This window comes from Dipodomys spectabilis, unplaced genomic scaffold (assembly GCF_019054845.1).
Source record: "Dipodomys spectabilis isolate Male_0828 unplaced genomic scaffold, ASM1905484v1 ptg000110l, whole genome shotgun sequence".
In the NCBI taxonomy this organism is placed as follows: Eukaryota; Metazoa; Chordata; class Mammalia; order Rodentia; family Heteromyidae; genus Dipodomys; species Dipodomys spectabilis.
Window position 1 is genome coordinate 1,488,210 of NW_024870787.1, and position 144,179 is coordinate 1,632,388.

Here is a 144,179-nt window from a genome sequence, read left to right on the forward strand (position 1 = left end):
TTGAGTAGCTTCCTCACGCTCATGATATTCCTGTATAAACTTTTGAATTGCCTCCTCTCTCTCCTTATCATGCTCATAAAGAGTCCTTTGTATGTTTTCAATCTTTGCATTTATCATGTTTGCCAGCAGTGTTTGTAGAACTATTTGGCAACTCTCCTCTACATTATTCATTATCTGTTCTGTCCCCTGGTTATCATGAGTGGGAGTTGAGATACCGGACTTGCCATTTTTCTTGTGTTTTTCCGGCTTACTCTGCCCATTTGGGATGAAATTAACACCAGTTTTGTGCTAGAACACTACCTTAAGGCAAGCATCAGCCAAAGTCTGTATTTGCACAGTCAATAGTCTGCAGATATAATTTAGTTCATCAGATACATCTATTCAAGCTCAGACAACTGTATATTAATGTGCTACAAACCCCATAGAAGAATTTGGTAAACCAGAAATTATTAGGGTTAGGAAGAGATGTGGGTAAAAAATAGGAATAGAGTGATGTGGGAAGGCACAGGGAGTGTTAACTATATCTTAATCACAAAGCAGGAAATAGGTTGGATAGGATGAAAGTAGAGGGAGAGAAAAAAAGAAGAAAGAAAAAGGCAACAAAAAGAGACCAGAAAAAAAATAGAAAGGTAAAAATTAAAAATATTATTAAGATTGAAAAACAAACTATCCAGAGAAGGACATGAATATAACGAGAGAGGGGGAGGGATATAAAGGAGATGTGAAAAACTTAAAAATAAAAATAGTTAAAATATTATATAGGTATAAAGACGTAGTACTGCTATTAAGGAATTTAAGTCTAAAAGGTTTTAAATTGAGTAATAAATTTGTCTATTAAGTGTGTACACAATGGGGAATAAGGTCTAATAATCCACTATGGGTTTATCTGAGGATATGCAGAACAGCAATTAAGTCACGTAAAGAAGAACGAAAGAGAAGAACAGGTAAAAAGGATAAGAAACAAAGAAAAAAGATCAGAAGTTCAGTAGAGCTAAACAACAACAAAAAAAAACAAAAAAATAAAAACAAAAACAAAAATAAAGAAAAACACACAAAAACTTATACCCGTACAATAAAATTCTAAGAGGAAAATACTACTAGAAAAAAATTTTTTTCAAAAAAGGTAAAAATTAAAGATTAAAAAAAATTAGAAAAAAAAATTTTTTAAAAAAGGTACACAAAAAATTATTTTTTGTGAGGGGTGGGAAAAATCCGGTATCTCCCTTGTGTCTGTAATCAGCCTCTTGTTGGAGTCTCTGGTCTGGTTGTGTTCCTGTAGCTTGGTTGCTTACTTAATTCAGTTTCTTTGAATAGGCAGAAAAATGCTCTGCTTTCCCCAAAGTTTTGCGATCCTCCTCCCAGGTTAGTTCAATGGGAGGGAGATCTGCTTTTTCCTCCAGTTTGGAGATGCTGTGATGAGGCTAGGTTCCGGGTAGATTTGAGGCCTTTCAGTAAACAATAGCTTTTCCCAGTGGCTGGTTTGTGAGAAACTCACAGAGCCCAGCCTGGAGCCACTCTCAGGGTTTCTGTTTACTGAATTTCAATTGATTGTCCAGGCTGCTAAAGGGAGGGGTAGACTCTGGCTTTGATTACCCTGTAGAGAAAGCCACTCCTGTGGCTGGCGCCCGAGGTGGGTGACTTTTCCCTGGGTGGAGCTGAGTCTGGCAGGTCATTTAGGCTCTTGTGACCTGCTAGTTGACTCTAGATTTATTCCAAGGCCTGAATTGGAGCTAGCAGCTCTACCAAGCTTTGTCGGTATCCAAGATGGTGATTTCCGGTACTGAGGGGGGGGGGGGTAGAGTGGTCTTCCCTCCTCTGTTCCCTGAGAAGGAGTGAGGATGTTAGGCTTCTACTCATGCCGAATCTTGGTTCCTGGGTCTTCTCTGGTCTGCAAACTGCAGGATGAATTTTTCTTCTCCTTGTCGGTTCTTGCTGGTGTTTAGTGGAATCCGCTCACCTGCCGCGTCTGGCTCCTTCTTCCCGGACTCTCTGTGATTCTTTTTTTTTTTTTTTTAATTTAATTTAATTTTATTTGTGAACATACTGTACAGAGGAGTTACAGTTACATGGGCAGGATAATGTGTACATTTCTTACCAAGCATTGCAGCCTCCTCCTTTGTTTACCCTTCACATCCCTTCCCAGCCTCCCCCCTCCCCCCCTAATCCCAATCCTTCTCCTTCCTCCCCCCCCCAGCCCCCCCCACCAACGTCTTGTATGGCGGCTGTAGTCGCCACCTCCACCGCTGCATGCCGCCGCCGCAGCTGCTGGCAAGTGCTCAGAGCTGTCTCCTTGCCTGTGTTTTCTCTCTCTGGCCTTACTCTGTCCGTGAAGGCACACTTGGTGTGATTCTCTGGCTTAGAACTATTCACTGTAACTCTAAAACTGCTTTCTATGCGAGAGCTTGTTTAGCTTCCAGCTTCTTGTCTGCCATCTTCCTGAACTCCCATCTTTTTAAAAAAATAATATTTTGTTTGCTCTATTAATTGATCAGAGGAATGGATTTTGTGGCAAGCAAGGTCATTACTCATCTGTCTCTCTCTTTGTCTCTCCCTTTCTTGGTTCCCATAGATAATATGATTGCCCAATAATTATCCTAATTTATTTTGCTTTCATATTTTTGGTTGCAGCATTTCACTTTTTGCTCTGCCATTTCCCAAATCATTTATATAGAAGGGGTTATTTCCTATTTTCTCATTCCTAGAATAAGCTTCACATGAAGACATTACTTGTCCTCATTTTCAGTGTATACATTTGAATGCGGAAGAACATCTTTCCTCTGCTCTCCATCAATTCCCTGCTCTCCAGTTAGAATAATTTCGAATAGTAAAATTGGAAAAAGAGAAATGGTGAATAAACAGATGCAGAAAATTCACTGGATATCTCTGACCAGTTCAACCAATGTGAACTATTAGGGAAATACACGGACACCTCATTCCCACTGGCACTCAAAGTCTCTGGTTTGGCAATTCTTCAGAATATGAGGAACAAGATAAAAAAGTAAGGAATGATATCAATTGCAAGAAAAAAAGTGGAGAAGGATCCAAGCAAATTTCTTCATTGGGCTGCCAAAAATATTCGGCTCCCTACAGTGCAGTGACTTCTTTCCCAAAAGGCCACTCATGTGAATAGCAGGGATGCCGATGAGTATATCCCTCCTAATCGAGAAGCCTACAGTGGACACTTACACATTGTCAGTGAGTTGGTGTCTCAAACGGCACATGCAATAACTGTAGATGACTGGACACCCCTGCACATATATGTGCATATATCTGGAATAATATTAGAGTGGCTTCTTTCTTACTTCATCATGATACAGAAACCAATGCCCAAACTGAAAACCTCTTGACCCCCTTACATCTTGCTGCTGAGAATTGAGATAGCAAATATATGCTGGATCTCCTTTTGTTGAACCATTATATAAAACCAGGCCTGAAGAACAACATAGAAGAAACTGCATTTGATATTGCCAAAAGGATAAGTATGTATCACTACCTCTATGAAGTTGTGGAAGGCTGTACAAATTGTTCACCTAAGTCCTAATGGTCGGGTTATGTTTCTTAAATTTCAAAAATGCAAGTCCATCTTTTGTGTCCCTACAAAATATTTTCACAATCCAAATAAGAGCAATATCTTTTTTTTTTTTTTTTTTGGTCGGTCATGGGGTTTGAAATCTGGGCCTGGGAGCTATCCCTGTGCTCTTTAGCTCAAGGTGAGAGATCTACCAATTGAGCCTAAGCTCCACTTCCAGTTTTCTAGAGGTTTATTGAAGAGTACCACAGACTTTACTTCCCAGGCTGGATTTGAACCATGATCCTCAGATCTCAGCCTCCTGTGTAGCTAGGATTATAGGCATGAGATACCAGTGCCTGCCAACACCAATATTTTACTGTAAAAATTCATGGATTCCGCGAAATTCTTTCAAGTGAATTGCCTGCATTGTATGTCAAAATGTATTCAGTAGTTTTTTGTATACATGTATAATGATTTCTTCAGAGATTGTGATTTTCAATCAGAAATAATTTTAACTTACCTGTTGAAATGAGTAGTACAGAAAATAAAATATTTCTGGTGCTTGTCTGAAAAAGTATATTTTAAAATATTCTATATTCTATGTTTGCATAATGTTCATAATTTATTTTATTTTCTCTTAGATATACTGCGTATTCTATATTATTTTATAATATATTGGTTCTTTAATGTGTCCTTTCCAATTACATTCCATATAGAAACAGTTTGATTCCTTTTTTTTTCTAGGTCTTAATGTTAATCTCTGCATTATAATTTCAGTATACGTGCTGCTGAACCATGTAGTATCCTCTAAATTTATGTAGTTAATGATGCAATCTTTATACAGGCTTATATCTATGGGTGCCTACTAGTAACAAGGAAACCTTATTGTTCCTAACAATGCTATTGATCTTATTTCCTTAAAATTCTGTGTATAGTGGAAAAAATTATATTGATCAATCTATTGCTCACATTTGCAAATTTTTTTGTCAATGACTATCTTAAGTTTTTTGATTTGGAATTTGATCGTACTCTCAATTATTTATTGATAAGTCCAAAGGTGATGGTTTTTTCAAGTACTTATTTATCCAACTGTATTAGCTCTGTGAACCTAATGGATTCAAAGTAAGTGTTGCTTAAGAGCTACTTCTAAACTTCTTCAGCTGACATTTTCCCAAATGATGTGTTACTGGCACAAATGTCTACCTCAGCCTTTATACTTCTTCCATGTGGGAACAGACCAACCAGAATATCTTACGCTGACAGCATAGATTGTCTTACTGGAACAAAACTAAACTTGTTTACAAGGGATCATAGAGAGATGAACAGTTCAAACAGAACTGTTCAGACTAGAAGGTATTTTATCAAAATATAATTGTTTATTATACCTTCCATTTCAAAAGTAGCTGAAGCCAAGAAGGTGAAAAAATTTTTGGTATGCATGATTACTTAATGTCCTGGCCTGTCTACCATCCAACCAGGCAGGAACTTACACTACTGCCTTTTTATCATCAAATATTTTCATAGTTGTAGGAGAAGTCCATATGTTTCTCCTCGGTATTAGGCATTAAAATGATAATGCTTTAATCACAGTGTTTCCTATTGCCTCCATGTTGTAAATCTACAAATGTTAAAGCTTTACTCTAACTCTATCAAACACTGAGGTAGAGATAATGGATTAATGCTTTAAAACAGATTTGCCTTTGATACAGTAACTACAACAGAACAATGCAAAACGTGTGCCTTTTAATTATAGTATATATAATTATATATTTTATATTCATATGTGCTGATTTTATATTTCACACAGTGAAACTTACTAGAATTAGTTGATAATTTTACAAATAAATTGATATTTATTTATTCCAATAAATAGAATTGAAATAAAAATAATTAGGTTTAAAATATATATTAGAATATAAAAAGTATCAATGCAATATCTTTAGTATAACCTGAATCCACATGGCAAAAAAACAATGTTTTCCTCTAATCTATAATGGATTTTGCTCTGCTGCTCTGTTTATTGCTTTAAATCGCTTGTCCCAAAATGTTTTTCTCCATATTTCTGAAGCATTCCTACTGATTATACCCAAATTTTGCTAAGATGTCTAAAACACATTATTCCTCTTCAGTACCCATGGGTCCTATGTTCCCAGGTCCCAGTTACCTGCATCATCAGATGACAGGGGCAAGACTTCTCACCAAGGCCCATGCAACATGTCAACACAAAGTAATTCAAGACCCATCTCAATTTCTCATTTCCTATATTTCAGGGCCTAAATTCCTTAAGATGCAGGAATTATCAGTAAGCAATTGTGAAATGCAAGGCAACTTAAAATGAAGGATGGGATAACAAAATTTCAGAGAAAGTACTGTAATTCTAACATTCAACTTACAGATGACCAGCCCATATGAGTGAACAGGTTCACAAAGTGTCATAAGCTTATATTTAACACCCCTCCCCTATGGTTAATGAAAGATTTTATTCCAACATAAGTGGGCCAAAAAATAGTTCCTGGAAGGATAGATCCATAATTGGTCTACCAAAGCCCAGAAAACTTACTTAGAGGTCAAATGTAATTCAGAAAAACATTTGAAGCACTAAGGAGTGCTTCAAAACACTCGGACTTCAGTACAACATGGTTCTGTGGTATAAAAATGTCACTCTCAAACCAATGATAATCTACATTGAATCTCCTGAAAATGTATTCCTTTTCAAATAAACTTTTAAAAATCACATTCGACAAAATAACATTTGACAAGTTGATGATGCTAGTGACATTACAAATTTTTCAAGTGCAGAGAGCAAGTTACAATAGAGTTGAATTATTACACAGCACTAATGCCAAACATGTTCAATCATTCATTAAAGTATAGACATAGTACCACCCACAATTTGTGTTTTTCAGTAAGGGCCTTCCAGAATTGTGTTAAATTGATCAGCCTCCTAAATTTCAAAAACCAATTGTTAGCTAATAAATTTCATCATTTAATAAGGTACATTTTAAAAAGTCACAAATAGTTGCCTTATCATATGTTATTTTATGTTTTCCCTTTGTCTAACATAGTAAGAAATATAACATTAAGTCTTGAATAGGGGTACTCATCAGAGATATGACAAACAATATCTGTCTTCTATTTCTATCATATTTCTCTCGGAATAAATTGTAATTTTCTTCTTTTCCCAAAACTTATAGGTAGTAGAAAATATTATTCCATGTAAAATAAAAGAATCACACCATTGTACAAAGTCATTTATAAAAATTCGTAGTTAGGAATACATTCTAAGCCATTTTTAACTTTCTTTTTGACTAAAGATTAATCTTCCAAATGGATGAGAATAAAATCATGCTTAGGTGCTTCACGTCTCCAGTCTTGCAAATTGTTGCTGCAGATGAATCAATTATGGAAATAAAAGCTGACATCAGTTCAAGAATATGCATGATTGAAAGTCCATGGAATGTATATAAACCTTTCAAAGTATTAATAGAGAGTTTAACAGAATGACTATCAGGAAGTTTCAACCAGAGAGGAATTATAGTAAAGACATAGAATGAATGAAAAATGAACAAGGAGCAAGTACAGCTAGAATACTCAATGTACACATATGATAAAGGAAGTGGTAAATTGAAAATAAATCTTGGAGAAAGGGTTGGTTGAGAATGATGGAAGGAGTGACTCCGATCTAAAAGCATTGGACAATTAGATGGATATATTTAATTGTGAAACAAATGCACAGTCTTTTAAAATTCAGTTAAAAAACACAAGAAACAAAAAACACTCAAAAATCACAACCATCAGCAAGCTCCAGAGAGTATGAATATGACCTCTCAAAATTTTAATCAGTTAATGAAGGGCAGTTTTTGGAAAAGCAAACAAAGCTGTTCAAAGAGGGAAATTTGGGATAGGGGATAATTTTGAACAGAATTAAATAGATTGTCTAAGGTTATATATCACCTACATCTGCTGCAAATAGTATCTTTCTTCTACGAGTTTTCTGTCTGAACTGGATAATCCAGTCCTGAGACACATTTGGTACATTGTGAGGATAGAATGGAAGAAACAAGACCAAGAACCCATTACTCCACTGGAGAGAAAACAATACTATTTTCTCTAATCTCTCTTCACTACTCTTTCTTCATTCTTTTAAGTCAATTGATTTTGAATTATATTTTTCCTTCTTTCTTATGGCAAAGTAATTCATTAAATATTATTTTCCATTTTCTTCTTTCATGCTGTTTAATTGGCCCAGTGAGTCCACTAAACTTCCCTCTTGCATTTGGTTGCCATGAAACAACATCTACGTTAATGAGGAGAAATCTAATGTACAACTTTGTCTCCAGAAAACAGTCCAAGAAGCTGTGATCACAAATATTTGGTTATTTTTTTTTTCTTTTACCTTGAAAGACTTCTTGTGTCTAAAGTTCCCACAAAAATAAGTACTCCATCACTTGTTGGTTTAATCAGAATTGTCTAAACTCAAAGATATATTTTGCTAACAAGATCCTTATAGGAAACAAAAGAATACTGCACTTTTATCTTCTCTTTTAAGATTCTCCTTAGATACCATATCAGGAACAGTGAAGTTATTCTATGCAAAATTATTTCAATAGATTATTTTTCTCTTGGTCTTGCATTTATTCACCAAGATCTATGGAGGAGAATCGAGTTAAATCACCCATACCTTGGAAGACAGTGTCTGTTACAAAAGGACAATGCTTCTATGTCCTCCTCTTAGCTCTTGCCGGAGTTCCAATTAATCACAGCTTCTTGGCTTCATGTCTAGTGAACCTGAAGGACTATACGGGCTCCACCACTGCTACATCTTCATTATTTCTCTTTTAAAACTCTTTAATTGCCTCATTTAGATGTGGAATTTATCTTCATGTCTTCATTCAATCAGTTCTGCATTGTAATGAGCCAAATGGGCTCTGTAAACTTACTTTAGGGAATAAAGATACTAACACAATTTATATCAAAAAGTTTTGGCCTCCCTTCACTGCTGAAGACAATACGCTTCGCTAAGTCTGCTAAGAAAACTTTTTACATTAACTTTTCCATTTTCTCAATTCTTTTCTGAACTTTTTGGCATATGTAATAAGAGAAGTCTTCACTATCTCATATTAATAAGGATATTTGACTTAGAAATGTGAAATCATTCGTTTGAAGTATCCAATCAGATTTCTCTCTGTGTTTCAATGCTTCACATCCAAAGACATTGTGGAAAGTGTTAAAAACAAAAATGTGTAATCCCAACACCTTCTTTCATTGTGAAGGGCACTTTCTCCCTAAATATTTTGACTCAAATTATCTTTTTCAAAGAATTACAGTTTGGTAATTAAAGGTAAATTCACAAATTTTGATGCCTTATTTTTTTAAGAACTTTGAATTTAAATTCCAATACAACCTTGTTTCACACAGTGAGAATATAGTTCCTGGCTAAGACAATTCCAAGGGAACCTACAGGATTTACGTCAAGGTTTCTCAGGTTTGTTTTTTTAGTGTGAAAAAGAGCCATCTTCATCCACATTGCTCCCTCTCTTCTACGTCTCCTTGGATTTCTTTGCATGAAAGCCTATTCTTCCAGGCAATTTTAAATTTTCTTGATAGGCTAAGTTGTTAAAATTTTGACCAATTAAAATTTACCTGTCATAACTTTAAAACTTTAGAACCGCAAATTCACCGATCTTAATTTTACCTTTACCATCAAAAGGTTAACATGCTGTTTTCATGATATAGTATCCAGTGGCTTTGTTATGTGTATATATAACCATATTAGCTGATGATAAGAAAAATGAATTCCAAGGTATGGAACCAGATTTTTTCATTTGTGGTTGTTGTTTTTGATGAACTATGTGATTTCTGTTTTCTTTGGGTTTTCGCCCTATGGTTTATCCCTGCTGTATTTCATTTTGTATTGTATATACATTTACCTTAATTAGTGAAGGGAAGGGGAAAAGCATAATGGTGGGACAAAGGACAAAAGGCAAACCAATGCAGTAGCAATACTCACAAGACAATATGTTGGAATGTACATTACAATTTGTGAGGGGTGAAGGGATGAAGGAAAACTGTGAGAAAAATGAGAAACTGTTAACAATTTTGAAAAGTTATTATTTATACCTTACAATAACTGTAACCCCACTGTACATCACTTTGATAATAAAATTGAAAAAATAAGATGCGTAAAATATAATTTCACTCTATTGGCACAGTAAATAATATTCTTTATGTAGTAATATTTTAAAAATCAATACTATTTGGCATCTAATTACCCCTTTTTTATCAGAGGGTCAGCAACTTGAATGTTATCCAACTAGATAATATTTTCACAATATACTTGCCAAATTTTTCAAAAAGGAATAAATTTAGTGCTTTCTCATTCTAAAACAGAAAACAGTTTAGTGCTATGGAAACCCATAACTTTTAAAAGTAAGTAAGTTGTTAAGAGGAAAGAATATATGTGTTCTTCAAAATTCTCATGACTAATAACTACTCATTTTTAAATTCTCAACATTCCTGAGAGATTCAAAACAGTACCTGTTTGCATGTTATGTAATTCTGCAATAGATGCAGTTTCCAATGGGGTGTTAAAGATTAAGAAGTCAACAGAAAAATAGCCACATTCTGGTAGAGGATAAAACTATGAAGCATATGTAATAATTAATTCTTCAAGAGTAAGCAATTGTTTATCAGAGTAAGCTATTATTTCTATGACCATCAATCTCAAGATTTATGCCATAAAGTCATCCTAGCCCAACAGTTTCCAACTTGTAAGGGGCACCTAAAATTCCTTAATTCACATCATGAATACCTTATCTCTATTTTGAGAAAATACTAAACCTCTGCTAATGTGAGGCCCTCCTTGTTCTGAAAAGAACACCACAATAAGTTGAGCTGCATCATTTTTCCTCCACTGGTATTCTTGAGATCAGAAAACTTGCAAATATTATTTATATTTATACTTTTTTAACTATCATAAATATTCAGGATGCTAAGACAGGAAAATTATGGTTCAAAGCCCACCAGACAGGAAGGTTTCTTAGAATCTTATCTCCAAAAAACTTCTCCACAAAAGCCAGACTCAAGTGGCACTGAGGTTGAAGTGGTAGGGCATGGGCCTTGATCATAAACAGGCTCAGAGACACTGTCCAGGCCAAGAGTTCAAGCTCTAGGATGAACCAATAAAACAAAAATAAAACTGAAAACAAACCCCAAGCCTAGCATTTTTCTACATGTATACAGAGGCACTTAAATAAGGAAATGGCTTCCTGTGTTACATATCGGTAGAAGAAAGTAGATGTCACACAATTACTCTCTTCATACCATATTAAACCAAACCCTTAAAAATTTGGTTTTTCTAAATGTATAAATTATTCACATTAACATGGTATACAAGAACTGTGGGAATTATCTATTAACTATGTTCTAATTATAACACTCTTGAAAGAATATCTAGGCAAATAGAATGCCAGAATCATTTGTGAATTTTTCAATTAATCCCTCTACTTAAAAAGAATTTTGTAGTATCCTATAGGATATGAAATTATAAACAAAACCAAAAAATATATTTTAAATGTAAATTCTAATTTAACAAGGTCTACAAAATCCTACATTAGACGAACTTTGCTATTTCTCCAGACTTAAGCTTTTGTAAACCTTCAACATTTATTTGGAATCCAACAGAATGAGGCTTTCTTACTTCTGCAAATTTTTGGATGGGAATCATGAACTATTTTGCATCTAGGAATGTTCTGTAATGATGAGAGCATTTAAAACACAAGTGAGGATATATATGAGTTGCATTCAATAGGAAACTTGACTTCTCAGAACATAATGAAAAAATTAGCCCAAACTTCTGTGTATTCCTTTCTTGTTGTTTGGTTTGTTTTACGGAGACAAAATTATTCTACTTGGTCCAGGGAAGGTATCGTTATGTAATTCCACTATCTAACCTCCTGTCTGAGTGCTAGAATTCCACGCTTGTAGCACATTGCCCTGCCATAGTTTTTTATTTAATCTAGAAGCAGACTAGCAATTCTGAACTTCTCCTATGATCTTATCCACTAGACTGAATGCTCAGACTGTTTATGTATTGTTTTCAAAAATGTTTTAACATTTGACAAAGGATATGCACATTTTCAGATGCACCTGCAGGATTCCCTGATTATTCCACCATGGATCCTATCCCGTTAATAATGATTGCTTGACTCTCTGACTATCTCTGGTCACTAAATATGTAATATTCTCAACTTCTGGGGGAAAGTTTACTTGAAGTCTTTCTAATATTAAAAATTACCACTTGATTCTAGTCTTACTCAGGACCTATTTTCTATTGTTTTCTACATATTCTGAGAGTTGTTTCATTTGTGTATTTTTGTGTGCACCCATAAGTGCCTCTGTGTGTATGTGTATGTCTGTATGTATGTATGCAAAAATCTAAAGCTGTTATTCAGCAATCTTGCTCTGACTGGTATTCCAGGTTTTGGCTGGTTAACTATAGGTAGTGTCTCAAAGCCTATACTGTCCAAGCTGGATGAAAATTGAAATTCCCAGACTCCTTTACGTTCTTAGGTTTTATTTTTCTAGGAGTATCAACTTTTAAACTTCAAACACTTTTGTGAGTGTAAAGTCTAACCTGTGCCCCAGATTTTTAACTCAAGAATTCATATAAAGAGATGAACATATACATTACATATCCTGAGTGTACATTGTTAGATATGTGATCATAAACCAAGTTGTTGTGAGCTCTGAGGATTGGGGTTTAAAGCCATCATGGGTAGGAAAGTCCTGGAGATTCTTTTCTCCAATAATTACCAGAAAACTAAGTGGCACTGTGGCTCAAATGGAAGAGCTCTAGCCTCAGGCTGCGTTTCAGAGGAACAGCGCCCTTTCCCATAATTCAAGTGCCACGAACAACAACAAAAAAAAATATAAGAAAAGGAAAGAAAAAGAAATGTGATCTTAGCCACCAGGTTCATTGCTAGTATAATTCCTGTTCTCTCAAGATGGACTCTTTTTTTCCAGTTAAGTCTATTCTCCTATATCTGACTTACATTGGAAACAGAATCATTCTTCCATTCTCCTTTTTGCACATTTACATGATTAGCAAGCGTGATTTAGAAAGGGAGTGGCTTCATGCTTCATGTTCCACTAAGGAGTAATGCTTTCTCTATATCACTCCCATAAATCAACATACTAGACTTGGCTTTATTGTTTCAATGTTCTCTTTTTTTTTTTTACACATTTTCTTTTTTTAATTGTGAAAATACTGTACAGAGGAGTTACAATTACATGGGCAAGATAATGAGTACATTTCTTATCAAGCATTGTAGCCTCCGCCCTTGTTTCCCCTTCCCATCCCTTCCCATCCTCCCCCACCCCCAGCCTCCCCACCCAATCCTCCTTTCCGCCCCTAACGAAGGTTGTAAAGTTCGTTTTCCACATAACGACTTGTACATCTCATTGTTGCAATGGGTCCACCTGTATCCCTATTTAAACGATTTGTTTCTCCCCTTCCTCTCCACAAATTATACCAACATCAAATACAGTGAAAGCAGGGGTTATACTGTGGGGGAGGGACATACAAAGCAACAAAGAAATAATCTTATAAATGGAGGCATAGAATTACATTGTGTAAATATACCACAAAGAATGACATTGCCCCATTTGTTAGGAAATGGAAAAACTTGGAACAAATTATATTAAGTGAAGTAAGCCAGGCCCAAAGAAACATAGGTTCCATGGTTTCCCTTATTTGCAATATCTAGTATATGTATGAGTCAAGTGGAAAAGGTCAGATAATGTGATGTCAGGAAAATGAACCCTTAGATATGTATTTTAAGGTTTTTTTCTTTCATGCATGTGTTTCTAACGCATTTATAAGATTATCTCTTTGTTGCTTTGTATGTCCCTCCCCCACAGTATAACCCCTGCTTTCACTATATTTGATGTCAGTATAACTTGTGGAGCAGATGGGGGAAAACCAGTTGTTTAAGGATACAGGTGGACCTGTTGCAACAATGAGAAGTACAAGTTGCCATGTGCAAAACGAGCTTTACAACGTCGGTGCGGGGGGGGGAGGGGGGAGAAGGAGAAGGATTGGGATTGGGGGGGAGGGAGGAGGCTGGGAAGGGATGTGAAGGGTAAATCAAAGGAAGAGGTTGCAATGCTTGGTAAGAAATGTACGCATTATCCTGCCCATGTAATTGTAACCCCTGTGTACAGTATGTTCACAAATAAAATAAAATTATATTAAAAAAAAAGAACTCTAATAACAACAGATGCTGGAGGAGATGTGGACAGAAGGGAACCCTACTGCATTGTTGGTGGGAGTGTAAACTTGTTCAACCACTTTGGAAAGTAGTATGGAGATTCCTCAAAAGACTACACATAGAGCTCCCCTATGACCCAGCAATCCCACTTTCGGGCATTTACCCAAATGTTCACAAACAAGACCACTCTGAAGCTACCAGCACAACTATGTTAGTGCACAACTTATTTACCATAGATAAGATATGGAACCAACCCAGATGCCCCTCAGTAGATGAATGGATCAAGAAAATGTGGTATATAAACACAATGTTTTCTTATTTGTAGAGTCTTCTATATTGTATTGAACACTTATACATATACACAGAACTTCTTTTTCTCCTATAATTGCTATTGTTTCTCTTACTGTTAACTCATGTACACTTGGGAAATTAATGCACAGCACATAGACTCACAAAAAATGATCTGGGAACCTTCTTCCCATTTAAAATTCACCTTAATTTACAGAGCACGTAAGAAGTTTGAACAAAATGTTCTCATGGATAATGTATTTATAAGCAATTTAAATTTCATTTCTCTTTACTAATTGTCTCTAAAACATGTGTTACCTCATGTCCAAAATTGTCCTTGTGCTATTTCAGTGAAGCCAGAAAGCATTCATTTTTTTCTGGAGATGAACCATAGATTGTTACTGGAATTAAGTGGAAGTAACTGTTACTGGATGTGGAAACTGATCCCAGTAGAGGAATTGAACATAGAGAAATGACAAAGTTCAAGTTAACTATTGCTTTCGTTTTACTGTACAAGAAAGGGATCCAAGGCTGGGAGGAAACTCTGTCCCTGACTTTTTTGAGTGTGTCCTTTACTCATATAAAACGTGTCTGTAAAGTTCTGGTTGAGAGTATTACAAAAGGAAACAGTATGTCATTTGAAGGCCAGTATAGAACAAAAGGAAGTAACTTTGTTTTAAAAATGTTCTACTGCAAAGAACAAATATATGGAGGTTTTAAAGTGTCTTATGGATGGATGTTTCACTCCTGATATGATTCTCTTGTTGTAGGAATCGGTTATCAATTCCTTTAGTCTGGTCCTGAGTTTTCCATAGCAATAAGGATTCCAAAAAAGCAGGATCCAGTGAGTATGATCAGCAAAAGCAGCCTCTTCTAGGATCACCATATTTTTAGGAGAGTCCCAAAGAAATACCTAGGGTTGGTTTTGTTTGCTTGTTTGTTTAGTTTGGGCTGGTTCTGGGGCTTGAAGTTAGAGACTGGCCCCTGTCCCTGAACAGTTGTCTTTCTTTCCCACCTGGCCCAAAGTTAGTACTCCACTGCTTGAGCCAAAACTCCACTTCTGGATTTTTGGTGTTTAATAACAGATAAGAGTTTGACAGACTCTCTTGCCTGGGTTGGCTTTGAACTAAGACAGTAAGAAAGCTCAGTGACATCAACTGTATGGACTTCTCTTTTGAACCAAGAAATATTAGATGAAGTTTATTATAAAGCTATACTACTTGACAATTTTTAAAGTAGAGAATATGTTTAGCAAAGAAGCCATAACAAATAACTCAGCAAACGTAGGTGCACTACTAAATCATTTGGGAAGATTACTATTGACTTCATCATTCCTTTGGGGAAATTTAAAGCCATATTTGCTATTTTTATTGGTTGTGAAGATTGAACATTGAACCTGGGCACTGTCTCTCAGCTCTTCAGCAAAACTTGAGCACTCTACCACTTTAGCTCCAGCACCACTACCGGGTTTCTGGGGTTAATTGACGATAATTGTTTCATGGACTGTCCTGACTAGGCTGGCTTTGAACCACAATCCTCTGGTCTCAACCTCCTGAGTAGCTAGGATTACAGGCATGAGCCACCAGCACCCGGCTCATAGTTGCATTTATGTGCACTTAATGTCACTATGTAGACAATGAATGGAAATCTGAACCAAATGATGTGACATTGAAACATTTCAGAATTGAGGTAGCAATAAATATGTCCTCCTTTCCCATTTTGTTACATTAATGACTCATGAGTTATGGGACTCTTACATTAGCATCCTTTCATCTTTGTAGGTGTATTTGGTATTAGAAAATGTTCATAGAAAATATAGAAAGACAGATTTTTAGAAAGCAAAGGAGATCAGGTATGAAAGAACAGCATAGAAGGAGATACTTTTATCACACAGAGATTAAGAACTTGCCTAGGAGATTTTGAATGCTAAAAGCAATAAGGAATAAGCCTAGTTCACAACTAGTTCTTCGATAACTAAAAATGGTTCCCTAGAACGCTTTCTGCTATATCTTAGTTACTATCATTTTTTCTTTCCATCTGGAATTATTCTTTCTCTTCTGTCACAACTGTTAATTAGCCTTTGCCCTTTTGGTGCGATGACTTGCCAAAAGAGTTTCCAAATCTCACTTAGACTACCATTTTCATTGTGATTAGCAGTGACCACACTCAAAAGCCTGGAATCTTTGAATTTCCAGAATTAATCTTCACCTGACATCTAAGCACATTCCTGGCATTAATTACCATGACCTAATGAAAAAAAAACATTTTTTTTTCAACACAGTATCCTAACACAGGTAAAGTACATGAATTAGGGACTATTGTCAGGTATCAGTATGTAAGGAACAATTATATATTCCAAGTATGGGTTCTTTATTTTGCATTTACTAACTAAATGTGCATTGTTGTTGTTGTTGCTGTTGTTGTTCTGGCAGTCCTGGGGCTGAAACTCAGCACTTTGGAATTATTCCTGTTTCTTTTTTTTTCCTCAAGGCTAACCCTCCACCATTTGAGGCACAGGACCATTTCCAGTGTTTCCTTTTCAATTTATGTGGTACTGAGGAATTGAACCCAGGGTGTCATGCATCCTAGGCAATCACCATACCATGAAGCCACATTCCCAGAACCCTAAATGACTTTCTTAAGATGACATTACATTTTCATTCTGTAACAATGTATCATAATTTTAACCAGAAATTTTTGTGAGAAAAGAGCATTGAACACAATACTGAGTCCAGTAAGCCTAGAAAGACAATGAATAATTGTCACAGTGGAGCCAGAGCACAGAGGGACTTACCTCATGGAGCTGGTACAATAGACTGAGCGAGACAGCTCCTGACCCACAGCCTACCTCCAGAATAAGAGGGCCACCTTGGTACCAACCACATGGGGATGCTGGCTCACCTCCTCCATCACCCATTGAATCAGTTCCTGAGAGAGAAAGAGAAAGAAAGAAGGTCATAATTACACTTAAGCCAGGTGCCGGTGGCTCAGGTCTATAATCCTAAGTACAATGGAGGCTGAGATATGAAGATCATGGTTTATAGCCAGCCTCGGCAGGAACACCTGTGAGATTCTTATCTAAAAAAACCACTAGGAAACTGGAAGTGGTGCTGTGACTCAAGTGGTAGAGTGCTAGATTTGAGTTGAGGAGCTCAGTGAGCTGCCCCAGACCCAAAGTTCAAGCCACATGACTTAAAATAAGTGGATTTCCCACCACAAGAAGTGGACTGAATAGCACCCGTTGTCCTAGGAAGCATGGCCGAGATGTCAGGCCGAGCTTCCTGTTAGCTGGGAATCATTAGTAGGTCACCTGGCTTCTCTGTGCCTCAGTTTTACCATCTTCAAAACTGAACAAAGTGAAGGATCCCATTACTCATGGGGATAGGGCAATAAAGAAAGAGCCATGTTTTTTTCACAATCCCATACCTGTTGCACCATAAATAACACACACCATCTGAGATCTTTCCGGGTATCTTCCTATCATATGCTCACAGAATTGTCAAGAACAGTATCAGATGACCCCTCCCTCTGTGCCTGTCCCTGCTCCAATGATACCTCTGTATTAATCCCTTTTTACTTCACAACGGTCACATGAGGAGATTGAAGTCCAATGGTCGAGGTCCAACCCAGAGTTTCACCTCTGGTCAAGAATCGGCTGCCGTGGACTGAGTTTGGGACAATCCATCTAAACCAATGACTGAGCGTGGCGCTACATGTCTACCATCCCAACTACAGAAGACCGGTTCTAGTGGCTCATGCCAGTCACAGATAGGAGGAACATGATCCAGCCCAGCCTGAGCATACATTAATTCTCCATCTCAGAAATGCCCAAGACAGAAAAGCTTGACTCACATGGTAGAAGACCTGACTCGCAAGCCTCAAGCCTTGAACTCTCACCCTAATATACCAAAAAGAACCAGCGTCCCAGTGCCAGAGTCTCATGTCTATAATCCTAGGTACTCAGGAGGCTGAGATCTGAAGATCACAGCTCAAGATTTAAAATAGGGTTGGCCTCACCCATCAGATGTCATGATGAGAAGACCCAGACTCTGACCTATGCTGTTGCACTCCATACTAGCAGAACTCATATCCTTACTAAGTGTTGGTCATGCTCTCTGTCCCCGTGGGAAGCCATCCCTTGTAGGCCACACTCCCAGGCCCTCCAAGCTCCCAATGCCACCAACCAAGCCCAAGGGAGTACACAGCTCCATTGCACACAGATCGCTTGTTCTTGTAATTTAACAGTTCTGTGTCCCCTTCAAGCCTCTCACCCTTCCAGGCCCCCAGACCTCAGCTGTGAAGCCCATACATGCCCCAAAGTTAGCAGGTAGAAGTTACCAAAGCATTCAGCCTCCTTGTTACAACCCACTTCTACACACACACACACATACACACACACACAAACATCCAGACTGGTGACAGAAGACTCATCCATGCAGCACTTGCAAATTGCCAACTGATCACTCACCTCAGCACAGTCACGCTGCACAAGGAAAAAGATGATCTCTCTGTCTCTCTGTCTATGTCTCTCTCTGTCTCTCTGTTTTCAGGAGAAAGGTTGACCGAGCACACATCACAAGGTCTCACACAGCAAGGGTGACTATCTTCTGCATCCAACACCTCCCATCCCCAGAAAAAAGAAAAACACCCCGGAAGGTAGGTGTAGACATGCTGCTCCCAACCTCTGACTAAAGCCACCGGGCTTCACCAGGGAGAAGAAGGGCGCAGATGTGCGGCAGTGTGGCTCCCACTGCTCCAGGCCAGGGGCTCTCTGGCGCCTACTCCTCACCCAACCCTGAATCTCCCCATTTCCTGGGACACTAGCCGCTGGGAATGAGGGTGGGATCCTCAGGTCAACACCCACCCCCACCCTGGAGCACATTTGTGGCAGGGTGTGGGCCAGACTGTGGGGCACAGTTGAGACGCCGGTCCGGGTCTGAGAAGAGGGGATATGGGGTCGCAGGGTACGGGGCTGTGTGGTAGCCACTCACATGTGTTGCTGGCAGAAGCTGTTGGCAGCAGCTCCAGGTGGGGCAAGCAGCAATGGCAGAGGCATGACAGACACTCAGGTCCTGAGCAGAGGACAGGGGAGTCAGGACCAGGTCAGGGCCACAAGCTGGCTCGTGGCACAGCATTGCACCATTGCCTGAGGAAACCATGGTTCTGAACCCGCAGCACCGGGTTTGAAATGTTGCTCCATGGGGAGGGGGTGGAGAAGGGGGCTGGGGCTCAGGCAGGCACATGATGGGCCTGAGGAAGGCCTTTCCTGCTAGGCCTCGAGTCTCTTGCTCACCACTTAGCCACCTCTACCTTCCTCAACTGCTGATGGTGGTGTCAACAAACAGAGGGAATCAAGGTGTTACTGGGCAGCATGGAATGTGGGCGTGGCCACAATTCTTGTATCCGATTGGTCAGAAAGAACCATGAAACAATGGGGGTGTGGCTGGAATCCTGTGATGCAGGGAGAGTGGGCGGAGTCAAAATGAAGGCAACCCCTTTCCCCCGGACACTGTCCAAGCCAGTTGGGGACAAGTCGGTGACCTGCTTTAGCCGGATGGCTGCACACATTATTGTGTAGGTCTGTTTGTTCCCAGACCTTGAACTCAGGATCTGGGCACAATCTGTGAGTTGCTTTTGATCAAGGCTAGCTCTCTACCACTGGAACCACATGGCTTTACTTCTGGCTTTGTTGGCACAAGTTGGACAAGAGTCTCAAGGACTTTCCTGCCTAGGGTGACTTTGACCATGATCCTCCTTTCACAGCCTTGTAAGATTTAAGGAGGACTGCTGAGAGCCACTGATGCCTGGCTAATCATTGGTTTTGCTGATGTTCTTGGACATACCTGTGAATTACCTATTGTCAGTTTTAGTGGTAGGAACTGGAGCCCACAGTTTGAATCCTGGTCTTTCCACCAACAAATGGCAGGAGATCCTGTGAAACTCATTCCTTTTCATATGATTACCAAAGGAATGTGATGTATGTCATGATTAAATAGGCAGTACTTGAATGATTCGAGGATAAAATTATACACAATTACATTATAGGACACTGGTCGATATTAATTAATACTTTATGAAGCATTTAAACAATCACATTAAATGAAGGCCAAATGAAATACCTACAAATTGGCATGGAGATGCCATTTTTTTCTGCCAGGACTGGGATTTGAACTCATGGTCTAGGTAACCCTGCTGTTCCACTGTGTGGGAAGGGGAAGCTTGCCTCCTTGAATTTAAGAAATTCAAGTCTGTTCCTTTGGCCTGAAATCGATGCCTACCACTAGAAAACATCCTATTTGTGGACATTTTAAATATATGATTTATATTTATATACATATGTTGATTCCATATTGCATTCAGTGTAGTTATTTATTTTATTTTTTGTTTTATTCATGTATTGACTCCTCATTTTATTGACTATTATGACACATAGAACAGTGATTACATTGATTACATAGGATATAGGTTTGCATATGTATTGCAAGTCCTTCCTGACACCTAGGACTTTCACAGAAAAGGAAAACATGTGTCACCATCAGCTTCTTACTACATGATTCATTTATTGGGAGTGCTGGCGTCTGAACTCACAGCCTACAAGGCCCAATTCATGAATGAGTGAGTGTCAGCCAGCCATCCTGTGGCAAATTGAGCTGACAGGCAGTTCCGAGTACTTGAGATTGAGCCCCAGAGATTGACAAAATAAGAACAGATTGACATCCAGATGGTAGTACACTAATAAATATATATCTTTATAGAGTGCCAGAGATGTCTATATATTATTCACTTATATAGACTACATTCCTACCAATTCTTTGGTATTTATAATGCTACATGTAATTAATGTTATTGTTTTCATTCTTAACAAACTATTAAGTAAATCAATTAATATCCTGAAATAGTAATAGTATTTTTTTAATTCTTCATAAATATTAAATAAAATCAGTCTCCTGAAATGATGCTGTCTAATTATATAGGAGCATTGATAATACTACCTTGTTATTCCCATGGATGGGAACGAGTCTCTTAGTATCTCCTGCCATTGATTGGTGTCAGGACTGGGATTCGAAATCGGAGCCTACTTCAGCAACGAAAGGTGAAGTCCCCTTTGCAACAGTGTCATTCAGACCCAGGAGGGTTACCGTGCAAAAGAAGAAAATATAAAAAGGCCATCTCACTGCATTTTTTCTGTACATTATTGCCACAGAAGGCCTGGGGGACTAGGATCCCAGGATTTTCTGTGGGTTTAATGGCTGCACCCCAGCATAGGGTGATGGAAGCTGAGGCAGAGTTACCACAACCTGAGTTCAAGCCTCCTGCTGAGCAAAAAATAATTTAAAGATGTTAGTTCCCTGGCTTGCAATTCATCCTGTTTATTCTGCCAGGCTTTGAATTTTAACTCAGAGTCTGGGTAAATCTGCAGCACTGTGGACGAAGGGGAGGCTCACCGTATTTGAAGATAAGAAAGTCAGGCCTGAACTGTAAGCCAAAATTCAAGCCCTAGCCTTGGAAAACATACTATTTATATATATTGTAAATACATGATTTGTACTTACCTATGGATGTACAGTACATACATGTTTGGTTGTTCTTTGTGCTTTTTGTTTTATTCATTTATTTACCGTTGATTTTACTATGATAACACCTATTCCCTTTATTACATTGATGACATCCTATCACATGGAATCTAAATTTGTAGACGTGTTTTCCATCATGCCTGACACCAAGGACTCTCAGAGAAAAGGAAAAAGTTTCACACTTGGCTTCTTACTGCATGATCCAATTGTTAGTAATGCTGTGATCTGAACTCAGGGCCTAGCTCGACTAATTGGTGAATAGTGCAAGGTGACCACAACAGCCTGTGAGCAACAAAGGAGTTAGGCCATTCCCAGGATCTGATATTGATCCCCAGGGTGGGCCTGGATAGTCATAAATTAATAATTTAAACATAGGATCAATATTTACATATATGTGTGGAAAGCATCTTGCCTTTGGAGTACTTTTTCTCCTTAATTTCTGTCTTATGTAAGTATTGTGTATTTTACTGAGTAAGGTAATAGATATAGCAGTGCTTATATGGAAGACAACCTATTGCCCTAGTTATAGGGTTTCCTATGCATTCTCAATCCAAGCTGAGATCCAGGACTCTCACAGGACACAAAATAGGGGAGTCGTTGGGCTTCTCACATCAGGATTCATCTTTTGGCAATGTTAGGATTTGAACTCAGGCCTATCAGGCCCAATTGGGGAAAGGGTCAAGGTGAGGACGCCAGCTTGTGAGCACCAAAGGAGATAGGTCATTCCCAGGACCTGAGGTCGAGTCCCAGTGAGGTCCAGATAGTCACAAATTCATAATTTAAACATAAGGTCTATATTTACATACATGTGTGGAAAGCATCTTGCATTTGGTGCACTTCTCCTTAATTTGTGTCTAATTCACGGAATTATTGTGTATGTTACTCAGTATGGTGACAGGTATAACTGTGCTGACATGGATGACAACCTTTTCCCATAGTAATAGGGTTGCCTATGCATTCTATATCCTAGTGGAAGACCGGGACTTTCAAAGGAGAGGAAAACATGTTCAACCACTGGATTCTGACAACCGAATGAATCTTTTGTCAGTGCTCAGATTTGAATTCAGGTCTGGGTAGCTCTGTTGCACTTTGGGGGAAGGGAAATCTCACCGTCCCTGAAGACTACAATGTCAGGCCTGGTCCAGGGCCTGATTTGAAGCCCCAGCATTGGACCCGCTTTTTTAAAACATAGGATCTCTCTTTACCTACAACTGTGGTATGCATCTTGCATTCAGTGTAGTTATTCTTTTTATTTTGTGTCTTATTCATGGATGTATTGTGTATTTTATTGAGTATGGTGATAGATATAACTATGTTGACATGGATAACAACACATTCAAATGGTTATAGAGTTGTCTATATAGAATTCTCCATCCTCGCTGAGACCCAGGACTTTCATTGGACAGGAAAACAGGTGGATCGATTAGCTTCTCAAATCAAGGTGAATCTTTTGGCAGTGTTGGGATTTGAACTCAAGGCTTAGCAGGCCCAATTGGTGAATGGGTCATGGTGAACACACCAGCCTATGAGGCACTAAGGAGGTAGGCCATTCCCAGGACCTTAGATGAAGCCCTGGTGGGGGCCAATATAGTCATAAATTCATCATTTAAACGGAGGATCTATATTTCCATACATGGATGTGCAGCATCTTGCATTCGGTGTAGTCATTCTTTAATTATGTGTCTCATTCATTGATGTATTGTGTATTTTCTTGAGTATAGGATGACAGGTATAACTGTAGTTACCTGGATGACAACCTATTCCCATGAGTATATAGTTGCCTATGCATTCTCCATCCTAGCTGAGACCCAGGACTTGCACAGCACAGGAAAACTGGTACAATGACTGGCTTCTCACATGCAGGTGAATTTTGGCAGTGCTAGGATTTGAAATTTGGGCCTAGGAGGCCCAACTGCCCAAAGGGTCCACGTGATCACACCAGACTGTGAGCCACTAAGGAGCTGGTCGTTTCCCAGGAACACAGGTCGAGCACCATGGGGGCCACAATTGTCCGGAATGCATAATTTAATCATGGGATGTATATTCAAATCTGTGTGTGGACTGCAATGTGCATTTAGTGTAGTTATTCTATTTTGTATGCTATTCATGGATGTATTGTGTATTTTCTTCAGTATATGATGACAGGTATAACTGGGCTCACATGATAACAACCTATTCCCATGGCCACAGGGTGGCCCATGCATTCTTCATCCTAGCTGAGAACCAGGACTTGCACAGGAAAGGAACACAGGTGCAACAATTGGCTTCTGATATCAGGATGAATCTTTTGGCACTGCTGGGATCTGAACTCGGGGACCAGCAGACCCAAATGACGAATGGGTGCATGTGAGCACACTAGCCTGTGAGCCATTAAGGAGTAAGGCCATTCCCAGGACCTGAGATGGACCCCCAGGTGAGGGTATGGGGGGAGGGCACACAGCAGTCATCCATTCATAAGTTGAAGGTAGTATGCAAATAAGTACACATTTGTATAGAATAGGAGAGACGATAACCTGTGATGGAATCCAATCTACCATGTGTCTACTGATTCTTGGATCTTTCCAGATGCCTTCATTTCATGACTGTGATGATTATTGTCACGCTTAATCAACACTGCTTTACAAATAAGTGATACCCCATGAGTCTTGCCTATCATTTCCTAGTCACATCATGCATGAACTACTTATTCAATGAGATCGATCGCATTCCATGACTTTTCCTTGTCCAGAAACCAGTATCTCAGGATTTCCCGCCATTGCTTTCTCATGGGAGTGGGCTGAATTCCAGCCTCAGGCATGGAAAACATACTCCTTATATACATTTTAAATATAGGATTTATACTTCCATACAGATGTTCAGTCCAAATCATGTTTAGTGTGGTTATTCATTTTATTTCTTTTTTTATTCATTTATTTACGATTTATTTCATTGACTGTCATGACACCTAAACCATTTATTACATTGTTTACATCATATAACATAGCTTCTAGATTTGTAGATGTGTTCTCGATCATACCTGACACCCTGGACACTCCCAGAAAAGGAAAACATGTCACACTCAGCTTCTTACTCAAAGATTAAATTTTTGGCAGTGCTGGGATCTGAACTAATGGCCTAACAGGCCCAATTTATGATTGGATGAATGTGAGCACAGAAGCCTCTAGCCAATGAAGCTGTCAGGTGGTTCCCTAGGCACTGAGATCAAGCCCCAAGTTTGGCCAAAACAGCAATACATGGATAGGCAGAGGGTGGTATACAAATAAATATATATTGTTAAAGAGTTCCAGAGCTGTCTATCTATGACTGAATGACATCTACTACATTCCTATCAACTCTTAGGTATTTATTATATCTCCATGAAACAATATTATTCTTTTCATGCTTAATAAACTATTAATTAAGGTCAATCAGCATCCTAGAATTATTGCATCCAATTTTAGACTAGACAAATGCATGGACTACTCTTTCCATCTGTATTCTCATGCATAGCAATGAGTCTCTTGTGATCTCCTGCCATTGGTAAGTGTAAGGATTAGGATTTGAACCCAGGGCCTATGTTGACATGTTGGCTTTTGTCTTCCCTGCTAGCCTGCTAGCCATCAGCAATGGCAGACCAGGACCACTTTGAAACCATGTCATTCAGAAACAGGATGGTTACCATGCAAAGAAAATCTTGTAAAACACTGAGCCCTCTACAGCTCCCCAATTTTTGTGCTCTTCTGCTTTTTTTTTCTTCCTGCAGGCCCTCTGAACCTAGGGTCCCAGGATCAACTTTGGGTCCCGAGACTGCATCCCATCCTAGGGAGACTGAACCTGAGTCAGAGTTGCCATGACCTGAGTTCCAGCCCCGTGGTTGTCAAAATTAATTAACTAATTAATTCATTAACTAACTAACTAATGAAATAGAAATAATAAAACTCCTTGGTTTGGAATTTCTGCCAGTTTTCTTTCCTAGCCTGGGATTTGAACTCAGATTCTTGATGAATCCGTAGCAATGTGATGGAAGGTGCAGAGTTGCCATTACTTGAGTTCAAACCCCATGCCAAGCCAAAAATAAACAATTAATTCACTAACCTCAGCAGGGAAGTTAATTGTGAAGATGGGAGGGAAGGGATGGTAGGGGAAAAACAAACGAGGAGGCAACAATGATCAATAGGAAATGTATTCATTACTTTGCTCATGTAACTGTGACCCCTCTGTACAACATTTTTTTTAAAAAAAAAGTACAAAACATTATATAGTGCTCAAGAAGCACTTTGGGGGGAAGGGATGGATGTCTGAATAGCTGTACAAAATTCTACACTGATTTTCTTCAGTGTTCGGTATGGAACTGAATAAACATAATTGTTTCTGTTACAAATATTAAGTCACTGTCTTGGAACTGGGGCAAGTATTTCTGCCATTGCTGGGATTTGAGCTCAATGTCCAAGTAACTCTTTTGCACCTTTGGTGAAGGCTAAGCTCCTTGTCCTTAAGGAAAAGATTTTCAAGATAGAGTTCCCAGGGCCTAAATTAAGGCTCTGCAATAGAAAAAAATATTTGTATACATGTGGAATATAAGATATATATACGTACATATGTATGTTTATTTCATATTATGATTATTATTATTATGGATTTTGTATTTATTATTTATTTTATTCATTTTATTTTTTATTTATTTATTTATTTATTTATTTTTATTTATTATACACATAATATTTATGTTGTGTACATATATTATAAAATTATACACAATAATTCAGTACATTGACTCATTTTTATTAATACTTTATTAAGTATTGAAACATGATACATAATTAAATGGAGGCATTTGTCAAGTCATCACATGATTAGAGTCTGTCCCTAGTATGAGCTTTGTCTTATTTATCTTTGAACAACTTTCTATAGGGATTTGTTTGATGATTTATACTCAGAAACTTTTTCTTGTAGATAGGCAAGTTGAGGGATAAATCGTAAGGTTGGGGCTGGGAATGTGGCTTAAAGGTAGAGAGCTTGCTTAACATGCTTGAATGCCAGGGTTTGAATCCTCAGTGCCACATACTCAGAAAAAGCCAGGAGCTGTGGTGTGGTTCAAGTGCTAGAGTGGTAGCATTGAGAAAAAGAAGCTCAAAGGCAGTACCCAGGCCCTAATTTCAAGCCCTAGGTCTGGCAAAAAACCATACGCCAGATTCCAGTGGCTCTGGAATCCTACTTTCTCAGGAGGCTGAGATCTTTAGATCGCACTTTGAAGACAGCCTAAGGAAGGAAAGCATGTTAGACTCTTTCCTCCAATGAACCATCAAAAAATCCCATGTGGCACTGTGGGTCAAGTGGTAGAGTGTTTGCCTTGAGCTGAATGGCTCAGGGACAGTGCCCAGGCTTCAGTTTGAGACACACATCTGGAAAAAGAGTGAGGGATAATCAAAGTACTTTTCCTATTTGCTAATTATGAGAATATTGTTTGGAAAATGAATGCTGATGTACACCAGAATTGGAGTCAGACATCAAGGTTCAAGTGTAGCACATTCATAAGCCCAGCCTCTCAGATTCTAGCATTATAATCTTGTGTCCTACAGGGTTCTGAAAGGCACATTGTTGAAAGGCTTAATATGCTCCCCAAGCCTTTTGTGATAAGCAGTTGACTTGTATTTTCAATGTCATTACAGTTCTAACCCTAGCAGAGGACCAATAGCTCATGCCCATCACCCTAGCTCAGGAGGCTGAGGTCTCTATCACAGGGTGAAACCAGCCAAGGCAGGGAAGTCAAGCACATTCTGACTTCCTGTTCTGAATGGTCAGATGCTCAAGAAATTCCTGTGCTTCCCTTGGTGATGAGAAGTTACTTGCACTCTAAATGTTCTTTGGGTTCTTGAGTTACAGAAGAAGGAAAGAAATATTACTGCCTCATTCGGGGTTCAAATGAAGTTCTCAGGATCCAAGCCCTAGCTATGATAGAAGGAAGAACTCCAGTGTAACACTGTATTTGAAGGACAGAAAACAGTTTCAAAAGCCAGGCTAGGTGCAGAGAATTAGGCCTGCAGGATTAGGAGGCAGAATGTACACAGTCAATATGGAAGTGAGCTACAAAACCACTTCATTCATTCCAGGCACAGCCAGCAATGGGGGAAACCTGAAACATTTGTTAGAGTTAGAGCTGGGTCTGGCTTAGTCTCTTCAAACGATGACTAACTAAACGTCCTCCTCAGGTGAAGGGAGCCTCAGGCTATCTTTAGGTTATGTATAGAGAGCCAGTTTAGTGGGGGAAGAGGGGAGGAACAGATTAGAAAAACCCTGCTCTCTGGTCTTAAGGTGTGGGTTTTTTAACTTTCCGTTTGTCAGGTTTGAAGGCCCTTCTATCTCTGCCAGTCCATTCTCCTTACTACATTCTCCACATCATTAATGCAAATCCCCAGTCCTAGGAGGGGCAGGGCCATTTCTCTTCTGTCTCCAAGCACCTGAGTTAGAACCTGGCTCTGCCCTCTTGACTCTGGGTTATTTGGCTGCCTGAGAAGTGGGACAGAGACAGTCATCCTGCTCTGTGTTTGTGTGAAGGCGCTGCTGGTTTCCTGTCACACTGCAGAAAGCCTCATGACTGGGAAGTGTTCCCTTCTTTCCTTCTGACGTCAAAAACAGATTCATCTATCAACTTTCTTTCTTCTTTCTTTCCTTCCTTCTTTCCTTCCTTCCTTCCTAACATCCTTCCTTCCTTCCTTCCTTCTTCCTTTCTCTTCTTTCTTTCTTTCTTTCTTCCTTTCTTCTCTTTCTTTCTTCCTTCTCTTCTTCCTTCCTTCCTTCCTTTTTTCCTTCCTTCCTTCCTTCCTTCCTTCCTTCCTTTCTTTCTTTCTTTCCTTCTTTCTTTCTTTCTTTCCTTCTTTCTTTCTTTCTTTCTTTCTTTCCTTCCTTCTTTCTTTCTTTCTTTCTTTCTTTCTTTCTTTCTTTTCTTTCTTTCTTTCTTTCTTTCTTTCTTTCTTTCTTTCTTCTTTCTTTCTTTCTTTCTTTCTTTCTCTCTCTCTCTCTCTCTCTTTCTTTCTCTTTTTTCTTTCTATCTACCTACCTACCTTCCTACCTAGGTAGCTATCTCTTTGCCAGTTGTTGGGTTGAACTTAAGGCCTGGGCACTGTCTCTAGCACTCTGCTACTTGAGCCACAGCACATATTCTGTCTTGGTCTGTGTGCGGGTGCCTGAAGAATCGAACACATGGCTTCTTGCATGCTAGGCAAGCACTCTCTCATTAATCCATATTCCTAGCTCCTTCATATTTTCTTAATGGTAGTTTTTACCTAAGTATGCTACTATTTTATGTTCTCAAGTTTAATTTTCTGAATACTGGTTACTTCTAAGAAACCTGATCTTCTCTTTCCCTGCCTGATTTGTGATTGTTCCTGCATTGCCCTCATAATAAAATGTAAATGAAGGCTGCTGAGAGCTTCAGTGCGCATCATATATAGACACAGGCCTAGAACCCTGGAAGAGAAAAGCAATGGGCCTGAAATGAAGAGAATGATGCAGTATGCACAACTAGCATATCTGAAAAATAAACCAGGAAATAAAAGCAGAGTTTGCACTATGGGAGGTAATATACATACACACATAAGCAGTTAGGGCACGGATACACATACTTGGCCTTCTCTTTTTGAATTTTTTTGTGGCCATCCCAGGGCTTAAACTCAGGGATCAATGTGTTCCTGAGCTGATTTGCTGAAGGCTGAGGCTGACCACCACCACAGCTCCACTTCCCGCCAGCTGGTAATTAATTGGACATAAGCAATTCCCAGGTTTTCCTGCCGGTCTGGATTGTATCTCCTGCTCAGTTTTCTCTCTCAAAGCGGGAGCTCTACCCTCTGGGCCACTGCTCCACTTCTGGTTCTCTGGTGGTTTATTGGGCAAAATAGTCTCAGAGACTCTCCTGTTCAGCTAAATTGAATGGCTTTCTCCTGAGGAGGCTTCTAGTGGTTTCCTCAGTGATTCACTGAGGAGCCTCTCCACACATAACCTTAGTCTAAATCTTGAGAATTACTAGAGAAAAATGGAAACATTGTTATACCCCAGATGCAAGACCCCCACCGAAAAGACCACCGAGAGTCAGACTTTACAGCTGTTTTAAGGTTTTATTTAAACGGGCTGTGTCTCAGGCCTTGTCCTAAACTCTGACACAGCAGCACCTAGGATGAGAGCCCCAAGGTAAAGATTTGCAGGGTATATAAAGTCACACAACCAACCAGGTGTTTGGATTACCACCATGTTTTGCTCTGCTAGAAATAAGCAACAAGTGGTCACTGCCTCAAAACTTTAACTCTTCATTCCCCCCCCCCTTGACTTATGGTCCTGAGACACAACCTTGTGGCTCCAGCCTCAAACAAAACTCCAACAGCTCTTGATCTTGCACGGGTATAGCCATACTATTAAACAACAATACCAATAACAATCAGTTCATTTTTCTTTTCTTGAGGTGTATGCAGAGTGGTTGGGTAGGATACTTGGAGACTTCCCATGTTTCCCCACAGTTGTCCAGGGAAAAGGGGTTAGCCAGTCTGGCATGGGAGCAGTGGATCCAAGCAGCAATGCCATCTACTTTAAGGGCAGTAGCACACCCTTAAGCAGGGCTACACACCAGTAGCAACATGTAAGGATGGAACCATGTAAGGTCTCTTCCACCGTGACTCCAGAGATCTCAGGTGGTGCCTTCAAACAAACACCCAGTGCCCTGGTTTAAACAAATAGGGAGTAGGAGTAAAAGCAGAATCAAATAATGCTCTAAGCTGGGGCCACATCGTCTTATGCACCAGCTGTAAATAGTAAAGCTTACACAGAAATTCAATATCATCCAAATCAGCAAGCAATTCAGTCTGAAGGCTAGGGATAATGGGTGGAGGGTGTCCATACATTATTTCAAAAGGAGTAAAGCCAAGTTGATAGGGTGAATTTCTTACTCTAAACAGGGCAAAAGGAAGCAGCGATACCCAGTCTGCGCCAGTCTCCAAGGCCAATTTAGTTAAAGTCTCTAAATTTTAGAGTCCAATTCATTCTTTCTACCTGCCCTCAACTCTGGGGTCTATAAGAACAGTGCAATTTCCAATCCGTCCTCAGTGCCGTGGCTATTCCCTGACTTACTTTTGAGAGGAAGGCCGGTTCATTGCCCTACCCAATGGTGGATGGGAAGCCATACCTGGGTAGGATTTCTTCCAGGATCTTCTTAGGTATGATGTGTGCAGTCTCATGATTTGTTGGATAGGCTTTAACCCATCCTTAAAAGGTGTCTACAAAAACTAGCAAATATTTATATCCAAATTTTCCAGTTTCAATTTCTGTGAAGTCTACTTCCCAATATACACCTGGCCTAGCTTCATTGAGGCAAGCTCCTTTAGTAACCAGTGGATTAGGGGCATTGGTGAGCTGATAGGCTTTAAAATTTTTAACAATGTCCTCAATGAGTTGATTTCCTTGCCTGAATTTTACTTCTGAGTGAAGGAGCAAGTCCTCCATTCTTCGGGTTCCCATGTGAGAGACCCGATGGATTCTCATAAGAATCCTCTTGCCCAATCTTTGTGGAAAGATAAACTTCCCATCACCAGTTTTCCACCAGTTTTTAATTCTTTCTCTGTTTGGTTGTTTATAGACCATGGAAATTTTCTTTATCCACCCCAAGTCTTCTTGGGAGTACTGAGGCTCAGGAGGCAAAGCTTGTGGCCCTGGGTCTACTTCAGCTCTGGGCTGGAGATCCACCTCCTTAGCTGCCTGATCGGCCAAGTTATTTCCTTTGGTTATTGAATCAGTTACCTTTTGATGGCCAGGACAGTGCATAATAGCAATATTTGCTGGTTCCCATAAGGCCTGGATGAGGCTTAAAATTTCTTGTTCATTTTTAATAGCCTTTCCATCAGCTGTGTACAGCCCCCTCTCTTGGTAAATGGCTCCATGGACATGCACAGTGGCAAAGGCATACCGACTGTCCATGTAAATGTTGTCTCTTCGCTTTTCCCATCTGTAAGTCTTTTATTAGTGCCACTAGTTCTCCTCTTTGTGCAGTCATTCTCTGGAGGAGTGCTTCTGCCCACATTATCTCAGTGTCCATGGTGACTACTGTACCCCTGTACCTTTTTGCATCTCAAATGATACTGCTGCTGTCTGTGAACCAGGTATTCTTGGCATGCAATAGGGGTGAGTCCAACAAGTTTTGCCTCTTTTCTTTGGCCTGGTCGCTCTTTTCACACTCAATTTCATGTTCTCTGTCCTTCCTTTCCTGTCTTTGGTACTATCTCTCTCTTATTGTAAACCTTTTCCACAGCAGCTACTAGATCCCTAATAGACTTTTCACCAAGTATGTCTAGAGACTGCAACTTCCGCTTTATGTCTGGTGCAGCTTGATTCATACAGGCAAACATAATCATCTGAGCCGAATCCTGGGTCTCAAGATCATGTGGATAGATTGACTAAAAGCTTTCCTGAGCTGCTCAAGATATGCTGCGGGACTTTCACTTCCTCCCTGTCGGACATCATAAACTTTGGCCATATTAGTAGGTTGGCAAGCCTCCACCTTGAGACCTGCCAACAGAGCTTGGCAATAGACACAGAGTCACTCCCTACTTTCAACTGTATTGTAGTCCCATGTTGGTCGCATCTCAGGAAAATAGGCAGTGATCAGGGCAGGATCTCTGATGGGTGCTCTTGTGGGGCCTGGGATATGTTTCTGGGCTGCCTCTTGGATACAGTCTCTCTCTTCGGTGGTAAAAAGGACCTACAAAAGCTGACTAAAATCATCCCAAGTGGGCTGATGGGTAAAAAGAACAATTTCAAGCAAACGAATTAAATCCTAGGGTTTCTCAGAAAAGGAGGCATTTTGGGTGTGCCAATTGTATAGGTAACTGGTAGAAAATGGCCAATATTGGAGTTGCTGTTGACCATCTGCATCCACAGGACCTATAGTGCATAAGGGAAAAACAGCTGCATTAGAAGGGGGGTTGATCCCACGGTATCTTCGACTGACTGTCTCCTCAGAAACTTTAAAGGCAGGTGCCAAGTGTTCTATAGCTCCCTCCTCCTCTTGATCATTCTCAGGTTCTGCAAAAGGTACTTGGAAAGAGAATATGGGTGAGGAAACATTTCTTCTTCCAAGTTATCTCCCTGAAAAACTGGGGGCTACCTTTTCTTTCCCTCTGGCTCAGTTTTTTTTGTAAGTCTAGGGGGCTAGATGGAGTTTTGCCTATGGTTTCCAGTCCCATCAGACATACAGTCCAAAAAACTATAAACAGTACAAACAAAACACACTCAGGCCTTACAGTTACAAAAAAAAAAAAAAACTTACAAAGTAGAGATCTCCCAAATTAGTCCACTGACTACAGTCACGGTGGGGTTCCACACCCACAACACACAGCACACGGAGCAGAGCCACAGTGGGAGAGTTGGACCTCTGTGAGGAGGCCTTCTTTTTCAGTTCTGGCACAACACTGAACCGAATCCCACCCCACAATTCACATGGCGGTGTTCCAAGGACCGCCCCCCACCCCAAACAGCGGGGTTCCAAGGACCCCCACCCCACTAGAAGATCTAAGACATCTCCCAGTTCCTCCAGGGTTGTGGTGCAAGGGTGCCTGCTTCAATAACCCTTTATGAATCAGAGTGGCCATCCTCACAAAGCAAAATGAAAGTAAAACAGACAAATGACAGGACCAGACAAATTAACAAAGACAGTGCTGTTTTACCTTTGGAGTCTGATATTTCAGGGGTCTTTGGGGGGATCCCTGATGAGCCCCCACTAATATCTTATACCGAGGTCTCAGGATCTCCACCAAGAAGACCATGGAGAGTCAGACTTTACAGCTGTTTTAAGGTTTTATTTAATCAGGCTGCAGCTCAGGTCTCATGCTTCACTCCAACACAGCGGAGCCTAGGAGGAGAAACCCGAGCTAAAGATTTTCAGGGTTTATAGAGGCACACAACCAACCAGGTGTTTGGATTACCACCACGTGTTGCTCTGCTAGGAACAAGCAAGTTTTGAGATCACTGCCTCAAAACTTTAACCCTTCACTTGAAGATGCTACTAGTGTGTTCTAGACACTTAATGTTGGAGACACAAAACACTCATAATTATTAGATCATTTAATAGGCAAAAGGAGCAATGCAGACTGTATGAGGATCGCTCCAGGTTTTGGTCCTCATATCCTGAGACAGCAAATTCACAGCAGCTCAAAGCTAAGTGACAGAACTGGCATGTACTGTGGATATTTGCTCCCAAATCCTGTGACACTCATTTCTCACTTTTGGCCTCAAACCTGTGACCAGAGGGGAAGATGAGGAGAGAAAATCCTTCTCAGTGCAGCTATAAAGAACATTGGGTAGTTCACGTATAAATTAAAACCTTGGGAATGACCCTCTTAAGAAGTCAGATTGTCCAGATTAAAAAATGAAGAAAAGAAGAAATAAGGTGCTAGTGGTAGCTGTCTATAATCCCAGGTCCTCAGGAGGCTGAGATGTAGAGAAACTTAGTTTTAATCCAGCCAGTGTAGGAAAATCCATGACACAGTTATTTCTAAGAGATCATAGAAATTCCCAGAAGTGGACCTATGACTCAAGCTTAATGCAGTACCCTTGAGCAAATGGAGCTCAGGGACCGTGCATAGTCTCAATTTCCACCCCAGGACTTGCCCCCTCAAAAAGAGCTGGTACTTCCATGTCTTTGTCTATGTATTGTATTCTTATAGGTGAAATTCCCGAGTAGCTACAATGAATGGCACCAATCTAAGAAATTTGTATTCAGTACAATGAGTACATAACAGAGAGATTTCTATCCTGATAGTGCATGTTCTGGGGCTCCCTTCACTGTTCACAGTGTTACCTAAGGCTTTCTGTGCATCACAAACCTGCTTGAGGAAGTCTCTATCATTGTCTGGACAGGCACACAAAAGCCCTCACTCCTGTACATCTGGGTTACAAACAACTCCACCTGGGCCAGTTAGTGAGAATGAGGGTGGGCGGGTTCTGAAGGTCACAAAAAATAATCCCTCTTTGTAGCCTTAGCTATCTCTCTTCCCAGTGCTCTATTTTAACAGGAGACCTTCATTTGTGCCACCTCCCATGGCAGGCCAAGTTCTGTGCACTTATCCTGCCTTTGTGAGACTATATTCTGGTGTTCAGTTACAGTGCTCAATATAATTCAGGAGTCCTTCAGGCAGACAACTATGGCACTGAACATAATGAAACGACTCAATGCAGACAATGTTGGGTGCATGATGCCTCTCCTATGTTTCCAGAAGCTTGGAAAAACAAGCACATGTTGGATATCACAAAGCGTCCTGTCATGTAGGAATCGTGAATCTCATCAGGTTTTGAAACCTTTGACTTCTCCTAGTTGGGGCCTGGGTGGCTAGGTTTTAGGGTTGAACACAGGGCTGGGTGCTGACCATGAGATCAGTGCACAAGCCCAGTGCTTTACCATTTTGTGTAACAACATCACTTCTGGTCTGTGATGTATGTGTGTGTGTGTGTATGTGTGCACACCACCGTGTGTGTGTGTGCGGGTTTGTGTGTGCACGCACACATATACATGAGTCCTGAAGCTTGACCTCAGGACCTGAGCTCTATACCTAGTTTTTCTTGTATAATGATATCCCTCTGCCACTTGAGCCACAGAGCCACTTCAGGCTTTGTCCTAGTGATGTGGTCCTAAGAAATCAAGCCCACGATTTCATATATACAAAGCATTCTACATCTAAGGCACATTCCCAGTCCTCTACTTCAGCTTTACTTTATTTCTGTCTTTTTTTACTGTTGTTGTTGTCGATTGAAGGAGTTGAAGTCTTGGACTTGGTGCTGTCCCTGACCTCTTCAGCTCAAGTTTTGTGCTCTACCACTTGAGCCACAGAGCTACTTCCGGTTTTCTGGTGGTTCATTGGAGCTATGTTTCTCAAGGACTTTCCTGCCTAGGCTAGTTTTGTACCATGATCCTCAGATCTCATCCTCCTGAGTAGGTAGGATAACCTACATGACCTAAAGCACCCAGCTTCCCCTTCAGGTTCTGAGTAGTGAATTGGAGATAATAGTCTCATGGTACCTTTTGTGTTTGCAATAGTTTGGAACCCAGTTCTTTAGAACTCAGCTTCCCAAGAAGGCAGGATGCCAGACTTCAACTACTGACCCCTTGGCCATGGTCTCTGCTGGAAGGGGGTCCATGACTCCACGTGGAGTGCTAGCCATGAGTCCAAGAGGTAAGAGTCAGTGCCTCAATCCTGAATTCAAGGTTCATGACCAAGAAAAAAACAGAACAAACCATTGTCTGCTGTAGACAACTCATGAGTCTTCAGTAATACCTAATTTTGTCCCTGACATGGGGACCTATCTGAGCCCCAATATTCTTTTCTGTATAATCATCTAAGTTGTGGAGCTCTTACATAGACAAGATGTAAGAATGCACCCGGTTAAGAACATAGCACATGGCACTCTTTGCACCACTCAGCACACAACATCCTGTGAAAAATTCAGCACCCAGCTCCCAATGCAGGACTCAGCACACTGCATCCTGTGAAAGACTCAGCACATAGCACCCTGTGCAGGCCTCAGAATGGAACACCCTATGGAGGACTCAGCACATAGCTCCATCCCACAAGCTGTCACTAGAATTAGGGTGCTTTCATCAGTATCACCATTCTTTGAGGAAAATTTTACAAACCATACAAGTTCACATCTAAAGGTTTAGTTGGGTGTTTTTCTGGAGAGGGGTTGTTAGCCATGGGGCTTGAACTGAAAGCTCTACCACTTGGAGCCACATTTTGAGGTGTCTCTCAGACTTCCTGCCAGGACTGTGTTTTAAAGCCCCTGAGCAGCTAGGATGACGGGCATAAGCCAGGATGACATGGGTAACCCGTGGAGCTGGGTTGCAGCGATTTACATGTGGCTAAGTCAGGTTAGGTGGCAGCTGTCAGCACCAGACTCCTAGCTTGATCTGTAATGAGGTATTTGAAGTTCTGTTCTTCTATAATTGCAGTTAGAATATCCTACCTTTTATTGGCATCAGACCTGGGGCGTGAGTAAATGCTTAGACAATGTCCCTTAACGTTTGTGCTCAAGGCTAGCACTCAATTGATTGAAGAACAGCAGAACTTCTGAGTTTTCTGTTTTGTGGCACTGAGGAATCAAACCCAGGACTTCGTGCTTACTGTGAGAGCACTCAACTACCGAGCCTCTGGAGTGAACGAGGTATAAATACATAGAGATTGCTGTATATAAATTTTATATACAAAAAAAGAGATTTCTGCATATTATTAAATTAGAAATAATATTGGTATCACTTCTTAGGTATTAAATTATGTCTCCATTTAATGATGTGTCCCAGTTAACTACTAATAAAGCATTAATTAACAATTACTCAATATCTTATAATTGTTTATCATATATGTACATACATATATCCATACATGTAATTAGATATTTCATAGAATGAGACCAATGTCTATATATTATTAAATTATGCATAATGTGCTACTCCCAATTATTAGTTATTTATTTATTTCTCCATGTAATTTTTATTCTGTTAATGCTTAATAAAATATTAATTAAACAGTGCACAAACTACACTTATTGCATCTAATTTTATCCTAGAATGAGTCACTACTGATTCAATCTGTTTATCATTTATTGTAGTGACATTTCTTCTACCTATGATGTTTTTTACCTTTATTACATCCTTTTACATAGCATATAGATTTGCATCCAAATTATACATCCTACCTGACACTTGCACTTTCACAGAAAAGGAAAACATGTGTCATGCTCAGCTTCTCACTCCAAGATTACATTTTTGGGAGTCCTGGGATCTAAACTCAGGGCAAAGAATGCTCAGTTCATGAATGGGTGACTGTCAGCACAGCAGCCACTAGCCAATTCAGCTGCCAGAAAGTGCCCAGGCCCTGAGACTGAGCCACGTATGTTGACTCCAAATTGTGCATAGTGTAGTGATTCATTTTATTTTTTATTCATTTACCATTTATTTTATTGACTACTATAACACATGGAATATTTACTACATTTATTACATAGGATATAGAATTGCCTATGTATGAAACTTCACACCCAGTACTTTCATAGAAAAAAAAAACAAAACATGTGTCACCCTGTGTCTTACTGCATGATTCAATTTTTGTGAGTGCTGGCATCTGAACTCACAGCCTACAAGGCCCAATTCATGAATTAGTAAGTGTCAGCACGCCAGCCTGGGTCATATGGAGCCAACAAGCAGTTCCCAGCATCTTAGTTTGAGCCCCAGGGGTTGACAAAACAAGAACAGATGGACATGCAGATGCTAGTACACAAATAAATATAGATCTTGATAGAGTGCCAGAGATGTCTATACTTTATTTAGTTATATAGGCTACATTCCTACCAATTCTTGGGTATTTATTATGCCTCCATGTAGTTAATTTTACTGTTTTCATCCTTAATGAATTATTAATTATATCGACCACTGTCCAGAAACTATAGTGTCCATGTAATTACTAGTATTCTTTTAATGTGTCAAAAATATTCATTAAAATCCAGCAGCTTCCTAAAATCACTCTCTAATTTTATCCTAGTATCATTCAGAAACAAGTAATTCAACCTTGACATTCATAACTTTCCATAGGTATTCCTATGAATAGGAACAAGACTCTTAGGATCTCCCTCCATTGGTAGGGCTCAGGACCCGGCTTTAATCACAGGGCCTATGTTATCGTGTTGGCCCATGGCTTCTCTGGAAGCCCAACAGACTTCAGCAATGCCAGGTTACCAGCACTTTTCAGCCCTGTCATTTAGACCCAGGATGGTCACCTTGAAAAGAAAACAAATGTAAAAATGGCAGCCATCTGCAAGTTACTGTTTTTTTTTTTTTTCTGTGTCGTTTTATTTATTTATTTTTCCTGTCAGCCTTTGAGGCCCAGGAACTTAGGTTCGGCTGTGGGTCCATTGGCTGCAACCCAGCCTATAGTGATCAAAGCTGAGGCAGAGTTGCCATGCCCTGAGTTCAAACCTTGTGCTTGACAAAATAAAAATGTGTAATACATATATGCATACGTACATATATACATTAAATATATTTAAACAATTATTAGGCTACTTGGTGTTGCATTCATGTCATTTTTTCTGCCGGGCCTGGGATTTTAACTAAAGTCCAGGTAAATATGCAGTACTGTGGGGGAAGGGAAAGCTCACAATGCTGGAAGACAAGAAAGACAGGCCTGTTCCTAGCACTTGCAAAAATAATATTCGTACATATTTTAAAAACCTGATTTATACTTACATACACATGTTTACTGCATATTGCAGTTAGTGTATTCATTTTATTTTGTTTTTTATTAATTTATTATATACTTCAGAAAGTATGATTACATGTATAACATTTTTTACATCTTATTACACAGAACATAGATTTGCCTATGTACATCATTCCTGAGACCCAGGACTTTCACTAATAAGGAAAACAAGTGGGACAAATGGCTTCTTCCACCAGGATTAAATTTTTGGCGGTTCTGTGATTTGAACTCTGGGCCTAGAAGGCCCACTTCATGAATGGGTCAGTGTTAGCACACCAGTCTGACGTAAATGAAGTTTTTGGGCAAATTTGAGGACCTGAGATGAAGCCCTAGGAGTAGCCAATATATAAACAGATAGATATGTAGATTGCAGCATGTGTGCATATTTACATATGTATATGAATCTATAAATAAAGTTATAGAGAGAGACAGACATTTATGTCAATTCTAGTGTATAACTCTATATAAAGAATGATGACCGATATCTTATTTTTATATATTCTATTACTATGAATTATTTGGTCTAAAATTATGCCTCCATTAATTAATCACAGTAGGAGACTTAATAAAGTATTAATTAGATTAATCAATGGCCTATATTTATTGCGTACAATCTTATACTACAATGACTAGCTAATCAGTAGTTCAATTGGTACATTACAAAGATTCTATTATTGTTCCTATAGATAGGAGCTAGTAGGTGGAAGTCCTAGGATCAAATTCAAGGCCTAGGTGTCTTGGTTGGGCTCAGGCATCACTGCCAGCCTGCCAGCCTTCAGCCATGCAAGGACATGTGCAATTTTCAAGTTGAGTCATTGAGAGCCAGGATGGTCACAGTGCAAAGAAACAAAGGTAAAACTGTAGTCTAAAACTTCCAGGTTTTTCTTCCTCCATCTTGGTTGGTTTGTTTTTTTGCCAGAGCTGGAGTTGAACTCGGGTTGTAGGATCCCTGGATCATCTGTGGGTGTAAAAGCTGCACCTCAGTCTAGGGTAATCAAGGCTGAGGCAGAGTTGTGGCGACCTGAGTTCAAGCCCCGTGCCAGCCCCCCCAAAAAAGCTAAGGTCCTGGTTATGAGTTTGGGCCATTTTATCTGCCATACCTGGAATTTGAACTCAGGGGCTGGGTAACACTATTGTGCTCTGGGTGAAGTAAAAGCTAATCTCCTAGAAAAAAAGATTCTGGAGCATTTCCCAGTGTGTGAATTCCAGCCCTAGAACTGGCAAAAATATTTGCATACATGTATAATATATATCATATATATGTATTTGCATAGATATTTCATATTTTACCTAGGGCACAGTATTTCCACAGAAAGGAAATCAGGTCAACATTGGCTTCTTACTCTACCTATTGGCTTCGGCACTCCTGGGATTTGAACTCAGGGCCTGGAATGTCTAATTCATCAAGGGGTCAGTTTAAGCACAGCAACCTCAAACAAATTCAATGCCAAGGAATTCCCAGGACCTGAGTTCTAGCCCAATTAGTGGCCAATATATATATAGATAGATGTGTAAATTGCTGCAAATACGTAAATATAAATATATAGAGAGATAGAGAAAGATGTATATGTATATTCTACTGTACATTTAAGTATAAATATATTTGTAGAATGTGAGGTGAGTTGTCTATATATTATTAAATTACCTGTAATATATTACTAATAATTATTAGGTATTAAATTATGTCTCCATTTAATGAAGTATCATGGGTTAATGCACAATAAATTGCTCTTTGTGTAAATGGAGCTCAGGGACAATTTCTAGGCTCATAGTTCAAGCCTCAGTATCTGCACTAAAAAAAAATAGCCAGTAACTGCATATGTTTGTGTATATATGCATGTATTTCTATCAGTGAACATCCATAGTCGCTATGAAGAATAGCACCCAGCTAACAAATTTGCTTTGAATAGAATGATGTCATAGCACAGAGAGTGCTTTCAAGACAGTGCATGTTCCTGGTAAAAAAAATTTAAGACCCTCCTTGGAATTTGAACCATTTTTCTGACTGGCCTGGGATTTCAACTCAGGGTGTGATTAACTCTCTGGCACTGTGGGGGAGGGGAACCCACCATCGTTGAAGACACACACACACACACACACACACACACACACACACACACACACACACACAACCCATATGCATGCAAAATCAGAGATTTCTACACTGTAACCTTTGGGTATTCTCTACCTTTTCCCCCACTAACTCTGGTGGTTGTTGGCCTAGGAGTTCGATGAATCAAACATCACCTGACATCTATAATTTTGGGGAACAGAATGGCTTCCCCAATCAGCCTTCCCCAATTCCAGCTCCTTGATTGGGTCATGGTCTATCCAGACCCTATGGGGTTCCTTTTACAGACTCGCCAAGATCCTTTAAAAAAGCATCACATGCTGGACACTGGTGGCTCACGCCTGTCATCCTAGCTACTCAGGAAGGTGAGATTTGGCTTCCAAGCCAGCTTGGGCAGGAAAGTGTGTGAGACTCTTATCCTCGATGCACCATCAGAAAACAAGAAGTGTCCCTGTGCCTCAAGTGGTAGAGTACAAGCCTTGAGAAACAGAGCTCAGGGACAACAGCTCATGTACAACAACAACAAGGAGAGGCATTGCATGTTGGCTTTGGGATTGGAATGGGCCAAATATTGGAAATTTCAAGTGCGCCAAGATAAAGCAGTACCTCCTTTAGTCCTGTGCTCCTCTATCTTGTCCACCCCCTCGCCTTGGCTGTGATTCAGGTCAGGATGGCTCTGGATTGACAGGAAGGCTTCAAGGAGGAAGATCCCAGACCATTTGCCCCGGCTCCTTCCTCCCTGCTCACACTGCTGCTTCTGCTCTTTGCCATAGACCTTCTTCCTGAAATCCATCCATGAGATCATTGACACCAACACAGTCGTGAGTGGTGGGTCCAGCCTAACTCGGGGAAGTCAGAGGTGGAATTCAGCCTGGACTAGGAGCTTCTACTCTGGGTGTGGGCTAAGGCCAGGGCTGACATTTATTTCATTCTGAGCCTTGCATGGTTAGGGAGACAGTGTAGACACAACATTGAGTCAGGTAAGATGGGAATCTGTAAGACCACTTGTGTGGGGGAGGCTGTGGGACTCAGTGGGCCACTGTTCTTGGTACTCCTTTCTCGGACGTCCCTCTCCCTCTCTCATCACTCAATAGTAAAAGAGAAACTTTAAATAAGGGTGTTGAAGAGGGGCAGAGGAGTATCTCCGTGTGAACCAGACTTGTGCTTCATATTCATCCTAGCCCCTAATTCCTATTTATCTGAGGATTGGCCATATGGGTGGGGGCGGGGGATCATCCTAGCTGAGAATGTGGCTTAGTGATAGAGTGGTCACCTAGCAAGCCTGAAGCCCTGAGTTCGATTCCACAAAGAAAAAGCTGGAAGGGGAAGTGGGGCTCAAATTGTAGACCACCAGGCTTGATCAAATAGAGCTCAAGGACAGTGGCCATGCTCTGAGTTCAAGCCCCATAACTAGAAGAACAAATCTTTGTGGAGGCTTTATTTTCCCTTTGGAAACAATTTATTCTTTGTGATAAGCATAACATGGGCCTCTTTCCTGGCCACCAATGGGCCATTAGATGTCCCTAGAATTTGGGCCTCCTCCCAGCAGCCTCTGCTCTACATGGCCTGCAGTTTACACTTCCTATCACCAGGCAGATGGAGGCCTAGAGAAGCCCACCTGGCCACCTAGTTCTGGTGGCTGCTGAGGATTTTGGGACTCAGTATGTCACATAGGGAGTCATCATACCCATCAGTTTGCAGAAAAAAGGGAGAGAGCACTAAAAGCCTGAGCGCACCAGCTGTGGGTAGTTCTGGGATGTGGAGATCTGCAGCAGGACATGCTCTGTGAGGGAGTCTGGGGAAGGGAACCCTGACCTCTCCTCTTGAAGTTTCCACACTATTCTGAAGTTGCAATTCTTCAAAACCTTTCTGCTTCTCCCTCATTTTGACCACTCAGGAGCCTGAGGCCTCTGAAGCAGCTGCACTGGTGGGGAGCTCAGCCTGTGTCGGCATCTAGAGCCCCATGTAGGAGAGACAGCAGCTCTTGCAGTTTTCTATTCTTCATCTTCTCCTGGGACAGCGGGCACATACACTCTGCTTTCTCCAGACACAGCTGATCCAGAATGAACATCTGTCCTTTACATGCCAGGAGGGATTCCTGGACAGTGCGGATATGTGCTGATGGCTGGTTGCATCGATGGTGGAGCTCATCTGCAGGACTTTCGAAATACACATCATCAGGCAGGTTGTGGATGAAGCAGATTTTCTTTTCGGATGCCCACATGTCCCACTTCCCATTCTCTCACATGTTGTGGTGGCAGCTCATGGGGCAGGGGACCTGTGGCTCTTGCTCTATCTGGCACTGAGCTGTCCGTTGGAGGGGAAGTGCCTGCAGCAGGCCAGAAGATGTTGTCCCCTGTGGATTTCAGCCTCTGAGAGTGCTAACAGAGCCACTTCCCTCTCAGTTTGAGAGACATCTCCATCCTCTGCCATGGGCACATCGTGGAGAGTTGCTTCCTCAGCTTTTACTTCTCCAGGGTTCACAACTTCGTCTTCCCAAGGGAAATCCAGGAAGCTTAGCTGGGCCTGCAGGTGCTCCTCCTGTGGACTTGTCACTTCCAAGCCCTTGAAACTGTCCTGCCACTTTGGGGGCACCACCTAGTCCCCCCAATTGGTCGGACCCTGCACTTGTTTCCTCTGCTCCAACAGCTGAGTCTGCTTCTGCAGGTGCTACTACAGGACCTACTACTTGGAGCACAGCTGCTCATTGGACGTGATGTGCTGATCACAGGTGACTCTGAGCTCCTTCAGCTAGGCCAGTGACTGCTTCTGCTGCTCCTGCAGCTCCCAAGCTGTTTGGCTCTCTCTCTCTCTCAGCCATCTCTTTCCATTCCTCTATCTTCTCCTCTGAGCAGTCCAGCTGTTCCTGCAGATGTTTCTTCACCTGCTGCTCTGATTCCACGATGCTGGTGAGATCCTCCTTCTCACTGCTCACCCTGTGGAGAGTGTCCCTCAACAAGGCCAGCTGTTCCTCCAGCTGTGTGTTTCACACACATGCACATCATGGGATCTTGGGGATCTCCTGCCGATCCTTGGTTTTCTCCTCTAGTCTTCCCAGATGCTCTCACTGCTCTGTAATCTGGAGACAGAGCCTCTGGTTTTCCTGTACCTAGAAGTGAAGTTGTTCCTTCAGGTTTTTCAACCCCATCTGCGTGCTGTAGGCATGGGCCTGCAGTTGCTGCTCCTCCTGAGATGGACCCTCGTGGGGCCATGGCTCTGCCAGCTTCGTTCTCAGTTCCCCCAGCTATTCCCTAGATGCATCACCTACCTCGATCCTCAGTCATTCTCCTCTGTCAGTTGGTTTACCTGCTCGGTCAGCTACCAGGCCTCCTCCTTCTGCACGGACCTCTGAATGCTCAGGTTCTGCGAGAAAGTGTCTGTCTCCAGATTCGCTGCGGTCACCATTCAGCTCAGGTTGTCGTGTAGTCTCTTTAGTAAATCTTGCCTCTGCAGCACTTGTTGGAACTTGCAGATTCTGTTCTTCCTATTGTTCCTCTACGTACAGAGTGCTTCCTGCTTCTCCTAAAACTCTGTGTTCACTTGCTCCAGGTCATAGAAACTTCTGCACTTTTCCTTGAGCTGAAGTGTTACATCATTCAGCTGTTGGAACATTTCAGTCTCCTTCTGTAAGTAGTAACCACAGAAGCCACCATCTCCAGCTCCCCCATGTGCTGCTCTATGGCCTGTAGGCAACTGGTGAGGGCTTCGTGCTCCATTTTTCTGTCATCGGCTGTAAGCTGCATGTGGGCTGGTGTCAATTGTAAATCACTTTCTGCCGAAACCAACCTCTGTATGGGTAGCTTGTGGATGTCTAGCTCAGTGTTCGGTGCTTTGTGCACTTGGGCTACCTTCTCCTTCTCTTTCTCTTGTCAATCCTGCATGTCTGTCTTTTCCTGCTTCAGTGGTTGGATTTTGTCACAGAGCACCTGTTTTCTTCTTTGGCTGAAGTCCAGGGCAGGCGCCACATGTCTGTAGCAACTCTGCAGATGCTTGGTGGTATTGGAACCCTTGACACTCTGGACCCTGGTGTCTGTGGCTGTGTCCAAAGGCAGGGGAGGCCTTTGGCCAGACCCTCAGTTGAATCACCCTCCCCAGTGGTGTTTGTCTTTGGGATCCTTCCCTTTTTTGTATTCTTTGTTTTCTTGAATGTTGAAGGTCTAACGAGAGGATTCTTCTGCTGGTGTTCTGGCAGTAGTTTGTTGCCCATAGCTCTGTCTCAGAGTCTTGTTGTTGGAGACATCTGAGCGCTGGGATGGGAAAGATGGGCTGGCCACATTCCCAGGCTCTGGTAAATCCTCTATTCTCCCACTCACTGACTAGGTCCTCAATTTCCTATTTTACTCCAAATTCGCCTCGAGACTCTTGCTTACCCCTCAGTTACCTCTACCTTCCTCAACTGCTACTAGTGGTGTCAACCAACAGATGGCCGGATGGTTGCACAGATTGTTGTGTATGTCTGTTTGTTGCCTGTCCTGGACATTGAACTCAGGATCTAGGCACAGTCCATGAGCTGCTTTTGCTCAAAGCTGCACCTCTACCACTGGTGCCACACGGCTCTACTTCTGGCTTTTTTGACACTGAAGTTGGACAGGGTTCTCAAGTACTTTCCAGCCAAGGGTGACTTTGACCATGAATCTCCTTTCACAGCCTTGCAAGTATCATGGAGGACTGCTGAGAGCCTCTGGTGCCTGCTTAATCATTGGTCTTGCTGGTGTTCTTGGACAGACCGGTGAATTCCTTAACTTCGGGTTTAAGTGGTGGGAGCTGGTGCCTACAATTCCAATTGTGGTCCTGCCACCTCCAAATGGCAGGAAATCCTAAGAAACTCATTTTTATCCATATGAATACCAATGGAATATGATATATGCCATGATTGAATGGGCAGTTCTTGAATGATTCTAGGATAAAATTATATACAATTATATTCTAGGATACTGATTGATTTTAATCAATATTTTATGAAGCATTTAAAAAATTACATTCATTAAAAGGAGAAATAATGAAATACCTAAGAATTGGTTGTCACATAGCATAGAGATGCCATTTTTTTCTGCCAGGACTGGGATTGCAACTCATGGTCTGGGTAACTCTGTTGCACTGTGTAGGAAGGGGAAGCTTGCTTTCTTGAAGTCAAGAAATTCAAGTCTGTTCCTTAGGCCTGAAATTGAACCCCACCACTAAAAAACATCCTATTTGTGTACATTTTAAATATATGATTTATGTTTACATACATATATTGACTCCATATTTCATTCATTGTAGTTATTCATTTTACCTTTTATTTTGTTCATGTAGTAACCATTTATTTTATTGACTATTATGGCATATAGAATATTGATTACATTGATTACATAGGATATAGGTCTGCATATGTATTCCACTTCATACCTGACACACAGGACTTTCACAGAAAAGGAAAACATGTGTCACCATCTGCTTCTTACTCCATGATTCATTGTTTGGGAGTGCTGGCATCTGAACTCATGGCCTACAGGACCAAATTCATGAATGATTGAGTGTCAACATGCCATCCTGGGGCAAACTGAGCTGATAGGCATTTCTGAGGACTTGAGATTGAGCCCCTGGAGTTGACCAAATAAGAACAGATTGGCACACACATGGTAGTGTGCTAATAAATATATATCATTATAGTGTGCCAGAGATGTCTATCCATTATTCAGTTATATAGACTACATTCCTAACAATTCTTGGGTATTTGTTATGCCTCCATATAATTAATATTATTGTTTTAGTCCTTAATAAACTATTAAGTAAATCAGTGTCCTGAAATTATTGTGTCCCTGTAAGAAATAGTTGTCTTTTAATGCTTCATATTAAATAAAATCAATCAGCCTACTGAAATCATGATGTCTAAATTTATACGAGTATCATTCATGAGCAACTCATTCAACTGTGACACTTACAATATTCAATCATTACTCCCATAAATGGGAACGAGTCTCTTAGGATCCCCCGCCATTCTGAAATGACATGACTGGGATTCGACTCTAGGTTTATATTACCCTGCAGGACTGTCTTCCCCAGTACCTTGCCAGCCTGCAAGGTCATTCAGACCCAAATGATCATGGTGCAAAATGTTAAAATGCCATCCCACCACTTCTTGTCTGTGCATTCCCCCCCCCCCCACACACACACACAAAGCCTGGACGTCTAGGATCCCAGGATCACATGTGGTTCCAGTGGCTGCACCCCAGACTAGGGTGATGGAAGTTAAATAGAGTTGCCTTACATGAGTTCAACACCTTGTTTCGGAAAAAATTATCTCCCTGGCTTGCAATTGCTGCAGTATTTCTTCCAGGATTTGGATTTGAACTCAGGGTCTGGGTAACTTTGCAGCACTTTAGACAAAGGGGAAGCACACCGTACTTGAAGACAAGAAAGTCAGGCCTAGTCCCTAGGCTTGAATTCAAGCCCCAGCCCTGGGAAACATACTATTTATATACATTGTAATGATAGGATTTGTACTTACTCATAGATGTTCAGTACATATTCTGTTTGTTGTGGTTATTTATTGTGTTTCTGTTTTATTCATTTATTTACAATTTATTTTATTGACTGTGGTAACACATATTCCATTTATTATTTTGATGACATCTTATCACATAGTCACATATTATCTAGATTTGTAGACATGTTTTCCAACATGTCTGACACCCAAAATGCTTCAGCAAAGGAAAACAGGTGTCACACTCTGCTTCTTACTCCACTATCCAATTGTTGTCAGTGCTGGGATCTGAACTCAGGACCTAGCAGGCCCAATTCATGAATGGGTATGTCAAAACGGCAACCTCTAGCCCAGGAAACTGCCAGCAGTTCCCAGACCCTGACATTGAGCCACAGGGGTGGACAAAATAGCCATACATGGATAGGCAGGTGGTAGTATACCAATAAATATATATTTGTATAGAGTGCCAGAGACATCTACCTAGGATTCAATGACATCAACTACATTCCTACCAAGTCTTAGGTAGTTATTATGCCACCATTAAAGGAATAGGATTATTTTAATGCTTAATAAACTATTCAGTAAGATCAGTCAGCATCCTAGGATCATTGGGTCTAATTTTAGACTAGACTGATCCATGGAGAAACTTCTCAATCATGAGTTTGCTCACATTCCATCGGTATTCTGATGCATAGGAATGAGTCTCTTGGGAAATCCACCATTTGTTGGTGTCAGGACCAGCACTTGAAATCAGGACCAACATTGCTGCATGGGCCTATGGTCTCCCTGATTGCCCAATAGCTTTTGCCAATGCAAGGTGAAGTACCCTTTGTAGGTGAGTCATTCAGAGCCAGGATGATCACCGTGGAAAGGAAACCATTGTCAAAAATCCATCCCGCGGCTTGTGTGTGTGTGTGTGTGTGTGTGTGTGTGTGTGTGTGTGTGTGTGTGTGTGTGTGTGTGTTTCCTGCAAGACTTCAGGGCCTAGGATCCCAGGATTGGCTATGGGCTCATGGCAGCCCGCCACCCTGAGGTTACTGAAGCTGAGGCCATTATACTCCTAAATTCCTAATTTAAACATAGGATCTGTATTGACATACATGTGTGGACAGCATCTTGCATTCGTTGCATTTCTTCTCCTTAATTTGTGTTTAATTCATGCAGATATTGTGTATTTTACTGAGTATGGTGACAGTTATAACTGTGCTGACATGGATGACAACCTGTTCCCATGGTTATTGGGTTGCCTATGTATTCATTCTCCATCCTAGCTGAGACCCAGGACTTTCACAAGAGAGGAAAACAGGTACAACGACTGGCTTCTGACATCAGGATGAATCTTTTGTCAGTGCTGGGATTTGAACTCAGTCTCGGTAACTCTGTTGCACTTTGGTGAAAGTGGAGGCTCACCATCCTTGAAAACTTGAATATCAGCCCTGGTCCAGGGCCTGATTTGAAGCCCTAGCACTGGACAAAATACAAAGCCCAGCTCTTTTAAACATAGGATCTCTATTTACATACAGGTGTGGTATGCGTCTTGTATTCAGTGTAGTTATTCTTTTTATTTTTTGTCTTTTTCAAGGATGTATTTTGTATTTTTTTGAGCATAGAATGACACATAAAACTGTGCTGACATGGATGACAATCTATTCCCACGGGTGTAGAGTTGCCTATGCTTTCTTGATTCTTGCTGAGAGCCAGCACAGTATAGGGAAACAGGTGCAAGGATTGGCTTCTCACATCAGGATAACCCTTTTGGTAGTGCTGGTATTTGAACTTGGGGTCTAGGAAGCCCAACAGCCAAATAGGTCCACATGAGCCCATCAGCTTGTGAGCCACTAAGGAGCTAAGCCATACCCAGGACCTGAGATCAAGCCCCAGGGTGGAGATGGGGCACAATATTCATCCATTCATAAACTGAATGTGGTATGCTAATTACCTATTTGGATAGATTAGGAGATGTAGTGAGCTGTGTTCGTATGCTATCTACCATTTGAGTACCGATTCTTGGATCTTTCTCAATGCCTCCAATTCCTGAATGTGATTCTTATTTTCGCACTTCATAAATTCTTAATTAAAACTAATTGTTGTGCCCTACATCTTGCCTATCATTTCCTATGAGAATCATGCATGAACTAAACTCATCCCTAGGCCTGAATTCAAGCACCTCATAACATTTATAGACATGTTAAATATATGATTTATACTTACATCAATATATTCAGTCTATATCATGTTTTTTGAGGTGATATATTATAGTTCATCATTTATTTAGTTAGTTAGCATTTATTTTATGGACCGTGAGTGCACCTATAACATTTATTGTATTTATTCCCATCTATTCCATAGCATGTAGCTTTGCAGACATATTATGAACTTGTACAGAAAAGGAAAACAGGTGTCACCCTTGAAGTCTTACACCAGGAAGAAATTTTTGGTTATGATGGGACCTGATGTGAAGGGCTGAGAGGCCCAATTCATGAATGGGTGAGTGTCAGCACCGCAGCCTCTAGCCCATTCAGCTGCCAAGTGGATCTCAGGACCTGGGATCAAGCCCCAGGTTTGGCCAAAATAGCAGTAACTTTGTATGCCCATGGTGGTATATAAATACATATAAATATATTTATTTATTTATTTATTTTGGGGTTCCGTCGTGGGGCCTGAACTCTGGGCCTGGGCGCTGTCCCTCAGCCCTTCAGCTCAAGGATAGCACTCTACCACTTGAGCCACAGTGCCCCTTCTGGCTTTTTTACTTTTCGCTTATGTGGTACTGAAGAATTGAACCCATGTCCTCAGGCAAGCAAGGCAAGCGCTCTACCACTGAGCCACTTTCCCAGCCCAAATATAAATTTAGATATTTAGGCACTGCCAGAGGGGTCTATCTAGTATTAAATGACATATCTTACCCTCCTACTGATTCTCATGTATTTAGTTAGGACTCCATTTAATCAATAGTATACACTTAATGCATAATAAACTGCGAATTAAAATGTTTCCCTGTCCAGTAATTATTGGGTCTAATTTTATGCAAGACTGATTGACGGACTACCCTTTCAGCCGTGTCATTAATCACATTCCTCTTGTGTTCCTATGGACAAGCAATAGTATATTAGGCACTTCAGCCCCTTGTAAGTGGCATGCCCGAGATTCGTACTCAGAGCCTAGTGTCCACGTTGGCCTATGACTTCACTGACAGCTCCAGCTTTCAGAAATGCCAGGTGACCTACAGGTTGCAGCCATGTCATTCACACCCAGGATGGTCAACGTGCATGGAAGGATAACAGAAACTGCTGACCGTCCACGGTTTGTGGCTTTTTTTGATGCTATTTTCATTTTGTTTTCCTGTGAGCCCCTGAGGCCTACGACCCCAGGATGAGCTGTGAGTCCAGAGGCTGCACCATCCCAGCCTAGGGTGATAGAAACTGAGGCAGAGTTGCCACAACCTGAGTTCAAGCCCCGTGCGTGGCAAAACATTAGTTAATTAATTAACAACATTATTGCAGCTCCCTGTCTTGGATTTTGTCTACCAGGCCAGGGATGTCACCTTGGGATCTGGGTAACTCTGATGCACTTGGGACAGGGCGGGGGAGAAAAGGAAAGCTCTCCTCCCTTGAAGACAAGGAATTCAGGCCTGTTCCCTAAGCCTGAATTCAAGCCCCAGCCTTGGAGAACATTACACTTACAGACATTTTTATTATATCGTTTATACTTACATCCATACATTCAGTCTATATCTTGTTTGTTGGAATGATTCATTATATTTTATTATGTATTTATTTGGTTACCATTTATTTTATGGACTGTGAGTGCACCTATAACATTTATTACATTCATTCAAATCTATTCCATAGCGTGTAGCTTTGCAGACAAATTATAAACAACATACCTGATACCCAGCACTTGAACAGAAAAGGAAAACAGGTTTCACACTTGCAATCTTACTCCAAGAAGACATTTTTAGCAATGCTGGGACCTGAACTGAGGGCCTAGAGGGCCAATTCACGAATGTGTGAGTGTGAGCATGGCAGCCTCTAGCACATTCAGGTGCCAGGTGGATCCCAGGACCTAGGATGGAGACATAGATTTGTTCAAAGTAGCAATACCTCTCTATGCAGATGGTGGTATAAAAATAAATATATATTTAGATATTGCCAGTGATGTCTATCTAGTATTCAATGACATATACTACCTGCCTAGTGATTCTCACATATTTAGTGAGGACTCCATTTAATCAACAGTATTCTTTTAGGGGCTGGGAAGGTGGCTCATTGGGAGTGTGCTTGTCTTGCATGCATGAGTCCCGGGTTCGATTCCTCAGTAACCACACGATCAGAAAAAGCCGGGAATGGTGCTGTGTCTCACATTGTACCACGCTAAACCAGAGCTGATATGCTGAGGGACAATGCCTCGGCCCAGAGTTCAGGCCCCACTACTGAAAACACAAACACACACACACACACACACACACACACACAGATTATTATTTTAATGCATAATAAACTATAAATAAAATCAATCCACATCTTGTGAATTCTGGGTTTAATTTTATGCTAGACTAATTGACAAACTATTCTTCCAACCATGACATTGACTACATTCCTCTGGTGTTCCTATGGACAGGCAATAGTTACTTACACTCTCCAGCCCTTCGTAAATGTCATGACCGGGATTCAAACTCAGGGCCCAGGTGTGCAGATTGGCCTATGGCTACACTGACAGCCTGCTGACAGAAACTCCAGGTGACCTACAGGTTGCAGTTGTGTCATTTGGACCCGGGATGGTCACTATGCAAGGTAGGAAAACCGAGAAACCTCTAACTTTTCGCAATTCATGGCTATTTTTCCTTGCCATTTTCACTTTTTTTTTTTCCTGTCAGCCCCTGAGGCCTAGGATCCCAGGATGGGCTGTGGGTCTAGAGGCTGCACCAACCCAGACTAAGGTGATGGAAGCTGAGGCAGAGTTGCCACAACCTAACTTCAAGATCTGTGCTTGGCTAAAAAATAAAATATATAGAAAATAAAATAAAATAATTTTTAAAAATTTAAAAATATTAATGGAGCTCCCTGGCTTTGAATGTGTGCTCATTTTTTTTCTGCCAGGCCTGGGATTTGAACTTGGAGTCTGGGAAACTCTAATGCACTGTGGGGAATGGGGAAACTCACCCTCTTTGAATACAAGCAATTCAGTTCCGTTCCCTAGGCCTGAATTCAATCCCCAGCCCTGTAAATTAATTTTCATCCACATTTGAAATTATTAATATCTACATACTTATTTTTACTGTGTATTGCTTTTTTGTATTTTTCATTCATTATATTTATTGACTATTATTACACTTATAACACATATTAAATTTACTACATCTTATGAAAATTATACAGATTTGCATATGTATTATATATCTTATTTCAGACCCAGGACATTCACAGAAATACTATAGTAGATGATCCCATGCTTAGAAAAACAGAAAGAATGCACCAACCATAGTCTAATTTATCCTTAGGTACCACAGTGGCTCTCATCTGTAAGCTACTCAGGAGGCTGAGAAATGGAAGATGAAATTTCAAAGCTAATGAATGCAGAAAAGCCTGAGAGATATCATCTTCAATTAACTGGCAAATGCCAGGCTACAAGCATAGCTGAAGTGGTAGAAAATCAGCTATGAACAATGAAGCCAAGAAAGAGCAAGCTGACTTCAAATGTGAGGAGAGGAGGTAGGGTGATAAAAGGGAGAGAAATCCTCCAAAAACAGAGAACAAAACGACAATACACAAATCCCAATTAATTTAAGCTACCAACCAAACTGAAAAAAAATGAAGTTGTGCAGTTGTATAACTTTACATGAGCATATAAGCTCTTAGGTGTACTTCAAAGCTATGTTTTTAATAATATATATGTATACATATACATATATATTATTAAAAACATATGTATGTTTTATATATATTTATACATATTATTTATTGTTTATTTATTATTTATACATATAATATATATATTAATAATGCATGTATAAATATATATGTATCTTTAAATAAACTAAGAAACCAGACAATGAATAAATACTTCTGAATTAGTGCCTTAACTATGGCATTAGAAATTATTTATACTGAAAGTGTATTCCAAGTTTCTTTTCTCAGAATCAGTCTTTAAGAAGTTTGTTCATGTTCCTGGCACCGGTGACTCAAGCCTATAATCCTAGCTACTCAAGAAGCTATGATCTGAGGTTGGTGGTTCAAAGTCAGCCCAGGCAGGAAAGTCTGAGAGACCCTTATCTCCAATAAACCACAAGAAAACCGAGGTGGCACTGTGACTCAAGTAGTAGATCACTCGCCTTGAGCTGAAGAGCACAGGGATAACCCCTGAGTTCAAGCAACAGGACCAAAAAATAAATAAAAAACGTAGTTTGTTCATGCAGATCATAAAATTCCAACATTCTGAGCTCTAGGAAACTTTTCTGCCAGGGTCTTATGCTCTTTAGGCAAGTACTCCACTACTGAGATACATCAGAGTCCCAATTTTTTTGTTTTTCATTTTATAATCCATTTTATTCCCAAAATGCTTAGAAGTACCTACTGTCCTCACAGAAGTGAGGTTTTATTCAGAAAACCAACCGTTTGTGCTATGAGGACTCCCCTAGTGTATTTTGTGGTAGGCACTGAGGAAAACTCATATGACACAAATGCAGAGAGTTTATAATTGTAGAAATAACTGTAAATAGAAATAAATTCAACAGTCCCTACATTCTAGGGAGAAATGATGTCGTTATTTTAATTCTCACTCTTCAGGGCAGATGGTCAAAATAGAAACACCAATGTGCTATGCTGAAATGTAAAAGTTTAAACTCCTTTTTTGAAAAATTCTCATATTATAAAATCAATATGTATCAAATAAAGGCAAAGTGAACTTAAAAAAATATTAAAAATGCTAATGAATCTCCCTGGCTTGGAATGTATGCCATTTTTTTGCCTGCAAGTCTTGGAATTTGAACCAGCAGTCTGGGTAACTTTGTTGCACTGTGGAGAAAGGGGAAGCTAGCTGTGCTTGAAGACCAGTAAGTCAGGCCTGTTCCCTAGGCCTGAATTCAAGCCCCAGACCTGGAAAATGTACTCCTTATATACATTTTAAAGATAGGATTGAACTTCCATACAGATGTTCATTCTATATTATGTTTGGTGTAGTTATTCACTGTATTTTTAATTTTTTTCATTTATTTACCATTTATTTTATTGACTGTGATGACACTTAACTATGTATTACATTGTTTACATCCTATCACATACCATCTAGATTTGTAGATGTGTTCTCCATCATGCCTGACACCCAGGACTCTCCCAGAAAAGGAAAACAGGTGTCCCACTTGGCTTCAGACTCTAAGATTAAATTTTTAGCAGTGCTAGGATCTGAACTCAGTGCCTAGCAGGTCCAATTCATGAATGGGTGAGTGTGAGCACAGCAGCCTCTAGCCAATGAAGCTGTGAGGTGATTCCCAGGTGCTGAGATCGTGACCCAGGATTGGCCAAAACAGCGATACAAGGATAGGCAGACAGTAGTATACAAATAAATATATGTTGGTTAAAAGCACCATAGCCGCCTATCTATGATTGAATGACATATACTATATTCCTAACAAGTCTCAGGTATTTATTATACCATAATTAAATGAATACTATTCTTTTCATGCTTACTAAACATGAAATTAAGACCAATCATTGTCCTAAGATTTTTGCATCCAATTTTAGGCTCGACCAATGCACAAACTTCTCTTTCAATTGTTATTCCTATGCATAGGAATGAGTGTCTTGTGATCTCCTGCCATTGGTAGTTGTCCATACCTGGATTTGAACCCAGGGCCTATGTTGACAGATTGGCCTATGGCTTCCCTGCTAGCCCGCCAGCCTTCAGCAATAGCAGGTCAGGTGTACTTTGCACCCATGACATTCAGACCCAGGATGGTCACCATGCAAAGAAAAAAAAATTAAACACCCATTCCTATGCAGCTTGCCACTTTTTGTGCTATCCCAATTTTTTTTTCTGCAAGCTCTCTGGGCCTACGATTCCAGGATTGGGTATGGGTCCCGAGGCTACACCCAGCCTAGGGTGATCGAAACTGAGGCAGAGTTGCCACGACCTGAGTTCAAGCCCCACATTGGCCAAAAGAAAAAATTAAAAAGACAAAAGACAAAAATTAATTGATTAGTTAACAAAATTTAAAAATAATAGAGCTCTGTGGTTTTGAATTTCTGCTAGTTTTCTTTCCTAGACTGGGATTTGAACTCAGAAACTTGTAGCAATGTGAGGGAAAGTGCAGCTTTGCTACTACTTGAGTTTAAACCCCATCCAAGACAAAACTAAAAAATTAAGTCACTGAGCTTGGCAGGGGGAGTAGTTGTGGAGATGGGAGGTAAGGGATGGTAGGGGGAAAACAAAGGAGGAGGTAACAATGCTCAATAAGAAATATACTCATGACCTTGCTCATGTAACTGTGACCACTCTGTACAACATTTTTACAATAAAAAACATACAAAAAAAAGAAACAATGTAGTATTCCGAGAAGCACTTTGGGGTTAAGGAAAGGATGTCTGAATAGATGTACAAAATTCTACACTGTTTTTTATTTAATGTTCAGTATGGAACTGAATAAACTGAATAAACCGCTTCCATTAAAAAATTAATTCACTGTCTTGGAACTGGGGCCAATATTTATACCATTGGTGGGATTTGATCTCACCATCCTGGTAACTCTTTTATACCATGGGTGAAGGAAAAATTTACTGTCCTTGAGGAAAAGAAATTCAGGCTAGGGTTCCCATGGCCTGAATGAAGGCCCTACAATGGAAAAGATATTTCTATACATGTGTAATATATGATATATCTTTACATATATATGTTTATTACATGTTATGTTTTTCATTATTGATTTTGTATTTATTTTTTATTTAATTCATTCTTTTATTCTTTATTTTACTTATATTATCATTCCCATTTACATTTTGCACGTGTATTATGAAATTATACACAATAATTTAGGACAGTGACTCATTTATCATTAAAAGTTTTTGTGTTGAAACATGATACATAATTAAATGGAGGCATTTGTCACAGTCTTCTCATGTTTAGAGTCTTTCCCAAGAATGAGCTCACTCAGCATGCATGAATACCAGGGTTTGAATCCTCAGTGCTACATACTCAGAAAAAGCTAGATGCAGTGGAGTGGCTCAAATGGTAGAGTACTAGCCTTGAGAAAAACAATCCCCAGGACTGTCAAAAACAATAGGCCAGATGCTGGTGGCTCATACCTGGATAACTACCTTCTCATTAGGCTGAGATTTGAAGACCACCGTTCAAAGACAGCCTAGGCAAGAAAAGCCTGTTAGAATCTTATCTCCAATGAACCACTAAAAAATCCCATGTGGAGCTGTGGCTCAAGTGGTAGAGAGAGCGTTGACTGAATTGCTTAAGGACAGGGTTGATACATGACACACAACTGGAAAAAAATTGAGGGCTAATCAAAGTACTTTTCCTATTTGCTAATTATGAGAATATTCTCTGGAAAATCAACGCTCATATACACCAGAATTGGAGTCAGACCTCCAGGCTTAAGTGTAGCAGATCCACATGCCCAGCCTCACAGACTCTAGCATTGTAACCTTGTGTCCACAGGGTTCTGAAAGGTCCAATGGTGAAAGGCTTAATATGCTCCCCAAGCCCTTTGTGATAAGCAGTTGACTTGTATTATCAATGTCATTACATGTCTGAACCTAGCAGAGCACCAGTAGCTCTGGCCAATCACCCTAGCTCCGGAGGCTGAGGTCTCAGGATCACACCGAAGCCAGCCAGGGCAGGAAAGTCTATGACACTTTGACTTCCACGTCTGAAAGGTCAGATGTTCAAGAGCTTCTTTTTTTTTCCTTTGGTGATGAGAAGTTACTCTAAATGTTCTTAGTGTTCTTGACCCATTGATCCATTCTGGGTTCAAATGAAGTTCTCAGGATCCAAGCCCTGCCACAGTTAGCAGGAAGAACTCCAGTGTAACACTGCATTTGAAGGAAAGAAAACAGTTTCAAAAGCCAGGTTATGTGAAGAGAACAAGGAGGCAGAATATACAAACTCAACAGGGAATTGAGCTGCAAGACCACTTCATTCATTCCAGGCACAGCCAGAAATGGGGGGAAACCTGAAACATTTGTTAGAGTTACAGCAGGGTCAGGCTTTTCTCAGCTTCCTCAAACAATGACTAACCTTCCTCCCTCAGGTGAAGGGAGCCTCAGGCTATCTTTAGGTTACCAATAGAGAGCCAGTTTAGTTAGGGAGAGGGGAGGAACAGAGTATAAAAGCCCTGCTCTCTGGTCTTAGAGAGTGGGTTTTTTACTCTCCATCTATCAGATTTGAAGGCCTTTCTTCTACCTCTGCCAGTCTTTTCTCCTTCCTTCATTCTCCACATCATTAATGCTAATCCCCAGTCCAAGGTGAGACAGGGTCATTTCTCTTTTGTCTCCAAGCAGCTGAGTTAGAACCTGGCTCTGCCCTCTTGGCTCCTGGGCCTTCGGCTGCCTGAGAAGTGGGAAAGACACATTCTTCCTACTCTGTGGTTGTGTGAAGATGATGCTGGTGTCCTGGCACACTGCAGAGGGCCTCATGAGTGGGAATTGTTCCCTTCTTTCCTCTGAAGGCCAATACCAGCTTCATCTATCATTTTCTATCTCTCTATCTCTCTATCTCTCTCTCTCTCTCTCTCTCTCTCTCTCTCTCTCTCTCTCTATCTATCTATCTATCTATCTATCTATCTATCTATCTGTCTGTCTGTCTATCTATCTATCTATCAATCTATCTATCTATCTATCTATCTATCTATCTATCTATCTATCTATCTATCTATCTATCTATCTATCTATCTATCTATCTATCTATCTATCTATCTATCTATCTATCTATCTATCTCTTGACCTTCCTTCCTTCCTTCCTTCCTTCCTTCCTTCCTTCCTTCCTTCCTTCCTTCCTTCCTTCCTTCCTTCCTTCCTTCCTTCTTTCCTTCCTTCCTTCTTTCCTTCCTTTTTTCTTTCTTTCTTTCTTTCTTTTTCTTTCCTTTTTCCTTTTTTTCTTTTTTTTCAGGTAAGGGGTAACTTTATTCAGTAGACCTGCTGGGACCAGGCAATGTTGGCACTCCACGTGGATGGGAAAGGCCTGGGAAGGAGAGAGAGCTGGGAAAGAGAAGAAAGAGCTAGAAAAGAGCTAGAAAAGAGCAGAGAGAGTAGAAAAGAACAGAGAGAGCAGAGAGGAACAGAGAGAGCTAGAAAAGAGCAGAGAGAGAGCTAGAATAGAACGGCGAGAGATATAGAGAGCTAGAAAAGAGCAGCGAGAGAGGTAGGTAGCAGAGAGTTAGAATAGAGCAATGAGAACTAGAAAAGAGCAGAGAGAGCAGAAAAGAACAGAGAGGGTCAGAGAGAGCAGAGAGAGTTAGTAAAGAACAGAGAGAGAGGGTCAGAGAGAGCAGAGAGAGCTAGAAACGAACAGAGAGTCTTTTTACTTTCTTTCGGTCTTTCTTTCTGTCTTTCTTTCTTTCTATGTATCTATCTATCTATCTATGTACCAACCTACCTACCTGCCTACCTACCTACCTACCTACCTATCTACCTACCTACCTAACTACTTACATAGTTATCTCTGTCACATTTCTTGGGTGGAACTCACGGCCTGGGCACTGTCTCTAGCACTCTGCTACTTGAGCCACAGCACCAATTCTGAATTTTTCTGAGTATGTGTTACTGAGGAATTGAACCCAGGGCCTCTTGCATGCTAGGAAAGCACTCTCCCACTAATCCACATTCCCAGCCCCCTCCTCTTTTTCTTAATGGTAGTTTTTACATATATATGCTACCATTTTGAGTACCCAAGTATAATCTTCTCAATACTGTTTATTTCTATGAACTCTGATCTTTTCTTCCCCTGCCTGATTTGTGACTGCTCCTGCATTGGCCTCATAATAAAATGTAAATAAAGCTCCTGAGAGCTTCAGTGTGCATCATATAAGCAAACAGGCATAGAACCCTGGAAGAGAAAAGCAATGGGGCTGAAATGAAGAGAATGATGCAGTGTGCACAATGAACATATCTAAAACATAAATCAGTAAATAAAAGCAGAAGTTTTGCATACAGCCACTTTGCACTTAGGGAAGTAATATACACACGTAAATAAGTAGGACACTGATACATAAACTTGGCCTTCTCTTTTTGAATTTTCTTTTGTGGCCATCCCATGGCTTAAACTGAGGACGCAATGCAATTCTCAGCTGTTTTTTCACTTGGCTGAGGTTCTACCACTGCCACAGCTCCACTTCCAGCCATCTGGTTGTTCAATGGACATAAGTGCCTCCCAAGCTTTCCTGCCAGGTCTGGCCTGTATCTCCTGCTTGGCTTTCTCTCTCAAAGCTGGAGCTCTACCCTCTAGGCCACTGCTCCACTTCTGGTTTTCTGGTGGTTTATTGGAGACAATAAACCTTTCCTGCTAGGGCTGGTTTTGAATGGAGATCTCCTGAGGAGGCTTCAAGTGGATTTCCTCAGAGATTCACCTAGGAGCCGCTCCACCCAAATCTTTAGTCTAAATCTCGAGAGGTAGTAGAGAAAAACGGAAACAGGAACATGCTTCTACTGTGTCCTAGATATTTAAGGTTGGAGATACAAAACACTCATAATTATTAGCTCACTTTATAGGCAAAAGGAGCAAAGCAGACTATATGAGAATCGCTCCAGCTTTCATTCCTCATATCGTGAGACAGTAAATTCACTGCAGCTCAATGCTAAGTGACAGAACTGGCATGTCCTGTGGACATTTACTCCTAAATCCTGTAACACTCATTTCTCACTTTTGGCTTCAACCCTGTGACCAGAGGGTAAGATGAAGAGATAAAATACTCTCAGAGAAAGCAGGAATAAAGAATATTGGGTAGTTTACATATAAGTCCCAACCACAGGAATGACCCTATTAAGAAGTCATTACAGATTATAAAACAAAGAAGAAAAGGAAGAAGGTGAAAGTGCCTGCTGACTGTAATCCCAGCTCCTCAGGAGGCTGAGAAGTAGAGAATTTGAGTTTGAAACCAGCCAGTGTAAAAAAGTCCTTGACAATGTTATTTCTAATAGATCACAGAAAAACCCAGATGTGGGGCTGTGACTCAAGCTTAGTGCAGTACCCTTGAGCAAAAGGAACTCTTGGACCAGGCCTAGGCTCATAGTTCAACTCCAGGACATGCCCCCTCAAAAAAAAAAATACCTGTACCTAAATTTCTTTGTGTATGTGTGTATGTGTTCCTCTAGGTGAAACTCCTGAGTAGCGATGATGAATGGCACCAAGCATGGAAAATTGTATTCAATACAAGGAGTTCATAACACAGAGACTGATTTTATAGTATTGCATGTTCCAGGGCTCCCCTCACTGCTCCCAATGTAGCATGAGGGTTTCTCTGCATCCCAGGACTGCTGGAGGAATTCTCCCTCATTGTCTTGACAGGAACACAAAATACCTAACTCCTGTACAGCTGTGTACCAAATAACTCCATCTGGGCCAATTAGTGAGGGTGTGTGGGCAGGCTCTGAAGGTCAGGAGAAAAAGACCTCTTTTTACCCTTAGCTATCTCTCTTCCCAGTGCTCTGTTTTAACAGGACACCTTCATTTTTGCCACCTCCCATGGCAGACCAAGTTCTGTGCGCTTATCCTGCCTTTATGAGACTATATTCCAGTGTTCAGATACAGTACACACTATAATTCAGGAGTCCTTCAGGAAGAAAACTAGGGCACTGAACATAATGAAACATTTCATTGCCGGCAATGATGGGCCTATAATGCCTCTCCTAGGTTTCCAGAAATTTGGGAAATCCAAGCACATGTAGGATATCACAAAGCTTCCTGTCATGTATGACTGGTGAAGCTCATCAGGTTTTGAAAACTTTGACCTCTCCTAGTTGGGCCTTGGGTGGCTAGGTTTTGGGGTTGAACATAGGGTCTGGGTGCTGACCATGAGCTCAGAGCCGAAGTCTAGTGCTTTACCACCTTGCCACAGCTTCACTTCTGCTGTTTCTCTGTGTTTGAGTGTGTGTACATGCATGTGTGTGTGCATACACTAGTCCTGGAGCTTGAACTCAAGACATGAGCACTGTACCTAGTTTCTCTTGTGCAAGGTTTGCCCTCTTCCACTTCAGCCACAGAGCCCCTTCAGGCTTTTTCCTAGTGATGTGGTTCTGAGAAATCAAGCCCAGGGTTTCATATATGCAAAACACTCTACCCCTAAGGCATATTTTCAGCCCTCTACTTCAAGTTTGTTAGTTTGTTTCTGTCCTTTTTGTTGTTGTTGTCATTGTAGGAGTTGAAATCTGGGCCTGGGTGCTGTCCCTAAGCTCAAATCTTGTGCTCTTCCACTTGAACCACAGAGCCACTTCCGGTTTTCTGGTGGTTCATTGGAGCTAAGGGTCTCAAGGACTTTCCTGCCCAGGCTAGCTTTGAACCATTATCCTTAGATCTCATCCCCCTGATTAGCTAGGATGACCGGCATGAGCCACAAGCACCTAGCTTCTACTTCAGGTTTCTTAGTGGTTAATTGGAGATAATAGTCTCATGGTACCTGTTGTGTCAGAGATAGTTTGGAACCCAGATCTCAGCTTCTTGAGAAGTCAGGATGACAGACCTCGGTTATATAACCCTAAGTTATGGCACTCTGCTGCAAGGGGGTCCTTGGCTCCATGAGGTGGAGTGCTAGCCATGAGCCCAAGAGGTATGAGTCAGTGTCTAGGACCTGAATTCAAGGTTCATGAATTAGAAAAAACAAGACAAAACAATTGTCTCCTGTAGACAACTCACTAATCTTCAGTAATACATAATTTTGGGGACAGATCTTAGCCTCAATATTTTTTTCTGCTTAGTCATGTCAGTTGTGGAGTTCTTACAAGGACAAGATGAAAGAATGCACACTTTGAAGGACAATATACATAACACTCTTTTTTTGTGGGTCATGGGGCTTGAAATCTGGGCTTGAACTCTGTCCTTCAGCTCTTCAGCTCAAGGCTAGTGCTCTACCACTTGAGCTACAGCGACACTTCCAGTTCTCTGGTGGTTTATTGGAGATAAGACTTTTAGCGACTTTCCTGCCGGGGCTGGTTTTGAACCACTATCCTCAAATCTCAGTCTCCAGAGTAGTTAGGATTACAGGCGTGAGCAACTGGTGCCTGGCTCCAAATAATCCTCTTTACAGGACTCAGCACACAGCATGCACTGAAAGACTCAGCACTGAGCACCCAATGCAGGACTCAGCACATTTCACCCTGTGAAGGACTCAGCCCATAGCATCCTGTGCAGGACTCAGCACACAGCACCTCATGAGGGCCCCAGCACCCCAAGAAGGACTCATCACATAGATGTATCCCACAAGCTGTCATTAGTAATAGGGTGCTTTCATCAGTATCACCATTCTTTCAGAAACACATCACAAACTGCACAAAGTTCACATCTAATGATTCAGAGGGGTATTTTTGGGGGGGGGGAGGACTCAGCCACAGGGATTGCACTAAAATATTGGGGGTACTGTCCTAAGATCTTTTGCTCAAGGCTAGAGATCTATCACTTTGATCCACAGCTCAGAGTTTCACAGATATCCTGAGAGGGCTGGGTTTTAAACCCACCAGTGTCAGATCTCAGCCCCTGAGTATCTTGGATGACAGGGGTGAGCAAGCCAGCAGCATCTGGTTCTGTGGGGCTGAGTTGCAGTCATATACCTCAGACTAAGTCAGGTTAGATGGCAGCTGTCAGCACCAGACTCCCAGCTTGCTCTGTGATGAGGTATTTGAAGTCCTGTCCTTATAGAGTTGCAGTCACAATATTCAATCTTTTTTCATGCCCATCCTGGATCTTGAGTAAGAGTTTAGACACAGGCCCTAAGCTTTTATGCTCAAAGCTATTGCTCGACTGCTTGAGCAAGAGCACAACTTCTGGATTTTTATGTGCATGTGGTAGTGAGGAATCGAATCCAGGGCTTTGTATGTACTAGCCATCATTATACCACTGAGCACCAGGAGTGACAAGTGTATGAACAGATAAATGTGTAGATTGTCATAAATGCATATGTATATACATATATATACACACACACATATATACATATATATGTATAAAACAAGAGAAAGGTGTCTGTATATTATGAAATAACATATATTATTACCATTATTGACATTCAAATTATTCCTTCCACTTTTAAGTATCATGGTTGAATACATAATAAAGTACTAATTGAAAATTAGTCAATGTAGTATAATTGTTGTGTATAATTTTATAGTATACTCATACACAAACTACATATTTGTTACTTTTATAAAATTCCATTCCTATGGATGTACATAGGAATGGGTTTCTTAGAATCTCCTGACAATACTTAGTGGCAGCCCTGGGATTCGACCTCCAGGCCTAAGTTATGGTTTTGGTTATGACTACTCTAATAGCCAGACAAACATCAGCATGCAATATTATGTATACTTTCTGGGCTTTGTCATTTACACGCAGGATGGTCACAATGCAAAGGGAAAAAATGTAAAACCATCTTCTTGAATTTCTCCATTTAATCCTATTCTTTTTTATTTTATTTCTTTCCAACCCTGAGATTTGAACTTGGGTGCTCGAATCCAAGGGCCAGCTGTGGCAGAGATTCCAAGACCTGAGTTCAAGCCCCGTGCTTGGCAATAAAATAAATAAATAAAATAAAATAAGGCCCTGGCTTGGAATTTGCACCATTTTTCTGGCAGGCCTGGGATTTGAACTCGGCATCTGGGATCTCTGTGGCACTGTGGGTGGAGGGGAAGCTCACCGTCTTTGAAGACAAGAAATTCTGACCAGTTCCCAAGGCCATGAATTGGTACCCCGGCACTGAAAAAAATACACAAATGAGTTTAGGGAGTATGACGTTTATTACCCTCATTCATTTAGTATTATTACACATATAATATTTCATTTATTACACCTATCATACAGGATATATTTGCATATGAATTATACATCATACTGAGACCCAGGACTTTTTTTCAGCAAAAAGAATGTGTGAAAAGTGGCTTCTTACTATATGAATAAATTTTTGGCAATGCTGGGATTTCAACTCATGGCCTAAAATGTCCAATCCATAAATGGCGTCAAAGTCTTAGCACATCAACCTCTGGCAAACTGGGCTGTCAGGAAGTTCTGACAACCTGTTACATGTTATCAAGCCACAGTAGTGCCCTATATGTGTGTGTGTGTGTGTGTGTGTGTGTGTGTCTGTGTGTGTCTGTGTGTGTCTGTGTGTGTGTAGATTGTTGTATATATATAGAGAAAGAGAATGTGAGGATATTATTAAATTATATATATATTTAGTTACCAATAATTAGTTATTAAGTTATATCTCCATTTAATGAAGTATCATGGTTGAATACTTATAAAAGCATTCATTAAAAATTAATCAATATCCTTCCATTAGGGAAATCATAACATGGTGCTAGAATGGGATATATAAACTCAATGATTTTTGTGTAGCTTTCTAAAATAGAATCATGAATTAACTGCAAACTTAATTACTTTTATTACATTCCATTAGCATTCATGTAAATAGGAATGAATTTGTCAGGATCTCCCTCTATTTGTGTTTGGCAGTCCTGGGATTCGAACTCCAGGCCTGGGAAGTTTACTTCGAATTCAAACCATTGGAATGACACTGAAGATTTCAGATTGTCACGATTAAAAAAGAACAATAAGAAAAAAAGAAAGCCAGGTGTCAGTGGCTCCTGTATATAATCCTAGCTCCTCAGGAGGCTGAGATGTAGAGATTGCCAATTTGAATTCAGCCAGGGCAGGAAAGTCTGCAACACTCTTATTTCTAAGAGATCACAGGAATATAACCCCATGGGTTGGGGCTGTGGGTCAAGGGCAGAGCGCTATTCTTGAGAAAGAGGAGATCAGGGATAGCTCCTAGGCTCATATTTCAACCTGAGACTTCCAAAGAAAATAAGAAAGCAGTAAGTCCATATCTCTGTGTATTTATGGATGATGTATGGATGATGGGCATTCAGCAGGTTGACCATGACCAGACCCCAAACCTGGGCAAGCTGGGACAAGCCCTCAGAGAGTACTAAGTTTGAGCCAGTAGCTTGAACAAAACATCCTTCTCTGCCATTTAATAACTGAAGCACAGAGGGCTTGCCTTGGCTGGTATATGCAATGGGTTCATTATGTTCTGGCTGAGGTGTCCAATTGGGATATCTAGCAGCCAGCCACTGCCTCCAGGTAGACCACTCTTCCTAGGCTGTAGGAATTGTGGAAGGTTCTGGCTCCATATTCCCTATCTCTCTGTAGGACGTGAGACTAGATCTCTGGGGCCTGGTGGTTATCACTCATTCATCATTCCTCATTGCTGAGTCTCACTCTGGTCCCAAATCCTGGCAAAGATATGAAATGGCCAGTGATTTCTGTGCTGAAAACAGTATGCCAATAAATCCCACCCTCATAGGTCCTGTTAGAAGTAAGCCTTGGGCTGTGAATGTGGCTTATTGGTGGAGTGCTTACCAAGCAAGCATGAAGGCCTGGGTTGGATTCCTCAGTACCACATAAAGAGAAAAAGCCAAAAGTGTCACTATGGCTTCAGTGATAGAATGTACCCTTGAGCAAAAGCAGCTCAGGAACATGCCTAGACCCTGAGTTCAAGCCAAAACACTGGCAAAAAAAATGTGAGCTTGGTGAGACATTCTCTTCTGAGACTCAGAGGAGGGCCGAGGTTATAGGTAAGAGGTAGAGGGCATGTGCTGGTGGCTCACCCCTGTAATAATAGCACTCAGGAAGTTGAGATCTGAAGATTATAACTGCAAGCCTGTGCAGGCAGGAAGTCTATATGAGACTCTTTTCTCCAATTAAGCACCAAAAAACCCAGAGCTTTGGTACAAGTAGTAGAATGCTAGCCTTGAGCATAAATACTCAGGGCTAACATCCAGGCCATTTATTAAGACCCCAGGACTGGCACACACACACATACACACACACACACACACACACACACACACACACACACACACACACACACACACACACACATCAAGATAGAGCATTTGACAGTCAGACTGCACAAGTTCAGTATTAAAAAAATGTGAGAGAAGGGAAGGAAAGACTTGTTCCAGGAGGTGATATGACCAGTGCCAAAATTCCACAGGGGTTCTAAGATGTGGAACAGGACAGAGGGCCTCAGGCAGAAGGCAAAGAGCATGAGTAACGCTCCTGAGGTGTGGTGTAGAGCAGGTGGTGTGGGTGGAATGAAGGTTCTGTGGCCTCAGACAAGTCTGGCAGAACACTGAAGGCTGGGTCAAAGTTTGTACTTGAGTCACAGGTAGGGCAGAGGTTGGGGTCACAGAATGGGGCTCAGGGGAAAATTAGCTTGACATTTTACCAAAGACCCGAGCCAATTTTTTGGCTGGGAGCCTAATTTTCACAGCTCCTGATCCTCAGGCCCCTTTAGCATGGAGGAGTCAGGGCAAATGCAGGGAAGAACTCTTGCTTAAGAAAAGTTTCCACCCAATGCCTCTAGTGGCTCAACCCCTGTAAACCCTAGCTATTCAGAAATCAGAGATAAAGGATCGTTGGTCAAAGCCAGCTCAGTGGAGGAAAGCTAGTGATACTCTTCTGGCCAATAAACTACCAAAATCCAGAAATGGAGCTGTGGCTCAAGTGGTAGAGTACCAACCTTGAGGGAAAAAGTTAAGAGACAAGAGCCCAGACCCTGAGTTCAAGCCCTGGTACTGGCACAGAAAAAATAAACAAAGTTTTCAGGAGATCCCAGTCCACTGTGGAGAAAGGCCATTATCAACTGGGCGCCAGTGGCTAATGCCTGTCATCCTATCTACTCAAGCCTGAGACCTGAGGATCAAGCAAAATTAAAAGCTAGCCTGGGCAGACTCTTATTTCCAATGAATCACCAAAAAGCTGGGAAGCACAGCTACTATATTTCAAGTGGTACAGCACCAACCTTGCGAAAACAATCTAAAGGATAGCACCTAGGCTCTGAGTTCAAGTCCCGGTAAACACACACACACACACACACACACACACACACACACGCACTCACACACACGCTAACATCCTTAACAGGTGCCAGTGGCTTATACCAGCAATCCAAGCTACTCAAGAGGTTGAGATCTTAGGATGGTAGCTTGAAGCCAGAACAAGCAAGAAAGTCCATGAGACTCTTATCTCCACTAAACTACTAAAAAAAGATGAAAGGTGAGCTCTGGTTCAAGTGATAGAATGTTAGCTTTGAGCAAAGGAAGCTCAGGGACACTTCCTAGGCCCTGAGTTCCAGCTCTGAGATTTTTTTTAAAAGACATCCTTTGCCACCCCCAAAGGCCATAAATTCTGATTTTGGTCATCCTAGACCTCACTTCCACTCCTGCCACTTGCACAATACTACCACAAGTGGCCAGTGTGTGGCCAACAATGGGTTAAGAAAGTACACAAGGGAGTGCATAGCCAGGTCAACACTAGTACCCCAAAACAATGAGGTATTAGCCATACCAGTCTCTCATCCCACAGTTCTCTGGTCCTGGAATCTAAAGTCTGTGCCTCTGTATTCTGAGCATCTGGAATTGTCTAGAAGGACCTGAGAGGCCCAGATGGGGCCAGAAGATAGACTGTCCTGTGATAAAGTACATTTACATTTCCTAGACACTGACGTATACTTCCAAGCCACCTTGGCATCACCTCCCATGTAGCCCTAGGTCCTACTTGCTTGGGCAGCGTTCAGTCAACTGTCAAGCTTGAGGTGGCCAGAGCCACCAGCAATCCCCTATTCCCCACTCCACTGCCAGCCTGCTGAGAGGGATGTGCAGTCAGAGACCCAGCTGAGGAAAAAAATAGGACATCGCATGACTGAGGCCCTCCCTCTCAGGCAGAGCAGACCCTATGCCAGCTGGCTTCACTGACCCAGAATCCCCTGGAGGCGGCCAAATATTGCGACAGCCAGACTTGTGCTCCAGAGAAAAGTTTGAACACAAGCCTGTGGGAATTTAGGACTCATTGTAGACCCTGATAGGGGGCTAAAGGCAAGGTCGGTGTGAAGGAGGGGCACCATCTGAGGTCAGAAATAGGCAGACCAGCAACCAGGAAGGGGACAAAAAAGACAAGGGAAAATTACACACATACACACACACACACACACACACACACACACACACACACACACAAACACACACACACACACACGGATATTCCAAGCCCTTAGCAGTTCCTGAGAACAAAACCATGAACTCCCTCTATTAGGATCACATCCAACCCGTGAGCAGATGGCACTATCATACTCAGACTAACTGTAGACACAACATTGAGCCTCTCCTATCTGGAATGTCTCATAACCCAGCATGAAATTTTCTACTATACACACTTCAATGTGGTAAACTCAGCCAACCTAATTTGTTTATTGTTGGTCATGGGGTTCGAACTCTGGGTCATGGCGCTGTCCTTCAGCTCTTCAGCTGAAGATGAGCACTCTACAATTTGAGACACAGTGCCATTTCCTGTTTTCTGGTGGTTCATTGGATATCAACACCCACAGACTTTCCTGCTCAAGCTGCTTTGAACCGTGGTCTTTACATCTCAGCTTTATGAGTAGCTAGGATGACAGTTGTGAGCCACCGGAGGTGCCAGACTTCATCCATCTTCATATACCCAGAGGAAACCCAATTCATCAGGCCACAAACTTCTTGTAACCCTTTACCTCAGACTTTAACACCCAGCATCCAAATCCATCCTTCATTAGGGAGAATACAAACACATCAATCCCACCCCTGCACCCATTTGCCCACTCCCTGCCTGCCATATGCCTCGACGACTTGAGTTCTTAGTAAGGCACCATCCATTCTACTGTTTGCTTCAAACTGGTGCAAACTTGGGAAGTTCTTAGAAATGTCTGTAAAGTGAGGCCACCACCTGCTCTCTCAATCACAGCACCCTCCCGTACAAACTTCCACATCTTTGCAGCAAAAATGTTTTACTTTCTTTCTTTTTTTCGATTGTTTGCTTGAATTCTGGGCCTGGGTGATGTCCCTGATCTCTTCAGCTCAAGGTAAGCACTCTACTACTTAAGCCACAGCACCCCTTCCAGTTTTCTGGTGGTTGGTTGGAGAAAAGAGTCTCAGGGTCTTTCCTGCCCAGTCTGGCTTTGAACCGTGATCCTCAGATCTCACCTCCTGAGTACCTAGGATGACAGCTATGAGCCACTGGCACCCAGCAAAACATACTTTTCAATGCCTGTCATCCTATCCTCTCAAGTGACTGAGATCTGAGGACTGCAGTTGGATCTCACCCTTGGCAGCAAAGTGCATAAGAACTCTTTATCTCCAATTAAACACCCAAAAACTTGGAAGTGTAGCTGTGGCTCAAGCAGTAGAGGGCTCTACTTGAGTTGAAGAGCTGAGGGATAGCGCCCAAGCCCAGAGTTCAAGCCCTATGCCTGACCAAAAAAAAAATTTCAGTTTTCACTAACAAGTAGGAGCAAAAATGTGAGATTGAATAGCAACTAGAGTAGTATCATTATATTTATTTCTCAGTGATCATTCTTGTAATGATTAATGAGAGTTTTCCAGACAGGTTTAGCTTGATAGTTAGTGTTAAGTAATGGATTAGATGGTAAGTAAATCTGGCATTGTTTTAGGGTACAGGGGTTCAGGAAAAGGTAGGATCATTGGAAACTACAATATGTTTCCTGATAAGGGAATTTGAGGAAAAATAATATAATACTTCATGTAAGGGAACAAGATAACTTCAGAGGTAGAGTCAGAAAATTTGTGGGAATTAGGGCAAATTGAAACACATTTACAGAGTGCAAACTGGAGTATCCATTAGAATGATTAAAAACTAGAGTCTTTTTCTTAAACATGAGAATTGAGCTATCATTAGAGTGAAAGTTAGTTTTCAGTTCCAGCTGGAGTTAGAGTTAGAGTTAGCCTTAGGGAAATGTAAAGTTTAGGGTCAAACTGAAAGTAAATCTTCGAATAACAAGTCTAGTTAGAATTAGGATGAATGTGAAATAAGAAACTGAAAATAATATTAACATTAGGGTATGATTAGTGTGAGGTTTAGCCTCAATATTACTGTTAGGGTTCGGGTTACAAAAATGGCAAGATACTGAGTAAACCTACAAACTATTTTTAGAAAGATGAGTTGAATCAAAGTTAGGATGAATAAAAACTAATGTATTTGTATGGCTTTTAGAATCCAAAGGCTATTAGTTCTAGGGTTAGGGTTACTGTTCTCGTTCAGGTTAGACTTAGTCTTAGGAAAGGGTAAGCTTTACGGTAAAACTGAGTTTTCTGCTAACATTTTCAAGTAAAATAAGTTTGAAATTTAACAAAAACTACAGAGTTTTCCTAAGTTTCCTATTCAATGTTGAATAGGATTAAATTTAGAGTTCTAGTAAGGTGTATCTATGCTTAGGGTTAGGTACTAAAGTAGATTTTAAATAAACCTGCAACTTCTTTTTGGAGATATAGGAGTTCAGTAAACGATAAGACCAGTGGAAACTGTGATAGTTTTCATGATATGAAGATTTGAGGTTAATGATTCATAATAGGGAACGATTTCAGAGTCCAAGTCAGGGAATCGGTAGGATTTGGAACAAACTGCAAATGACTTCAAAGGCAATGAGTATCTGTTAGAATGTGTCCAAACTCGAGTATTTTCCATTAATTTTAGGATTGGGTTACTATTGTCATCAAGATTACTCTTAGGGTTCTGTCCAAGATTAGAGTTAGAATTATGGAAATGGAAGTTGGAGAAATTGAGTGACTTACTTTCTTTGTGTATGTATATGCACTCTTCTAAGGCTTGAACTCAAGGCTTGGGTTCAGCCCCTGAGCTTTTTGCTGTAGGCTAGCATTCTACCACTTGAGCCATGAGTCCACTTCCAGCTTTCTTTGACAGTGAATTGGAGATGAGAGTCTCACAGACGTTCCTATCTAAGCTGACATTGAACTGAGATCCCCGGATCTCTGCCTTCTGATTTAAGGTAGGATTAATGCATGAGGTACTAGTGCCCAGGAAAGTGCGTGAATTATACTGATTGTTTTTACTTTTGTTCGAGATTGAGACTTGAATTCATTATCTGAAAGCTTTGTTCACTAAGTAGCACTCTGCCACTTGAGCCATATCTTCAAATATGATTATTTTAAATAGTTGGAAATCATCAAATTTTCTTCAGATGATATATATCATTAGTATTGTTCTAAAACTTATCCTAACTCAAAAAGATTTATTGACTATTGACCCTAGATATTATCTGAGCAGATTCTCATGCTTTGTTTCTAATTTCATAACATTTTAGGAACATGATTTTTTAATTATTATTTTAAGTAGCAAGCAGTTATCATTAAACACAGAAGTTTATGCGTACAATATACCTTGATCAATGACAAGCCTTTCAAAATTCTCATCCATTCCTCCCCTATACACTCTACTCCTGGGCATTTACCTGATAGATCACAAACCAGGATATAGTAACAGTTTCAGCACAACCATGCTTACTGATTCAACCCTGATACTCCTCAAGAGAGAAATGAATCAAGTAACTGTAATACACACACACACACACACACACACACACACACACACACACACACACACGGAGGAAATTCTACTTACCCATCAGAAAGAATATTGTACCATTTGTATCCCTCATTTCTCATTTCATCTGCCTGGTATCTCATTGCCATCGTATTGTCCCTGTACTGCAGTAACTGATACATGCAAACTGATATAAAAGATTTTCAGGGTTATGGGCTAACCATAGATTCCTGAGTATGAGTTCTCTGCTCATTCTCTTTGTCTATACATGTCTTTGAGTAGTGATTGTACAGATTTATTTATACCATTTGCTACACAGAAAAGATGAACTATACACATATATGTATGTACATACATGATTATATACATACACACATTTATACATACATGGATATATGCACACATGTGCATATATATTAAATACTTGAGTACATTTTATGTTTTCAAGAATTATGGAGCTAACAAAAATCACATGCATTTTCCTACCTTTTCAATTTTTTCAAAACCTGAAGACTTTGTCACTTTTGAATACCCAATTTGTAAGATAATATCACCATCTCTGATCTGTCAGTGGCCTTGAAATTAGATGTTCAAATAGGACAAAGTTATTTAGTCTTTTTGGTGGAAGAAATTAATATTACTAGTGTTCTGTTCAGGGGTTCTCTGCTTGCTAGACAGGACTTTGTCTGTATAGCACCAAGCATCTCAACTACCTTCGCGATAATTCTAGTCCATTTTATTTACTTGAGGTCTTGGACTTTTGCCCTGGTCACATCTGAGATTGACTGAGACTTTGCTACCTATGCCTCAAAACATAATTATCTAGGATTACAGATGTGAAACACTATGGGCAGCTCATTTGTTGAGATGGCTGTCTTGGCAGTTATTTCTTTGGCCTGGCCTCAGACCAAGATCCTTGTCATTTCTGCTTCCCAATCAGCTGGGATTACAGATGTGGGCTACTATAATTGGTGTACATGACACCTTCTGGTTTTTTTGTTGTTGTTGTTGTTGGTCGTGGGGCTTGGGCTTGGGTGTGCTCCCTGCACTCTTCAGCTCAAGGAGAGTGCTCTACTGCTTGAGCCACAGCACCACTATCGGTTTTCTAGTGGTTTTATTGGAGATAAGAGTCTCACAGACTTTCTTTCTTGGGCTGTCTTTGAACCGTGATCCTCAGATCTCAGCATCCTGAGTAGCTAAGATTATAGGCGTGAGCCATCAGTGCACGGCATATCTTCTGTTTTTTAAAAGAGGTTTTCATTGCAAAAATGCTGTGTAGAAGGGTTATAGTTACATGAGCAAGTTAATGAGTACATTTTCTATCAAATATCGTTACCTCCTCCTTTGTTTTTCCCCTACCATCCCCTCCCACCTCCAAAACTACACTCCCCTCTAATCCCTTCCCCTATTCACTGCCTATATTGCAAATATCCTTTTTCAACATAGTGTCTTGTGCATCTCATTGGTACAGTGGGTCAGCCTGTATCACTATTTATCTATTTTGTTTTTTTTCCTTTCCCTCCCCAAGCTAGAGAAGGGTATACACAAGATGCAGGGCACCGACCCTAAATACAGTGAAAACAAGGGTTAAGCAATTGTGGAGAAACATAATAAGAAAAAAAAAACACATGGTAGATTATAAACCCTATCTTCGGGTTAATTTCGCTTACCAGCATCTTATCTTGTCGTATGTACATAGCTTTTGAATTTTTATGCTTGTCCCAGACATATAATAGTTATTGCAAATAAGGGAAACCATAAGACCAATGTTTCTGTGGTTTTGGCTTATTTCACTTGATATAATGTTTTCTAAGACCTCACTTAGAGCTCCCCTATGATCCAGGAGTCCCCATTTTTTGGTATTTACCCTAATGATCACACACAAGAATATACTAAGTTACCGGTACAACTATGTTTATTGCAGCATTAATAGCTAAGATATGGAACCAACCCAGATGCTCCTCGGTAGATGAATGGATAAAGAAAATGTGACACACACACACACACACACACACACACACACACACACACACACACACACACAATGGAATTCTATTCCTCAATCAGAAAGAATGACATTGCCCTAGCATGCTAGGAAATGGAAAGACGCAGAAATGTACTCATTATCTTGCCCAGGTAATTTTAAACCCTCTGTAAATTTTTTTCACAATAAAAAATAATAAATTTAAAAATAGAAAAAAAGAAGAAAAAAAACATGAAAATGACATGATCTTATATTTAATGGACTGCATGGACTCCACTCCCAAGTTACGTGAGCTGATCAGAAACTTTGGCCAACTAGAAGAATATAATTTTGTCTCAATAAAAACAAACAAGAAAGGAATAAAAAATAAACAAGAAAGGAATACACAGTTGGAAATGTGGGCTAATTTTGTCATTATGCTTTGAGAAGTCAAGTATCCTATTGAAATGCAACTCATATATAATCCTCAGTTGTGTTTTAAATGTTGTATTAATTACAGAACATTTCTACATGCAAAAGAGCTCATGATTCCCAACCAAAAATTTGAAAAAAGGAGGTATCATTCTGTTAGAGTCCAAAGAAATGAGGAAGGATTACAAAAGTTTAAACCTGATGAAATAGGAAAGTTCATTTAATGTAGGACTTTGTACACCTGGCTAAATTAGAATTTAGATTTAAAATAGATATTTTTTGTTTGTAATTTAATATTCTATAGGATACTACAAAATTCTTTTCAAGCAAAAGATTTAATTTACAAATTCTAATTTACAAGTTAGAATCTGGCATTCTAATTGACTAGAATATTCTTTCAAGTGAGGTATAATAAGAACTTAGTTAATAGATAATTACACCAGTTCATGTGTAAGATGATAATGTGAATAATCTAGGCAAATTGCCAACAAATTGATGATATTAATCTATGAATAAAGAAAAGGAGCCATCTTTTGAGACTTTGGTGTAAAGTGGTATGAAGAGAGTAATTGTGTGACATCTTTTATTCTACCTATACATTACACAGGAAGAAATTTCCTTAATTATGTCCCTCTGTATACAATGAGAAAAATGCTAGGTTTGAGGTTTGTTTTTATTTTGTTTTTGTTGTTTGGTTTGTCCTAGGGCTTAACGTCTGGGCTTGGGCACTGTCCGTGATCCTGTTTTTGCACAAGGCTACTGCTCTACCACTTGAACCTCAGTGCCACTTGGGTCTGGCTTTTCCTTATGAGTTTATTGGAGATAAGAATCTAAGGAACCTTCCTGTCTGGGTGGGCTTTCAACCATAATATTCAAATCTTAATATTAAGATATACAGATCCTGAATATCTATGATAGATACTATATAATAAAATAAATATAAAATAAAAATAAATAATATTTGCAAGTGTTCTGATCTCAAGAATACCATTGCGGGGAAAATGATGTAGCAAAGTTTAGTGTAGTATTCTTTCCACAATAGGAAGGGCATCACATTAGCAGAAGTGTACTATATTTGACAATAGTGATAAAGTAGTCATGATGTGAATTTAGGGAATTTAAAGTGCACCTTACAAGTTGGAAATTGTTGGGCTAAGATGACTTTATGGCATAAAAACTTGGGATTGATTGTCATAATGTCTCTTGAATTATGAAAGGTTATGAGTTGATATAATCCAGTTCTTGCATTTCTTTAGCCACTAATGTTTTCCATGTCAAATTTTAGAAACCTTTACTGATCAATGTCATGAATTTTTACATTTATTTTTATAGGTTTTTACATCTCACATGTAGCTTGATAATCATTCTTTATAAGGTTTGAAATAGGCCAGGTGCTGGTGGCTCACGCCTGTAATCATAGCTACTCAGGAGGCTGAGATCTGAGGATCGTTGTTGAAAGCCAGCCCGGGCAGGAAAGTCCATGAGACTCTTATTTCCAATAAACCACTAGAAAAGTGGAAGATTTGCTGTTGCTCAAGTGGTAGAGTGCTCACCTTGAGCTGAAGAGCACATGGACAGCGCCCAAGCCCAGAGTTCAAACCCCATGACCGACATACAAACAAACAAACAAAGGATTGAGGTAGTAGTCTAAGATCATTCTTTAAATCTAGAGAGGCAATTGTGCCAATACAACCATTTAAGATTCTGTTTTTATTTCATAAAGTCATAGCATCCTTTTCAAAATCTGTGGACCATAAAACTAAGAATTTATTTTTGACAAATCTGTTACGTTCTTCTGTATATGTGTTCTTATAGTAGAACTATGTTGTCTTCACTACTAAACATGGTAATACTATTCAAAGCTAGTATGAAGGCTCAAGCTACACCATTTTACAAGATTGCTCTGACTGACCTGTATTCCTTGAATTTACATACGAGATTATAGAGCAGGTGGACCAATATTCTACAGAGATATCTAAATATTTGATAGTCACTCATATTTCGCAACTTGTTAAAATACAAACCCCTGATATTATATAGAGAAAATGTCTTTAGAGACTGCTCAATGCAACTAAAATTAACTTAGGAATAAGCTAAGATTTAGATAACAGTACAGAATAATAAAGCTGAATGATAACGACTTGAGCTGTACTGCAGAAGAGAGTGAGGGGGGAAGGAATGGTGGACCACATTAGAGCTGTATGTCATTGGAATTGTTTCACAAAACAGAAAGACTTCAGAGAAGAGAAGGAGAAAAATAAAATGTCCTGAATCTAGTTTCTTTTTAATCGACCTGATAGTTTGGACTGAAAGTCAGATAACATGGGAAAAATAAAATAGAAAATAAAAAGCATTGTATAGAGCTGTTACAATGTAAAGAAGTTGTAATAGGAATATAATTAATTTCCAAAGAAATAAGAGAAAGAATAACAATAACAATTGCTAGCGTAGATAGAAGATGGATCAAATTTTATCATATATAATTTTGAAAAAACATACTAGGAATGAAAATTTAAAAGTTGTAATTTAAAATACAATTTGTATTATAACTAGATAGTATATCTCAGTTGTAAAACATTGGCCTAACATATGTGAAGCAGTTGTGTGATCACCCAAGTATTACAAAGTACACACAAAGCACACACACACAAAACCCACATAAACACACACAAACACACACACACAGCATACACACATCTGTTATTATCATATTAAACAGAGGAAATAATCACAAATAGTCAAAGTATTTTAATATAAAACCATAATATTGCTCATACTATTTAAAAGTATAGTAGAAATAAAATAGTCACAACATACTTGGATTATTATAGATTAAGTAAATTGAAAATTAAGAAATAAAAGACATGAGAACTTTGCAAACAAGTTTTAAATAATGAACATTTTGAAATATGTGTCCTTTTATTTTGACAAAAGATTGATGTTACTGGTGTTTTAATTCAAGATTTAGAATATTATAACCTGGTCCTCTATATCATGCTAGGGATGGCTATATCTCTAATCACTTCACTCTGGAAATTTTATGATAAGGTCTCATAGTTTCTCAGTCTCTCCCAAGTTACAAAACCTATTTACACTTCCCACCATAGTTAGAAAATAGAAACCACAATCACTATGCCCAGCTCAAACAGTTTTTTTTAAATTCAAGTACAAATATTTCCAAAAAGTGACCATGTAATGAAGCCTTTTTGAATAAATTATGTGCTTCTTGAAAATACAGTATATGTTACATGGACAAATATGTTTAGAACTATAAGAAAATAAATTTATTAAATTCACCAAAAATATAAAATTTAAGAAAATAATTTTTACATATTCACATGTTAACTATTTTGAAAGCAAAAATATATGTCTGAATAATTTACATCTGTTAAAATTATGCAAAACTAAATTAACTAATCCTACAACTCTAAAAAAAGAATTACCCAAAAGAAACAAAACAAAATAAGTTCAAAAATTGAAATTTAGAAAAAAAAATGAAGTGTACACTTTAGTTGACTTAAGTAACTGAAAACCCTCTGTATATCAATTTTATAATAAAAAATGCATGAACAAAGAAAGAAAAGTACCCATTGGTCAATAGCGACAGGAAAAACATCAGTAGTTTTTTTTGAGTGTGCAAAAAAGTCAATGGAAGAGATAACAATGTTCCTTCCATAATAAATGTACTCATTTCCTTACTTATGTAACTGTATACCCTCTGTACATTACCTTTACAATAAAATTAAATTGAAATTAAAAATAAACTAAATAATATCCCAATTAAGAATTCGTAGAGAGCTAGGAAGACGGCTCAGTGGTAGAGTGCGTACCTTGCATGCTTGAGGCCCTGGATTCGATTCCTCAGCATCACATAAACAGAAAAAAAAGCCAGAAGTGGCACTGTGGCTCAAGTGGTAGACTGCTAGCCTTGAGGGATAGTGCCCAGGCCAAGAGTTCAGGTTCCACGACCGGACCCCCCCCCCCCCAAAAAAAAAAGAAAAACAAAAACAAAAAAAACCCAGAATTACTAGAAGCCATTGGTTAAAAACTTTTTAGAAATCTGCCCTAAGTACCCAAGTAATATAATATGATGACACTATTTAAATACTTCAACTTCAGCAGAGAAGCCAAAAGTTTAAGAACTGTTACAAAGTAAAGTAATACATCAGAATATATTACTATTAATAATAATCATAAGATGAATTTATAGTGGTAGTCAAATAGGTAAGAAATGAGGCAATTTGCCATTCGTTATACGTAATAAGTTTAATGAAGAAACTACTCTGTCATATGATAATCAGATGAGGCTGATATTAGAACAAAGAGCAGTTTGTACTAAGTTTTGGATGTTAATGTATATACTTATTTTAGTTGTGGGAAATTGTGTTCATCTTGGGGTATTGGTTTTGTTAGACTGGTGTCATATCAGTGGTTAATTTTAGGATAGGGCTTCCCTTTCCAGAAGATCATGCACCTGATCTGTCTTTTTAGCCATCCCATTATCAATGGCATAACAGTTGCATATCAACGTGTGTAGATTCCTACCTTGGCTGGCCTGGATTCTGCAGTCCTTTCAATCTTAACCTGTAGATAGTGCATGATGGTGGAAATAATCCAATGGACCCAGCTATAAATTGAGAAGGAATTCCACTAAATTTTTGGCCTGGGTTCTGTTCTCAAGCCTCCTCAATAGTTAAAAGTTCAGAGGGGAGACCCTCGTTCCAAGCAGTAAGAACATTTCTTGAAGCAACTAGACGTATATATGACTTAGACATGTGAACACCTCAGGACAAGAATAAAAGAGCAGTGAAAAATAGAAGACAGGCCCAATTTTAACTAGCTAATTAGAGGCTGAATAAGCTTAGCTAGCTACTCAGGAGGCTGAGATATGAAGACGACTATTCAAAGCCAGTCCAATCATGAAAATACATGCAATTATCTCCAAAAAACCAGAAGTGGAACAATGGCTCAAGTGGTAAACCTCTATCCTTGGTTACAGAAGCTTAGGGACAGTGCCCAGGCACTATCAAGCCTCAGGAATGATGAATGAATAAATGAATGAGCATTTGCACATGCGTGTGCGTGTATATGCGTGCATGTGTATAAACACAAACTCCCTCTCTCTCTCTCACACACACATACACTCATGAGTATTTCAATGCGAAGATCTTTTTTTTTTAACCTTGCTGTAATCTATTTCCCTGTATTAGTTTACAAATTAACAAAATCAGCTAAGCACCTATTTACATACAACTCATCATATATCTCTAAAGTCAACTCTCTTTTTGGAAGCATGCTTTTATTTGACCCAAATGTAAATTATTCAGAAGGTCGATTCATTTCCCTCAATTCTGTAAAATTAGATGAATGTTTAGCTTCCTCCAAGCAATATAATTTTGTGAAATCCTGCATCAAGCAATTATTTCTTTTACTAGAAGGGAAGCCTCTGTCAAACAATTAATAACAGGTTTTCCTTCTCCTTGCTATCATCTGTAGTTTTATTATCTTCATATATTTCATGATCTGTGTATGACAAAGACTTCTGTGAAAATAAAAAGACCCTTCGCAGCACTTATTATTTATATACCATTCATAGATATGAGGGTGTTGAAATATTACTGAAATTGCTTTGGAATAAACCATGTTCACATTGACTATGGTGAAAAAGAAGAATTGGTTTCTCAGCACTTTAGGTAAGAATTTGATTGAAAGAAACAAGAGGAAAAGTGAGGAAAACAAATTAATTCAGTACTCAAGAATCTACAGGCAATGCAAAGACTTAAAAAAAATCAGCTATGACAAGCTTATGAAAATCCTGACTTCATGGGAGTCTACTCTTGTGAGGATAGAGGTTAAAGCCCAAACGAACAGAAAGATCTGTACACAATACCATGCACCTGTTATTCTAAATTCCAGGAAGAATAGCATAACGTGGACTGAGCCCAAGGTCATACACAAGTATCTGAAAAATAATCAGGATAATTTAATGCTGGAGACATGACAAAGTGGTAAGAACACCCATTTAGGGGGAATAAGACACTCAATTCAAACTCTAATATTATGGGATTAAAGTAAATAGTTATGATTTTAAATAATTGGAATAATTGTAAGATTTGAATATCTGAGTGGAAAAATGCATGAGAGAGATAAAAAGAACCCATGGTGCAATGATTTCAACTTAAGTGAAAATGTTTTGTGGTACTTCAGACAAAACAGAGTTACTTGGCAAATGAGCATGGTTGTGCATTTGGTTGATGGACATACTTTACTTACACAGGTGTAAATTAAATAGATTTTATTTGTGTAGATTGTACTTCTTGAACTAAGAGACTGGATGATGTTCCTGAGATTTTTCTCTCAAGGCTACCACTCTACTACTTTGAGCCATAGTTCCAATTCTGATTTTCTGTTGGCTGTTTGGTGATAAGAGGCTCCTGGACATTCCTGCCCAGGATGGCTTCAAACCATGATCGTCAGATCTCAGCCTCCCGTGTAACCAGGATGCCAAGCAATAGCCGCTGATAGTTTTAATAATTTAGTGAAATGTGCAGTTACTGAAGTTATTCATTATCATTACAACCTGTGTAATATATGTGTGTATGTATATATCAATGCATACAGATAGAAATAATTTAATATACTTTTGTATCCACAGTAGATTTATGAAATCATACATTATAAAATAAAATGGAAACAAAAGTTAATAAGGAGCAAAACAAAGGAAATTATCATGTTTCTTGTTGTTGAATGGAATACGAATTGCGAAAATCAGTTTGGGAAAACTTTCTCTACGTTAACAAAATGGATAAGAGGTATTAATTCCAATCAATCTATTTGTCCATATTGTGCAACCTCACACATGAGTGTCAAAATCAAACCACACTTTTTGACTTGCTTTTAACTCACCTGTTATAATTTACGGGTTAGATGAAGTAATCAAAGATTAACATAATATTATGTGAGACTGTTAATTAGAGCTGAAAATGACTGTAAATATGATAATAACTAATTAAATTGCATAATTCTTAATTTTACTCTGTCATGTCCCTCATTCTCACATTAGGAAAGTACACAGAAGGTTCTCATTAAATTATATGTATAATTATGAAATAATGTATTGAAAGAATATGGGCACAGTGTGGATTTTGCTTATTGTGACCTGTAGGGGGAAGTGTGTTTCTGAAGACTTGCTGTACATTGTGATGAAATGAAGGGAGGGATGATCTTATTCTGGAAAACTGGCTAGAGGATTGCTCCCATAAAGGTAGTGATGAATTATTCCAAAAGGTTACAGTAAAATCACTTTCACAACCACGTTCACTCTGCACTATTCACCGTAGCCAAGTTACAGAAACAGCCCAGATGCCCTTTGGCGGAGTGATGGTTGGAGAAAGTGTGGCACATATACACAATTGGATTGCACCCATCCATTATGAAGACTGTTACATTATTTGCAACGAAATGGATAGATCTAAAAATATATTAAGTGAACTAAGTCAGAGCCAGATACACAAAGGACCCATGTTCTGTCTCATATTTGGAAGCTAGAAATTTAAACAGGTTTACACAAAAATATTAACCAGAGCATGCTATTTGCAGAGGAGTATTTCAAAGGTGTAATTTCTTATAAAATTGAACTTTTAATCCAACAAAATATATATCAGGAAACTATCACTTGGAAGATGTAAGGGGAAGTCAAAAGGAATGAACAAAGAGAATTATGGAGGAAGAGAGTGAAAATATAATATTCAATGCAGATAGTATGAAACTAGAAAAAAATAAAGTGGGGTGAGGTTTGGAAAGGTGTGGAAAAGTTATCTAAAGTTCCATTTTTCAAAAAAAAAACTGATTTGTTGAATGGAAATTCCAATGTTCAAGTATTTAAGATAATAAAAAATATATTTAAAAACAATGGAGACATCTGATCTTAAATTCTATTTCCATCTCTTTTTTTCATTTTTTTTCTTTTTTTTTATTGTGAAAATACTGTACAGAGGGGTTACAATTACATGGGCAAGATAGTGAGTACATTACTTATCAAGCATTGTAGCCTCCTCCTTTGTTTCCCCTTCCCATCTCTTCCCATCCTCTCTCCCCGTCACCTAATCCTTCCACCCTCCCAAGTTGTAAAGATCGTTTTTGCACGACAACTCGTACTTCTCATTGTTGCAACAGGTCCAACATTATCCTTATTTAAACGAATTGTTTTTCATCTTCCCCTACACAAATTATACCAACATCAAATACAGTGAAAGCATGGGTTATACTATGGGGTAGGGACATACAAAGCAACAAAGAAATAATTTTATAATTGCGTTAGAAACAAATGCATGAAAGAAAAAAAGCATTTAAAATACATATCTTAGGGTTCATTTTCCTAACATCACCTCATCTGACCTTTTCTGCTTGACTCAGACACATACTGGATATGGCAAATAAGGGAAACAAGGGGACTTATGTTCCTTTGGGCTTGGCTTACTTCACTTAATATAATTTTTTCCAAATCTTTCCATTTCCTAACAAATGGGGCAATATCATTCTTTCTGATGAAGGTAGAGAATTCCATTTTGTATATATACCACATTTTCTTGATCCATTCATCTACTGAGGGGCATCTGGGTTGGTTCCAGATCTTAGCTTGGGTAAATAATGCTGCAATAAACATAGTTGTGCTGGTAGCTTTAGTGTGGTCTTGTTTGTAAACATTTGGGTAAATGCCCAAAAGTGGGAATGCTTCGTCATAGGGGAGCTTTATGTGGAGTCTTTTGAGGAACCTCCATACTACTTTCCAAAGTGGTTGAACAAGTTTACATTCCCACCAACAATGAAGTAATGTTCCCTTCTGTCCAAATCCCCTCCAGCATCTGTTGTTATTAGAGTTCTTGATTTTTGCCATTCTAACAGGGGTGAGGTGGTATCTCACTGTTGTTTTGATTTGCATTTCTTTTGTGGCTAGGGAAGTTGAGAATTTCTTCATGTGTCTATTGGCCATCCTTCTTTCTTCTTCAGAGAAGTTTGTTTAAGTCATTTGCCCAATTATTCATTGCGCAGTTGTTTCTTTGAGGATTTTTGTTAGAGGATTTAATTTTTTGGGTTCCAAGTATATTTAAGGTATGAGACCCTTGTCCGTTGTATGGCTAGTGAAGATCTTCTCCCAATCCATAGACTTTCTATTGATCTTGCTAGCTATGTCCTTTGCCATGCAGAACCTCTTCAACTTCGTGCTATCCCATTTGTCCAACCTTTATTTGATTTGTTGTGTTTCCAGGTCTCTATTAAGAAAATTTCGACCTGCGCCAAGGAGACCTAGGGTTTTTCCTATTCCATCCTGTAATGTTTTCAGAGTGTCTGCTTTGACTCTGAGGTCTTTGACCCATTTGTAGTTAATTCTGGTGCAGGGTGATATATAAGGATCTAGCTTTAGTTTTCTACAACTAGTTAACCAATTTTGCCAGCACCATTTACAGAAGAGGCTATCTTTCTTCCATTCTATTTTTTTAGCTCCCTTATCAAAAATTAGATGGCTATAGGTCTGTAGGTTCATTTCTGGGTTTTCAATTCTATTCCATTGGTCCTGAGGTCTGTTCTCGTGCCAGTACCAAGCTGTTTTGATTACTATGACTTTTTAGTAGAGTTTGAAATTTGGTATTGATATTCCTCCAGGAGTGTTCTTTCCATTGAGGAGCAATTTTGCTTTTCGGTGTCTTTTATTGTTCCATATGAATTTTCGGATTGCCTCTTCTATTTCCTTGAAGAATGAGGTTGGAATATTGATAGGTATCGCATTAAATTTGTAGATAACCTTGGGAAGTATTGTGATTTTCACCATGTTAATCTTTCCAATCCAGGAGCATGGGAGTTTTTCCCATTTTCTAAGTTCTGTTTTAATTTCCTTTTTCAATTTTTTAAAGTATTAATCATAGAGGTCCTTCACTTCTTTGGTTAAGTTAATTATTAAGTGTTTTATTTTTTTGTGGCTATTACAAATGATGTTGCTTTCCTAATTTCAGCCCCTCTTTTCTCATTGTTGGCATACAGAAAAGCCATTGATTTTTGAGGGTTAATTTTATACCCTGCTACTTTGCCAAAGTTTAGAATCAGCTTGAGTAATTTGGAAGTAGAGTCTATGGGATTCTTTAAGTATAATATCATATCATCTGCAAAAAGGGAGAGTTTTATTTCTTCTTTCCCTATTTGGATTCCCCTTATGTCTGCATCTTGTCTTATTGCTGTAGCTAGGCATTCTAACTGTAGGTGGAAGAGAAGTGGAGAGCATGGACATCCTTGTCTTGTTCCTGAGTTAAGAGGAAATGGCTTTAGGTTTTCAACATTAAGTATAATGCTGGCTGTAGGTTTGTCATATACAGCCTTTCTTGTATTGAGGAATGTCTCACGGATTCTTAATTTTTCCAAAACCTTCATCATAAAGGGGTGTTGGATTTTGTCAAATGCTTTTTCTGCATCTATTGAGATAACCATGTGGTTCTTATCCTTGCTCCTCTTGATGTGATGAATAATATTAATTGATTTGCATATATTGATCAAGCTTTGCATCCCTGAAATGAATCCTGTTTGATCATGGTGTATGATTTTTTTGGATGAATTGTTGAAGTCGATTGGCCAAAATTTTGTTGAGAAGTTTTGCATCAATGTTCATCAAAGAAATGGGTCTATAGTTCTCTTTGTTTGATGAGTCCCTGCCTGGTTTTTGGATGAGGGTTATGATGGCTTCATAGAATGTGTTTGGTAGTGAACTTTCTCTTTCAATTTCATTGAAGACATGGAGGAGTATTGGTGTGAGCTCAGTTTTGAAGGCCTTGTAGAATTCCCCTGTAAAACCATCTGGTCCTTGACTTTTCTTAGATGGGAGTTCTCTTATTGCTGTTTCTATTTCAATGCTTGATATGGGCCTGTTAAAATGGTTTAGCTCATATTGGTTTAGTATTGGCATGTCAATATTTGCTAGGAAAAAGTCCGTTTCTGCCAAATTCTCAAACTTATTAGCACAAATTTTTGAGAAGTATTCCCTTAAAATGTTCTGAATCTTGTTTGTTTCCATAGTGATGTTTCCATTCTCCTCTCGTACTTTATTAATTTGTGCATGTTCTCTTCTTTTTCTGATAACATTTGCTAAGGGTCTGTCAATTTTGTTAATTTTTTCGAAGAATCAACGCTTTGTTTTGTTGATTCTTTCTATAGTTTTTTGGATTCTAAATCATTTAATTCTGATTTAATTTTAATTATTTCTTTCCACTTACTGGATTAGGGATTTATCTTGCTGCTCTTTTTCAAGGAGGGTTCAGATGTCTCATTAAATTTTTGGTTTCAGATCTCTCCAATTTGTTGATGTAAGGACTCAGAGCTATAAAGTTGCCTCTGAGTACTGCCTTTGCTGTGTCCCAGAGGAGCTGCTAATTTCTGTGTTTATTTTCGTAGAATAGCATGAACATTTGAATTTCCTTTCTAATCTCTTCCTTGACCCACTCCTGATTCAACAGTGTGTTGTTCAGCCTCCATGTGTTACCGGACTTTCTTTGGTGGCTTTTGGTCTTGAGTTCTAATTTTATCTCCTGGTGGTCTGAGAGAATGCAAGGTATAACTTCAATGTTTTTGAATTTGGACAAGTTTGCTTTGTGGCCTAAAATGTGGTCTATTTTAGAAAATGTTCCATGTGCTGCTGAGAAAAACATGTATTTTGATGCTGCTGGGTGAAATGTTCGGTAGATGTCTGTTAAATCTAGTTGATCTATGCAGTTATTTAGATCTGTGGTTTCTTTGTTGAGTTTTTGCCGAGTTGATCTATCTATTAGGGAGAGGGGTGTGTTAAAATCCCCAACTATTAATGTCTTTGGATCTATGTGGGATTTGAGGGAAAGTAGTGTTTCTTGGATAAATTTTTGTGCTACATTGTTTGTCGAATAGATATTTAGAATTGTGATATCCTCCTGAAAGAGAGATCCCTTAATTAGTATGTAGCGACCTTCTTTATCTCTTCTCACAAATTTTAATTTGAAGTCTATTTTATCTGATATTAGGATTGCAAATCCCGCCTGTTTATGGGGGCCGTTTGCTTGGTAGATTTTGTTCCAGCCTTTAACATTGAAAATGTGTTTGCTTTTTACGGGCAAGATGTGACTCCTGAAGGCAGCAGATAGAAGGATCTTTTTTGTAAATCCAATTAGACAGTCCAGGTCATTTATTTCTAGAGTTAAGTTCGTTAATGTTAAGAGATAGGACAGAGAGGTATTTGGGAGTTCCTGTTATGTTATCCACCTTCTTGGGGGTTGCGAAAACTTGGTTCTTCCTATGGTTATTGGATTCTCAGTTTGGGTGCAGTTTCTTGGCCTTTATTGTGGTCTTGTTGGTTTTCTATGTGTAGCAGATCTTTAAGAATCTTTTGTAGGGCTGGTTTGGTGGAGATGTATTGTTTCAATTTTTCTTTGCTATGGAAGGTTTTTATTTGGCCTTCAGTTATGAAGGAGAGTTTAGCTGGGTACAGTATTCTTGGTTGATAGTTGTTTGTTTTTAGGGCATGGCATACATCATTCCAGGTTCTTCTTGCTTTGAATGTCTCTGCTGAGAAATCTGAGGTGATTCTAATTGGTTTCCCTTTATAGGTGATTAATCTCTTCTCCTTGGCAGCTTTAAGGATCTTTTCCTTGGTCTGAATTGATCCTGTGTGGATTATAATGTGACGGTTGGATATCCTATTTTGGTCTGATCTATTTGGAGTTCAAAACCTTCTTGTATTTGAATAGTCCTTTTTATTTTGCATGTTTGGGAAGTTCTCTGCTAGGATCCTGTTAAACCAATTTCCTAGACCATTAACGTCTATTTCTAGGTGCTCCTCTATACTCATTATCCTTAGAGTAGGCCTTCTGATGGTGTCTTCCAAGTGTTGGATAGATCTATCATATTTCTTGGATTTGTGTTGGATGGTTGTATGTTCTTTCTCTATAATGTCTAGGTTGTCTTCAATCCCCGAGATTCGATCTTCTGCATGGTCTAACCTGCTGTCCAGACATTCTACTTTGTTTTTTTATTTCTTTCCCTTCTGTTTGGTCAGCTTTGATGGCTTCAAATTCTTTGTTGAAACTTTGTTTTAGATCTTGTATGAACTTCTTTACTTCCTTAATTTGGTGTTCAGTGTTTATTCTCACATCACTTAGTTGATTGGTTATGGTTTCCTTGGACTCCCATTCCTTCTGTTTGTTTCCTTTCAGCATTCCCTTTGTGGTGTCCCTGACTTCCTTCAGCTCTTTGTTAATGGATTCCATAAATGCCTTTTGTGATCTTTGTGTATTCTCATCCTGCTCTCTCAATTGCTTTATTACTCTTTGATTAGCTTCCTCCCATTTGTGAGATTCCTGTAGTTCCCTTTGAGTGTTCTCAGCCTGCTCATGCCATTCCTGCCTTTCTCTTTGAGTATTCTCATGCTGCTCACGCAAACCCTGTATCAGGTTTTGAGTAGCTTCTTCATGCTTATGATATTCCTGTATAAACTTTTGTATTGCCTCCTCTCTCTCCCTCTCACGCACATACAGAGTCCTTTGTATGTTTTCAATATTTTCAAATATCATGTTTGCCAGCAGTGTTTGCAGAGCTATTTGGGAACTCTCCTCTGGATTATTCATTATCTGTTCTGTCCCCTGGTTATCATGAGTGGGAGTTGAGATACTCGACTTGCCATTTTTCTTGTGTTTTTCCGGCTTACTCTGCCCATTTAGGATGAAATTAACACCAGCTTTGTGTTAGAACACTATCTTAAGGCAAGCATAAACCAAAGTCTGTATTTTTACAGTCAATAGTCGGCAGAAACAATCTATTTCAACAGATACATCTATTCAACATCAAACAACTATATATTAATGGGCTACGAACTGCAAAGAAGAATTTGGTAAACCAGAAGTTATTAGGTTTAGCAAGAGATGAGGGTGAAAAATAGGAATAGAGTGATGTGGGAAGGCACAGGGAGTGTTAACTAAATCCTAATCTCAAAGCAGGAAATAGGTTGGATAGGATGAATGTAGACAGAGAGAAAAAAAAAGAAGAAAGAAAAAGGGAACAAAAAGAGACTAAAAAAATAGAAAGGTAAAAATTAGAAATATTATACAGGTTCAAAAACAAAGTACTCAGAGAAGAACATGAATATAATGAGAGAAGGGGTGGGATATAAAGGAGATGTGAAAAAATTAAAAATAAAAATACTTAAAATATTATATAGGTATAAAGATGTAGTCCTGCTATTAAGGAATTTAAATCTAAGAGGTTTTGAATTGAGTAATAAATTTGTGGATTAAGTGTGTACACAATGGGGGATAAGGTCTAATAATCGACTACGGGTTCATCTGAGGATGTGCAGAACAGCAATTAAGTCACATAAAGAACGAAAGAGAACAGGTGAAAAGGATAAGAAAGAAAGAAAAAAAGATCAGAAGTTTAGTAGAGCTAAACAAAAATCAAAACAAAACAAAACAAAAAACAAAAAAAGGGAATAAAAATGCACACACTTATACCCCTAAAATAAAAATATAAGAAGAAAGGAAATACTAGAAAACAATTTTTTTCAAAAAATGTAAAAATTAAAGATTAAAAAAAAATTTTAGAAAAAAAATTTTTTATAAAAGGTACAACAACAACAACAAAAAAAAATTCTTTGATTTTTTTGGGAGGGGTGTGAAAAATCCTGTGTCTCCCTTGTGTCTGTAACCATCCTCTTGTTGGAGTCTCTGATCTGCTTGTGTTCCTGTGGCTTGGTTGGTTTCTTAAATCAGTTTCTTTAAACAGGCAGAAAAATGCTCTGCGATCCTCCTCCCAGGTTAGTTCAGTGGGAGGCGATGGCTTTTTCCTCGAGTTTGGAGATGCTGTGATGAGGCTAGGTTCTGGGTAGAGTTGAGGCCATCCAGCAAACAGTAGCTTTTCCCGGGGGCTGGTTTGTCAGAAACTCACAGAGCCCAGCCTGGAGCCACTCTCAGGGTTTCTCTTTACTGAATTTCAGTTGATTGTCAAGGCTGCTAAAGGGAGGGGCAGCCTCTGGCTCTGGTTACCTGGTGAAGAAAGCCACTCCTGTGGCTGGAGCCCTAGCTGGGTGACTTTTCCTTGGGTGGAGCTGAGTCTGGCAAGTCATTTAGGCTCTTGTGACCTGGTAGATGAATCTCGATTTATTCCAAGGCCTGAGTTGGAGCTAGCAGCTCCGCCGAGCTTTGTCAGTATCCAAGATGGAGATCTCCAGTACTGGGGGGAGGGAGGGGTGGCCTTCCCTCCTCTGCTCCCTGAGAAAGAGTGAGGACATCAGGCTTCTACTCATGCCGAGTCTTGGTTCCTGGGTCGTCTCTGGTCTGCGAACTGCAGGATGAAGATGTCTGCTCCTTTTCAGTTCTTGCTGGTGTTGAGTGTAATCTGCTCGCCTGCCGCATCTGGCTCCTTTGTCCCGGACTCTCTGTGATTCAGGTATGGCGGCTGCAGTCGCCACCGCCACCACTGCTGCCACCACGGCGGCTGCTGGCAAGAGCTCAGAGCTGTCTCCTTGCCTGTATTTACTCTCTCTGGCCTAACTCTGTCCTATGAAGGCACACTTGGTGTGATTCTCTGGCTTAGGACTCTTCACTGTAACTCTAAAACTGCTTTCTATGTGAGAGCTTGTTTAGCCTCTAGCTTCTCCTCCACCATCTTCCCGGAACTCCCTGTATTTCCATCTCTTTTAAAAAATAAACTTGTTTGCTCTATAAATTGATTAGAGGGATGGATTTTGTGGCTAGCTAGATCATTGCGTATCTGTCTCTCTCTTCCTCTCTCCCTTTCATGGTTCTCATAGGTAATATGATTGCTCCATAATTATCCTAATTATTTTGCATTTATATTTTTGGTGGCACCATTTCACTTTCTGCTCTGTCATTTCGCAACTAATTTAGATAGAAGGCATTATTTCCTATTTTCTCATTCCTAGAATAAGCTGCACATGAAGACACCACTGGTCCTCATTTTCAGTCTGTACCTTTGGATACAGAGGAAAATCTTTCCTCTGGTCTCTACCAATTCCCTACTCTCCAGTTAGAATAATTTAGAATAGAAAAATGAAAAAAGAGAAAAAAAATAGTGAAAAAAACAGATGCAGAAAATTCACCTGTTTTTCTGAGCAGTTCATCCAATGTGAACTATTGGAGAAATAGATGGACACCTCATTCTCACTGGCACTCAAAGTCTCTGGCTAGGCAATTCTGATGAAGATGAGGAACAAGATAAAAATGTGAGAAATGGTATCAATTGCAAGAGAAAAATGGATAAGGATTCAAGCAAATTTCTTCTTTGTTCTGATGAAAATTATCGCTTTACTACAGTGTAGAGACTACATTCCAAAAAGACCACTCATGTGAATACTAGGGATAATGATGAGTATACCCTTCTTCATCGAGTAGCCTACAGTGGACACTTAGACATTGTCCATGAGTTGGTGGCTCAAGGCAGATATTCATGTAATAACCGTGAATGGCTAGACACCCCTGCAAAGTACTTATACATAGAATAATACCAGAATGGCTGCTTTATTTCATCATGATGCAGATACCAATGGCCAAAATAAAGGACTCTTGACCCCCTTGCATCTTGCTGCAGGGAATAGAAATAGCAAAGTTATGCTAGATCTCCTTCTGTTGAACCAATATATCAAACCAGGTCTGAATCAAAACTTTGAAGAAACTGCATTTGATATAGCCCAAAGGATAAGTATGTATCACTACCTCTTTTTAGTTGTGGAAGGCTGTACAAATTGTTCTCCTAAATCCTAATGGTTTATATAAGTTTCTTAAATTTCAAAATTGCCAGCCTATCCTGTGGTCTATACAAAATATTTTTACAAAACAATGCAACAGCAATATCTTACTTTAAAAATTCATGGATTCCATGGTATTCTTCCAAGTGAATTGCCTGACTTTGATGTCAAAATATATTCGAGTTGTTTATATACATCTATAATGATTTCTGTAGAGTTTTTGATTTTTTAATAAGAAATAATTTTAACTGATCTGTTGAAATGAGTAGTGCAGAAACTAAAGATATTTCTGGTGCTTGTTTGAAAAAAGTATATTTTAAAATATTTAGTATTGTGTTTTTATAATATCCATAATCTATTTCATTCTCTCCTAGATATAATACTTTGAATTCGACATTGGTTTATAATATATAGGCTCATTAATAAATGTGTCCTTTCAGATTGCATTCCATATAGAAACAGTTTAAGATTCCTTTAATTCCTAGGTCCTTATAGAATTTTACTTCTTTGGGACAAAATGACAATGTTATCTTATTTCAAAAGTTTTATAAAGGTTATGCAATGTAAAGGCCTTTCTGAAAAGGTGAAGATTGAATACACTGATGTCAAACTATCTTATATTTCTATGTATTATATGTATTATTACACTTGTATATTTGTAATCAACCTTTTAATAACTGTTTTTCATTTCTTGCATCTGAAGAATGAAAAATATGGAATACTTCACAAATTTTCATATCACTAATATGGCTCTGGTGCAAGAGCCATGTTAATCTCTGTATTGTAATTCAGGTAGACGTGCTGCTGAAGCATGTAGTATTCTGTAAATTTAAGGAGTTAATGATGCAATCTTAAGACAGGCATATATCCTTGGTTGCCTATTTGTGACAAGGAAACCTTACAGTTCCCTAAATTGCTATTCATCTTATTTCTGTAAAATTCTTTTTATGGTGGAAAAAACATATTGTTTGTTCAATTGCTCACATTTGCAATTTTTGTCAATAACTATTTTAAGTCTTTTTCATTTGAAATTTGATCATACTTTGAAGCCTTTATAGGTAGGTCCAAAGGGGATGGCTTTTCAAGTAATTATTTATCAACTGAGTTTGCTTTGTGGAGCTAATGGATTCAAAGTAAGCCTTGCTTAAGAGCTACTTCTAAACTTCTGCAGCTTAAAATTTCCCAAATGAGGTCTTACTGGCATAAATGTCTGCCTGACCCATTACCCTTGCTCCATGTAGGAACAGACCAACCAGAATATCTTACCCGGAGAGCATAGCTTGTCTTACTGGAGCAAAATCAATCTTAGTTACAAGGGATCATAGTGAGATGAACAGTTCAAAAAGAACTGTTCAGACTGGAAGGTGTTTTCAAAATATAATTATTTATTATCCCTACCATTTCAAAAGTAGCTAAAGCCAAGAAGGTGAAAAAATTTTTCATATGCATGATTACCTAATGTCCTGGCTTGTCTATCATCCAACCAGGCAGGAACATACACCACTGATTTTCTATCACCAAATATATTCCATACCTCCAGGAGAAGTCTATATGTTTCTCCTCGTTATTAGGCCTTAAATTGGTAATGTTTTAATAACAGTGTTTCCTCTTGCCTCTAGGCTGTACATCTCCGAATGGTAAAGCTTTAGGTCTAATTCTACCAAACACTAAGGTAGAGGTAATGGAATAATATGTTAAAACACTTGCCTTTGTTACATTAACCACAACAGAACAATGGAAAACATTTTCTTATAGTATATATAGTTATATATATTTTATGTTTATATGTGATGATTTTATATTTCACACAATGAATCTTACTGGAATTAGTTGATAATTTGACAAATTAATTTAGCATTATTCCAATAAATAGATTGGAATATAAATAGTCAGGATTAGAATATATTTTAGAATACAAAAAGTATCAATGCAATGTTTTTGGTATAAACTTGTGATACCTTCTAGGTGTTCTTGGTTTCTGAATTCACATGGTAAAAAAAAAAATGTTGTTTTCCTTTAATCGATAAGAGATTTTACTCTGCTGTTCTGTTTATTGTTTTAACTCGCTGGTCCCTACCTGTTTTTCCCCATATTTCTGAAGCATTCCTACTGATTATACCCAAATTGTGCTGATATGATGTCTAAAATGTATTATTCTTCTACAGGATCCATGGGTCCTAGGATCTCAGGTCCCAGTTATCTGCATCATCAGATAACTAGGGCAAGAGTTCTCACATAGGCCCATGCAACATGCCAGCAGAAAGTAATTGAAGACCCATCTCAATTTCTCTTTTCCTATTTTTCAGGGCCCCAACGCCTTGAATTGCAGGAATTAGCAGTAAGCAATCTGGAATGCCAGACAATATAAAATACAGGATGAGATCACAAAATGTGAAAGTACAGTAATTCAAACTTTCAATTTTCAGATGACCATCCCATATGAATGAACAGGACCACAAATGTCACAAGATTATTGGTAATACCCCTCTCCCAATGATTAATAAATGATTTCAGTCCAGCATCAGCAGGCCAAAAAATAGTTCCTGGAACGATAGATCCATAATTGGTCTACCAATGCTAGGAATACTTGACATAGAGGTCAAATATAATTCAGAAAAACATTAATTGAGAAGATCCTTAGTGCTTCAAAACACTGGTACTTCAGTAAAACTTGGTTCTGTAGTATAAAAATGTTTGCATTCTCAAACAAATGATAACCTACATTTAATCTCCTGAAAGTATATTCCTTTTCAAATAAACTTTTAAAAATCACATTTGCCAAAATAACACTTTACAAGTAGATAATATTTAGTGACGTTACAAGTTTTTCAAGTGTAGGGAGCAAGTTACAACAGAGTTAATTTATTTACCCAGCACTAATGCCAAACAGGTTCAACCATTCATTAAAGTATAGAAATAGTACCCTCCCCCACTAATTGTGTTTTTCAGTAGGTGCCTTCGAAAATTTGTTAAATAGATCAGCCTCCTATATTTCAAACCAAAACATTAGCTAATAATGTAAATTTCATCACATAATAAGTACATTTTAAAAAGTCATGAATAGATGCCTTATCATATGGTGTTTTATGTTTTCCCTATCTGTCTAACATACTAAGAAATATGACTTTAATTCTTGAATATGGGTACTTATCAGAGATTTGACAAACATAAAATCTGTCTTCTATTTCTATCATATTCCTCTACAGTAGTAAATTTTAGTTTTCTTTTTTTCTAAAACTTATAGGTAGTAGAAAATATTCTCCCATGTAAAATAAAATAATCACAAACCATTGTACAAAGCCATTTATAAAACTGGTAGATAGGAATACATTCTAAGCCATTTTTACACTTTCTTGTTGACTACAGATTAATCTTCCAAATGGAGGGGAATAAAGTGATGTCTAGGTGCTTCATGTCTCCAGTCTTGCAAATTGTTACTTCAGATGAATGAATTATGGAAATATAAGCTGACATCAGTTCAAGTATATGCAGGATATAGACTCCATGGAATGTACATAAACTTTTCAAAGTACTAACAGACAGTGTAACAGAATGACTATCAGGAAGTTGAAACCAGAGAGGAATAATAGTAAAGACATAGAATGAATGAAAATGGAACAAGGAGCAAGCACAGCTAGAATACTCAGTGTACACATGTTAGAAAGGACGTGGTAAATCGGAAATAAATCTTGTAGAAGGGGTTGGTTGAGAATGATAGGAGTGACTCTGATCCCGGAACATTGGACAATTAGATGGACATATTTAATTGTAACACACTTGCACAACCTTTTGAAATTCAGTGAAAAAACACAACTAAATAAGAAAAACACACAAAAAGCACAACCAAACAGCAATCTCTATAGAATATGATTATGACCTTTAAAGATTTTAAATAGTTAATGAAGGACAATCTTGGGAAAAGCATACAAAGCTGTTTAAGGAGGGCAATTTGGGGTGGGGGAGAATTTTTAACAGATTTAAATAGATTTTCTAAGGTAATAAATCACCTATATCCGCTGCAAATATTTTCTTCTGCGAATTCTCTTGGTCTGAACTGGATATTCCAGTCCTGAGCCACATTTGATAGCTTGTGAAGATAGAATGGAAGAAACAAGATCAAGAACCCATTCCTCCACTGGAGAGAAAACAGTCCTCTATGTTTTCTCTCATTACTCTTGACTAGTTTTCTTCATAATTTTAAGTCAAGTGATTTTAAATTATATTTTCCTTCTTTGTTCTGGCAAAGTAATTGTTCAAGGTAATTTACTAAATATTATTTGCCATTTTTTTCTATCATTCTGTTTCCTTGTCCAAGTGAGTCCATTAAACTTCCCCCTTTCATTTGGTTGCCACGGAAACCTAGCATCAATGTTAATGAGGACAATGTCTAATGTAAAACTTTGTCTCCAAAATACCAGTCCAAGAAGCTGTGATCACAAATATTTAGCTATACTTTTTTCTTTTACCTTGAAAGTCTTTTTGTGTCTAAAGTGACCTCAAAAATAAGTACTCCACCGCTTTTTGGCTCAATCACTTCTAACCTCAAAGATATATTTTGCTAACAAGATGCTTAGAGGAAACCAAAGAATACTCCTTTTATCATCTCTCGTAAGACTCTCCTTAGATACCATATCAGGATCAGTGAAGTTATTCTTTCCAAAATTATTTCAATAGATTATCTTTCTCTTTGTCTTGCATGTGCTCAGCAGGATGTATGGAAAAGAATAGAGTTAAATCATCCATACCTTGTATGAAAGTGTCTGTTACAAAAGGACAATGCTCCTATGTCCTATTTCTCTGTCCTCCTCTTAGCTCTTGCCTGATTTCCAACTAATCACAGATTCTTGGCTTCATGTCTAGTGATGGTGAAGTACTATAACGCCTTCCTCACTGCTACATCATGGTTTCTCTTTTAAAACTCTTTTATTTGGATGTGGAATTTATTTTTAGGTCTTCATTCAATCCGTTCTAAATTGTAGTGAGCTAAATAGGCTCTGTAAAATCACTTTAGGTAGCAAAAATATTACGACAATCTATATCAAAAAGTTTGGCCTCCCTCCATTGCTGAAGCCAATATGCTTAGATAAGGCTTCTAAGAACGTGTTTTCTTGCCTTTTCAATTTGCTCAATTCTTTTCTGATCCAAAACTTTTTGGCTTGTGTAATAAAAGAAGTCTTCACTATCTCATGTTAATAAGGATATTATATTGTGTGAGCTACTAAGAAATGTGAAATCATTGGTTTCATGTATCCAATCAGATTGTTTTCTGTGGTTCAGTGCTTCACATGCAAAGACATTGTGGAAAGTATTACAAACAGAAAAGTGTAAACCCAATACCTTCTTTCATTGTTGAGGGCACAATTTATCTTTTTCAGAGAATTACTGTTTGGTAATTAAAGTCAATTCACAAATTTTGATGTCTTTTTTTTAAAGAACTTTTAATTTAAATTCCACTACAACCTTGTTTCACACAGTAAGAGTAGATTTCCTGGGTAAGGACAATTTTCAAGGGAACCTACAGGATTTTTAGCAAGGTTTCTGAGGTTTGTTTGTTTAGTGTGAAAATGAGCCATCTTCACTCACATTGCTCCCTCTCAGCAAAGTCTCCATGGATTACTTTGCATTAAAGCCTATTTTCCCAAACAATTTTAAATTTTCATAATAGGCTAAGTTGTCAAAAAATTTGAACAAATTAAAATTTACCTGTCATAATTTTAAAACTCTTTTGAAATTCATTTATTAGAACTGCGAATTCACCTATTGTAACTCCACTTTACCATCAAAAACAGTTAACATGTTGTTTTCATGATATAGTGCCATGAAACTATTATTTTCCAATGGCTTTGTTATGCATATATATAAACTTATAAGCTGATTCTGAGCAAAATGAACTCCAAGATATAGAAACGGAGAGTATTATTTGTGGTTGTTGTTTTTAATGTACTACGGGATTTCTATTTTCTTTTGGGTTGTTCCCTATGCTTTACTCCCTGCTGTATTTGATTTTGGTAGCCTGTGTATTATGTATATATTTACCTTAATTAGGGAAAGGAAGAGGAACAACAAAATGGTGAGACAAAGGACAAAGACAAACCAACGCAATAAAAATACTCACAAGACAATATGTTGGAAATGTCCATTACAACTTGTGAGGGGTATTGGGTGAAGGAAAACTGAAGAAAATGAGGGAGGAGGTAACAAGTTTGAAAAGTAATGTATTCACTACCTTAAAATTACTGTAACCCCACCATTCATCACTTTGACAATAAAATTAAATTTAAAAATTAAACTGCATGAAATAAAATTTCACTGTATTGGTATAGTAGATATTATTCTTTATGTAGTAACTTTTTAAAAATCAATACTGTTTGGGGTCTAATTTGAATGAATTATCCCTTTTTAATCAAAGGACCATCAACTTGAATGCTAACCGACTAGACAATATTTTCACAATATACTTACCAATATTTTAAAAAAAGAATAAATATAGTACATTCTCCTAATAAAAGCGAAAACAGTTTAATTCTATGGATACCTATAACTTTTAAAAGTAAATAAGTTGTTAAGAAGACAGAATATATGTGTTCTTCATCATTCCAATGACTTGTAACTACTCATTTTCAAATTCGGAAGATTCCATACCTGAGAGATTCAAAACAGTACCGGCTTGCATGTTATGTAATTCTGCAATAGATGCATTTTCCCATGGGCTGTTACAGATTGAGAGTCAACAGAAAAATAACCACTTTCTGGTACAGGATAAAACTATGTAGTATCGGTAATAATTCTTCAAGAGTAAGCAATTGTTTATCACAGTAAGTTATTATTTTTATGACCATCAATACCAATATTTATGTTATAAAGTCATCCTAGGGAACAGTTTTCAAATTTTAGGGTGCACCTCAATATTCCCTTAATTCACATCATGAATAGCTTATTTCTATTGTGAAAAAATACAACTCTGCTAATGTGATGCCATACATGTTCTGGAAAGAACACCACAATAAACTGGGTTGCATCATTCCCCCCCACCACTGTTTTTCTTGAGATCAGAACACTTGCAAATATTATTAATTTTTATACTTTTTAAGTATCATATAAAATCTGGATGCTAAGATCTGAAAATTACAGTTCAAAGCCCACCCAGGCAGAAAGATTCCCTAGATTCTTATCTCCCATAAACTCAGCAAAAGCCAGACGCAAGTGGCACTGAGGTTGAAGTGGTAGTGCATGAGCCTTGAGCATAAACAGACTCAGAGACAGTGTCCAGGCCCAGAGTTCAAGCCATAGGACAAACCAATAAAACAAAAACAAAAACAAACCCCAAACCTAACATTTTTCTCAATGTATAAAGTAGCAAATAATTAAGGAAATTGCTTCCTGTGTTACATACAGGTAGAAGAAAGAAGATGTCACAGGATAATTCTCTTAATACCATGTTATACCAAAGCCTCAAAAAATTGCTCTTATTCTAAATTTATCAATTAATATCATCAATTTTTTGGCAACTCTGTCTCCAACATTCACATTATCATTTTATACATGAACTTTTGGAATTATCTACTAAGTTCTAATTATAACTCACTTGAAAGAACATTTTAGGCAAGTAGAATGCAAAATCATTTGTGAATTTGTCAATTAAACCCTGTACTTAAAAGAATTTTGTAGAGTCCTATAGAATATAAAATTACAAACAAAACCAAAATATTTATTTTAAATCTAAATTCTAATTTAGCAAAATCTTCAAAATCCTACATTAGATGAACTTTGCTATTTTTCCAGGCTTAAGCTTTTTTAATCCTTTATCATTTCTTTGGGATACAACAGAATGATGATTACTTACTTTTTCAAATTTTGGATGGGAATCATGAGTCATTTTGCATCAAGGAATGTTCTGTAATGAAGAGAGAATTTAAAACACAAGTGAGGATTAAGTATGTGTTGCATTTCAACAGGAAATTTGACTTCTCAAAACATAATGACAAAATTTCCCCAAACATCCAACAATGTATTCCTTTCTGGTTTGTTTTGTTTTATTAAGACAAAATTATATTACCTGGTCCAGGGAAGGTATCACTATGTAATTCCATTCTCTAATTTCCTGTTTTAATCTTAGTGCTAGAATTCTAGGCTTGTATCACATTGCCCTGCCATAGTTTCTTGGTATATTTAATCTAGATACAGACTACCAATTCTGAATTTCTCCAGTGATATTATACACCAGAGTGACTGCTCAGACTGTTCATGTACTATTTTCAAGGATGTTATAACATTTGACACAGGATATGAATTTTTTCAGATGCACTTGCGGGGTCTCTGATTCATTCCTCCATGGATCCGATCACTAATGATTTTTAACTCTCTTACTATCTCTGATCGATACAAATGTAATATTCTCAAACTTATTTGAAGGAAGTTCATTTGAGGACTTTCTAATATTAGAAATTATCACTTGATTCTAGTCTTATTCAGGACATAGATTTATTATTTTCTAAATTTTCTACACATTCTGAGTTGTTTCATTTGTGTATTTGTGTGTGCACATAAAAGTGCCTCTGTGTGTATGTGTATGTTTGTATGTATGTATGCAAAATCCTCAAGCTCTTATTCAGCAATCTTGCTCATAACTGGTATTCCATCACCTGAGCCATTCTTCCAATCCGGCTTTTGACTGCTTAATTTTATATACTGTTGCAAAGAGTGTTCTGCCCAGGCTGGATGAAAACTGAACTTCCCAGACTCCTTTACATCCTTAGGTTTATTTTTCCAGGAGTATTAACTTTTAAACTACAAACATTTTTTGAGGGTAATGTCTAAGCTGTAGCCCAGATTTTTAACTCAAGAATTCTTTTTTTTTGTTTTGATGGGGAGTCTGGTCATGGGGCCTGAACTCTTGACCTGGGCTCTGCCCCTCAGCTCTTCAGCTCAATGCTAGCACTCTACCACTTGAGTCACAGCGCCAATTTCGGCTTTTTTCTTTTTTGCTTAAGTCGTGCTGAGGAATCAAACCCAGGGCCTCATGCCTGCGAGGCAAGAGCTCTACCACTGAGCCACCTTCCCAAACTCTAACTCAAGAATTCTTATAAAGATAGATGAACACACACATTACATTTCCTGAGTGTACACTGTTAGGCATGTGATTGTAAGTTGGGTCATGGTGAGATATGAGGATTGAGGTTCAAACCAGCCCAGGTAGGAAAGTCCCAGAGACTCTTTTCTCCAATAAACTAAAAAAAATGGAAATGGCACTGTGGAACAAATGGTAGAGCATTAGCCTTGAGCTGAATAACAGAGAGACAGCTCGCAGGCCCAGAGTTCAAGTGCCAAGATTACCGCCAACAAATGTGTGTGTGTGTGTGTGTGTGTGTGTGTGTGTGTGTGTGTGTGTAAAGAAAAAAAAGAAATGTGATCTTAGCACCCAGTTCATTGCTAGCATAATCCCTGCTCTCACAAGATGAACATTTTCTTTTCAGTTAAATCCATGCTCTTATATCTCACTTGCTTTGGAAACAGGATTACTCTTCCATTCTACTTTCTACAAAGTTGCATGATTAGCAAGCATAATTTAGAATGGGAGTGGCCTCATACTTCATGTTCCACGTAGGTGTCTTGCTTTCTGTATATCACTCTCATAAATTTACATGATGGAATTGGCTTTATTGTTACAATGTTGTCTTCTTTGTAGTCTTCTATATTGTATTGCACCCTTATACTTAAACACAGAACTTCTCTTTCTCCTATTATTGCTATTGTTTCCCGTACTGTTAGCTCATGTACACTTGGAAAATAATGAACAGTACGTACACTCACAAAAAGAAAGTTCTGAAAACCTTCTTTCCATTTAAAATTCGCCTTAATTAGCCGGGCGCTGGTGGCTCACGCCTGTAATCCTAGCTACTCAGGAGGCTGATATCTGAGGATCGGGGTTCAAAGCCAGCCCGGGCAGGAGAGACCTTGAGACTCCTATCTCCAATAAACCACCAGAAAACCGGAAGGGGCACTGAGCTCAAGTGGTAGAGCACTCGCCTTGAGCTGAAGAGTTGAGGGACAGCGCCCAGGCCCAGAGTTCAAGCCCCACGACCCACCAAAAAAAAAAAATTCGCCTTAATTTACAGAGAATTTACAAAGTTTGAACTCAATGTACTCATGTATAATGTATATATAAGCAATATAAATTTCATATTTTCTCTTTACTATGTTGTCTCTGAAACATGTGTTACCTCAGGTCCATAGGTGTCCTAGTATTATTTCAGTGAAGCCAGAAAACATTCATTATACCTCAAGCAGCACCATCGATTGTTACTGGAAGTAACTGTTACTGGATGTGGAAACTGACCCCAGGAGAGGAATGGAAAATAGAGGAATAACAAAGTTCAAGTTACCTTGAGCTTTCCTTTTTACTGTATAAGAAAAGTATCCCAAGGCTTGAAGGAAACTCTGTCCCTGGGTTTTTCTAGTGTGTTCTTTACTCATATAAAATTTTTCTGTAAACTTCTTGTTGAGAGTGTTACAAAAAGAAATAATGTACCATTTGATGGTCAGCAGAGAACAAAAGGAAATAACGCTGTTTTAAATGTGTTCTCCTGCAAAGGAACAAAGACATGGAGGTTTTAAAGTGTCTTATGGATGGATATTTCAACCCTGAGATGATTCTCTTGATGCAGGCATCGGTTATCAGTTTCTTTGGTCTGGACCTGAGTTCTCCAGAGCAATAAGGATTCCAAAAAAGCAGGATCCAGTGAGTATGATCAGCAAAAGGAGCCTCTTCTCTGACCAGTACTCCTTTAAGGAGGGTCCCAAAGAAATAGATGAGCTTTTTGTTTGCTTGTTTGTTTAGTTTGTGCTGGTTCTGGGGCTTGAACCCAGAGGCTGGATCCTGTCCCTGAACAGTTGTCTTTCCTGCCCACTGGCCCCCAAAGCCAATACTCTACTGCTTGAGCCAAAACTCCACTTCTGGTTTTTTGGTGTTCAATTTGTGATAAGAGTTTGACAGACTCTCCTGTCCGGTTTGGCTTTGACTTAAGATAGTAAGAAAGCTAAGTGGCATCACCTGTACACACTTCTCTTTTGAAACAAGAAATATTAGATGAAGTTTATTGTAAAGCTAATATTTGACAATTTTTAAAGGAAGAGAATATGTCTAGCAAAGAAGCCATAACTTAAATAACTCAGCAAAAGTAGGTGCACTGAATTATTTTGAAATTATTTTTCTGCTTGGGAAGATTATTGATCTTGTCCTTTCTTTTGGGGAAACTTAAGGTAATATTTGCACTTTTTGTTGGCTGTGGGGCTTGAACTCTGATCCTGGGCGCACTCCCTCCGTTCTTCAGCTCAAGTTGAGTGCTCTAGCACTTAAGCTACAGCACCACTTCCGGGTTTATGATGGTTAATTGAAGATAAGTGTCTCATGGACATTTCTGACCAGGCTGGTTTGAACCACAATCCTCTGTTCTCCTGAATAACTAGGATTACAGGCATGAACCATCAGCACCCAGCTCATATTTGCGATTATGTGCACTGAATGACTATGTAGACAAATAATGGAAATTTGAATCAAAGGAGGGCATTGCAGCTTTTCAGAAAATTTGAGGTAACAATAAATATGTCCTCCTTTTCCATGTTGTTTCATTAATGACTCGTGAGCTATGGGAACCTTGAATTAGCACTTTCTGCCATCTGTGTAGGTGTATTTAGTATCAGGAAATGTTCATAGAGAAGTATAGAAAGACTGAGATTTTTAGAAAGCAAAGAAGATAAGGTAAGATAAAACAACACAGAAGGAGATACATTTATTACTCAGAGATTAAGAAGTAGCCTAAGAGATTTAGAATGCTAAAGATAATGAGGAATAAGACTAGTTGATAACTATTTGTTCAATAAACAAAAATGGTTCTCTAAAACATTTTCTGGTATAACATAGTTACTATCATTTATTACTTAACTCTGGAGTTATTCCTTCTCTTCCTTCACTACTGTTTATTTGCCTCTGCCGTTTTGTTTGCATGAATAAACAAAAAGATTTCCAAATCTCACTTAGACTACCTTTCTCATTGTGATTAGCAGAGACCATTCAAAAACCTAGAATCTTTGAATTTCCAGAATTAAACTTCACCTGACATCTAAGCACATTCAAGCCATTAATTGCTGTGACCTAATGAACAAAACTTTTTTTCAACACCATATCCTAATATAAGTAAAGTACATGAGTTAGGGACTATTGTCAAGTGTCAGTATGGCAGGAGCAATTATATATTCCAAGTAGGGGCTCTTTATTTTGCATTTACTAACTAAATGTTTTATGGTTTTGTTTTGGTTTGGGGTTTTATTTTTTTTTTTTTGCATTTTTGCTCAAAGCTATCACTTTACCACTTGAGGCACACCACCACTTCCAGTGGTTTTCTGTTTATGTGGTACTGAGGAATTGAACTGAGGGTTTCATGCATGCTAGGCAATCACCGCATCTTGAAGCCACATTCCCAGATCCCTAAATGACATTCTTAAGTTGACATTACATTTTCATTCAGTAACTATGTACCATAATATTGGCCAGGTGCTAGAAAATAATGTAGAAAAGAATACAATAAAATAAATCCAGTAAGGCTAAATGGACAGAGAATAACCCTCACATTCTTGCAAGGATACAGAGGGCTTATCTCATGGAGATGTATCAATACGCTGAATGAGACAGCTCCTGACCCACAACCCACCTCCAGAATGAGTGGGCCATCTTGGGTTCCAGCCACCTGTGGACGTTGGGCCACCGGCTATAGCACCCATTCTAGCAGTTCCTTAGAGCAAGAGTGAGAGAGAAACAGAAAGAGAGAGAGAGAATCAGAATTAGATTTAAGTCAGGTGCCATTGGCATAAAACTCTAATCCTAAGTACACAGGAGGCTGAGATATGAGGATCATGGTTCATAGACAGCCCAGGCAGGAATGTCTGTGAGAGTCTTATCTCCAAAGAACCACCAGAAAACTGGAAGGGGCACTGTGCGCTCAAGTGATAGAGGGCTATCTTTGAGCTGAGGAACTCGGGAACAGTGCCCAATCCTAGAATTCAAGACCCAAGACTGAAAAGAAGTGGACTTCCCACCAACAAGAATTGGACTGAATAGCACCCATTGTCCTAGAGAACATGGTAGAGAAGTCAGGCCGAGCTTTCTGTGAACTTGAGGTCATAAGTAAGTCACCTGGCTTCTCTGTGCCTCGGTTTCCCCAGCTGCAAAACTGAACAAAGTGAAGGATACCCTCCCTCATGGGGATAGGGTAATAATGAAAGAGAGACATGTTTCGGTTCATAATCCCACACCTGTTGCACAATTAATAACAGGCCCCACCTGAGTCCTTTCTGGTATCTTCCTGTCATATGCTCACAGAATTGCCAAAACCTTATCTGAAGGCCGCTCCCTCTCTGCCTAGACATTCTCCAGAGATATCTCTGTATAAATCCCTTGTTTCCTCACAACTGTCCTGTGAGGAGAATGAGGTCCAATGGTTGAGGCCCTACCAAGAGCTTCACTTGTGGTCAAGAATTCGCTGCTGTGGACTGAGTTTGGGATAATCCATCTACACTAACGACTGAGCATGGTGCCACATGTCTATCATCCCAACTAGAGAGGACCAGACCTGGTGGAGCATATCTTTCACAGGAGGACCACGATTTAGCCCAGCCTGAGCATATATTTAGCTTCTATCTCAAAAATGCTCAAGACAGAAAGGTGGCTCATCAGAGCCAGGGAGAGGAAAAAAGCAGGGGGGTCATGGTGCCCCCAGAGGGGTGTTTGTCCCAATGCAGGTTGGTGTTGGGGCCATTCACCTGTGCTGCTGGAAGCAGCTGTTGGCAGTTGCTCCAATTGGGGCAGCAGCGATGGAGGCAGCATCGTGGACACATGGCCACAGAGCAGAAGACTAGGGGCAGGGACCAGGTCGGGGATTTAGGCCTGCTGGCAGCACCCCATTGCCTGAAGTTTGAAACCTGGCACCGCGTGAAAGGGGGAAGGGGCCGGGTGGGGGTGGGAGCATCAATTTTCTACTATACTCCAAAGTCACCTCGAGTCTCTTCATCACCACTCAGCCACCAATACCTTCCTCAACTGCTGGTAGTGGTGTAAACTAACAGAGGGAATCCCAGTGCTACCTGGCAGCATGGAATGTGAACGTGGCCACCATTCTTGTATCCCATTGGTTAGAAAGAAGCATGAAAGAATGGGGGTGTGGCCAGAATCCTGTGAAGCAAGCAGCATGGGAGGAGTCAAAATGACGGCGATTCTCCCAGCCTTTTTCCCAGGGAATTCTGTCCAATTCAGTTGGGGTCAAGAGGGTGACCTGCTTTAGCTGGATAGGTACAGAGATTGTTGTGTATTTCTGTTTGTTGCCAGTCCCAGACCTTGAACTCAGGATCTGGGCACAGTCCATGAGCTGCTTTTGCTCAAGGCTAGTCCTCTACACTAGAGCCACAAGGCTTCTGGCTTTGTTGGCACTGAAGTTGGACAGGGGTCTCAAGGATTTTCCTGCTTAGGGTGACTTTAACCTCCTATCACAGCCTTGTAAGTATCAAGGGGAACTGCTGAGAGCCACTGGTGCCTGCCTAATCACTGGTCTTGTTGATGTTCTTGGACAGACTGGTGAGTTGCCTATCCTCGGGTTGAAGTGGTAGGAGCTGGAGCCCACAATTTGAATCCTGGTCCTGACGCCTCCAAATGGTAGGAGAGCTTAAGAGACTTGTTCCTATCCATATGATTACCAATGGAATGTGATGCAAGTCATGATTGAATGAACAGTTCTTGAATGATTCTAGGAAAAATTATACATAATTATATTATACGACACTGATTGATTTTAGTTAATATTTTAAGCATTTAAACAATCACATTCATCAAATGGAGGCATAATGAAATATCTAAGAATTGGGCCTCACATACTATAAAACTGAGGTTTTTTTCTACCAGGACTAGGATTGGAACTCATAGTCTGGGTAACTCTGTTGCACTGTGTAGGAAGGGGAAGCTTGCCTCCTTGAAGTCAAGAAATTCAAGTCTGTTCCTTAGGCCTGAAATCGATCCCAAGCACTAGAAAACACACTATTCATGTACAATTTACATATATGTTTTATATTTATATACATATGTTGACTCCATATCGCATTCACTATTGTTCTATTATTTTTTGTTTTATTCATTTATTGACCATTTATTTATTGACTATTATAGCACATAGAATATTGACTACATAGGCGATAGGACACATATGTATTCCACTTCATACCTGACAACCAGAAGATTCACAGTAAAGGAAAATATGTGTCACCTTCTGATTCTTACTCCATGATTCATTGTTTGGGAGCGCTGACATCTGAACTCATGGCCTACAAGGCCGTGTTCATGAATGGGTGACACGCCATCCTGGGGCAAATTGAGCTGACAGGTTGTTCCCAGGACTGAGAACGAGCCCCAGGGGTTAACTAAATAAGAACAGATTGACATGCAGAAGGCAGTATGCTAAAAATATATATATATTTATAGACTGCCAGAGATGTCTATACATTATTCAGTTATACAGACTATATTCCTACCAATTCCTGGGTATTTATTATGCATCCATGTAATTAATGTTATTGTTTTCATCCTTAAAATATTAATGAAAGCACTCACTGTCCTGAAATTCTTGTGTTCCTGTAAGTAATAATATTCTTTTAATGCTTCATAAATATTAAATGAAATCAACCAGCCTTCTGAAATGATGCTTTTTAAATTTATAGGATCATCATTCATGATCAACTCATTCAACTGTGACATTGATAAAATTCCAGTGTTATTCCTTTGGATGGGAACCAGTTTCTTAGTACCTCCGGTCATTGGTTGATGTCAGGACAAGGATATGAAATGAGGGCCTATGTTGCCACATGGGCCTATGGCTTCCCTGATCGTCTGGCAGCCTTCAGCAAAGCAAGGTGAAGTACCCTTTGCAACAGTGTCATTCAGACCCAGAAGGGTCACTGTGCAAAGGAATAAAACATAAAAGGCCACATTTTTTCTGTGCATTGTTTTCCCTGCAACACCTGGGGGTCTAGGATTCCAGCAGCACCTGTGTGTCCAGTGGCTGCACCCCATCCTAGGTTGATCGAAGCTGAGGCAGAGTTGCCATGACCAGAGTTCGAGCCCCATGCTGAGGAAATAATTAGCTCCCTGGCCTGCAAATCACACAATTTTTTCTTACAGGCTTTGGATTTGAACTCAGGATCTGGGTAAATCTGCAACAATGTGGATAAATGGGAAGATCACCTTACATGAAGACAAAAATAATTCAGGCCTGTTCACTAGTCCTGAATTCAAGACCCAACCCTGGAAAACATACTATTTATATATATTGTAAAGATAGGATTTATACTTACCTATAGATGTTCAGTCCATACATGTTTGATGTGGTTGTTACTTATATCTTTTGTTTTATTCAATTATTTAACATTGATTTTACTATGATGAAACCCACTCTGTTTATTACATTAATGACAACCTATCACAGAACATCTAGATTTGTAGAAATGTTCTCCATCATGCCTGACCCTCAGGATTCTCAGAGAAAAGGAAAAAAAGTTTCACATTCTCCTTCTTATTACTCCACGATCCACTTGTTGGTAGTGCTGGGATCTGAACTCAGGGCAGAGCAAAACCAATTGGCCAATTTGTCAAGGTGATCATACGAACCTGTGAGCAAATAAGGAGTGTGGCCATTCCCAGAATCTGACATTGATCCCCAAGGTGGTCCACAATAGTCATAAATTCATAATTTAAACATAGGATATATATTGACATACATGTGTGGACAGCATCTTGTGTTCAGTGCAATTATTCTCCTTATTTTGACTCTAATTCATGGAGGTATTATGTATTTTAATAAGCATGGTGACAGGTATACCTGTGCTGACATAGATGACAACCTGTTCCCATGGTTACAGAGTTGTCTATGCATTCTCGATCGTATTTGAGACCCAAGACTTTCACAGGAGAGGATAAAAGGCACAACGACTGGCTTCTGACATCAGGATGAATCTTTTGTCAGTGCTGGGGTTTGAGCTTAGGTCTGCGTAACTCTGGTGCACTGTTGGGGAAGGGGAATCTCACCATCTTTGAAGACTAGAATGTTAGGCCTGATCCAGGGCCTGATTTGAAGCCCCAGCACTGGACAAAATAACAAGCCCACCTTTTTTAAACATAGGATTTCACCTTACCTACAGGTATGGTATGCATCTTGCATTCAGTGTAGTTATTCGTTCTATTTTGTGTCTTTTTCAATGGATGTATTTTGTATTTTATTGCATATGGGGTGACAAATATGACTGTGCTGACATGGATGACAACCAATTCCCTTGGCTAAGAGTTGCCTATATAGAATTCTCCATCCTCAATGAGACCCAGGACATTCACAGAACAGGAAAACATGTGCCACCATAGGCTTCTCACATCAGAATGAATATTTGAGTAGTGCAGGAATTTGAACTCAAATCTTAGCAGGCCCAATTGGTGAATGGGTTATGGTGAGCACACCAGGCTGTGAGCCACTAAGGAACTAGGCCATTCCTGGGACCTGAGATGGAGTCCTGGTGGGGGCCAATATAGTCATAAATTCATAATTAAACAGTGGATATATATTTCCAAACATGGGTGGGAGGCATCTTGCGTTTGGTGTAGTCATTCTATTAGTTTTGTGTCTGATTCATTGATGTATTGTGTATTTTCTTGAGTATAGGATGACAGATATAACTGTGCTGACCTGGATGACAACCTATTCCCATGAGTATAGAGTTGCCTATGCATTCTCCATCCAACTGGGACACAGGACTTGCACAGTACAGGAAAACAGGTGCAACGACTGACTTCTCACATCAGGGTGAATTTTTGGGAGTGCTGGGATTCGAACTTTGGGCCTAGGAGGCCCAACTGCCCAATGGGTCCACGTGATTACACCAGACTGTGAGCCACTGAGGTGGGCCGTTCTCAGGAACTGAGATTGAGCCCCAGGGAGGCCAAAATAGTCCTCAATGATCATTTAAACATAGGATGTATATTCACATCCATGTGTGGACTGCATTGTGCATTTTGTGTAGTTATTCTATTTTGTATGCTATTCATGGGTGTATTGTGTATTCTTTGAGTGTATGATGACAGGTATAACTGGGCTGACATGGATAACAACATACTCCCATGGCCACAAGGTGGCCCTGGCATCCTCCATTGTAGCTGAGATCCAGGATTAGCACAGGAAAGAAAACAGGTGCAAGGATTGACTTCTGACATCAAGATGAACCTTATGGCAGGGCGGGGAATCTGAACTCCGGACATTGCAGGACCAAGTGGCGAATGGGTCCACTTCAGCACACCAGCCTTTGGGACCTGCCACTGAGCCCCCCCCCCCCAGGGGAGAGCGGGTAACATAACAGTCATCCATTCATAAGCTGAAGGTAGTATGCACATAAGTACACATTTGTAGAGTAGGAGAGATGGTAACCTGTGGTGGAATCCAATCTGTGTGACTACTGATTCTTGGATCTTTCCTGATGCCTCCATTTCATGACTGTGATGATTATTGTCATGCTTCATCAACTTCTTTACAAATAATCGGTAACCCATGAGTTTGCTTATCATTTCCTACTTGCATCATGCACGAACTGCTGATTCAAGGATGAGATCGATCACATTGCATGACTCATCCCAAGTCCACAAATGAGTATCTCAGGATCTCCCACCATTCCCTCTGCATAGGGGGGCTGAATTCAAGCCTCAGGCCTGGAAAAGATATTCCTTATACCTTTTTTTTTGGTCCACTCTTGGGCCTGAACTCTGGGACCGGGCGCTGTCCCTCAGCTCTTCACCTCAAGGCTAGCGCTCTACCTCTTGAGCCACAGCGCCACTGCTGGATTTTTTTCTGCTTATGTGGTGCCGAGGAATCGAGCCAAGGGCTTCATGCATGCAAGGCAAGAGCTCTACTACTGAGCCACCATCCCAGCCCTCCTTATATATATTTTAAAGATATTATTTATACTTCTGTACAGATGTTCAGTCCATATTGTGTTTGGTGTGGCTATTCATTTTATTTCTGTGTCATTCATTTATTTAGAATTTATTTTATTGACTCTCATGACACCTATACCATTTATTACATTGTTTACATCCTATCCCATAACATCTAGATGTTAGATGTGTTCTCCATCATGCCTGGCAGTGCCAGGATCTGAACTTAGTGCCTAGCAGGCCCAATTCATGATTAGGTGAGTTTGAGCATGGCAGCCTCTAGTCAATGAAGATCCCATGTGGTTCCCAGGCTCTGAGATCGACTCCCAGGTTTGGCCAAAACAGCGATACATGGATAGGCAGACGGAGGTATACAAATAAATATATATATTGGTAAAAAGTTCCATAGCTGTCTATCTATGATAGAATGACAGGTACTATGTTCCTACTAACTCTTAGGTATTTATTATACCGCCATTGAAGGAATATTATTCTTTTCATGCTTTATAAACTATTAATGAAGCTCAATCAGCATTCTAGGATTATTGTATCCAATTTTAGCGTAGACTGATGTATAAACTACTCTTTCAATCAGTATTCCTATGCATAGCAATGAGTCTCTTGTGATCTCCTGCGATTGATGTCAGGACTGTGATTTGAATCCAGGGCCTATGTTGACAGGTTGGCCTATGGCTTCACTGTTAGCCCACGAGCCACCAGCAATGGCAGGTCAGGTCCACTTTGCAACTTTGTCATTCAGACCCAGGATGGTCACTGTCCAAAGAAAAAAATCATAAAACCCCAGCTCTGTGTAGCTCACCACTTTTTGTGCTTTCCACCTTTTTTCTTCCTGAAAGCACTCTGGGCCCAGGACCCCAGGATCGGCTATGGGTCCAGAGACTGCATCCTAGCCAAGGTAAATCCAAGCTGAAATAGAATTTCCAAGACATGTGTTCAAGCCCCATGCTTGGCCAAAAAAAAAAAAAAGAAAAAAGAAAAAAAGAACATATAAAATTAACTATTTAACTAAATTAAAAAACAATAAAGCTCTCTGTTTTGGAATTTTTGCCAGTTTTCTTTCCTAGCCTGGGATTTGAACTCAGGGTCTTGGTAAATCTGTAGCAATGTGAGCGAAAAATTGCCATTACTTGAGTTCAAACCCCGTGTCACCAAAAATGAAAAACTAAGTCACTGACCTTGGCAGGGGGAGTAGTTGTGGAGATGGGAGGGAAGGGATGGTAGGGGAAAAACACAGGAGGAGTAAACAATGCTCAATAGGAAATGTACTCATTACATTGCTCCCCTCATTACATTGTATCCCCTCTGTAGAACATTTTTACAATAAAAAGCTTACAAAAAAAGAGAAACAATATAGTTCTCAAAGAAGCATTTTGGAGGTAAGGGAAGGATGTTTAAATAGCTGTACAAAACTCTACACTGCTTTTTTTAATGTTCAGTATGGAACTGAATAAACATAACTGCTTCCATTTAAAAAATTAAGTCACTCTCTTGGAACTGGGACTAGTATTTCTGCCATTGCTAGTTTTTGAGCTCACCGTCCAGGTAACTCTTTTGCACCATGGGTGAATGCAAAGCTCATTGTCCTTGAGGAAAAGAAATTCAGGATAGAATTCCCAGGGCCTGAATGAAGGCCCTGCAATGGAAAATATATTTCCACATGTGTAATGCATGATATATACTTATATATGTATGTTAATTATATATTATGAATTTTATTATTGATTTTGTATTTTATTTTTCTTTGATTCATTTATTGATTATTGCATTTAGTAGTATTATACACATAATATTATATTTTGAATATCTATTATAAAGTTATACACAATAATTTGGACATTGACTCATTTTTCATTAACATTATATTCAATGTTGAAACATGATACATAATTAAATGGAAAACTTTGTCACAGTCTTCACATGTTTAGAGTCTCTACCAAGTATGAGCTTTGAGTTCAAGCACCAAGACTGGCAAAAAAAAAAAAATTGAGCCTTGGGAGACATATTCTTCTGGGACTCAGAGGAGGGCCGAGGTAATAGATAAGAGGTAGGGTAGCCGGCAGGTGCTGGTGGCTCACCCCTGTAAGCTATTCAGGAGGATGAGATATAAGGATCCCTATTGCAAGCAGGAAAGCCAATTTAAGACACTTTTCTCCAATTAAACACACAAAAAGCCAGAAGTAGAGCTGTGGTTCAAGTACTACATTGCTAGCCTGGAGCACAAAACCTCAGAGATATGATAGCATCAGGCCCTGAATTCAAACCCCAGTATTGGCACACACACACACACACACACACACACACACACACACACACACACACACACACACACACCAATATAGAGCATTTGCCAGTCAGCCTGCACAAATTCCATCTCTACCAACTCAATATTAAAAAAAAAATAAAGATGGAGAAGGGAAGGAAAGACTTGCTTCAGTGCCAAAATTTGCCAGTGCCAAAATTCCTCAGTAGTTCTAATATGTGGATACAAGACAAGAGCCTCAGGCAGAAGGTATAGCATTGGCAAAGGTCCTGAGGTGTGCTGTAGAGCAGGTGGTGTGAGTGGTATGAAGGTTCTATGGCTTCCAAAATGTCTGGCAGGAAATTCAAGGCTGGGTCAACCTTCACTTGAGTCACAGGGCAGAGGGTGAGGTCCCAGAATGGCGCCTAAGGGGCAGATTAGCTTGGCTTTTCGCCAGGGACCCAAAGCCATTTCCTGTGGCTGCAAACCTGTTTTCATAGCTCCTGACCCTCAGGCCTCCTTTGCATGGAGGAGTCAGGACAAACACAGAGAAAAATCTCTTGCTTTAGAACAGATTCTCGCCCAATACCACCAGTGGCTCAACGCCTGTAAATCCTAGCTACTCAGGAGACTGAGATAGAGATCGAGAGAGGAAACTCAGGAGAGGAAAGTTAATGAGACTCTTCTTGCCGATTAACTACCAAAATCCAGAAATGGAGCTGTGGCTCAAGTGGTAAAGTGGTAACCTTGAAGGAAAAAGTTTAGAGACCAGAGCCCAGACCGTGAGTTCAAGCCCCAATACTAGCACAGGATAATTAAAGAAAAGATTTCAGGAGCTCCTAGTCCACTGTGGTGTAAGGCCAGATCATCCAGGCACAGGTGGCTCATGCCTGTCCTCCTAGCTCCTCAGGAGGCTGAGATGTGAAGATCACATATCAAAGCCAGCCCAGGCAGGAAAATCTGGGAGACTCTGATCTCCAAGGAACCTACAGAAAACTGGAAGTTGTTCTGTGGCTCAAGTGGTAAGGTGAAGAACTAGGGGGACAGCGCACAGGTCCAGAGTTCAAGCCCCATGACCAACACCTGGCCTGCTTGGACCTTACTCTGTGGCTCTAGACAGAGTATATTCCAGTGGTCCCCTAAGGGTCTCCTAATGTCTAGGTGTCCTACAAGTCTTGGTAGCAGCCTGTTTGTAGGCCATTGCCTACAGAGCAGGCCACAGTACCAGAGAAATATCGAGCCTTGGGGCATGAAGATCTTCAGAATTGCATTTGTCATGGGTTCAATGTTGATCTGAGTAGTAAATAACTGTCTTAGACCACGGATCTGGGCCAGGAGGGGCAGAAGCTTCAAGATGTCACACCAGATAATACCCACTCATGTGAGTATCACAAGAGTGCAAATTTGTCAGTCAGACATTGGGCAGATGTTGAGTTTGGGCTCATGAAAATTTTGTAGGCTCAGGAATCCACAGCCAACTGGCTGCTGCTTGTAGCAGTCACTATCCCAGGAGTCCGAGGGCACGGAACCTTGCTTTCCTCACCAGTGCTTGGGGAAGGGGGGAGACAAGCACCAAGGAAGTGGGCAGAGAATGATGAGGGAAAAATAAACACACACACACACACACACACACACACACACACACACACACACACACGGGCAGGCCTCAGCAGTCCCTGAGCAACTGAACATCCCAGTCTCCGAGAAGATGGCACTACCATCCTCAGACCAAATGTTGACAAAACTCAGAGTTCTCACACATTCGGAATGGCTCATAAAACAGCATGGCATTTCCTACTGTACACACTGCTATGAAGAAAATTCAGCCCCATTGTTTTTTTGTCATCGGTCATGAGGTTTGAACTTTGGGCCTGCGTGCCATCCCTTAGCTCTTCAGCTGAAAGAGTGCACTCTGCCACTGGAGCCACAGCACCACTTCCAGTTTTCTGGTGCTTCCCTTGAGTTAAAAATCTCACAGACTTTCCTGCCCAAGCTGTCTTTGAACTGTGATCCTCAGATCTCAGCCCCCTGAGTAGCTAGGATGACAGTTGTGAGACACTGGCACTGCCCAGTTTCAGCAACCTTCTTACAACCAGGGGAAACCCAACTTGTCAGAAACCCAACTTGTCCGGTCATAAAGCACATGTAACTCTACACTTTCAGACTTTGACACCAACACCCAAAAACATTGTTCCTTGGTTGGAGAGAATATAGTTGACATTAATCTCCCACACCTGCTCCCATTCGCCCACTCCCTAAGACAGGCCACAACCTCTGCAGTTCTTGGTAAGACATCATCAGGGACAGTATCCAAGCCCTGAGGTCAAGCCACTCATCCAAAAAAACAAGAAAGAAAGACATCACTTGTTTGTCAGAGATGGTGAAGGAGTGGGGTTGCTGTGGTTGGGACACCAGTTTCTGGCCTCAGTGTACAGCCATTTCTAAGAACTCCCCAAGTTTGCCTGAGTGTGAATTTACAGCAGGGTGTTCATTGTCTTACCAAGTACTGAAGGACACAGGTCAAGATTTAAAGTAGGGTTGGCCTTGCCCATCAGACATCATGATGAGAAGACCCAGAGTCTGACCCATGCCAATACGTTCCATACTAACAGGACTCAAAGCCTTACTAAGTGCTGACCATGCTCTCTGTCCACGTGGGGGAACACCCCCTGTGGGCCCCACCTCCAGATCCTCCCACACTCCCTCTGCCACCAACCAGGCCCATGGGAGTAGACAGTTCCAAAGCACAAAGTTCTCTTGCTCTTATAATTTAACGGTGCTGAGTCCCCTTCAAGGTCTCACCCTTCCAGGCCCCCAGACATCAGCCTCAAAGCCCATGCTGCCCCCAAAGACAGCGTTTAGAAGTTACCAAAGGGTTCAGCACTCCTTGTTACAACCAACTTCTACACACACACAAATCTATCTCGGGTGGCTCCTGTCTGTCATCCTAGTTACTGAGGATGCTGAGGTCTAAGGATCACTGTTCAAAGCCAGCCACCTAGAAAAGTTTGTGAAGCTCCAATCTACACCGAACCACCAAATAGCCAGAGGTGGAGCTGTGGATCAAGTGTGAGACCTCTAGCTTTGAGCAAGAAATCTCAGGAAGAGCATTAGGCCTTGAGTTCAGGGCCCAGTTCTTCTACCTCCAAACACACACAGACACAGACACAGACAGACAGACAGACAAACAGACACACACACACACACACACACACACACACACACACACACACACGGATAGCCCAAGGATTCAGCAGTCCCTGAGAACAGAAACATGAACTCCCTCAATTATGATCACATCCCACCCCTGAGAAGGTGGCAGTATCGACATCAGACCCACTGTAGACAAAACATTGAGCCTCACACATATCTGGAATGCCTCATAGAATAGCATGGCATTTCCTACCATACACACTGCTATACAGAAAATTTAATCACCTTTTTTGTTGTTGTTTGTTAAGGGACTTGAACTCTGGGCTTTGGTGCTTGCCCTGAGCTCTTCAGCTTAGGGCAAGCACTCAATTGCTTTAGCCACATCACTACTTCTGGTTTTCTGGCAATTCCTTGGAGATAAGAGTCTCAGGGTCTTTCCTGACCAGGCTGGCTTTGACTCATGATCCTCAGATCTCACCTCCTGAGTACCTATGATAAAAGCCATGAGCTACTGGCAGCCGGCCAAACATTCCTGTTATCCTGTCGCCTCAGGAGACTGAAATTTGAGGACTGCAGTTGGATGCCACTTAGCAGCAAAGCCAGTGAGAACTCTTTATTTCCAATTAAACACCCCAAAAAGCTGGAAGTGGAGCGGTGATTCAAATGGTAGAGTGCTATCTTGGACCATAAAAGATAAGATCCATTCTCTAATTTCAAGCTTTTTTTTAGCATAGAAACAACCAAGAAAGGGAAGCAGGTGGGCATATGGGAGCTCAAAGCTAACACATAATACTCTGGACTCCCAGAACAGACTCCATCCACCTCTGATTCTCTACATTCTATGTCCTACATCATGGCAGTCTTAGATGGGACTGACCATGCACCAAATTGGGACATTCAAGTACAATCACATATTGAAGATCCCTGGACCTTATCAAAGACTCAGGATCTCTCACTGTCCTGCCTGAGCACTGGGCAGTGAGGTAAGGTCTAGTTATTCAACCACATGATATGGGAACTAAAGGGTTTCCTGGTCAATGGACAGAGACTGGGGAGATCTAGGTCCCTCTTGGGGAGGTGAAAAGGGCTGCTCTATCCCAGAAAATTTCCTATAATGTGATTATTAGCAAAGAAACCACCATGCTCAGAGCCTAGTGCCTCTGGTTCAAAGCCCACCCAGGTAGGAAGGTTTCTTAGAATCTTATCTCCAAAAACTTCTCACAAAAGCCAGACTCAAGTGGCACTGAGGTTGAAGTGGTAGGGCACGAGCCTTGAGCATAAACAGGCTCAGACTGTCCAGGCCAAGAGTTCAAGCTCTAGGATGAACCAATAAAACAAAAACAAAATTGAAAACAAACCCCAAACCTAGCATTTTTCTCCATGTATACAGAGGCATGTAAATAAGAAAATGGCTTCTTCTGTTACATATAGTTAGAAGAAAGAAGATGGCACACAATTACTCTCTTCATACCATATTAAACCAAACCCTTAAAAATTGTTTTTTCTAAATGTATAAATTAATGTCATCCATTTGTTGGCAACTTATTCACATTAACATGGTATACATGAACTGTGGGAATTATCTATTAATTATGTTCTAATTATAACTCTCTTGAAAGAATATCTAGGCAAATAGAATGCCAGAATCATTTGTGAATTTTTCAATTAATCCCTCTACTTAAAAAGAATTTTGTAGTATCCTATAGGATATGAAATTACAAACAAAACCAAAAAATATATTTTAAATGTAAATTCTAATTTAACAAGGTTTACAAAATCCTACATTAGACGAACTTTGCTATTTCTCCAGACATAAGCTTTTGTAATCCTTCAACATTTATTTGGAATCCAACAGAATGAGTCTTACTTACTTTTGCAAATTTTTGGATGGGAATCATGAACTATTTTACATCTAGGAATGTTCTGTAATGAGGAGAGCATTTAAATCACATGTGAGGATATATATGAGTTGCATTCAATAGGAAACTTGACTTCTCAGAACATAATGAAAAAATTAGCCTAAACTTCTAACTGTGTAATCCTTTCTTGTTGTTTGGTTTGTTTTACTGAGATAAAATTATTCTACTTGGTCCAGGGAAGGTGTCTTTATGTAATTCCCCTCTCTAATCTCCTGTCTGAGTGATAGAATTCCAGGCTTGTAGTACATTGCCCTGCCATAGTTTGTTTATTTAATATAGAAGCAGACTAGCAATTCTGAACTTCTCCTATGACCTTATCCACTAGACTGAATGCTCAGACTGTTTATGTACTATTTTCAAAGATGTTTTAACATTTGACACAGGATATGAACATTTTCAGATGCACCTGCAGGATTCCCTGATTCTTCCACCATGTATCCTATCCCATTAATAATGATTGCTTGACTCTCTTACTATCTCTGGTCCATACCTATGTAATATTCTCAACTTCTGGAGGAAAGTTCACTTGAAGGCTTTGTAATATTAAAAATTATCACTTGATTCTAGTCACTCAGGACCTATTTTCTATTGTTTTCTAACTTTTCTACATATTCTGAGAGTTGTTTCATTTGTGTATTTTTGTGTGCACCCATAAGTGCCTCTGTGTGTATGTGTATGTCCTTATGTATGTATGCAAAAACCTAAAGCTGTTATTAAGCAGTCATGCTCGTGATTGGTGTTCCAGGTTTTGTCTGGTTAATTATTGGTAGTGTCTCAAAGCCTATACTGTCCAAGCTGGATGCAAATTGAACTTCCCAGACTCCTTTACATTCTTAATTTTTATTTTTCCAGGAGTATCAACTTTTAAACTTTTGTTTTAACCTTGTAAACACATTTGTGAGTGTAAAGTCTAACCTGTAGCCCAGATTTTTAACTCAAGAATTCATATAAAGGTAGATGAACATGTACATTACATATCCTGAGTGTACACTGTTAGAAATGTGATCATAAATCAAGTTGTTGTGAGATCTGAGGATTGAGGTTTAAAGCCAGCACGGGTAGGAAAGTCCTGGAGACTCTTTTTTCCAATAATTAACAGAAAACTGGAAGTGGCACTGTGGCTCAAGTGGAAGAGCACTAGCCTTGAGCTGCGTTTCAGAGGGACAGCACCCGGTCCCATATTTCAAGTGCCACGAACAACAACAACAACAACAACAAAAGCATATAAGAAAAGGAAAGAAAAAGAAATGTGACCTTGGCCACCAGGTTCATTGTTAGTATAATTCCTGTTCTCTCAAGATGGACTCTTTTTTTCCAGTTAAGTCTATTCTCCTATATCTGACTTGCATTGGAAACAGAACCATTCTTCCATTCTCCTTTTTGCACATTTACATGATTAGCAAGCGTGATTTAGAAAGGGAGTGGCTTCATGCTTCATGTTCCACTAAGGAGTAATTCTTTCTCTATATCACTCCCATAAATCAACTTACTAGACTTGGCTTTATTGTTTCAAAGTTTTCTTATTTGTAGAGTCTTCTATATTGTATTGAACACTTATACATAAACATAGAACTTCTTTTTCTCCTATAATTGCTATTGTTTCTCTGACTTTTAACTCATGTACACTTGGGAAATTAATGCACAGCACATAGACTCACAAGAAATTATCTGAGTACCTTCTACCTATTTAAAATTCACCTTAATTTACACAGCACATAAGAAGTTTGAACAAAATGTTCTCATGGATAATGTATTTATAAGCAATTTAAATTTTATTTCTCTTTACTAAGTTGTCGATGAAACACGTGTTACCTCATGTCCAAGTTTCCTAGTGCTATTTCAATGAAGCCAGAAAACATTCATTTTTTTTTTTTTCTGGAAATGCAACATAGATTGTTACTGGAAATAAGTGGAAGTAACTGTTACTGGATGTGGAAACTGATTCCAGGAGAGGAATTGAACATAGAGAATTGACAAAGTTCAAGTTAACTATTGCTTTCCTTTTACTGTACAAGAAAAGGATCCAAGGCTGAAGGTAACTCTGTCCTTGACTTTTTTGAATGTGTCCTTTACTCATATAAAACTTGTCTGTAAAGTTCTGGTTGAGAGTATTACAAAAGGAAACAATATGTCATTTGAATGCCAGTATAGAACAAAAGGAAGTAACTTTGTTTTAAAAATTTTCTACTGCAAAGAACAAAGATATGGAGGTTTTAAAGTGTCTTATGGATGGATGTTTCACTCCTGAGATGATTCTCTTGTTGAAGGAATCGGTTATCAATTCCTTTAGTCTGGTCCTGAGTTTTCCATAGCAATAAGGATTCCAAAAAAGCAGGATCCAGTGAGTATGATCAGCAAAAGCAGCCTCTTCTCAGACCACCACTATTTTAAGGAGAGCCCCAAAGAAATACCTAGGGTTGGTTTTGTTTGCTTGTTTGTTTAGTTTGTGCTGGTTCTGGGGCTTGAACTTAGAGACTGGCCCCTGTCCCTGAACAGTTGTCTTTCTTTCCCACCAGGCCCAAAGTTAGTACTCCACTGCTTGAGCCAAAACTCCACTTCTGGATTTTTTCATGTTTAATTGCAGATAAGAGTTTGATAGACTCTCTTGCCTGGGTTGGCTTTGAACTAAGACAGTAAGAAAGCTCAGTGACATCAACTGTATGGACTTCTCTTTTGAACCAAGAAATATTAGATGAAGTTTATTATAAAGCTACTACTTGACAATTTTTAAAGAAGAGAATATGTTTAGCAAAGAAGCCATAACAAATAACTCAGCAAAAGTAGGTGCAATACTAAATCATCTGGGAAGATTACTATTGACTTCATCATTCCTTTGTGGGAAATTTGAAGTCATATTTGCAATTTTTATTGGTTGTGAAGATTGAACATTGAACCTGGGCACGGTCTCTCAGCTCTTCAGCAAAACTTGAGCACTCTACCACTTTAGCTCCAGCAACACTTCCGGGTTTCTGGGGTTAATTGAAGATAAGTGTTTCATGCACTTTCCTGACCAGGCTGGCTTTGAACCACAGTCCTCTGGTTTCAACCTCCTAAGTAGCTAGGATTACAGGCATGAGCCACCAGCACCCAGCTCATATTTGCTTTTATGTGCACTTAATGTCACTATGTAGACAAAGAATGGAATTCTGAACCAAATGATGTGACATTGAAGCTTCTTAGAATAATTGAGGTAGCAATAAATATGTCCTCCTTTCCCATTTTGTTACATTAATTACTCATGAGTTATGGGACTCTTACATTAGCATCCTCTTTCATCTTTGTAGGCGTATTTAGTATCAGAAAATGTTCATAGAGAAATATAGAAAGACAGATTTTTAGAAAGCAAAGGAGATCAGGTATGAAAGAACAGCATAGAAGGAGATACATTTATAACACAGAGATTAAGAACTAACCTAGGAGATTTTGAATGCTAAAGGCAATGAGGAATAAGCCTACTTGATAACTAGTCTTTCAATAACCAAAAATGGTTCCCTAGAATGGTTTCTGCTATACTTTAGTAACTATCATTTTTTCTTTCCATCTGGAGTTATTCCTTCTCTTCTGTCACAACTGTCAATTAGCCTCTACACTTTTGGTGTGATGACTTGCCAAAATAGTTTCCAAATATCACACTACCCTTCTCATTGTGATTAGCAGTGACCACACTCAAAAGCCTGGAATCTTTGAATTTCCAGAATTAATCTTCACCTGAAATCTAAGCACATTCCTGGCATTAATTGCCGTGACATAATGAAAAAAACATTTTTTCACCACAGTATCCTAACACAGGTAAAGTACATGAATTGGGGACTATTATCAGGTATCAGTATGGAAGGAACAATTATATATTCCAAGTATGTGTTCTTTATTTTGCATTTACTAACTAAATGTTCATTGTTGTTGTTGTTGCTGTTGTTGTTTTGGCAGTCATGGGGCTGAAACTCAGCGCTTGGGAATTATTCCTCGGCTTTTTTTCCTCAAGGCTAACCCTCCATCATTTGAGGCACAGTGCCACTTCCAGTGTTTCCTTTTCAATTTCTGTGGTACTGAGGATTTGAACGCAGGGTGTCATGCATGCTAGTCAATCACCATACCATGAAGCCACATTCCCAGAACCCTAAATGACATTCTTAAGATGGCATTACATTTTCATTCTGTAACTATGTATCAAAATTTTAACCAGAAATTTTTGCTAGAATAGAGCATTGAACACAGTACTGAGTCCAGTAAGGCTAGATGGACAATGGATAAGAGTCACAGCATAGCCAGGGCACAGAGGGACTTACCTCATGGAGCTGGTGCAACAGACTGAGTGAGACAGCTCTTGACCCACAGCCTACCTCCAGAATGAGAGCGCCACCATGGTTCCAACCACATGGGGATGCTGGGCCACCCCCTCCAGCACCCATTGAATCAGTTCCTGAGAGAGAAAGAGAAATAAAGAAGGTCAGAATTACACTTAAGCCAGGTACCGGTGGCTCAGGCCTATAATCCTAAGTACAATAGAGGCTGAGATATGAAGATCGTGGTTTATAGCCAGCCCAGGCAGGAACACCTTTGAGACTCTTATCTCCAAAAACCACCAGAAAACTGGAAATGGTGCTGTGACTAAAGTGGTTGAGTGCTAGCTTTGAGCTGAGGAGCTCGGGGAGCTGCCCCAGGCCCAAACTTCAAGCCCCATGACTGAAAAGAAGTCCACTTCCAACCACAAGAAGTGGACTGAATAGCACCCTTTGTCCTAGGGAGCATGGCAGAGAAGTCAGGCCGAGCTTCCTGTCAGCTGGGAGTCATTAGTAGGTCACCCGGCTTATCTGTGCCTCAGTTTCCCCAGCTTCAAAACTGAACAAAGTGAAGGATCACATTACTCATGGGGATAGGGTAATAAAGAAAGAGAGCCATGTTTTATTTCATAATCCCATACCTGTTCCACCATTAATAACACACACCATCTGAGATCTTCCCGGGTATCTTCCTATCATATGGTCACAGAATTGCCAAGAACAGTATAAGATGGCACATCCCTCTGTACCTGTCCCTGCTCCAGATATCCCTCTGTATTAATCCTTTGTTTCCTCACAACTGTCACATGAGGAAATTGAAGTCCAGTGTTTGAGGTCCAGCCCAGAGCTTCACCTCTGATCAAGAATCGGCTGCCGTGGATTGAGTTTGGCACATCCATCTAAACCAATGACAGAGCGTGGCGCTACATGTCTACCATCCCAACAACAGAAGACTGGGCCTGGTGGCTCATGCTTGTCACAGATAGGAGGACCATGATCCAGCCCAGCCTGAGCATATATTAATTCTCTATCTCAGAAATGCCCAAGACAGAAAAGCCTGACTCACATGGTAAGCCTAAGGCCTCGAGGTCTAATATACTATTATACCAAAAAGAACCAGAGTCCCAGTGCCAGATGCTCATGCCTATAATCCTAGATACTCAGGAGGCTGAGATCCGAAGATCACAGCTCAAGATTTAAAATAGGGTTGGCCTCACCCATCAGATGTCATGATGACAAGACACAGAGTCTGACCTATGCTGTTGCGCTCCATACTAGCAGAACTCATATCCTTACTAAGTATTGGTCTTGGTAAGCCATCCCCTGCAGGCTGCACTCCCAGGTCCTCCTAAGCTTCCACTGCCACCAACCAGACCCAAGGGAGTGCACAGCTCCATTGCACACAGATCCCTTGTTCTTGTAACTTAACAGTGCTGTGTCCCCTTCAAGCCTCTCACCCTTCCAGGTCCCCAGTCCTCAACTGAAAAGCCCATATATGCCCCAAAGTTAGCAGGTAGAAGTTACCAAAGCATTCAGCCTCCTTGTTACAACCCACTTCTATACACACACACACAAACACACACACACATCCAGACCAGTGATAGAAGGCTCATCCATGCAGCACCTGCAAATTGCCAACTGATCACTCACCTGAACACAGTCAGGCTGTACAAGGATGTCTATATCTCTCTCTGTCTCTCTGTCTTCAGGTCAAAGGTTGACTGAGCACAGAACACAAGGGCTCACACAGCAAGGTGTCTATCTTCTGCATCCAACACCTCCCATCCCCCCCAAAAAAAGAAAAAGACACCAGAAGGCAGGTGTAGACATGCTGCTCCCCACCTCTGACTAAAGCCAACGGGTTTCCACCAGGTAGAGGAAGGGCGCCGATGTGTGACAGTGTGGCTCCCACTGCTCCAGGCCATATGATCTGTGGCGCCCACTCCTCACCCAACCCTGCATCTCCCCATTTCCTGGGATACTAGCCGCTGGGGATGGTGGTGGGATCCTCGGGTCAACACCCACCCCCACCCCTGGGGCACATTTGTGGCAATTTGTAGGCCAGACTGTGCGGCACAGGGGAGACACTGCTCTGGGTCAGAGGGGAGGGGATATGGGGTCGCAGGGTACGGGGCTGTGTGGCAGCCACTCACATGTGTTGCTGGCAGAAGCTGTTGGCAGCTGCTCCAGGTGGGGCAAGCAGCAATGGCAGAAGCATGACAGACACTCAGGTCCTGAGCAGAGGACAGAGGAGCCAGGACCAGGTCAGTGCCACAAGCTGGCTCATGGCTCACCATTGCACCATTGCCTGAGGAAATCATAAGTCTGAGCCTGCAGCACCATGTTTGAAATGCTGCTCCATGGGGAAGGGGGAGAGGGGGCTGGGGTTCAGGCAGGCACATAATGGGCCTGTGGAAGGCCTTTCCTCCTAGGCCTTGAGACTCTTGCTCACCACTCAGCCACCTCTACCTTCCTCAACTGCTGGTAGTGGTGTCAACAAACAGAGGGAATCAAGGTGCTACTGGGCAGCATGGAATGTGGGCATGGCCACCATTCTTGTATCCCACTCGTCAGAAAGAACCATGAAACAGTGGGGGTGTGGCTGGAATCCTGGGGTGCAGGCAGAATGGGCAGAGTCAAAATGATGGCAGCCCCTTTCCCCCAGAACACTGTCCAAGCCAGTTGCGGACAAGAGGGTAACCTGCTTTAGCTGGATGGCTGCACAGATTGTTGTGTATGTCTGTTTGTTCCCAGACCTTGAACGCAGGATCTGGGAAAAATCTGTGAGTTGCTTTTGATCAAGGTTAGCTCTCTACCACTGGAGCCACACGGCTTTACTTCTGGCTTTGTTGGCAAAAGTTGGACAAGAGTCTCAAAGACTTTCCTGCCTAGGGTGACTTTGACCATGATCCTCCTTTCACAGCCTTGTAAGTTTTAAGGAGGACTGCTGAGAGCCACTGATGCCTGGCTAATCATTGATTTTGCTGATGTTCTTGGACAGACCTGTGAGTTCCCTATTGTCAGGTTTAAGTGGTAGGAGATGGAGCCCACAGTTTGAATCCTGGTCCTGCCACCAACAAATGGCAGGAGATCCTATGAAACTCATTCCTTTTCATATGATTACCAAAGGAATGTGATGTATGTCATGATTAAATGGGCAGTACTTGAATGATTCGAGGATAAAATTATACACAATTACATTATAGGAAACTGGTCGATATTAATTAATACTTTATGAAGCATTTAAACAATCACATTCATGAAATGGAGGCCAAATGAAATACCTACGAATTGTTCATCACATAGCATCGAGATGCCATTTTTTTTCTGACAGGACTGGAACTTGAACTCATGGTCTAGGTAACCCTGCTGTTGCACTGTGTGGGAAGGGGAAGCTTGCCTCCTTGAATTCAAGAAATTCAAGTCTGTTCCTTTGGCCTGAAATCGATGCCCACCACTAGAAAACACCCTATTTGTGTACATTTTAAATATATGATTTATATTTCTATACATGTGTTGATTCCATATTGCATTCAGTGTAGTTATTTACTTTATTTTTTGTTTTATTCATGTATTGACTACTCATTTTATTGACTATTATGACACATAGAACAGTGATTACATTGATTACATAGGATATAAGTTTGCATATGTATTGCAGGTCCTTCCTGACCCCTAGGACTTTCACAGAAAAGGAAAACATGTGTCACCATCAGCTTCTTACTACACGATTCACTTTTTGGGAGTGCTGGCATCTGAACTCACAGCCTAAAAGGCCCAATTAATGAATGGGTGAGTGTCAGCCTGCCATCCTGTGGCAAATTGAGCTGACAGGCAGTTCCGAGTACCTGAGATTGAGCCCCAGCGGTTGACAAAATACGAACAGATTGACATGCAGATGGTAGTACACTAATAAATATATATCTTTATAGAGTGCCAGAGATGTCTATACATGATTCAGTTATATAGACTATATTCCTACCAGTTCTTGGGTATTTATAATGCCTCCATGTAATTAATATTATTGTTTTTATTATTAACAAACTATTAAGTAAATCAATCAATATTGCATTCTGCAAGTAATAGCATTCTTTTAATGCTTCATAAATACTAAATAAAATCAGTCTCCTGAAATGATGCTGTCTAATTTTATAGGAGCCTCATTCACCATCAACTCATTCAACTGTGACATTGATAATATAACCTTGTTAATCCCATTGATGGGAACGAGTCTGTTAGTATCTCCTGCCATTGATTGTTTTCAGGACTGGGATTCGAAATCGGGGGCTACATCGCCATGTGGACCTATGACTTCCTCAATAGTCTGACAACCTTCAGTAATGCAAGGTGAAGTACCCTTTGCAACAGTGTCATTCAGACCCAGGAGGGTCACCGTACAAAGGAAGAAAATATAAAAAGACCATCTCGCTGCATTTTTTTCTGTACATTTTTGCCACACAAGGCATGGGGGTCTAGTACCTCAGGATCTACTGTGGGTCCAATGGCTGCACCCCAGCATAGGGTGATCGAAGCCTGATTTGAAGCCCCAGCACTGGACAAAATAACAAGCCCGCTTTTTGTAAACATAGGATCTCTCTTTACCTACAAGTGTGGTATGCATCTTGCATTCAGTGTAGTTATTCTTTTTATTTTGTGTCTTATTCATGGATGTATTGTGTATTTTATTGAGTATGGTGATAGATATAACTATGCTGACATGGATAACAACCCATTCAAATGGTTATAGAGTTGTCTATATAGAATTCTCCATCCTCGCTGAGACCCAGCAATTTCATTAGACAGGAAAACAGGTGGATCGATTGGCTTCTCAAATCAAGGTGAATCTTTTGGCAGTGTTGTGATTTGAACTCAAGGCCTAGCAGGCCCAATTGGTGAATGGTTCATGGTGAACACACTAGCCTGTGAGGCACTAAGAGGTAGGCCGTTCCCAGGACCTGAGATGAAGCCCTGGTATGGGCCAATATAGTCATAAATTCATCATTTAAACAGAGGATCTATATTTCCATACATGTATGTCCAGCATCTTGAATTCGGTGTAGTCAGTCTTTTATTTTGTGTCTTATTCATTGACGTATTATGTATTCTCTTGAGTATAGGATGACAGATATAACTGTGGTGACCTGAATGACAACCTATTCCCATGAGTATAGAGTTGCCTATGCATTCTCCATCCTAGCTGAGACTCAGGACTTGCACAGCACAGGAAAACTGGTGCAATGACTGGCTTCTCACATGCGGGTGAATTTTGGCAGTGCTGGCAGGCCCAACTGTCCAATGGGTCCATGTAATCACTCCAGACTCTGAACCACTAAGGAGCTGGTCGGTTCCCAGGAACAGAGATTGAGCACCAGGGGGGCCACAATTGTCCTGAATGCATCATTTAAACATGGGATGTATATTCAAATCCGTGTGTGGACTGCATTGTGCATTTAGTGTAGTTATTCTATTTTGTATGCTATTCATGGATGTATTGTGTATTTTCTTCAGTATATGAGAGGTGTAACTGGGTTCACTTGATAACAACCTATTCCCATGGTCACAGGATGGCCCATGCATTCTTCATCCTAGCTGAGACCCAGGACTTGCACAGGAAAGGAACACAGGTGCAACAATTGGCTTCTGACATCAAGATGAATCTTTTGGCACTGCTGGGATCTGAACTCGGGGACCAGCAGACCCAATTGACGAATGGGTCCATGTGAGCACACCAGCCTGTGAGCCACTAAGGAGTAAGGCCGTTCCCAGGACCTGAGATGGACCCCAAGGTGAAGGTGTGGGGAGAGGGCACACAGCAGTCATCCATTCATAAGTTGAAGGTAGTATGCAAATAAGTACACATTTGTATAGAATAGGAGAGACGATAACCTGTGATGGAATCAAATCTATCATGTGTCTACTGATTCTTGGATCTTTCCAGATGCCTTCATTTCACGCTTAATCAACACTGCTTTACAAATAAGCGATACCCCATGAGTCTTGCCTATCATTTCCTAGTCACATCATGCATGAACTACTTATTCATATACTTTTCCTGGTCCAGAAACCAGTATCTCAGGTTTTCCCGCCATTGCTCTCTCATGGGGTGGGCTGAATTCAAGCCTCAGGCATGAAAAACATACTCTTATATACATTTTAAAGAGAGGATTTATACTTCCACACAGATATTCAGTAGATAACGTGTTTGGTGTGGTAGGATTTGTACCGCCATACAGATGTTCAGTCCATATCATGTTCAGTGAGTTTATTTATTTTATTTCTTTTTTTATTCATTTATTTACGATTTATTTCATTGACTCTTATGACACCTATGCCATTTATTATATTGTTTCCATCATAACACATACCATCTAGATTTGCAGATGTGTTCTTCATCATACCTGACACCCTGGACTCTCCCAGAAAAGGAAAACCTGTGTCACACTTGGATTCTTACTCAAAGATTAAATTTTTGGCAGTGCTGGTATCTGAACTCATGGCCTAGCAGGCCCAATTCATGATTGGATGAGTGTGAGCACAGAAGCCTCTAGCCAATGAAGATGTCACATGGTTCCCAGGCACTGAGATCAAGCCCCAAGTTTGGCCAAAACAGCAATACATGTATAGGCAGAGGGTGCTATACAAATAAATATTGTTAAAGAGTTCCAGAGCTGTCTATCTATGACTGAATGACATCTACTACGTTCCTACAAACTCTTAGGTATTTATTATATCGCCATTGAAACAATATTATTTTTTTTCATGCTTAATAAACTATTAATTAAGGTCAATCAGCATCCTAGGATTATTGCATCCAATTTTAGACTAGACAAATGCATGGACTACTCTTTCAATCTGTATTCTTATGCATAGGAATGAGACTCTTGTGATCTCCTGCAATTGGTAAGTGTAAGGATTAAGATTTGAACCCAAGGACTATGTGGACATGTTGGCTTTTGGCTTCCCTGCTAGCCTGCTAGCCATCAGCAATGGCAGACCAGGACCACTTTGAAATCATGTCATTCAGACACAGGAAGGTCACCATGCAAAGAAAAACTGGTAAATCACTGAGCCCTCTAGAGCTCCCCACCTTTTGTGCTGTTCTGCTTTTTTTTCCTTCCTTCAGGTCCTCTGGGCCTAGGGACCCAGGATCAGCTTTGGGTCCTGAGGCTGCACCACATCCTAAGAGAATGAAGCTGAGTCAGAGTTGCCATGACATGAGTTCAAGCCCCGTGGTTGGCAAAATTAATTAACTAATTAATTCAATAATTAACTAACTAACTAACTAAATTGAAATAATAAAGCTCCTTGGTTTGGAATTTCTGCCAGTTTTCTTTCGTACCCTGTGTTTTGAACTCAGAGTCTTGAGTAGCACTGTGATGGAAGGCGAAGAGTTGCCATTACTTGATTTCAAAGCCCATGCCAGCCAAAAATAAATAATTAAGTCACTGACCTCAGCAGGGAAGTTAGTTGTAAAGATGGGAAGGAAGGGATGGTAGGGGGAAAACAAAAGAGGAGGCAACAATGCTCAATAGGAAATGTACTCATTACTTTGCTCATGTAACTGTGACCCCTCTGTACAACCTTTTTAAAATAAAAAATGTACAAAACATTATATAGTGCTCAAGAAGCACTTTGGGGGGAAGGGATGGATGTCTGAATAGCTGTACAAAATTCTACACTGATTTTTTTCAGTGTTCAGTATGGAATTGAATAAACATAACTTTTCTGTTACAAATATTAAGTCACTATCTTGGAACTGGGGCAATATTTATGCCATTGCTGGGATTTGAGCTCACTGTCCAAGTAACCCTTTTGCACCTTGGGTAAAAGCTAACCTCCTTCTCCTTGAGGAAAAGATTTTCAAGCTAGAGTTCCCAGGGCCTGAATTAATGCCCTGCAATAGAAAAAAATATTTGTATACATATGTAATATAATATATATAGGTACACGCGAAAATGGCAATACTTCCCAAGGCTATCTACAAATTCAACACGATACCTATCAAAATTCCAACCTCAATCTTCAAGGAAATAGAAGAGGCAATCCAAAAATTCATATGGAACAATAAAAGACCACAAATAGCAAAAACGCTCCTCAAAGGGAAGAACACTGCTGGAGGAATATCAATATCAAATTTTAAACTCTACTATAAAGCCACAGTAATCAAAGCAGCTTGGTATTGGCATAAGAACAGACCTCAGGACCAATGGAATAGAATTGAAACCCCAGAAATTAACCTACAGACCTATAGCCATCTAATCTTCGATAAGGGAACTAAAACAATAGAATGGAAGACAGACAGCCTCTTCAGTAAATGGTGCTGGCAAAATTGGTTAACTATTGTAGAAAACAAAAGCTAGATTCTTATATGTCATCCTGCACCAGAATCAACTCCAAATGGATCAAAGACCTCAAAGTCAAAGCAGACACTCTGAAAACATTACAGGATGGAATAGGAGAAACCCTAGGTCTCCTTGGCTCAGGCCGAAATTTTCTGAATAGAGACTTGGAAAGACAACAAATCAAAGATAATTTGGACAAATGGGATTGCCTGAAGTTGCAGAGCTTCTGCATGGCAAAGGACATAGCTTGCAAGATTAATAGAAAGCCCACGGATTGGGAGAAGTTCTTCACTAGCCATACAACGGACGACGGTCTCATATCTAAAATATACTTGGAACTCAAAAAATTAAATCCCCCAACAACAAATCCTCAAAGAAACAACTGCCCAATAAATAAGTGGGCTAAAGACTTAAAGAGAAACATCTCTGAAGAAGAAATAAGGATGGCCAATAGACACATGAAGAAATGCTCAACCTCCCTAGCCATAAAAGAAATGCAAATCAAAACAACATTGAGATACCACCTCCCTCCAGTTAGAATGGCAAAAATCAAGAACTCTAACAACAGATGCTGGAGGGGATGTGGACAGCAGGGAACCTTACTTCATTGTTGGTGGGAATGTAAACTTGTTCAACCACTTTGGAAAGCCGTATGGAGGTTCCTCAAAAGACTTCACATAGAGCTCCCCTATGACACGGCAATCCCACTTTGGGCATTTACCCAAATGTTTACAAACAAGACCACACTAAAGCTACCAGCAAAATTATGTTTATTGCAGCCTTATTTACCGTAGCTAAGATATGGAACCGACCCAGATGCCCATCAGTAGATGAATGGATGAAGAAAATGTGGTATATATACACAATGGAATTCTATGCCTCCATCAGAAAGAATGACATTGCCCCATTTGTTAGGAAATGGAAAAACTTGGAAAAAATTATATTAAGTGAAGTAAGCCAGGCCCAAAGAAACATAGGTCCCATGGTTTCCCTTATTTGTAATATCTAGTATATGTATGAGTCAAGCGGAAAAGGTCAGATAATGTGATGTTAGAAAAATGAACCCTTAGAAATGTATTTTAATGTTTTTTTATTCATGCATGTGTTTCTAACGCATTTATAAGATTATTTCTTTGTTGCTTTGTATGTCCCTCCCCCACAGTATAAACCCTGCTTTCACTATATTTGATGTCAGTACAACTTGTGGAGGAGATGGGTAAAACAAGTCGTTTAAGGATACAGGTGGCCCTGTTGCAACAAAGAAAAGTACAAGTTGACGTGTCGAAAACGAGCTTTACAAAGTCGGTGGGGGGGGGGGAGGATTGGGTGTGGGGGAGGGGGGAGGCTGGGAAGGGATGTGAAGGGTAAACAAAGGAGGAGGCTGCAATGCTTGGTAAGAAATGTATGCATTATCCTGCCTATGTAATTGTAACCCCTCTGTACAGTATGTTTACAAGAAAAATAAAATAAAATAAAATAAAAAAGATATATAGGTACATATGTATGTTTATTTCATATTATGATTATGATTATTGATTTTGTATTTAATTTTTATTTTATTCAGCTTATTTTTTATTTATTTAGTATTATTATACACATAATATTTATTATGTTGTGTACATATATTATGAAATTATACACAATAATTCAGTACATTGACTGATTTTCATTAATACTTTATTAAGTGTTGAAACATGAAACATAATGAAATGGAGGCATTTGTCAAGTCATCACATGGTTAGAGTCTGTCCCTTGTATGAGCTTTGTCTTTGGAAAACTTCCTATAGGAATTTCTTTAGATTATTTATACTCAGAAGCTTTTTCATGTGGATAGGCAAGTTGAGGGATAAAATCATAAGGTTTGGGCTGGGAATGTGGCTTATTTTTAGAGAGCTTGCTCAGCATGCTTGAATGCCAGGGTTTGAATCCTCAGTGCCACATACTCAGAAAAAGCCAGAAGCTGTGGTGTGGTTCACGTGGTAGATTGCTAGCCTTGAGAAAAAGAAGCTCAAAGACAGTTTCAAGGCCCTAATTTCAAGCCCCAGGTCTGGCAAAAAACAATACGACAGATTCCAGTGGCTCTGGAAACTTACTTTCTTCAAGAGGCTGAGATCTTAAGATCACAGTTTGAAGACAGCCTAAGGAAGGAAAGCCTGTTAGACTCTTACCTCCAATGAACCATCAAAAAACCCAATGTGCCACTGTGGGTCAAGTGGTAGAGTGTTTGCCTTGAGCTGAATGGCTCAGGGACAGTGCCCAGGCTTCAGTTTGAGACACACAACTGGAAAAAGAGTGAGGGATAATCAAAGTACTTTTCCTATTTGCTAATTATGAGAATATTGTTTGGAAAATGAATGCTGATGTACACCAGAATTGGAGTCAGACCTCAAGGTTCAAGTGTAGCACATCCATAAGCCCAGCCTCTCAGATTCTAGCATTATAAACTTGTGTCCTACAGGGTTATAAAAGGCACATTGTTGAAAGGCTTAATATGCTCGCCAAGCCCTTTGTGATAAGCAGTTGACTTGTATTGTCAATGTCATTACAGTTCTGACCCTAGCAGAGAACCAATAGCTCATGCCCATCACCCTAGCTCAGGAGGCTGAGATCTCTATCACAGGACGTAACCTGCCAAGGCAGGGAAGTCTAGCACATTCTGACTTCCTGTTCTGAATGGTCAGATGCACAAGAAATTCCTGTGTTTCCCTTGGTGATGAGAAGTTACTTACACTCTAAATATTCTTGGAGTTCTTGAGTTACAGAAGAAGGAAAGAAATATTATTGACCCATTCGTGGTTCAAATGAAGTTCTCAGGATCCAAGCCCTAGCTCTGTTAGCAGGAACTACTCCAGTGTAACACTGCATTTGAAGGACAGAAAACAGTTTCAAAAGCCAGGCTAGGTGCAGAGAACTAAGCCTGCAGGATTAGGAGGCAGAATGTACACACTCAACAGGGAAGTGTGCTGCAAAAACACTTCATTCATTCCAGGCACAGCCAACAATGGGGGAAACCTGAAACATTTATTGGAGTTACAGCAAGGTCTGGCTTTTCTCAGACTCTTCAAACGATGACTAATTAAACTTCATCCCTCAGGTGAAGGGAGCCTCAGGCTATCTTTAGGTTATGTATAGAGAGCCAGTTTAGTGGGGGAGAGGGGAGGAACAGAGTAGAAAAACCCTGCTCTCTGGCCTTAAGGTGTGGGTTTTTAACTATCCATTTGTCAGGTTTGAAGGCCCTTCTAGCTCTGCCAGTCCATTTTCCTTACTACATTCTCCACATCTTTAATGCAAATCCCCAGTCCAAGGAGGGGTGGGGCCATTTCTCTTCTGTCTCCAAGCACCTGAGTTAGAACCTGGCTCTGCCCTCTTGACTCTGGGGCTCTTGGCTGCCTGAGAAGTGGAACAGAGACAGTCATCCTGCTCTGTGTTTGTGTGAAGGCAATGCTGGTGTCCTGGTACACTGCAGAAAGCCTCATGAATGGGAAATGTTCCTTTCTTTCCTTCTGACGTCAAAAACAGATTCATCTATCAACACTCTTTCTTTTCTTTCTTTCTTTCATTCTTTCCTTTCTTTCTTTCTTTTCTTCCTTCCTTCCTTCCTTCCTTCCTTGCATCCTTCTTTCCTTCCTTCCTTCCATTCTATCTTTCCTTCCTTCTTTCTTTCTTTCCTTCTTTCTTTCTTTCTTTCTTCCTTCCTTCCTTTCTCTCTCTCTCTTTCTCTCTCTCTCTCTCTTTCTTCCTCGTTTGTCTTTCTATCTACCAACCTTCCTACCTAGGTAGCTATCTCTTTGCCAGTTGTTGGGTTGAACTCAAGGCCAGAGCACTGTCTCTAGCACTCTGCTACTTGAGCCACAGCACATATTGTGGCTTTGTCTGTGTACGGGTGTCTGAAGAATCGAACCCAGGGCTTCTTGCATGCTAGGCAAGCACTCTCTCATTAATCCATATTCCTAGCCCCTTCATTTTTTTCTTAATGGTAGTTTGTACATAAGTATGCTACTATTTTATGTTCTCAAGTTTATTTTTCTGAATACCAGTTACTTCTAAGAAACCTGATCTTCTCTTTCTCTGCCTGATTTGTGATTGTTTCTGAATTGCCCTCATAATAAAATGTAAATGAAGGCTGCTGAGAGCTTCAGTGCGCACCATATAAAGACACAGGCCTAGAACCCTGGAAGAGAAAAGCAATGGGCCTGAAATGAAGAGAATGATGCAGTATGCACAACTAGCATATCTGAAAAATAAACCAGTAAATAAAAGCAGAGTTTGCACTATGGGAGGTAATATACATACACACATAAGTAGGTAGGGCACTGATACGTAAACTTGGCCTTCTCTTTTTGAATGTTTTTGTGGCCATCCCAGGGCTTAAACTCAGGGATCGATGTGTTCCTGAACTGCTTTGCTCAAGGCTGAGGCTCTACCACCATCACAGCTACACTTCCTGCCAGCTGATAGTTAATTTGACATAAGCAATTCCCAGGCTTTCCTGCCGGTCTGGATTGTATCTCCTGCTCAGTTTTCTCTCTCAAAGCAGGAGCTCTACCCTCTGGGCCACTGCTCCACTTCTGGTTCTCTGGTGGTTTATTGGAGAAAATAGTTTATTGGGCAGACTCTCCTGCTCAGCTGGCTTGAATGGCTTTCTCCTGAGAAGGCTTCTAGTGGTTTCCTCAGTGATTCACCGAGGAGCCTCTCCACACAAACCCTTAGTCTAAATGTCGAGGAGTACTAGAGAAAAATGGAAACATTGTTATACCCTAGTTGCAGGACCCCCACCAAAAAGACCACCGAGAGTCAGACTTTACAGCTGTTTTAAGGTTTTATTTAAACGGGCTGTGTCTCAGGCCTTGTCCTAAACTCTGACACAGCAGCATCTAGGAGGAGAGCCCCAAGGTAAAGATTTGCAGGGTATATAAAGTCACACAACCAACCAGGTGTTTGGATTACCACCATGTGTTGCTCTGCTAGAAACAAGCAACAAATGGTCGCTGCCTCAAAATTTTAACCCTTCATTACCCCCCCTCGACTTATGGTCCTGAGACACAATCTTTTGGCTCCAGCCTCAAACAAAACTCCAACAGCTCTCGATCTTGAATGGGTAAAGCCATACTATTAAACAACAATACCAATAACAATCATTTCCTTTTTTTTTCTTGAGGTGTATGCAGAGTGGTTGGGTAGGATGCTTGGAGACATCACATGTTTCCCCACAGTTGTCCATGGAAAAGGGATTAGCCACTCTGGCATGGGAGCAGTGGATACAAGCAAAAATGCCATCCAACTTAAGGGCAGTAGCCTGCCCTTAAGCAGGGCTACACACCATTAGCACATGTAAGGATGGAACCATGTCAGGTTCCTTCCACGTGGCTTCAGAGATCTCAGGTTGTGCCTTCGAACAAACACCCAGTGCCCTGGTTTAAACAAATGGGGAGTAGGAGTAGAAGCAGAATCATATAATGCTCTAAGCTGGGGCCACATCCTCTTATGCACCAGCTGTAAATAGAAAAGCTTACACAGAAATTCAATATCATCCAAATCAGCAAGCAATTCACCTGAAGGCTAGGGATAATGGGTGGAGGGTGTCCATACATTATTTCAAAAGGAGTAAAGCCAAGCTGATAGGGTGAATTTCTTACTCTAAACAGGGCAAAAGGAAGCAGCGATACCCAGTCTGCACCAGTCTCCAAGGCCAATTTAGTTAAGGTCTCTATTAGTGTCCGATTCATTCTTTCTACCTGCCCTGAACTCTGGGGTCTATAAGCACAGTGCAATTTCTGAACAGTCTACTTCCCATTACACACCTGGCCTATCTTCAGGCAGGTGAGCTCCTTTTGTAACCAGCTGGTTAGGGGCCTTGGTGAGCTGATAGGCTTTAAAATTTTTAACAATGTCATCAATAAGTTGATTTACTCGCCTGATTTTTACTTCTGTGTGTAGGAGCAAGTCCTCCATTCTTCGGGTTCCCATGTGAGACACCCAATGGATTCTCATAAGAATCCTCTTGCCCAATATTTGTGGCAAGATAAGTTTCCCCTCATCAGTTTTCCACCAGTCTTTATTTCTTTCTCTGTTTGGGGGTTTATAGGCCATGGAAATTTTCTTTATTCACTCCTAGTCTTCTTGGGAGTACTGAGCCTCAGGAGACAAAGCTTGTGACCCTGGGTCTACTTCTGCTCTAGGCTGGAGATCCACCTCCTTAGCTGCCTGATCGGCCAAGTTATTTCCTTTGGTTATTGAATCAGTTACCTTTAGATGGCCAGGACATTGCATAATGGCAATATTTGCTGGTTCCCATAAGGCCTGGATGAGGCTTAAAATTTCTTGTTCGTTTTTAATAGTCTTTCCCTGAGCTGTCAACAGCCCCCTCTCTTGGTAAATGGCACCATGGACATGCACAGTGGCAAAAGAATACGGAATGTCCATGTAAATGTTTAGTCTCTCCCCTTTTCCCATCTGTTAGTGCCACTAGTTCTTCTCTTTGTGCAGACATTCCCTGGAGGAGTGCTTCTGCCCACACTACCTCAGTGTCCATGGTGACTGCTGTACCCGCGTACCTTTTTCCATCTCAAATGAAACTGTTGCCGTCTGTGAAACAGGTATGCTCGGCATGTGATAGTGGCGAGTCCAACAAGCCTGGCCTCTTTTTTTGGCCTGGTCGCTCTTTTCACACTCAATTTCACATTATCTGTCCTTCCTTTCCTGTCTCTCTTATTGTAAACCTTTTCCACCGCAGCTACTAGATCCCTAATAGACTTCACAAAGTCTGTCTAGATCCTGCAACTTCCGCTTTATGTCTGGTGAAGTTTGATTTATATAGGCAAACATAATCATCTGAGCCGACTCCTGGGTTTCTAGATCATATGGATATATTGACTAAAAGCTTTCCTGAGCTGCTCAAGATATGCTGCAAGACTTTCACTTCCTCCCTGTCTAACATCATAAACTTTGGCCATATTAGTAGGTTGGCAAGACTCCGCCTTGAGACCTGCCAACAGAGCCTGGCAATATACGAGGAGTTGTTCCCTATTTTCAACTGTATTGTAGTCCCATGTTGGTCGGATCTCAGGAAAATAGGCAGTGATCAGGGCAGGATCTGTGATAGGTGCTCTTGTGGGGCCAGGGATATATTTCTGGGCTGCCTCTTGGATACAGTCTCTCTATTCTGTGGTAAAAAGGACGTGTAAAACCTGACTAAAATCATCCCAAGTGGGCTGATGGGTAAAGAGAACAATTTCAAGCAAATGAATTAAATCCTAGGGTTTCTCAGAAACGGGGGCATTTTGGGTGTGCCAATTGTATAGGTAACTGGTAGAAAATGGCCAATATAAGAGTTGCTGTTGACCATCCTCATCCACAGGACCTGTGGTGAATAAGGGGAAAATAGCTGCATTAGAAGGGAGGTTGATCCCACGGTATCGTCGAATGACTGGCTCCTCAGAAACTTTAAAGGCAGGTGCCGAGTGTTCTATAGCTCCCTCCTCCTCTTGATCATTCTCAGGTTCTGCAAACGGAACCTGGAAAGGAGAGTATGGGGGAGGAAACATTTCTTCTTCCAGGTTATCTCCCTGAAAAACCTGGGGGTACTTTTCTTTCCCTCTGTCTCAGTTTCTTTTTGTAAGTCTAGGGGGCTAGATGGAGTGGTGCCTATGGTTTCCAATCCCGTCAGACGTACAGTCCAAAAAACTATAAACAGTACAAACAAAACACACTCACGCCTGACAGTTACAAAAAAAAACTTAGAAAGTGGAGATCTCCCATATTAGTCCACTAACTACAGTCACGGTGTGGTGCCACACCCACGCCAGACAGCAGAAGGAGCAGCACCACAGTGGGCGAGTTGGGCCTCTGTTAGGAGGTCCTCTTGGTCAGTTCTGGCCCAATGCTGAACCGACCTCCGACCCACAGTTCACATGGCGGTGTTAAAAGGACCACCCCCTCCCCGCCCCACACAGCGGGGTTCCAAGGACCCCTGTCCCACATGGCAGGGTTCCAAGGACCTGAGCCCCACAAGAAGATCTTGGATATCTCCCCGTTCCTCCAGGGTTGTGGTGCAAGGATGCCTGATTCAACAACCCTTTATGAATCTGAGTGGCCATTCTCACAAAGGAAAATGAAAGTAAAACAGACAAATGACAGGACGAGACAAATTAACAAAGACAGCGCTGTTTAACCTTTGGAGTCTGAGATCTCGGAGGTCTTTGGGGGGATCCCGGACAAGCCCCCACTAATATGTTATACCCAGGTCGCAGGATCCCCACCAAAAAGACCATCAGCAGTCAGACTTTACAGCTGTTTTAAGGTTTTATTTAAACAGGCTGCAGCTCGGGTCTCATCCTACACTCCAACACATCAGAGCCTAGGAGGAGAAACCCAAGCTGAAGATTTGCAGGGTTTATAAAGACACACAACCACCCAGGTTTTTGGATTACCACCACGGGTTGCTCTGCTAGAAACAAGCAAATTTTGAGGTCTTTGCCTCAAAACTTTAACCCTTCACTTGAAGATGCTACTAGTGTGTTTTAGACACTTAACGTTGGAGACACAAAACACTCATAATTATTAGATCATTTTATAGGCCAAAGGAGCAATGCAGACTGTATGAGGATGTCTCCAGCTTTCGGTTCTCATATCCTGAGACAGTAAATTCACAGCAGCTCAATGCTAAGTGACAGAACTGGCATGTTCTGTGGATATTTGCTCCCAAATCCTGTGACACTCATTTCTCACTTTTGGCCTCAAACCTGTGACCAGAGGGGAAGATGAGGAGAGAAAATCCTTCTCAGGGCAGCTATAAAGAACATTGGGTAGTTCACGTATAAATTAAAACCTTGGGAATGACCCTTAAGAAGTCAGATTGTCCAGATTAAAAAATGAAGAAGAGAAGAAATAAGGTGCCAGTGGCTGTTGGCTGTAATCCCAGGTCCTCAGGAGGCTGACATGTACAGAAACTTAGTTTGAATCCAGCCACTGTAGGAAAGTCCATGACACAGTTATTTCTAAAAGATCACAGAAATTCCCAGAAGTGGGGCTGTGACTCAAGCTTAATGCAGTACCCTTGAGCAAAAGGAGCTCAGGGACCATGCATAGGCTCATATTTCCACCCCAGGACCTGCCCCCTCCAAAAGAGTCTGTACTTCCATGTCTTTGTCTATGTATTGTATTCTTATAGGTGAAATTCCCGAATAGCTATGACGAATGGCACCAACCTAAGAAATTTGTATTCAGTACAATGAGTTCATAACAGAGAGACTTCTTTCAAGATAGTGCATGTTCTCGGGCTCCCTTCACTGTTCACAGTGTAACCAAGGGTTTCTCTGCATCACAGGCCTGCTGGAGGAAGTCTCTCTCATTGTCTTGACAGGCACACAGAAGCCCTCACTCCTGTACAGCTGGGTAATAAACAACTCCACCTGGGCCAGTTAGAGAGGATGAGTGTGGGTGGGCTCTGAAGGTCACAAAAAGTAATCCCTCTTTGTACCCTTAGCTATCTCTCTCCCCAGTGCTCTAACAGGAGATCTTCATTTGTGCCCTCTCCCATGGCAGGCCAAGTTCTGTGCACTTATCCTGCCTTTGTGAGACTATATTCTGATGTTCAGTTACAGTGCTCAATATAATTCAGCAGTCCTTCAGGCAGACAACTAGGGCACTGAACATAATGAAATGATTCATTGCAGGCAATGTTGGGCCTATTATGCCTCTCCTATGTTTCCGGAAGCTTTGGAAATCCAAGCACATTTTGGATATCACAAAGCTTCCTGTCATGTAGGACTGATGAAGCTCATCAGGTTTTGAAACCTTTGATTTCTCCTAGTTTGGCCCTGTGTGGCTAGGTTTTGTGGTTGAACACAGGGCTGGGTGCTGACCATTAGCTCAGTTCAGAAGCCCAGTGCTTTACCATTTTGTGTAACAACATCACTTCTGGTCTGTGATGTATGTGTGTGTGTGTGTATGTTCGCACACCACCGTGTATGTGTGTGCAAGGGTGTATGTGTGCATGCACACATATAAATGAGTCCTGAAGCTTGACCTCATGACCTGAGCACTGTATCTAGTTTCTCTTGTATAATGATACCCCTCTCCCACTTGAGCCACAGAGCCACTTCAGGCTTTGTCCTAGTGATGTGGTCCTGAGAAATGAAGCCCACGATTTAATATATACAAAGCATTCAACATCTAAGGCACATTTCCAGCCCTCTACTTCAGCTTTGTTAGTTTATTTCTGTCTTTTTTTTTTTTTATTGTTGTTGTTGTCGATTGAAGGAGTTGAAGTCTTGGCCTTGGTGCTGTCCCTGACCTCTTCAGCTCAAGTCTTGTGCTCTACCGCTTGATCCACAGAGCTACTTCTGGTTTTCTGGTGGTTCATTGGAGCTATGTTTTTCAAGGACTTTCCTGCCTAGGCTAGTTTTGAACCATGATCCTCAGAGCTCATCCTCCTGAGTAGGTAGGATAACCTACATGACCTAAAGCACCCAGCTTCCCCTTCAGGTTCTTAGTAGTTAATTGGAGATAATAGTCTCATGGTACCTTTTGTGTCTGGGATAGTTTGGAACCCAGATCTTTAGAACTCAGCTTCCCGAGAAGGCAGGATGACAGACTTCAGCTACTGACCCCTTGCCCATGACCTCTGCTTCAAGGGGGTCCATGGCTCCACGTGGTGGAGTGCTAGCCATCAGCCCAAGAGGTAAGGGACAATGCCTCAGCCCCAAGTTCAAGGTTCATGACCAAGAAAAACCAAACTAAACCATTTTCTGCTGTAGACAACTCACGAGTCTTCAATGATGCATAATTTTGTTCCTGACATGGGGACCTATTTGAGCCTCAATATTCTTGTCTGTATATTCATCTAAGTTATGGAGCTCTTACATAGACAAGATGTAAGAATGCACCTGGTAAAGGACATAGCACATGGCACTCTTTGCACTGCTCAGCACACAACATCCTGTGAAAGACTCAGCACCCAGCACCCAATGCAGGACTCAGCATACTGCATCGTGTGAAAGACTCAGCACACAGCACTTTGTGCAGGACTCAGAACAGAGCACCCTATGGAGGACTCAGCACATAGCTCCATTCTACAAGCTATCATTAGAATTAGGGTGCTTTCATCAGTATCACCATTCTTTGAAGAAAATTTTACAAACCATACAAGTTCACATCTAATGATTTAGTGGGATGTTTTTCTGGGGAGGAGGTGTTAGCCATGGGGTGTGAACTCAAAGCTCTACCACTTGGAGCCACATTTTGAGGTGTCTCTCAGACTTCCTGCCAGGGCTGGGTTTTAAATTCCCTGAGCAGCTAGGATGATGGGCATAAGTCAGGATGAAATGGCTAACCCATGGAGCTGGGTTGCAGTGGTTTACATGTGGCTAAGTCAGGTTAGGTGGCAGCTGTCAGCCCCAGACTCCTAGCTTGCTCTGTAATGAGGTATTTGAAGTTCTGCCCTTCTATAATTGCAGTTAGAATATCCTACCTTTTATTGGCATCAGACCTGTGGCTTCAGTAAGAGCTTAGACACTGTCCCTAAACGTTTGTGCTCAAGGCTAGCACTCAATTGATTGAAAGACAGCAGAACTTCTGCGTTTTTTGTTTTGTGGCACTGAGGAATCAAACCTTGGTCTTTGTGCTTACTATGAGAGCACTCAAACCCGAGCCTCAGGAGTGAACGAGGTATAAATATATACAGATTGCTGTATATAAATATTATATACAGAAAAATAGATTTCTGCATATTATTAAATTATAGATAATATTGCTACCAATTCTTAGGTATTAAATTATGTCTCCATTTAATGATATGTCCCAGTTAACCATTAATAAAGCATTAATGAATAATTACTCAATATCCTATAATTCTTTTTCATATATGTACATATGTCCATACATATAATTAGATATTTCATAAAATGAAACCAATGTCTATATATTATTAAATTATACATCGTGTGTTACTCCCAATTATAATTATGTCTCCATGTAATTTTTATTCTATTAATGTTTAATAAAATATTAATTATACTTAGTGCACATCCTATACTTATTGCATCTAATTTTATCCTAGAATGATTCACTACTAATTCAATCTGTTTATCATTTATTGTAGTGGCAATTCTTCTACCTATGATGTTTTTTACCTTTATTACATCCTATTACATAGCATATAGACTTGCATCCAAATTATACATCCTACCTAACACCGAGTACTTTCACAGAAATGGAAAACATGTGTCATGCTCGGCTTCTCACTCCAAGATTACATTTTTGAGAGTGCTGGGATCTAAACTCAGGGCAAAGAAGGCTCAGTTCATGAATGGGTGACTGCCAGCACAGCAGCCACTAGCCAATTAAGCTGCCAGGTAGTGCCCAGTCCCTGAGGTTGAACCCCGTATGTTGACTCCAAATTGTGCTTAGTGTAGTTATTCATTTTATTTTTAATTCATTTACCGTTTATTTTATTGACTGCTATAACACATGGAATATTTTCTACATTTATTACATAGGATATAGAATTGCCTATGTATGAAATTTCACACGTGACACCGAGGACTTTCACAGAAATAGAAAACATGTGTCACCCTGTGTCATACTGCACGATTCAATTTTTGTGAGTGCTGGCATCTGAACTCACAGCCTACATGGCCCAATTCATGAATGTGTGAGTGTCAGCACGCCACCCTGGGGCATATGGAGCCGACAAGCAGTTCCCAGCACCTGAGATTGAGCCTCAGGGGTTGACAAAACAAGAACAGATGGACATGCAGATGGTAGTACACAAATAAATATAGATCTTTATAGAGTGCCAGAGATGTCTATACATTATTTAGTTATATAGGCTACATTCTTACCAATTCTTGGGTATTTATTATGCCTCCATGTAATTAATATTACTGTTTTCATCTTTAATGAATTATTAATTATATCAACCACTGTCCCGAAACTATTATGCCCATGTAATTAATAGTATTCTTTTAATGTGTCAAAAAATATTCATTAAAATCCATCAGCCTCCTAAAATCACTCTCTAAATTTATGTTAGTATCATTCAGGAACAAGTAATTCAACCTTAACATTCATAACTTTCCATCGGTATTCCTATGAATAGGAACCAGACTCTTAGGATCTCCCTCCATTGGTAAGGGTCAGGACCCGGCTTCGAACACAAGGCCTATGTTGTCGTGTTAGCCCATGGCTGCTCTGGAAGCCCGACTGCCTTCATCAATGCCAGGTTACCAACACTTTTCAGCCCTGTCATTTAGACCCAGGATGGTCACCTTGAAAAGAAAGCAGCAGCCATCTACAAGTTACTGGGTTTTTCTCTGTGTCGTTTTATTTATTTATTTTTCTTGTCAGCTATGAGGACCAGGAACCTAGGTTCGGCTGTGGGTCCAGTGGTTGCAACCCAGCCTAGAGTGATCAAAGCTGAGGCAGAGTTGCGATTCCCTGATTTCAAGTCCTTTGCTTGACAAAATAAAAACACGTAATACATACATGCATACATACATATACACATTAAAATATTTAAACAATTATTTGGCTACTTGGTGTTGTATTCATGCCATTTTTTCTACCAGGCCTGGGATTTGAACTCAGGGTCTGGGTAAATCTGCATTACTATGGGGGAAGGGAAAGCTCACAATGCTTGAAGACAAGAAAGTCAGGCCTGTTCCTAGCACTCGCAAAAATAATATAAGTATACATTTTAAATACATGATTTATATTTATATATACATGTTTACTGCATATTGCAGTTAGTTTAGTTATTCATTTTATTTTGTTTTTTATTTATTTATTATATATTTTAGAGAGTATGATTACATATATAACATTTTTTACATCCTATTACATAGAACATAGAACATAGATTTGCCTATGTATTATACATCATTCCTGAGACCCAGGACTTTCACTGAGAAAACAAGTGGGGCAATTGCCTTCTTCCACCAGGATTAAGTTTTTGGCAGTTCTGTGATTTGAACTCTAGGCCCAGAAGGCCCACTTCATGAATGGGTAAAAGTTAGCA